Source organism: Sander vitreus, chromosome 21 (assembly GCF_031162955.1).
Source record: "Sander vitreus isolate 19-12246 chromosome 21, sanVit1, whole genome shotgun sequence".
Lineage (NCBI taxonomy): Eukaryota > Metazoa > Chordata > Actinopteri > Perciformes > Percidae > Sander > Sander vitreus.
Genome location: NC_135875.1, coordinates 3,967,770 through 4,080,967, shown reverse-complemented (window position 1 = coordinate 4,080,967; position 113,198 = coordinate 3,967,770). Strand labels below are relative to the sequence as shown.

Sequence of the window (113,198 nt, the reverse complement as noted above, 5' to 3'; positions counted from 1 at the left end):
CATAACACAAACACATATGGACCTAACATATTTCAAAAAATAAAAGAAAACGGTTGTGTGGCAGGGCACCTTTAAAGATCTGAAAACACTGACTTTTCTCACTCTGCAGAAAACCTCAACACACCACATCCCTGCCAACTCAGAAACAGGAGCTTACAAATGGGCACTTGAAGGCATCATTTCCACTTTCCTGGAAAACAGAGCTTATTTTGAGGGAGAAAAGAAAACAGGAGATTCAATATCCCCAACTACAGAAGTGAAATCTGTTTTCCAGGAACTAGACGGAGAACAAAATGATCACTTATCAGAAAAATAAAAAAAATAAAATAAAAACTCAACACAACAACATCTACAGCTGGTCGAACTAAACTGTATGGAGTCCACTCAGCACACACACGTTTATAAGCTTATAAAGTAATAGACCTTTTTCACGGCAGACATGTAGACATGTCATAGTAGGAAAAGCACAGGTGTATTCAGAACCATGAATGATGGCTGCATTCCACTTAGGAGAGGTCCTGGTATTGTGCATGATGACTCACTGAAATAGCTCACTGGGACACTTGATGGAATTGAGCCATCATTAAGGTTATCAATTTCAGCTGTGCTTTTCCTACTATGACAAGTCAAAAAATGTCTGCTGTGATAAAGGTCAATAGGAAAAGGACAAAACGTACATTTCCTAACACTAGTTGAATGAAAAGTGGCTTTAAAGCAGCTCAGACTGTCTAACTAACCTAACCCAAATAATGCTAAGCAGTTATGTGAAGGCTATATGTGTGGGGAGACCGGGGATAGCTGTAACATTTGACATGTCGGACTGTATCTCGGAGCTCTTTTAAGCCAGCGCGTTCAAAGTTATACAAACATTAATTACATGTGTCAGCTATTAAACGACGTAGCTGTTATCTCTGGACCCCAAACAGAAAACGCATGGTTTACTTTCAAACACAAAGAGGAAAATGTTACAATTGACCCCATAGTCCACATTTTAAGAAAAAAAAACATAAATTCAACAAACATTTTGCTTGGGGTAGGTTTTAACATTTTCTAACCCAGACTCTTGTTACTAAACCTAGACTACTGTCGCCATGAACTAGCTTAATTTACAGCTAACATCTAAAACATTAGCACTATCAACCTGCATGAAAGATATCCATATAGACACACAAACAAGATTTAAGTGTGTTGAGTTTAACTACAAAGCTGACAATGCTATCACAAAAAATAAGTTTAAAAAAAAGAAGAAATTACGTTCTTACCCAAAATAGTTTTTTTTCTTTCTAAAATGTGCAGTGTCTGCCACAGGGGGCTGAATCTTCACACATGTATTAAGGACTAAACGGAGCATGTTTAGAGTGAAGCAGGTGTTTACAACGTGTTCTCGATTGGAGAAAATGGACGCGTTAGTACAGCTGACTATCCCCAACTATCCCTCCGGTCTCCCCTATGTATTTTATATTATTGTTTTTTTTATATATGCACCTTCAAACCAGGCAAATTCCTAGTAGCCTAAGTGCTATTTACCTGGCAATACATCTGTCTGATTGTGCTCGTGATTGAAGGGGTAAAAGCCTCCTGAGAGTGAACTGGGAGGAGTTTAAAGTCACCGCTCTCTCTTCTCCCCTGTCAGGCTGGAGACGGAGGACAGGCTCCCTGTACGTTGGATGAATGAAGACCCTTTCTCCGAACCCCGGACCCAGGTGGGATAAACTTGCATCATATTTGTCACTTTTTGGACAATGAAATCAGTTGCAGCTGGTGCAGAGGAGCTCGGACAAGCTGCGACTTCGTGTAACTTTTCTTCGAGTTTGGAGGAGCTGAGATGAAAAGGAGAGCCTGAAGCTTTCTCCAGCGAACAAATCAGAGGTACGATCAGACATGCCAGTCCCTGTACTGGACCTCTGCATGCACACTGTAGTAGTAGTAGTAGTAGTAGTAGTAGTAGTAGTAGTAGTTTATTCGGTCATCATAAAAACAATAATTAATGGCAGTCCCTTAACTGGATCTCTGCATGCACACTGTAGCAGTAGTAGTCAGTGATGGAAGAAGTATTCAGATCCTTTAGGCTACTTAAGTAAAAGTACTAATACCACACTGTGAAAAATACCCTGTTAAAAGTAAAAGTACTCAATGCAGAAAAATCCTCACATTTTAGAAGGTGTAAAGGATCCAAACAGTGTGTGTTTAATGGTCTAATAATTTCAGATGGACTTGTAGGCCGTTATATTGTTGGCTACTATCATTTATAATAATGCATCATATTTTATAAACCATGTGTTTTGTGTGTAAACATCTTAATCTATGAAGTAACTAAAGCTGTCAGGTGAATCTAGTGGAGTAAAAAGTACAATATTTCTCTCTGAAATGTAGTAGTAGAAAGTAGAAAGTGGCATGAAACGAAAAGACTCAAGTAAAGTACAAGTATGTCAACATTTTGACTTAAGTAGAGTATTTTGAGTAAATGTACTTAGTTACATTCCACCACTGGTAATAGCAGAATTAGTAGTAGTAGTAGTAGTAGTTAATTCATGTCAGTCTCTCTACTGAATCAGAAAAGGTTTTATTGCCACAATAAGTTACACTTATGTGGAATTTGCCCTGGTAAATAAACAAACAAACATATTAAACATTAACATGAAATACACAATAAATACAGAAAAACAAATACATACATGTGTTAAAGGTTGCTCCGCACAGTAAGATATAGATCCGTCCCGAGGTAAATCGCTGCAGGTAAAAGGATAATTCAGTGAAACCACAGGAGAGTAAAGTTCTCACTCTGACTTTAAAGTCAATTTGTAGTTTCAAGTAACTTTTTTATGAATGGTGGTATGAGCTTCTTTTTTTTTTTTTTTTTAAGATTATTTTCCCAGGCGTTTTAGGCCTTTATTTCCATAGGACAGATGAAGACATGAAAGGAGAGAGAGAGGGAGAGGGGAATGACATGCAGCACAGGGCCGCAGGTCGGAGTCGAACCCGCGGCCGCTGCGTCGAGGAGTAAACCTCTGTATATGTGCGCCTGCTCCACCAACTGAGCTAACCCGGCCACGCTGTCTGGGCGTCTTGTGTGTTCAAATAAACTTTAAGGAGAGAATGAACACGTCGAAAACTGTCTTTCTTCTGTTCGGATAACCTTATTTACAAGTTTATAGGAGCATATATATGGTGTTCAAACCTGAGAAAATGAGACTATGTGACAACTTTTGATAATCATTTAAATGGTTTGAATGGTTCTCCCCATTTTCAACAGTTTTCATCATGCAAAAAAAGGACACGTTGTTTTTTGTTTTCTTTATTTCTTGTGTCCTGTGTAGAGCTGCAGAGATGAATCGATTAATCAATTAGTTGTCAACCAATAAATGAGTCGCCAGCTATTCTGATAATCAGTTTGAGTCAAAATGTCTCTGATCCCAGCTTGTTAAATGTGAATATGTTCTAGTTTCTTCTCTCCTCTGTGACAGTTAACTGAATATCTTTGAGTTGTGGACAAAACAAGACATTTGAGGACATCATCTTGGGCTTTTGGGAAACACGTTTTTGACATCTGACATTTTCTAGACCAAACAAAACAACTAACTGATTAATCAAGTAAATAAGCAGTTCTTTCAGAATCAGATAATTTTGACTCAAACTGATTCATCGATTTATCAAAATAGTTTAATAGTTGACAACTAATCGATAAATCTTTGCAGTTCTAGTATTAAATGTTGGAAAAACGTGGCCTTCAAATGTCTTATTTTGTTCAACCAACAGTCCAAAAGTCTAAGACATTCAATATATAAAACACAGAAACTCCTCACATTTGAGAAGCATGATCAAGAAAATTGTTGTTGTTAAATCAATTAATCAGGTAATCTTGTGTCCCAAAAGTACATAACAGGATGGTTAAGGTTTTTTTTTCTAACGTGAGTAAATTATAATTATGCCACCAACACAAACAGGTGATTGTGGTTTTAATGGCTGCAGGTGTTTGAGTGTTTGTTGTTCTCTGCAGTGGAGATCTCCAGCTGGTCATCATGTCCCTGTGGATGATCCTTCCTGTCAGCCTGCCCGTCTTCACCATCACCGGGATATGGCTCGTGTAAGTACCTCCAGAGTTTGTGTGAACTTAGTCTCGCATTGCCAGACCTTCCTCCACAGTGCCGTGTAGGAGGGTCTGGCTAGTCCACACAGCATTTTGGGATGGGAGAAAAACGTGCTCTGGTTTATTGGCATTTCTTTAAACCAAACATAATCGTCTTGGGCAATGCTAAGCGCCGGACGGAGCCACGGTGCCGCTGCAAAATAGCCTTGGGAAGGAACTTGTTTTGCTGGAACATGTGTACATTCAAAGGTTGTTTGTCGTGCAACAGAAAACTCAGATTGGACAGATAGTGTAGAGCCCAAGCTTTTAGCCCCTGTGTGGCTGTTCCACGGGTAGAGTAATTGACGCACTTTTTACCTTTTTTTTTATCAATGAAAGTCCAAGTCATATTTGCAGTTTAAACCTTTGGTTCCATTTATTTCCATGATATCTTAGTTGGGTTTCCAGGCAAATCACTGCTTTCATGTATGCCTGTGTAGTGTAGTGTTGGTGTGTATGTGCTTCTGGGTTGCACCTGAGGAACCAAAGATTGCTTCCTATTTATACCAAAGGCACTAATTGACTCTTACGTTCTGGTCTGGAATTACCCTGCAGAGATCTGAGGAGCAGTTAACCATAGTCCTCACAAATCCACCAGAGTTTAGAACGCCAACACAAAGAAAAGAGGAAGGGGACGGAGATCAGGCCAAAAATCAGCTTGGATTTTTTTCAGTGGCACCTGAACAATGCCCTAAATGAGTCGTCGTTGATGTAGACTAGTGGGAAAGACATCAACATTTGCTTCTTCCGTGTGTTTTTTTTAAAAAACATTTTAAGATTATTTTTTTGGGCATTATTTGACAGGACAGCTGAAGACATGAAAGGGGAGAGAGAGGGGGAATGACATGCAGCAAAGGGCCGCAGGTCGGAATCGAACCGCGCACCGCTGAGTCAAGGACTAAACCCCTATATACAGTGGGTACGGAAAGTATTCAGACCCCTTTACATTTTTCACTCCGTTTCATTGCAGCCATTTGCTAAAATCAAAAAAAGTTCATTTTATTTCTCAATGTACACTCAGCACCCCATCTTGACAGAAAAAAACAAATGTAGAAATTTTTGCAAATTTATTAAAAAAGGAAAAACTGAAATATCACATGGTCATAAATATTCAGACCCTTTGCTAAGTATTAGTAGAAGCACCCTTTTGAGCTAGTACAGCCACGAGTCTTCTTGGGAATGATGCAACAAGTTTTTCACACCTGGATTTGGGGATCCTCTGCCATTCTCTGGCTGGGCCAGTCAAGAATGGTCACAGAGTTGTTCCGAAGCCACTCCTTTGTTATTTTAGCCGTGTGCTTAGGGTCATTGTCTTGTTGGAAGGTGAACCGTCGGCCCAGTCTGAGGTCCTGAGCACTCTGGATGAGGTTTTCTTCCAGGATATCTCTGTACTTGGCCACATTCATCTTTCCTTCAGTTGCAACCAGTCGTCCTGTCCCTGCAGCTGAAAAACATCCCCATAGCATGATGCTGCCACCACCATGTTTCACTGTTGGGATTGTATTGGGCAGGTGATGAGCAGTGCCTGGTTTTCTCCACATATACCGCTTAGAATTAACGCCAAAAAGTTCAATCTTGGTCTCATCAGACCACAGAATCTTATTTCTCATAATCTGGGAGTCCTTCATGGGTTTTTTGGCAAACTCTATGCAGGCTTTCATGTCTTGCACTGAGGAGAGGCTTCCGTCGGGCCACTCTGCCATAAAGCCGTGGAGGGCTGCAGTGATAGTTGACTTTGTGGAACTTTCTCCCATCTCCCTACTGCATCTCTGGAGCTCAGCCACAGTGATCATTGGGTTCTTCTTTACCTCTCTCACCAAGGCTCTTCTCCCACGATTGCTCAGTTTGGCTGGACGGCCAGGTCTAGGAAGAGTTCTGGTCGTCCCAAACTTCTTCCATTTAAGGATTATGGAGGCCACTGTGCTCTTAGGAACCTTGAGTGCTGCAGGAATTCTTTTGTAACCTTGGCCAGATCTGTGCCTTGCCACAATTCTGTCTCTGAGCTCCTTGGGCAGTTCCTTCGACCTCATGATTCTCATTTGCTCTGACATGAACTGTGAGCTGTAAGGTCTTATATAGACAGGTGTGTGTCTTTCCTAATCAAGTGCAATCAGTTTAATTAAACACAGCAGGACTCCAATGAAGGAGTAGAACCATCTCAAGGAGGATCAGAAGAAATGGACAGCATGTGAGTTAAATATGAGTGTCACAGCAAAGGGTCTGAATACTTATGACCATGTGATATTTCAGTTTTTAATACATTTGCAAACATTTCTACATTTCTGTTTTTTTCTGTTAAGATGGGGTGCTGAGTGTACATTAATGAGAAATAAAATGAACTTTTTTGATTTTAGCAAATGGCTGCAATGAAACAAAGAGTGAAAAATGTAAAGGGGTCTGAATACTTTCCGTACCCACTGTATGTGCGCCCGCTCTACCAACTGAGCTATCTGGGCGCACTCTTCCGTGTGTTTTCATATACCAAGTCATTTCTTGTTGCGACACGTCTTGACTGTTTATCTATAGACAAACAGTCTGATGTGTTGCAACTCCAGCTGTCTTTACATCAACCAGACTGTTGTTGTCACCGCCGTGGTCGTGAGGACCTCAACTGGCTGTACAAAGTTCATGAATGTAAAACCATTTCCGTTTTTGGGAGGAGAGAGCACCGGGTTGCTGTTTAGTCTAAGACTGTGCCGGAGAAGAGTCAGCCTTGACATTTCTCTGTGCTCGTCTGGTCTGCGTGTCCCTGCATCTGGATCTGTTTTGCTCCCAGCTGCCACATCTGTCCCATCACATGACAACCGGACATGATAAGAGCGGCTTGTCATGGTGGAAATGAACGAGTTCAGCTGCTCCTGTGAGTGTGTTCAGCGTGCAGGGTTATTCCTGCATAGAGGAATTTTTGGCACCCACTAATCTCAGTTTTACCGCCCAGAGTCGGTCTGTACCGGACTCTTGATGATTTTAACGGTATAGTATTTAAATATTAATATAATTTTTTTTTAAAGCCGTTTTGTTACTTTGGGCTTCATTTACTCAAGCATAATAGACATTTTTGATTATGCAATTGTCAGGAAAAACAGGCAAATGCATAGATTTCTGTCAAATAAGGTAGCACCGTAAACTGATCAGGCTTGCTTGCCCCCGAAAAGGCCGATTTTTGAGTCAGGAAAAACCCTGAGCATTTTGGTTTTCCTGTTTATCCAACACCGAGTACGTTAAGTAAGATTTAAAGTCACAATCTCAAAGATCTCCATATCGTTCTCTTTGGCAACACCAATGGAACCCCAGAGTTTTCAAACTAAAACGGGGTCAGCAGCGTTTTCAAATGTCTCAGGCTACATCTACACTACTATGTTTTTGTTTAAAAATGAATATCTTTGCTACGTTTACGCCTCGTGTCCACACTACTCCGTCATCGTTTCCAAATGTCTCCATTTGTGTCCGTCCAGACTACAAAACAACCCCGGAGTTTTCAAACCAAAACGAAGGGAAGCAGTGTTTCCAAATGTCTCCATTTAAGGGGCTTGTGGGTTGGTTTTGTAGTCTGGACGGGCACAAACGGAGACATTTGGAAACGATGACGCACGTCAGTCAGTCTTATCGGTTAGGTAGCTTACAGACCTTTCAGTAACGGTTCCACCTCGTCCTCGCTCCAACATAATAAATGCCTGCTCTTACTGTTCACCATTGCCGCTCTTTCTCCAAAGTATTTTCTGTATTTTCAACTTATACATCCATGATTTACATTCGCAGAGTAACGCCTGACAATCTGCTTCCTGTTTACATCTGCACGCACATGCCCAGTGTGTGTGTGAATGATCATGTGATATGCGTTGTCAGACGTGTTAATAGTTCAGCTACTGGAGCTAAAACTCTAGAGTAAAAAATAAAAACCTAGTAGTAGCCTCAGTTGTAGCAGCTCAGAAACACCAGAGTAGTATGGACGTGAGGCGTATTCGTAGCAAAAGGTGTGCGTTTTAAAAAATATATGTGTGGATATAGCCTTAGGTGAAAAGATTGATAGCACTCCTATGTTTGCATGTTAAATATGTAGCTTAGCATAAAGACTGGAAGCAGTCAAACACACTAGGACACTTCTACTGCAGATGTTGAGAATGCATGTTAAGGTTATTCCTGGGCTGTGTGACTGTGTCTTTGTCTCTCTCTTTGTCTTCCTTTCTCTCCTCGGTGTGAGCGGATTGACACAACAGTCTTCCTTTTGTGAGAAACTTTTCACACCTTCCCAAAGTGGGCACGAAAGGTTTTCACACCGCGTCTCCAAAGCTTTTCCCCCGTCAGAGACGAGTCTGTAATTCCCACCCCCCCGCCTTCGTTTTCTTTTCCGGACACGTTGACACCTGTCTGCTCGTGCCTCTGAGTGCTCAGTTTGTACGAACCACAAACCGAACGGAAGCATGACCGAGCTTGTGAAGTTTTCATAGGAAAGAATGGACAGATATGGCTGTAAAAACAATAAGAGTTCTATGTTTTAGATTTTAACCGCAGCCAAGTCAGTTCTTTAAATCCAAAAAGCTGTTATCTCCTCTACCAAAGTCCATCGCTGTTGTTCAAGTAAAGGTGAATCAATTCTCCTGACTGGACCTTGTTATCAGCGATCAACAGAGGCACTCACGAGTCTAATTTTAGGTTTTGTTTCCATGTAACATGTGTCATCATCCCCTTGTTTTGTTTCTTGTGAATCTTATCCATGGCACAATGTGTCTTTTGAGTGTTATCTTTTATCCTGATATATTTAAAGCCTCAGATTACATGTTGTTGACATGTGGCTACAGTTAAAAGATCAATCAAAGAAACAAGAGAGTCTGCAGCCATGCACATGGCCCTGAGCTGTGCACTTAAGTTGAACAAGATGCTCAAAACTGCAACACATACGATCCTGCATTAACCCATCAAATTGTCACTTTTAGGAAAGGTTAAGTGACATTTCATGGAAATCCATCCAATAGTTGTTGAGATATTTCAGATGCTGGCTGCTAGCAAGTTTGAAGCTCTGAATGTCTGCCGCTCCGTGTCTCGTTGAGGTCTACAATGTGCGTAGTTTACTACTACTTTTTCTGTGTGTGTGTGTGTGTGTGTGTGTGTGTGTGTGTGCTACACCCTTGCATATAGGCATTGTTACATCTAAAGTGCAACACATGCAATGTATATGGGACTTCTAGCCATAGGCTAATTTGCAGTCCTTGTCCCTGGTTAGGCGTTCAGAAATGACACATGGTAAAACACCATTAAATAGACATACAAACAGTCACAGATGCATAAAAACTAACAGTAAAGCAAACATGAACCAGCAGCCACATCAGTACATGCATGAAGACAAACGATACAGCAGGAGAAGGCAGCAAGCTAGATGGTTAAAAGCCGACAATTAAAGCAAAGAGTCACATAAAATATAGAAAAACCAACACAGACAGACAGACTTATGTAACTAAGGCATTGTGCATGATACATGATCTCAGGTTTGCAGCCAGGCTGTGTGTTTGTGGAGTTATTGTGTGGTTGAACATTTAAGGGATTTAAGAAGCAGCGTCATAGTGCAGGTTAAAATACAGCCAGCAGCTTCTGCGTACACGCATTGAGGAACACAAGCCTCAGTCTGTGAAAGCAACAGTATGGTAATATGTGTGACACGTTTTGTTAGCACAGTGTGGCTTATTTATTGTTTGTTAAACGGTAATAAAGTGCCGACAGCCATGTTTTAAGAGTGGAGCTGTCGTATCAAAGATCACTATCGCGTTCCACTTCCAGGATTGCTCCGGTGCTGCAGGACATTCCGCCGGATGCATGTATTTTCCGTTTCCTTCGCTTTCTTTGTGTTGGAATTTTAAATTCGGTGGATTTGTGAGGACTATGGTTAACTGCTCCTCAGATCTCTGCAGGGTAAATCCAGACAGCTAGCTAGACTATCTGTCCAATCTGAGTTTTCTCTCGCACGACTATTTTGCAGCGGCTCTGTGCGGAGTTTAGCACCGCCCATGACGATTATGATTGGTTCAAAGAAATGCCACTAAACCAGAGACTTTTCCTCCCATCCCCGAATGCTATGTGGAGTAGCCAGACCCTCCTTCAGTGCGCTTTGGAGGAGGGTCTGGCAAATTGAGACTATATCAAAGATTGTGTCCGTATCTCCAAGTTATTTATTTCTTCCTGTTCAGTTTCCTTGACCAGTGATTTTTTTTCTCTCCTTTTAACTTTACAGATATGCGATGGCCCTGTACAACCAGCATGTCTGCCCTGTGAACAACTGGTACAACACACACACACACACACACACACTGCTTTATGATGTTATTGTCACGCACAAATGTGTACTGTGAGTTTTTCAAGAATTTCGTCTCAGTCGTAACTGGACTTTCACACAGTGAACCAAAGCCAAGACTCAAAATGTGCCTGAAGGCAATCAATCAACCATCTGATGCTGGGTTGTTGTTACTTTTAGAACGATGTGGGGAAACACTCCGGCTTGTTTGTATGTAATTTAAACCAATAGCAACCATCCTGGTTGGCGCTAACCCCAGATAGCGGCGAATAGCATGAGGGGATCGCCAGATGGAAAAAGAAAAGTCTTCAGCCTTGAGAAGAAACCAAAAGTATATCAGTATACGATTCCTTAAAGGACAATTCCGGCGCAAAACGAACCTAGGGGTTATTAACAGATGCGTACCCACTCTGTCGCTCACTGGGACATGTTTTCATGCTAATCGAATAAGTTTGGAGCTTGAAAGACGCTAGCGCGGACCGCTGATTAGCTTACAACGCTAGTATTCGGGGCACAGGGAATGTAAAATCAAATTGCTATTTATACCACTAAAAAGGCTCAAAATATCACCACACTTCAACGGTAGCATAATGAGGGTCCCGAAATGTTAACCGAAGCATTGAGAACTTTGTAAGTGTACAGACAGTTTATTGAAAAGAGAGATTATGAAAACACTCGCGTTCATGTTTACATGTGGCCGCCGTCTTGGAAACCAGTCATGACTTACAGCTGGCGATGGAAACTAAAATCAAAAGCAATTTGCTCAATATATCTGAAATAATCACACTCTGCATAACTTGTCTAGTGTACTTACTCAGTGGATAACTGTCCATCTGGTCCCTCCGGTCTGGGTCGCCGAAAAAGTTTCAAGTACAGCCCTGTTTATCAGAAAGGGGAAATCGTCAGACTGTACAAAACACTGCGTCTCTTGGGCATCGCGACGCAACAGGTCCCACTCCTTGCAACACGGACACAATGTCACAATGTCCGCAGGTACACCACCAGTTTCCTGAAGTACGAGGCTGTGTTGCGGCATTGACTACCGGTAGCTCTCTCTCGTAGCCCTTTCACTGAGCTCCCGCAGCTCTTCGTTCAATAAACTGTCTGTACACTTACAAAGTTCTCAATGCTTCGGTTAACATGTGGGGACCCTCATTATGCTACCGTTGAAGTGTGGTGATATTTTGAGCCTTTTTAGTGGTATAAATAGCGATTTGTTTTTACGTTCCCTGTGCCCCGAAATACTAGCGTTGTAAGCTAATCAGCGGTCCGCGCTAGCGTCTTTCAAGCTCCAAACTCATTTGATTAGCATGAAAACATGTCCCAGAGAGCGACAGAGTGGGTACACATCTGTTAATAACCCCTAGGTTCGTTTTGCGCCGGAATTGTCCTTTAACTCTCATATTGACAAGGCTTTCAACTAGCCTATTTACTAACACCGCTAATAGAATTCCTGAAATTCAGTTCTGGCTTTTAATTTTGGTGTGCCATCCTGAGATTTTCAGTGGCCCCATCTAGCTACCTACCATTTGTATGAACTCAAAAGGTGATAATGTGTCAGTGTTGTGTTCACGACTTGTTTCTGCTGTCCCCAAGTGGCCCAAAAAAAAAGTGCTAATGTAGTTTTAAAGTTGCGTTGGTTTTTAGTGGCGTGTCCTAAAAGTTAGCATCTTAGACCAAGACTTTGCAAACACCAGAGACAGGGAGGTTAGAGATGTTTTAATCCTTAGATTACATCCACATTAAGTCAGCTAAAGTTGAAACCGCCATTGATGTGAACACATGGCGTCCACACTAGGATTTCAGGTCACTTGAACAATAGTGAAACAGCTAAATATCTCTAGTCAGCAAATAACATAAATGTTTATCACAGCTGATATTTGGTAAAGAGTCTCTGCTGGTTTTAAACCCTATTATCAGAATCAGAATCAGCTTTATTGGCCAGGTTTGCGTAAACAAACAAGGTATTTGACTCTGGTTAACCTTTGCTCTCAAAGTACAACACTCAACTTAAAGTGCCCATATTATGATTTGGGGTGGGATTTGGGGTGTTATTTTGTGTCTCTGGTGCTTCCACACGCATACCAACTTGGGGGGAAAAAAAACCATCCATGCTGTTTTGAGTGAGATACGGGTTTCTGAATGTATCTTGCCTTCAGTCTCCTGGTGAGCTGTTCAAAATCTGCAGGGCTTTTTACGTCACTAGCCGATACGAGGTGGCTAACCGTAGCATGCTAGCGGTAGCATGCCAGCTCGTTCTGAATGGCAAAACACTGCTACAACACACACTAGTTCACCATAATCTACAAAAGAACTACTTACATGTCCCTATTCTGCAGGTATTCCACGCAAAGTTTGGAAGTGTGCCCTCGTTTATAAAATGTCTCCTGGCTAATCCTGCCTTGTACTAACTGAAGTTGTAGAAACAAACAGCTAGCTAGATGATGTGATCTTACCTAGCTACTGCGCATGTGCGACTGCCAACAAAGATGTTACAGCAGTGAGAGGTCTCACTCTGTAGCTAAAACAGAGACCTGAACTCAGGGTGAAAAGAGGAGCTGCAGCAATGTGCAGTACAACAAAAATATGGTGTTTTTTGAAAATTAAACCATGTAAACCTATTCTGGTTCAACCTCTAAATACAAGTGTGAACCTGAAAATTAGCATAATATGGCCATTTTAACATATAAAGAATAAAAACTATAAATATAAAAAATACTTAAGTATGCAGTATAACGATATAATAGAATTTACAAAATTACAGGAAATATACAATAACAGTTGAAGAGAGGGAAGGAATATCAGTATAGTCTTGAGATTTAAGATTTAAATATAAATATAGTGCAAGGCAGTTCAGTGCAATGGTAATATATTAATAACAATATTGTAATTGTAAGATTGAAATATACATGAGGTAGATGAGCAGAACAGTGTTGATTGACTTTGTTCAGTGTGAGGGTGGGGGCTATTTCTGAGCGTTCAACAGAGTGACTGTTTGGGGAAAAAAACTGTCTTTGTGTCAGCTGGTTTTGGCGAACAGTAACCGTATCGCCTGTGATTTACATCCTTGTTTTCCAAAAGTTAGTTTCCTCCTTGTCTACACTAAAACAGGAAGCCAGCGTTTTATATTCACATGAGCTGCAGAACAGCTCAGCTCCTGGGGCTGAAACACAGCAGCTCAGTGTGGACGAGGTCCAAAACAGAGAGGAAAAATGCTTTTTCCAAAGAAGTGTGGAGGTTTTTATTCAGTTAATGTGCCACAAAACGCAGGCACTGATTGTGAGTAATTACTTGCAGACGCCCACTGTGAAAACTGTGGAAGGAAAAACTTTCTCAGCTGGCAAGTTTATGCAGCATTGATTCAGGGAGGAAAAAAAAAAAAAGAAGTCATTCATGATGGACACACTTTTGTGCCAAGAATCTTTTTCTCAACCTGGTTCAACGAGGCCTCACCCCCTACTTCCTATCAAGTCTATCCATTCAAACATACGATGGGGGAGTGGACATTAAGAAAAATCAAGTGCTGCAGGAGCGAATGTTGACATATGTATAGACAGTGTGTGTGTGGGTGAAGGAAGGGAGTTTAGGTAAACTGACGTTTCAGAGTGCAAACAGATTCCAAACTCGTGTCAGGGCTGCAGCTCCATTTCAATCAGGAGAGACTTCATTTAAGAGTGACACAGACCAACAGACTTATGTAACTAAGGCATTGTGTGTGATAAATGATCTCCGTGTGTTTGTGGAGTTATTGTGTGGTTGAACATTTAAGGGATTTAAGAAGCAGCGTCATAGTGCAGGTTAAAATACAGCCAGCAGCTTCTGCGTACACGCATTGAGGAACACAAGCCTCAGTCTGTGAAAGCAACAGTATGGTAATATGTGTGACACGTTTTGTTAGCACAGTGTGGCTTATTTATTGTTTGTTAAATGGTAATAAAGTGCTGACAGCCTTTTTTTTTTTTTTATTGAGAAAGGCATAAGATGAACTTCACAGTTTTAGCCCTTTCTTTTCTTCTCTTCAGCCCCCCTATCCCTTAACACACACACACACACACACACATATACAATGTATGTATAATCACAATCGTCTTGGGCGGCGCTAAGCGTCGCACGGAGCAACAGCGCTGCAAAATAGTCTCAGGAAGGAACTTGTTTTGGTGGAACATGTGTACGTCCAAAAGTTGTTTTAGTCGTGCAACAGAAAACTCAGATTGGACAGATAGTCTAGCTAGCTGTCTGGATTTACCCTGCAGAGATCTGAGGAGCAGTTAACCATAGTCCTCATAAATCCACCGGAGTTTAAAATGTCAACACAAAGGAAGCCCAAGGCAACAGCCATCCGGCCTAAATGAGTGAAATCCGGGTGGAATTTCCGACGGCAACGGAGCAGTCCCAGAAGTGGAACATCGTGGATGTAGACTAATTATTGAGTGAGATATCTGAGTACTTCTTCTACCTCTGATTGTCTCCTGTAAGGACAAAGGAGTGCATTCAAGACAAACCTGTCACAAACTAGAAGGGCACTCGGAGAGCGCAGACCTCCGCCAAGGCCAGACGCCTTATCTCTCGATGTCAACGAAAGCAAAAAAAACAATTTGCGTATTTGCCCCCTGTGATTCGGTTCTGCTTCAAACGTTAAAAGGCTCTTCCTCGGCCCATGCTACACCCTTCCACCAAGTTTCATGAAAATCAGGGCCGTAGTTTTTCTGTGATCCTGCTGACAAACACACAAACCGAGTTGTTGGAGGTTATGAATAAAAGCACACTTGCAAATGTGCGATCCCACTCTTTGCTAAAAACAGACAATAGTTAGATAATAGTTTATTGTGATGTCTTTTTTAATGGTGCCGTTGATTTACATACCCTCCATTAATTTAAAAAGTCTTCACAAATAACGCTGCTCTCAGGTTTTAGTTCTGCAGAAATGTATTCCTGTGGGAGGATGAAGAGGAGATCTAACTGTTTTGTATTCAAAACATCACACGCAGCTCAGCCTTTAACTGTTATAAAAAGAGACCCTTAACCTCAAAATATTTTGGGTTAATTTTATACAGTTGTTACGCAGATCATGAGTCATAATTCTCAGAATGTGCTGGTTGATGCTCAAACATTAACAGCGCTTCATTATGCTCCATTGAGCTGGTGACAATACAATCAAAAGACTTGAACTTTTGACCTTTTTAACTTTTAAGATGCTTGGCCCAAAATGAGTTTTTGGACACGTTTTTTTGAATTTACAACTGATGTCCGTTAAACCTTAAAGGTGCAGTAGGTAAGACTTATAAAACCAACTTTCTGTCATATTTGCTGAAACTGACCCTATGTTCCAGTAGAACTACATGAAGCAGGTCATTAAAAAAAGAAAATCCAGCTCCTCTAACACCAGTTAGAGGAGTCTTTTGTCTCTTTTTTTGACACCTTTGGTGCGTTTTTCAACGCTTCCTTTTACTACCATGTATAAACACCACTAACACCAACTTATTGCCAGTTTTTCAATTAATTTGTTTAGAGTTAGAATTCTTTTTTTTTTTCTAATGCTAAAAATGGAATAAAACAACCAAAGTTCAATGTAGTTCAAGTAGTCATCTGATCTTTTGTTGTACTTGCAAAGCGCGTTGTATGGAATCAACCGTTTTATTTTTGGGCAATCAAAATTAGGTATAGTTAAAAACATTTCTGGGAAATTTAGAAAACGAGTCAAATTTGAGGGTTAATTGTTTCACTTTTCCATCTCTGTGTCCGTCAGTATCTTTAGACTGAGAGTGTTTGCATGTTCATGCGTGTGTGTTTACAGGATTTATAATGACTCGTGTGAGGAGCTGCTTCCACTACAGAGGGGTCCAGTTCTGTGCTGCACCCTGGACAACATCCCACTCATCAGGTCAGTGATCAGACCTCTGCCGCTACTTCACCGAAACTCCTCTTGTCTAAAACTGCAGCTGTCTGGTTCCTGTAAGTGATCATCAATGAAGCGAGCAACGGCACATTGTTGACATTGAGTGGTGTGGTTTCTTGAAGCCACAGTGGTAAACCATTGATGAAACTGGCCGAGAACTCTCTTTTAGACACAAACAATAATATCAACAGAAAACCTATTGTACGCGTCATGTGGCCGCGGGGATCTAATGTGAAAAAGCAGCTTGCCTTGCTGTGGTCTGTGGTTTCCATCCATAGTTTTGATTTATTTATTCATTTTAACAATAAATAATTGCTTCATTTCTGCTCTTTAAAAAAAAAAAAAAAAAAATCTTTTCATATGTCGGTGCACATTGTGTTTGACTTGGCACGCAGCTCAGCCTCTCATTAGTCAGTAAAAAAAACAGAATGCATACTTGTAATGGACTAGTATGATTCATGGACACAATGTGACATATATATAAAACATTTAAGAGGTTGCAACAGAGCAGTCTATAAATATGTTGAATATTGTGCAACCTCTGGTCACTTCTCAAGCCAAGTGTAAATTAGTCTCTCAATGCCAGACCTTCCTTCACAGCGCTGTGGAGGAAGGTCCGGCTACTCCACACAGCAGGGGCGATTCTAGGATCAGACCTTTAGGGGGGCTCGGCCCCTGATGAGATGTGACACGGTGCCTTGCAAACGTTTCACAACTTTAAAGTAAACTTTCCATTCAGAATCTTATTGGCGTCCATTTCGGCGTCTCGCGCTCGCCATCCACTCAAAACGTAACGTTAGCCTACTACTCTTTGGCCGGCTCGTAAGCCCAAACAAGTGTGTGCAGCGTGCCCGTTTTGTTTCCGGTCTAGCTAGATCCGGTGTGGTGTTGTAGTTTTGTTAAAAAAAACGACAAAGTTGTTAATAACGCGTTTAACTGACAGCACTACTTTAAACCAATCACAATCGTCATTGGCGGTGCCAAGCGCCGGATGGAGCCACGGTGCCGTTGCAAAATGTAAGATTAACGCGGAAGTTAAACATGCGAGAGAGAAACGCACATCTTGTGACAAGACGAAGAAGAATACGGTGACGTTTGTACAGTCATGTCAAAAGAAATGGTACCAGAAGCTCATTGAGTGCGTCTCTAACGGAGCTGTGATTGGATGCATTGCTGTGATATTGGGCGAGCAGCTGCAGTTTGTTGTGAGATGAGCCCACACTTGCCCGACCGAGGCGCTCTGTCAGAGGAGGGGAGGCCGACCTCTTCACCTCGAGAAGAGCTTTTGTTGTGTGCAGTGGATCTTTCAAAACTATTTGAAGTGTCGCCACACTGAGTCGCAAAATTTAAACTAGAAATGCTTCTTTTTTTTTCTTTTTTTTTTCTCCCTCCGTGCGTGCATACCACGACACCCAGAACGATGAACAAGGGGTTCGTGTTGCTGTGGATGCATGGCTTAAATACTTGTATGGTGCTTTTGGTCTATAGATAAAGATCACAGTGTCATTCTTTCCTCAACCTCCCAGCAAGTATTTTATTTTTTTTTCACTGTTAAACCACGTTCAAAGAAAACGCAGGCGTGTTTTTAATGCCACAGAGTAAGTAAGAACACAAATACGGTCACGCTGCTTTTTTTTATGACTACTTTTAAGGAAGTGCAGTAATAAAACGCGGAGGTCACAGAACCGATTTGAACTCTGCAGGAACTCGATTGAACTTGCACTTTAGCCCACTGAACCTGCAGGCCAGCACACACTAACTAATCCTCTCCTCTCTGTTTTCTTTTCAGTAAATGTGGAACTCTGCCACCTGAAAGCTGCTTTTTCAGTCTCATCTGCAGCACTGGATCCTTTATGGGTACGTATCAACACAACTATGTGTACAGAGAACGTAGCTCTCTTATTATTTTTATTTTTTTTATTACCCTCACACACATTTACCCAACATGCTGCTCTTGGTTGAATGAGGCTCTGTGCACTCAAAACTTGCGGCTTGTTTTCTCAGCTGTAACGGCTCCAGCCAAGTCTCTGTTCCCCAGAATCCACTGCCAGGTCCCGCCTCACCCCCTCTACCCCCTCTCTCAAGGAAAATGTGACTCTATATGCCAATAATGTTGCATTTTTATGACCTACGCACATTTACCCTCTAACCACGAGGGCAACTACTGCTCTGCTGTGTGCCAAAACTACTTTAAACTAACCTATTCTGGTTGATGTGCAGGCTGGTGCATGTACAGTAGATTTTCTCTTTCTGAGAATTTACACTCCAGGAGTTTACCATATAAAAATGTTTCACTTGGAGGCTGACGATGTACAAGCTCGACATTGCACAGAGCAATTATTTCCAACGGAGAGAGCGGCTTATCTTGGGAACTGCCCCGATTTTCTGTCAGGTTTTGCAGCCGAAGTTTGATGCTTGAACAGAACTAGTTTTGTAAAGCATGATTTATGCTTCTGCGTGTAATCTACGCCGTGGCTACGTACGTAGGTACGTGGATCCACCGACCCTACGCCGTAGCCTGACGTGCACCTCTTGAAAAATGTAACTACACTTCGCGGCGACGCACGTCGCTCGACCGTGGCTTGGTAGCGTTGCATTTCCCCCGACTCATTTCCTGGTTCTCCTTCTCCATAAACAACATGAAATCAAGGAGAGAGTTAACTTTTCCTGCTCCAGATTTCCCACCATGGTCAGAAAGAACAGGGGAGACACTTTGTTTCTCTCACTAGGACTCTAGAGCCACTACTCGCTCCGAAGCTAATCACCGTCACTCTCTCACTCGCTCTACCACACACACACACACACACACACACACACACACACACACACACACACACGTCAGCCCTGCTATTCTCTTGAAGACATGGACGCACACACCAACGCACGCAAGTATAAACTTCAGGCCACTACTACTACTACAGCGAAAGCTCTGCGTGGAGTCTCCGCAGAACCATAAATCACGCTTAAGACGTGTTGTTTGACCACATTGGAAATTAAAAGTGTTTAAAGCTATAGTGCGTAGTTTCTGTCTCCCCCATGAGGAATTCTAAGTAATGACAACAAAACTGTCGGCTGTCCACATGATACAAGCTTCTGGCCGTTCATTAATATCAAATGTGGCGTGAAAAGCCGGCCGCCACAGGGAAGGAGGAGACGCAATGTCATTTAGGTATGCAGATAATGGGAAACATTTGCAGACAGTCTCTTCTGGAAAATATTCATAGTGTTGCCCTCATGATGGATTATGAGATAATGAACCCCTGGGCACAGACATGTAAGAGGTCCCCCACAGGAACAAGATACCCACACCCAAAGAGCCTATTTTGCGTCCCTTTGTAGTCGATTTGCATCTATTTTTAGTCATTTTCCATCTATTTTTGGTAATTTTATGGTTGTTTTGCATCTCTTTGTAGTCTGCTTGCATCTCTGTGATTGTTTAGCTTAGTTATTTTGTAGTTTTTAGTGTCGGTTTTGATCGTTTTGTGTCTATCTTCAGTTCTATTCGTCTCTTCGTGGCCATTTTGCATCTCTGTAGTCATTGTGTGTCTCTCTGTAGTCATTTTGGGACGTTTGTACGTTTTTGTGTATGTTTGTGGTCATTTAAAGATTTGTGTTTGTTTTTTTCAGCAACATTTTATGAGTCAGGACTGCTGACCCCATGGGTCCTTGGGCCTGTGCCCCGTAGGTCCATTCAGTGATCCAGCCGTGGTTGCACTCCATCGTTCACCGGAAACGTGACAGAAATAGAGAAGTTCAAACCCTGGCTTACAGTATATACCAGACCATCCAACAACACTTCTGAACACACACACACACACACACACACACACACACACACACACAGTGTGAAGGAGCCTTTACTGGAAAGTTTTGCACTCCTACAATTTGTCTCAGATTTTGCAGGACCAAATAATTTTGTAGCTCTTGCATTATAGAAGAAAAGGGTTGATGTTGAAGTGATTATTAGATAATTGTTTTGTTTGTTTTAACAGCGCTGTGGTGTCTTTTTGATGTAGTGTTTCAGCGGAAACTGGGTTTGGTGGATGAATAAAGTGCGAAGTGCTGCTGATCACGTAGGCTTATCTCTGCACAACACCCTGCTGTCTGTAAACTTCCATCAATACAACACAAGGGCAGCTAAACGCTGCACAATACTACAAACAGCAAACTGAGGACAAATACTACAGTTAGACATAACACAAGTTCTTTGTTAACATGTTTTCATTTAGAGAAGTGAGGACAGCAGGAGAGAGAAAATAATGGATACTCTTAAACTCCTAGAGGTTCAGACACATGTTTTCAAATATCGGTTATGATCGCGAACAGCTTCTTATAAATAAGGTTCTTCCTCGTGCATGTGTAACGGGGGCTCACTTCTCTTCTTTTGTATACAGCTAATAACGTTCCCTGTTATTGCCGCTGATGGTAGTCTCTGCACTGTGTTGTGTGATGATTGAAGTCTAAAGGCTGTTTTATGCTTCTGCGTCAACTCCACGCCGTAGCTACGCCGTCGCTCCTACGGCCTCGTGACCCTTTTGGAGTTCTGCGTCGGGGTTGCTTTGCATCGCGGTGCATTTCACCGCCATAACGCTGGGGGGTGATAAGTCTGAGGTTATTTGTGAGGTGTCTGCCAGCCAGTTTATGTTATGTTAGCAAGCAAACTTTAGCACAACTGCCCACAAAGTACTGCTTGCTAGCGAAGTGCTAATTCCAAGACGTTACTGACATATAGACACTTTACAAACGGATAACCCCGTCATTGTAACCAAAATATGTCTGAGTTTACAAACTATTTCACACAAATATACCAATTACACAGATGGATATGTACACATAGATAATTTCTCTCGATGTACTGTCTCTCATTTAAACTATACATTCATATTTTCCGGTTTTATCAGCGCAGTCTGACTTATTCCCCCAGTGATGGAAGCTTTATAGCTGGGATGTTCCGTTGGATACTGTAACCTAGTAACTTATTTAATATGAAATATTATAAAAATACGAAAATATGACTATAAACTATGTACATATTACTGTTAACTACCAAATAAAAGTAAAATTACTAACAAAATTCATTACAACTCAAATTGGGTTTTTAATGTAACAAAGTGCAAAAGACATATGTTACACATGCTCAGACTGTTTCTCTCTGTGTGTTCTTGTTCAGTCACTGTGACGTATCTTTGGCTCGGTCGACTGTTTGTGTGTTCAATGATCCCATGAGCACAGCATCAAACTCAAACACTACACATATAGTAAATGGTTAAACCTTGACGCGAGTGTGCTGACTGAAGTTGCGTATTTGTGCTCGCTTCAGGCGTTGAATCACACCAGGGGCACACCTGCTTCTTTTTCTAAGAAAATGCTGGAATTTCAAGAGTTTTAAAAAGCCCATTAACCTGTCTCAGCTCGGGTTTCTTTTCTTTCTGTCTATCGCCCAACTTGGATGTTAATCCCCCCCCACTGAGTGTCCTGCCACGCATTGGCTTCACATAATCAAGATTAGGTATTTAAATTTTTTAATTATTTAATGTTAGTTTAAAAGCATGTAATATTTCATGCAGTTTGCACCTCATTACTCACTAATGGAGGGTCATCTGGCTGACGGGCCACATTAACCAGCAGTGTGTCAAAATGTTGGAGCTGGAGAAGGTCTGTGAAGGCAGAAGTCAACGAAACATCATCCTGGATTGAGGCAGTGGAAATTGACCAGTGCTCCCCAAAGAGCAAAATGGGTTAAATGATTAAATGATGTGTCAAAATGTTCACACTTTTCAATGCTGTACAGCAGCAAGAGCTGTGTGGTGTGGTGTGGACAGGCAGTGATGTCATTAACTCCTGGGAGAACTGCTCGTAACACAGGTCAAAGGTTAAGTCAGGCCATAAAGGCCCAAATCCCGTTCGGGCTGCAACTAGTCTGGTTTACCAGATGCACATGCTGGGATTAAGCCTGACTTCAGATGCCCCTTCCCTTCTGCTATCTCCACTATCTAATTAGCATTTTCCTGATTCCGGCTTCAAATCCACCTTGTAAATTTGCGTTTCCTAGGATAGTGAAGGAATTTCCTGCCATTGGCTGGATCTCCCTTAGCTTCGTCTCGCTTTGCCAGACCTTTCCTCCACAGCGCTGCGGAGGTGGGTCTGGCTAGTCCACACAGCATTCCGGGATGGGAGAAAAACGTGCTCTGGCTTATTGGCATTTCTTTAAACCAATCACAATTGTCTTGGGCGGCGCCGGACAGAGCCGCGGTGCCGCTGCAAAATAGCCTCGGGAAGGAACTTGTTTTGGTGGAACGTGTATACGTTCAAAGGTTGTTTTAGTCGTGCAACAGAAAACTCAGATTGGACAGATAGTCTAGCTAGCTGTCTGGATTTACCTTGCAGAGATCTGAGGAGCCGTTAACCATAGTCCTCAGAAATCCACCAGAGTTTAGAACGCCAACACAAAGAAAGCGGAAGGAAATGGACATCCAGCTGAAAAGAGGGACATTCGGCGGAATTTCCGTTGGCAACGGAACAATCCTGGAAGTGGAACGCGTGGATATAGACTACATTTTGCTTAAATGGCATCCCCGGTTCCTCCACTTGCTTCCCTTCCTCGTGTCTTAGTCTTTGTCCCACCAAGGAAGCATGGGCAAGATGGAGGAAATCATGCGAGGACAGAGGAAATGAGAGGGAGGAGACGTCCTTTCCTTTGAAGCGTCACGTGAATTCATCAGCTGTATGGGTGGAGTTAGCAACGGCTTTCAGCTGCACAGCTTCCAGGAAGGCTGTCCTCGTGTATCCACGCTCATAGCTCTTCAGAGATCCCTCCTCCATCCTAGCTCCTCACTCCTTCAGGGCAGGAATAAGAGCTTTGAGGCGGCCTTTAAGAAGCAGGGCCAGAAGGACTTCCGGTTCAACCGAGGAGCTATCAAATAAGGGAAGTGAGATTCAGCCCTACTCTGCCGCTGATCGGCTTGCCCTGGTATTCTTACCCTTACCCTAACCAATATCGCTCCTCATGTCTAAACCTAACTAATCCAATCAACGAATGCAACAAGCACTAGCCAATCAGAGCAGAGTAGGGTGGGTTATGCCTTCACCGTGAAACACAAATTTGCCCGGAGCTTAGTGCCGCCCAGGACGGTTGTGATTGGTTTAAAGAAATACAAACAAGAGTTTTTACCCCTATCCCAGAATATATAAGCAGTGTAGCCAGAAACTACTCCAGTGCTGTGGAGAGAGATCTGGCAATGCAAGACGAGAGTATTTTTCAAGAAAAAGACAGAAAATAGTAAAAATAATATATGTTATAATTTTCCAAAGCCTTGGTGACGTCGTCAAGTTGCTTATTTTGTTTCATTCATCAGGCTAAAACTGAAATATACTCTTATTTATTATCATTTGTGACAAAGAAAAGCAGCACATCTTTATATTTGAGAGGCTTAGAGAGCCATGTTAGCAGCATGAATAAAAACAGAACGGCAACTTTGTTCAGTTGGTCCGCCACTTTGTTCCAAGCTGAAATATCTCAACAACTATTGGATGGATTGGCTTAAAATTTGGTACAAAATCAGCTTAATTTTTTAATTTCTCCAATACTTTATGCAGCTCTAAATGAAAGCTGTTGGTGCAAGCTCTCACTCTGGAAATTCCCTAACATCAAAAGCATTTTTTCCCTGCTCTCATAAACAATACTGTGTTTATGTTTGGGAGGCAGTTTGTTAAAGTCAGAGGTGTGGTGTGAGTGGTCATGAGAAGATCAGAACGCCAGTGAAGCTTTATGCAAGTGAAGATTATCGCCGGCTGCTGCTGGTTCGCCGCTGGACTCACGATATGAACATCATAACAGTCGCTGTGTGTCCTCTGCAGCGTGATGAGCAGCAGATGTGAGCTGCGTGAGCATCAGGTGGACACGTGGGAGTCTGCGAAGCTTTGATAGAGCAGTTTAACAAACAGACATCAGGAATCTGCTCACACTGAGATCTGCTGCAGTTTCAGACGCAACACTGAACTCGCTGCTCCTTTTCAATTCAAATAACTTTATTTATCCCCTGGGGGGCAATTTGAAAGAACGGGGAGTAGTTCTGACGTGTAAATAAATATAATAACGTACAGGGGTGGAATGTCACTAAGTACAATTACTCAAATACTGTACTTAAGTAAAAATTTTAGGTACTTGAGTCTTTTCTTTTCATGCCACTTTCTACTTGTATCATGTGGACGCGCCAACAGTTTTGTTGTCATCACTTTGGGGCGACAGAAACTACGCACTATAGCTTTAAGGACATTTTCCTGATGATAATTACATACTTTTACTTAAGTAACATCTTCAATGTGGGACTTTAACTTGTAACAGAGTATTTTTACAGTGTGTATTAGTACTAGGTTTTACTTAAAGCAACACCAAAGCACTTTTCCTCTTCGGTCCCCCTACAGGTCCGAAGTGGAATTGTCCATTACCGCTGTCATTCGAACTACAGATCCGTTACCCGATCTGGCAAACATGCATAATGCGGTTACAGCCGATTGAGGGCCGCAAAGCGAATGCAGAAGTGCCGCTCACCCTGTTATGAGTTGATGAACCACTGAAAGGATTTTGGAAACATTATTTTAAGGTACAAAATAATCTTTGGTGTTGCTTTAAAGGGATACTTCACTGATTTAGCATTAAGCTTTGTATCCGTAGAAACACGGTAGATGACAGAAAACGACGATTTTTGCATCATTGGAAGATTTTTTGTCCAAAGAATGGACTACAGCCAGTAGCAGGAGCTATTTCCGCATGTTTTCAACCCGCCCATCAGGGTTGGACTGTCTTCTTTACCCAAAGCTTGCCGAAGCAAAACGAGTGTCAGCCATCTTGAAGCTTCGCTAAACTGGCTCCGTCTTTTCAGCAGAAAACCTTTACAACAATTATGTGCATTCAAACTACCGCACATGTGTACCACCGGGATACATTGGTACAGATCGGAGAATACGCAGGACACTTTATTACAGACGGAATACTGAACACACTACGCCAGCTTCGCCTGCTACGGAGACCAGCACCTCAGCCTGCGGTCTCGCTCTATGCCGCTAGCCGGTAAGGGGACATCCTCAGCGGTGAAACGCGGAACAAGGGCTGGAGCTATGAGCTAGCTAGGTGGAAAGCTAACGCTAGCCGGCCACCTGTTCCATCAATCCTGCTTGCAAGTGTCCGCTCATTAGACAACAAACTGGACTACATCCACATTCAACGAAACTCCCAATGTGAGTTCAGAGACTGCTGTGTTTTTGTTGTTGTGGAAACATGGCTGAACAACAGTGTACCGGACTATCCAGCTACCAGGCCGGCTGCTCTGTCGACGGGTAAGACTCGTGGAGGTGGGGTGTGTTAACACGGACTGGTGCTTGTATCCAACTGACCTCTAACTGCTGGTGGAGTTTGTGGCTGTTAAATGCCGACCATTCTACATTCCACGCAAATTTACGGCTGTTTATAATCGTGTTTACAGCCCACCAAGCGCTAATGCTAGTAGCTATGTGTTAGCTGAACTTTACGGAGCATATGATGTGCGTGCACTAAATGTAGCAGTTTCGTATGTTGTTTTTATATAATGTCGTTTTCATATATTTTAAATGTGTAACACCACTTGAGCCACGGTGAAACGTTGTTTCGTGTATATGGTTGAAATGACAATAAAACACACTTGAGTTGAGTTGACTGTCTCACCGTCTGTCTGTAAATGGTAGGCGTGGCTTGGGAGTAGACGCTAAAGCAGCGAAGCAAGTGCATTCTGGGATTTGGTGTCTTTCATTCACATGAGCCAAAAACCCATTTTCTGGCTTTTCTCGGCCTAGAAGCCACCAATTTCTAAAATAAAATTAACATTTCTACTACATAAGTGACCCAATTTAAATATATATCCATCTTTCCAACGGTTCCTTTAAGGAAAGGATCTGAATACTTCTTCCACAACTGATAATATACACACATTGCTATATACCATAATAAATAATAATTAAAGTGCAATAACAGAAGAGCAGCAGCAACACATGTCCAGTTTTATAATACAAAATGATTGTCAGACACACAACTGTGTGTGTGTGTGTGTGTGTGTGTGTGTGTGTGTTAAGAAAAAGAGAGAGACTATGGGGGGAGAAAAAAGGGAAGCATGTCGTCTTTTTATCGCCTGTTAATTTTATTTATTTAATTGTTGGTTTTTCTGTCCTTTTTTAGCGCTGCCCCATCTTCTATTTTTCCTTTTTGTGTGTGTGTGTGTGCTTTTGTTTCTTCTGTCAAAGCACTTTGTAAACTATTGTTTTTAAATGTGCTATGCAAATCGAGCTCTTTTTTAGCGTTATTAAAGCTAGGGTAGGCAGTTTCCTGGAAAAGTTTCCGAATTTTTTTTCGTTCTTCTGCAACCAGCAAAAAGAAGGGAACAACCCAAATGAAATTCTACACTAACATGCTATTTAGTAGGCTAAAACAGTATGTGAGATTTTTTTTAGTACGTCCGAAACCTACGAATGAATTGCATACTATTTCCGGTAAAATATTACAGTTTCCAATCTGGACACTACACCGGCATAAATATCCCACAATGCAATGCGGTAGTAACGACAACGTTCATAACAGACTAACGGACTGCAACAAAGGCAGCTCTGTAGCATCAGAAACGCTTTAATTTACTATCTGGCGATGCCGCTAGAGCGGAGGTCGGCAGGGGTTACCATGGTTGCGCGTCTTCAACGGCAAGGAGGCTCTCAGGAAGTGACATTCCGAAAGTCTGAAAAGACACACACTCCCATTTATTGACACACTGTTTGTGTTGAACGATAGTTTACATGTTGAGTGTGTAGCGCAGAGTTTGAGATTTCAGACGCAAACACAGTTTGTAGTGTGGGCACGTGGAAAAACACATTTGATTTAAAGTGATTACCAAACTGAACGACTTATTTCTGTCTTTCTCCATCTGCTCTCGTAGTGATGCTGATCGGCCTGCTGCGTTACGCTCACGTCATAGAGAAGCACCAGAACTGTGTCCTGAACACGGCGGGCCTCTCCACCGCGTGGATCTGCGGTGCCGGGCTCATCATGGTCGGAAACTTCCAGGTAATTAGTACATTACATTACATGTCATTTAGCCGACGCTTTTATACAAAGCTATTTATGCTATGCTATATATATTAGAGGTTGCACGCCTCTGGAGCAACTAGAGTGTAAAGTGTCTTGCTCAGGGACACATTGGTTGATGTATTGCTGTGGGAATCAAACCCAGAACCGCCACACCTAAGGCATGTGTCGTATCCACTGCACCATCACCACCGGTAATCACAATCTGATCAGTCACTTTGAAGAGCTGCAGCTCTTTGTGTTGATGATGTTGGTTTAGAGACTCACAGAACGACGGTCGAGGTCGACCTTTACTCCCAGATCTCGTCTCTGTTTCTGTGTAATCATTCGCTTTATGTCCACTGGTGGAAGAAGTATTCAGATCCTTTACTTAAGTAAAAGTACTAATGCCTCACTGAAGACATACTCTGTTCAAATAAAAGTCCTGCATTAGAAATTGTTACTTAAGTGAAAGTATTTAAGTATCATCAGGAAAATGTACTTAAAGTATTAAAAGTAAAAGTACTTGCATAATGCATAAAAATCCTTATATTTTAGAAACTGGAAACGATCCAAACAGTTCTTTCACTCAACTAAGTTTTTGATCAGCTGATCATTTCAGCTGGACTTGTAGGCCGTTATATTGTTGGGTAATTTAATTTATAATAAAACATCAGATTTTATAAGCTACATGTGTTTGGTGTGCAGAAATCCTACTTACTAATGTAAAGTAACTAGTAACTAAAGCTGTCAGATGAATATAGTGGAGTACAATATTTCTCTCTGTAGCGGAGTAGAAGTAGAAAGTTGCCTGAAAAGAAAAGACTCAAGTAAAGTACAAGTACCTCAAATGTGTACTTAAGTAGTACTTGAGTAGATGTACTTTACATCAAATTCCACCACTATTTATGTCAATCAAGCGTGATGATAGTGATAGCGACACATTGTTTATTCTTCAGCTCAAGATTTAAGCTTTACATTTAGGGCTGGATTAAAACACTTTTCCAGAAGCGCCGCCCACACCCACAGTGGCTCCCAGTAAGGCTGTGGGTGTTCCATTTACCTCAGAACTCAAGTCCAATATTTCACTGTGGGGTTAGCCTACAGCCCACTAGTCTGACGTCCCTTTGGTGGCGAAATTATGAATCCCACGCCAAGACCCGCCCTACGAAGACAGCTCGATTGGTTGGGGTTAGGCATTTGACCTCAAGTGGTTAAGGTTAGGATAGCCGATTGGTCAGGGGATAGGACCTGTACAAATGGGGTTACGTTACCTTGCGTAAGCATGGACGCCTGGCCAATAAATGCTATTGAAGGGCGGGTCTGGGCGTGGCCATAGTAGGATTCGTAATATCGCTGGTGGACGTCGGACTAGTGGGCTGTAAGACCAAAGGGAATTTTTCGGGTTATTGAGAGGTCGGAACAATGGAGCGTCCGAGAAATGACATGGCACCCATACAAACAGCGTAGCAACATGTCCACAGATAGACGTTGGACAGGACTGTGTGTACAAGTGATTTAGTGAGACACAAATAAGACAAAAGTGCTAATAACTATGTTACTACAGCTTTCACTACTGTTGATGCACGGGGCATCCATGTTGGATTTTGAGCTTGGAGTACTCGGAGGTTGTCCGAGTACCAACGGGGCGTGTTTCAGAGTTTGACCTTGGAAAATCCGACTTCTGAGTACAAATGGAACGCACTATTTATGTCCGACGAGGTGTCCATTATCAGGAATTAATGGACGACGGTGAGGCCTGAACACGTCGGACAGTTTCCCTGTTAACACTTGAGGGTTTGACTAACACCAGGAATGATCATTCCCATCGCATAAGGTTCTTATGCAATGCAAACGTTGTTCACTGCTCCAGTAAATAGGACGGACCTTAGATAGGACTTACCGCGCTAAGCAACGGGAGATATTTCTGAAACATCTCAACAACAATAGGACGGGATTGCCATGAAATTTGCACAATTTTGTTGTGGTTTCCAGACAATTTATTCCGAAGACTTTGGCGGTCCTCTGACTTTTCCTCGAGCGCCACCATGAGGTTAACATCTCTCGACTACTGAATACATTTCTTGTCCTTCACAATGAATTGTAATAACTTTGGTGATCCCTTTTAAAGGCATAGTTCATATGTTTTGAAGTGTGGTTGTGTGAGCCACTTCTCCAGAGTCAGTGTGTTAGCTACAGTAGACGGCGGTCGGCACGCCTCCAGTTTCGAGAAGCAGACAGGAGTACCGACACGGAAGCTAAGCAATGTCCTGCTGTGGACGGGGGCAGCAGCTAGACACATTTTAGACCCCTAAAAACATCTTTGTCAGTTTAAGTGTACGCTATATTTAGAATATTTTCACCACTTTGTCTGGCTGTCAGACAGCCCTTTACGACGGGGAACTGAAGCATTATATCAATTATACCAGACTCCTTTGACAAAAATAGTAATTTTACCTCGCTGAACACGGGAGTTGCTGCTCTACCGTTGCCTCCATCAGTTAGTTTTATTAGTTCCTAACCTTTTAAAACACCAGAGTCACCAAATAACACAAACTAACTGATGGAGGCAGAGGTAGACCAGCAACTCTTGTGTTCTGCGAGGAGTCTGGTATAACTGATAGAACGTACGAAAGAAATGGTGGCAAAATAAGTTTTAGCACACGATACAAAAGCTCCAAAAAATTAATCAAGGATTGATTTCATGAAAACAATCAAATGGATAAATACATCTCCTCCTCCTGCAAAAAGTGCAGCAGTTTCTAAAATGGAAGTTACGTAATATCTTACATAATGGAGAGAGAGGGAGAGGGAGAGAGAGGGAGAGAGAGGGAGAGATAATTGTTGGTGTTTCTGCCACCTGTTGTGAATCACATGCACATGTTTGTAATGGAGGTGGATGTTTGATCTGTTCTGCAGAGTTGACCAGGTGTCGTCTAATTACAGTCAGCGGGGCATTTTGTAATTGTAGCAGCGTAACATGAAGCCATTATCCTGTAACTAGACATTAAAACATATTAAAATACCAATCAAATGTACTTTTTCTTCTGTGCCTACTAAAAATATGCATGAGGTTAGAACACTGCCTTATTCTCACTTCAATGTTTTTTTTCCCTGTACACTGTTATGACTTTGCTGGTTAGATAAGACTTCCCATGATTTGTGGGTCAGTGCCATGGCAACTGAAAGCAGAGGGTCTCGGTGGCCTCCGTGTAACATCAACAGCGTGGAGGTAACATCCTGCTTCTCTTTAACTAACCAAAATCTCTGCTGCAGGTCAGAGGAAATCATTTTCACTGACATCAAGAACACAGAGGTAAACAGATGCCCGCTGCAACCTCAACTCCCTCTGCCTTACAGATATTTCATCACGATTTCGTTTGACGGGAAGAAAGAATAACAGTTTGTTTCTGCGCCCACAGACATTGCATTTCAAACTTTTCTCACAGATTAGTGGTTGGAAATTATTTTAAAAGTAGCGGAGACCAGTAGTGTTGATCAATTGCTCTTTGTCCATCTGACCTTCAGGGCAAAATTCTAGCCCCTTAAAATAAAGGATTGAGGGGGGTGATAACACACTATATATATATATATATATATATATATATATATATATATATATATATATATAAATATATTTTATATATATAAAAATAATTTTTTTTTATTATTATTTTTTTTTACTTCATACGTTTTTCTGCAAATATAAACACAAACATTCAAGCACCCATCCCACCCTCCCCGGAGACCCAAAGAGTGAACAAATTAAAGAGAAAAAATAAATAAAACACAAAAAAATACTAAAATATCAATAATACTACTACTACTACTACTACTAACTAACTAAAAAAAATAGTTAAACGTTTAAAAACACAGGCTTGTTTTGCAACCACTCAATAATCTACCTAGTACAAAAGTATAAACACACACACACACACACACACACACACACACACGTGTACCCTTTTTTTAAGATTATCTTTTGGGCTTTTATTTGATAGGACAGACGAAGACAGGAAAGGGGAGAGGGAGGGGGGACATGCAGCCAAGGGCCACTGCGGCATTATTTTTTGACCATTCACTGTCAGTCCCTTAACCACATCCGTTTTTTAGGCCAGCGACCCCTTAGCTGAAGAGAGACCAAGTAGGGACCCCCTACTACATATATTGTATACAACTGAGTTGCATATTAAACTGGGTTGAATTGATGGAAATAAATGGTCAATATGTATGCATCATGTATTAACATTAAACATACATGTGGAAGGCACAGTGAATCTTTAAGCTTAACTATATGGCTATAGTAAGCTTATCTTCAATATGTAAATAGATCTTTTTGCAATTAATATGTTGTGTTCATATTAATGTATATTTTCAGACATTTAAATAATACAAAAATGTTTTTAAAATTTGGCGGCACCCCTGCACTAACTCTGAGGACCCCATAGGGGTCACGGACCCCCTGTTGAAGATCTCTGGTTTAAACAAAGCAATTTTTAATACAAAACTATTTATTGTGTGACTATTTTGAACTGTGCACACAAAAGCTGCAAAGAAGCACTGTTGTGCTCTAAGAAGAAAAAGAGAAAACTAAAGACTGGATATGAGACTGATCAATCCTGTTGACGTCAGAAGACCAGACTTAGTGGACAGGAGTGATACCAGCCCGTGATAGAAGGCTGTTAGGTAAACCGTACACATGTAAGTGTTGCTTCTGCTAGTTAGAAACGCTCCGCCGAACGCCTCTCTGATGTGCTCCCCCTCCCCCCCCCACGGTCTCTCAGCACTTTGTACACCTTCCAAGCAAATCTCTTTTGATGTTTTCTTTGTTCTGTCTGGAAATGGTCTCGCAGGCCTCTCTGCGGTAGCATGATCTTAAAAACAAGGTGTGTTGTGTGTCTGTGTTCCTGTGCTCGGCACAATCGGGAAGTCCAATTCAAGGAGGCACTCTTGTGATAATGTCCACCACTTGTTTGAAAAAAGAAGATTAGTGAGGGTACCCTTTTGTGCTGACTTCTGCTGGTTTGAAACAACTGATGAGATAATTACAGACAGATTTTCAGTAGAGACGAAGAGCTACAGCACGTGTGCGTACATGTATGGAGCGTACCCTACATAGAGGAACCGTACAGACAGAGTTTTCATCGCCTCAGGTGCTCGCTGGGTTAAATCTGCTGCTCAACATGTGCTAAGTGTGGCGTTTTCTTTTTCCAGGAATGTAGTTCAGCATGCATGTATGTGTTTAGGCATTGCACTGGTGGAAAGAAACCAAGTACTTTTAATCAAGTACTGCAATTAATACTTTTACTATTGTAGGTTACGTTTCACTCCACCACATTAATTTGCTGGCCATACTGCAGACTCAGATTTTACATACAGAACATATGATGAGCTTATTGCATTGTTATGGATGAAAATTAAAACTGTTTAAGATATTTTAAATGTCAACTTTCAAAAGTGTGTTGAGTGACCGGTTGAGGAAGCTCAGACGCTCCACAGGATGTTTTAGAAAGTCATTTAGGCCCAAACTTATGAATAAGTACAAATATGAACATTTGCATGTTTTTTTTGTGACACTGGATATTTGTTATTAACATAATTTTAAGGATTTCTTTCATATATATTTCTTCACTCTGGTCTATCTGTGCATCTTCATACTCAAAGGTGACCTGTAAAGTGTGTGTGTGTGTTTGTGTCCACCTGATGAATGTAAGTCCAATAATATTTCCTCCTGAGGGAAATCTCCATCTCTTAAGTTGCTGAATATAGCTTTTTCTCTGAAAACAGTTGTGCTATGAGAGTGCTCAGAGTCAAGCAGAACTGTGTGTGTGTGTGTGTGTGTGTGTGTGTGTGTGTGTGTGTTCCTGCTCTGTCTGGGCCCCTCTGATTACATTTCGGGGCACACACTGCATAGTTCATCCTCGGGGTCCGTCGTCCAATTCGCGTTTAAAGGGTGGTCCTCTTGTTGTTCTCCGATTGGCTGCAGGGACCCTCCTCCCTGTGCGTGTGCTCAGTCTTACATAATGAAGCCCCGTGTTTCCCTTCAGAGCAAACATGGCAGCAGGAGTCCTTGAGGAGGCCATGTACTGTAAAAATGTGCTCCAGCCGATAAACAAGGCGCTGCTGCTTACATCTCCGAGCTGGGAGTGTTGATGTTGAAGTGAAGTTCATGAACGAGATTTGCCAGAGAGAGGAGAGAAGTGTATTTACATATCAAGTATGTTTTCAATAAGATTTCATTATGGCCTCTTTCAATTTGTCCACATTTCTTAAGCAGCCTTTTTATTTCCCTTAAGTGATTTTAATCATCTTATCGCACACTCTGTGACAGTATCACATTCTGTATCATCCTCTGCATCTATATGTTTTTGTCAGAAAGCAGTCATCCCAATTTCCCAGAGCTCAGCTGGATGGCTCCAAATTGCTCGTTTTGTCCGACCAACAGTCTAAAACCCGAAGACATTCAATTTACAATCAAATTAAACCGAAAAAAACAGGAAATCTTCACATTGTATAAGCATGAACCAGAGAAGTTTTGGCATTTTTGCTTGATAAATGTTGTGTGGATATAAAAATCTGATAATCGACCTAGAATTTCAGCACTAGTTCCAACCAAGACTCCATGTTTTTAAAGGCTGCCAGATGCCTAGACCCCCCCCCCCGACACACACACACACACACACACACACACACACACACACACACACACACACACACACCTTTATTCTTCCCCGACTCTCTGATAGGCAGGAGTCATGCCTGAAGCCTGAGAGAGACTCTTTGGTCAATGCTTTTGATTTTTCCTGCTGTCCTGATTTGTCGTTGCAGCCTGCGACAAATTACACAGAGATGTGAGCTCTTCAAATCTAGTTTAAAAAGAAGGCATGATGTCTGCAGTTGGTCCCTCTTGGCATAAGAGGTTAAATTAAACCTCCATTGGGTCATTTTTTGAGTTGATTCTTAGCAAAAAACCTTTTGTTCTTTCATAAATATGTGCTCATTCATGTGTAATTACTTCCACAAACTAATCAAAGTATTCTCATAAGCGTAGAATCTGCCATTTAGAATCATTCAGAATACATACCAGCGACTCGCTCGAATGATGGCCGCCATCTAGCGCTTTCATCTTTAAAATATTATTATATTATATAATTAGCCAAAGAGGGACATACCTCCGCCTTTCGCGCTTTTCACTCAGTGGCACTGACTGCGACGAATGCCAGGGAGGGAGGGGGAGAAGATTACTTGCTACTGCCGGCAGATTTGAAAGCCTGTTGAAAATAGAGGATTGCGCCTATTCTCGAGGACATGTAACGGAGTCGCCAAGGAAGTTAAAAAGAGAATTAAAACGACAACGTGACAGGAAAGCAACAAGACCAAAGTTAATATTGGAGTTGAAGATGCAAAGAGATCATAAGGAGCAAGGATTTTAAAAGGGACGCCGACGTTGCCTGCTTTCTTCTCGACAGGTCATTCTGCCTATTTGTGTCAATTCAAAGTTTTATAGTTGCTACTTGCTTGGCTAACTATAGCATGGGTGTGCATAACACTAGAACGACGTCTAGGATACTTTACCTCGCGTCAATGATGAAAAAGGATTGTTTACCTTGTAACATAAACGTCATCATATGTGTCGTGATTTCCCTGGCAGACAACTGACGTAATGGAGTTGTAACACAGACTAGCTACAGCTAGAACAGCTGCGTGTAAACGATGGAGATACTAAGAGCTAATTTCAGTTTCATTGACATTGTTCATACTGCTCAGAGAAATATATTAAAAACACAAACCTCCGTTGCTTCTCTCCTACGCTGTAAACATTGCCTTACACTATTAATCTCGTACAATATACAGAATAACAGTGGTGGAATGTAACGAAGTACAAATACTTTGTTACTGTACTTAAGTACATTTTTCACGTATCTGTACTTTACTTAAGTACAATCAATAGTGCATACTTTTGACGTTTACTTCGTTACATTTTGCAGCAATTACCTATACTTTCTACTCCACTACATTTCTACAACGTTCCGTTACATTTTCTGATCAGTTTTTCCCCCCTGCCAAAACGTCTTCCTGACCGTCACACGTTTGCAGTCCGCAGGGAAGCCTTCAGCAGCGGCCGTCCAGCTCCCGGTGCCGCTCGCGATATTACGAATCTCACTATGGCCACGCCAAGACCCGCCCTTCAATAGCGTTTATTGGCCAGGGGTGTACCGCTCCGGTACTACCGCTGCTCCTGTTACTGCTGCTGCTCCCGATACTCTGCTTGGTCATATCTGAAGCATCCGTTCACATAGGATTAATATACAACCCGTATATCTATCTTAAAAACACTCCCGGTCCTCCTCAGCTTTGAAGCCACGTACTTGTTGTCCAAGCCCGTGTGTTCTTGCTAAATAAAAGTGTGCAGCATTCACTGTCCACTGACAACTTGGAATTTGTGTGCTCTGAAATGGATGCAGCCTCCTCTTTGCAGAATCCTTTTACAGAGAAGAAAGACATTTACAGAGAACTTCTAGGTGGCTTAAACATTTAAATCTGTTCCGACTTGTACATTTGCTTGCTCTTTGTTTCTCTTCCCTGTAATTACACAGCTTAAACGGCTGTGATTTCCACCACAATGCACCTCTGTCGTTGACTTAACCCCATGTTCGGGACGTGTCATCGTCGTACCAGCTGCTGCATTTGGAAAGATATGAGCGTGCACACAGGAAGTGTTTTAAAAGGACTTCCTCTGCCTGTGATGCTGAGACTGGACTGGGTTCAAACTGAGTGCTTCTTCTGTCTCTGTGTCAGACATCAGAATGGAGAGGATGTCATTGCTTTTGTAGATTGGCGTCATTACAGTTTTTTTTTCTCCCGTATGGTATTTTGCTGGTGCAGATTGTCCTGTACTAACCTGCGACCTTCTTTCTCGGATGATATTGTAACAGTGATTACCCAGTGAGTGTTAGGTCACCATGACCCGTGTGTTTCTGTTGGTGTGTCATTTGTGTGTTTTTTTTATATCCGCTTGGTTGTGTCCATGAGAAATGATGCTCAGATGATGCTCAGATTTACTGTTCATTATAATGATGACTCCCAAGACATAGGAGAACTGTTTCAGACCACACAAATGCTTGTGTAGCATTACTGTGTGTGTGATATCAATAAATATGGCATTACTATTTTGAGTATTGGCATAAGTGAATGTCATAAGGGCAAAAGCATCTCAACTTTTTTTTAAGAAATGTAGATATATTGTCCACTGTATAAGTTATGTTTATTTTTTCCCTGTTTTGACTCCCAAGACATAGAACTGTTTTAGCCAGCAGATATGCTTGAGGTGTGTGTGTGTGTGTGTGTGTGTGTGTGATATCGATACATATCTGTGAGATTCGATTTCCGTTTTATTTTTTCATTTGTCTTTATGGTCCCATAACCTTTTTTTAACATTGAAGTGACATCACTGCAGCACAAATATTCTAATAGCCTAGTTTGTCCTGAAAAAAATGGCGCTTATAGATTGACTGTGCACAACAGGGTTGATGTTTCACAAGCTTTTTTAGAAAATAAAACCTTAGGGCTCAGAGGGTTTTTAAGGGTTAATAGTTAGAAAAAGATTTGATCAGTAACACTTTGTGAAAGGGATCAGCTCATCTGTACCAGATCAGTATTCAGCTATAGCACATGTGAGATGGTTATCGTTAGTAAAGAAGAAATAACTTAATATCCTCAAAAATGCATGTTTCACTGATCTCTGAAAAGAGAACAAGACTATGCATTAGGTACAGTGGTGCTGTGTGAGCTGAATGCTAACGGCTTCAGGCTAACACGCTAATGACAAAGCTAACATGCTGATGTTTAGCAGGTGTAATGTTTACTAGAGATGGTCCGATACCATTTTTGCTTCCCGATACCGATTCCGATACCTGAACTTGCGTATCGGCCGATACCGAGTACCGATCCGATACCAGTGTGTCATATATTTTATTATGTTTTAACATCTGTATACTACGATCCCTGTATGGATGTGATATGATTTCTATCTTTGTTGTCAGTCTGGCTCAGGTTAAACTCTTTGTGAAACATGAACAAACACAAACAATGAACGTCACAGAACTTTGTAATGTTTACCATGTTCACCATCTTAAGTTTGGCATGTTAGCATGCTAACATTTGCTAATTAGCACTAAACACAAAGTACAAGTGTATTGTTGACCATGTTCACCAACCCTTAACCTTGTGTTGTCTTTCCGTCGACCATGAATTGAAAATTAACGTTTTTGGGGCGTTTTATTCATGCTCATTAAACCTAATTTATACGACATTATACCAAATTTTTTGGTTAAAAAAAGCAGAACAGAGCAGTGAGACCTACATGAAAACCCATGATATTGCTACTTGTATTTCCCTGAGGTTAAACAGTAGCTGTGGAAGACTTTAAGTGATTTGTGTGTTTATTTCTCAGGTGGATTTTGCCAAAGTCCTTCACTACGTCGGGGCCGGAGTGGCGTTCCCCTCCAGCATGCTGTTTGTGTGTCTGCAGTCAGCTCTGACCTACCGACTGGCCAAGACCCAGGGGGAGTACCGGATGGGTCACCTGCGTGTGGGGATGGCCCTACTGGCTCTGATCGCCCTGGTGCTCAGTATCCTTGTCTATTTACACATTACGACACTTTCTTAAGATTTAAGGGATTTTCTTCTCTTGTTCTGTGAGTTTAGAGGAAGATCAGTTAAAATATAATTTCAAAAACAAAATTCTAGAGAGAAAATTTGTTTCTGTTATTATTTCTTTAAAATGTCTATAGATACAGATATATCAAAACTACAGTGTAAAAATACTGTGTTACCAGTAAGTTACCAGTAGTTCCTGCATTTCAAATCTTACTTAAAGTGCTCATATTATGCTTTTTGGCTTTTTCCCTTTCCTTTATTGTGTTATATATACCCCAAAGGAACTTACCATCTCCAACAGAAAACACTGTTCACAAACTGCTCCAAACAGCTCTATTGTAGTCCAGCCTTTACTTCAGAGACAAACGTGGTCACTTTGTAACACACGTTATAATGCTCGCCTAGCTGCTAGCATGGCACGCCCTCATACTCTGCTTCTGACTGGCTAGTAGTCCTTACCTAGGTACTGTCAGGGCACGCCCTCATACTCTGCTTCTGACTGGCTAGTAGTCCTTCCCTAGGTACTGCACATGTGCGACTCCCAACAAAGATGGAACAGAAGTGAGATGTCTCACTCTGTAGCTAAAACAGAGAGCTCAACACACAGGGTGAAAAGAGGAGCTGCAGCAATGTGCAGTACAACAAAAATATGGTGTTTTTTGAAAAGTAAACCATGTAAACCTATTCTGGTACAACCTCTAAATACAATTATGAACCTGAAAATGAGCATAATATGAGCACTTTAAGTAAAAGTAAAACAGTGTCAGCATCAAAATATACTTAAAGTATCAAAAATACCACAAAGAAGTGCTTCTAATGCAGAGCAGTGTTTACAATATTATTTTGGATTATTAATGTGTTGCAGCTGGTAAAGGTGGAGCTAATTTTAACTACTTTGTATACTGCTGGGTAGTTCAATCTATAATTCATAATTTATGAATTGATTTAGAATTTGTTTTAATAATCTGAATCAGCAAAGTAACACAAGCACTAAATACATGTAGCGGAGTAGACATAAAGAGGAAAGTCTCAAGTACAAGTACCTCAAAATTGTACCCAAGTACAGTACTTAAGTAAATGTACTAAACAAAAAAGAGGTTTAAGTGTTGGTGCGTGTTACACACCTAAGACTTCACACAATTACCTCAAGTGATCAAAACAGTCACAATGGGTAAGACAAATTCCAGGACACTTCTAAAACTGTATTTACCTTCTTTTTTTTAAGTACAATAATGAAATACTACTCTATTCTCTCTACTCAGATATTATTGTAGCTGAACATACTGCTTACATTTGTTCAAATGAACAACAATATCAGAGCACGCCAAAATCATCTGTGTGTCTGAAAACACCTCAGTCCCCAGAGGGTTAAGTACAGTATTTGAGTAAATGTACATAATTACTTTTCCCCACTGCCAGTGTGTTTTGTTTGCTTGCATGATCTTCGCTGTGATGCTCCGGCGTAAATTGTGTTACATGGCCCCCTGCTGGAGAAAGAAATCCCCTTCCTGAATCCAAATGTCCACCCTCTGGACGACTTCTTTTTTTTTCTCCAACGTTTATTAAAATTTTTAATTTTTATAACCCGTGACATACAACACAATCCATTATGAACAAAGCTTAGTGAAAACAGTGTGTCACTTCCCTTCAATTCTCCCACCCACCCCCAAACCAGCCCGGTTCAGGTCCAAAGCGGACGGGGACACACAACACAGAACATCACATAGCCATCGATCAAATCTGGGCCCCCTGACCTGAAATCCCTGATAATTAAACTGTATCTTGAGTGTGCCCAACTCCCAAAACAACAGATCAGCTTTTTTTTACAAGCCACTTCTGTTTAAAAAGTCTCACTACATGAATACACTTATACATCAAAAAATAAGACAAAAGATGTCTTCAAAAATCCCATCTATGAAGACCACACATCTGCAAATGTGGGGATGTCTGGATTCATGAGAGAGAGATTTACTGACCTGGCTGTGTAACCGTTGTCCTCCTTAACCTCTGATCACCAGGCGGAGTTTTCTTTTGCCAGGAGAGCTTCGCCCTGCAGCACGCCTCCGCCATCTTCGAGTGGATCTACTGCATGCTCATCATGCTCTTCTACGGGACTTTTGCCTTCGAGTTCGGCGGCATGTCGGGGGACACGCTGATGGTGCTGTCCCGAGGAGGAGGAGGAGGAGGAGGAGGAGGGGGGCAGAGCTTCTCCACCTCCGAGAACAAGACGGAGGTGGGCGGCTCCAACCACCACCAGCCAGAGAGCTTATCGATACTGTAACCAAACTGCAAACAAGCGTCAGCATCCCCTGGAGTCCAAAGGGGACACGTGGGCCAATCTGGAAGACTCCAGCATGGAGTCTGGAGCCTGGAAGCTGCATCCTGCGTATCGTCACGCTCCCTGTTTCACTCAGCCACAGTGCCAAAGCTCTTCTGCGCAGCCAGGACTAGAGATGGTCCGATACCATTTTTACTTCCCTAAAACGATTCCGATGCCTGAATTTGTGTATCGGCCGATACCGAGTAGGGATCGACCGATAGTGGTTTTTCAAGGCCGATACTGATAATTAGTAGTTCATGAAAGCGATAAAAGATATTTGGAACCAATATGCATTTACTATGAAAATGTAAATCTTTAAATCCAAATTAGTGTTTTGGAATGTTACAAACTCCAACGCAAAACTTTGATTTAATGCTTTAAGCAATTATTTAAAGCTATAGTGCGTAATTTTTTGCTGCCCCCGTGATGAATTCTATGTAATTTCAACAAAACTGTTGGCGCGTCCACGTGATGTTAGCCTTCCGTGATCGCACACCACCCCTCCTCCACACAGTTGCTTGTAGCCAAGGAGGACACGGAGGATTAAAAAAACATGATGGACTCTTCAGAAGAGGTCATTAACTTCACTCGAATTTCTGCTCACAAAAGTCGCCGGACGCCACAATCTTCTGAACACAGTCACACTGAGAAATCCAGAGAGCAGTTGTGAGGAGCTGATAGTCTTCATTAGCTTTGTAGCAACTCATTTGGCAACGGCTTCAATGGAACAGACGTTCATTAATATCAAAAAGTTACGCACTGAAGCTTTAGTACGCTAAATACACTGGGATGTAGCGGAGCCAACGTAGCACACTTTTTAATTCATTAACTTTAGCGCTTATCAGGCAATACAACGCCGTTAAAGATAATCTGCAAACTGCCAAAAAACGACCCAATAATCGGTCTGTCCCTAATACCGAGTACCGATCCAATACCAGTGTGTTAAAAAATACATATATTTTACTATGTTTTAACAGCTGTAAACTAGGCTACTATCCCTGTATGGATGCGATATGATTTCTATCATTGTTGTCGGCCTAGCTCAGGTTAAACTCTTTGTGAAACATGAACAAACAATGAACGCCATAGAACTTTCTTTTACCATCAAGTTTGACAGTGAGTCATAACGTAAAAAGAACATAAGTAACCTACTTTAAAGTAGATTTTCTTCAGGGCTAAATTACGTGGTATCGGACCAGTACTTACCGATACCAGCATTTTAGGCAGTATCGGAGGCTTTTCTGATACATGTTTCGGTATCAGAAACATCTCTACCAAAGACTGAAACACTCTACAGACTTTTTCCCTGCTTTGCAAAAGACATTGCACAATTTCAGAAGTGCCTTTCTGAACCATGAAAGAGATACACACGCATACACCACACACAGTTGTCGCCGTTTGTTTTTATTCTCTTAATATAACAATCACTCTCTGCATTCTCGGCCAAAAGTCGCCTTTCATCAGACTGGACGTCCCTGAAAGTGCCTCAGATTCAGCGGCGTCAGTTTGTTTGAATGTTTAGATGTTCAGACACTGAGCTCTGTGTTGTTTTTTTTTAACTCAGGAAGTTTTGTTACATAATCAGCTTTCGCTCTTCACTTCACTGAGTTAGGTGAAGTTTTTCCAAAAGACGTTTGACAATAGATGGACTAAAGGTCACTGTGCGCCAAGAATAATTCATTTAATGTGGTTTAATGTTACTTTGTTAAAGCATTTTGTGCAACTCTTTATGGCAACAAGGCTCATATTGGCCAGATAAGTTCTGTTATCTGCATATTTTGTTGTTTGTCTTACTTCAGCTCTTTGCCAAAGTTTGTCTGTCTGACAGTTCGAATAGGACCAAACTACTCCGTAAGGACGGATGTTGTCATGCTGTATCTGATCATAATACAGGAATACTTCTACAAGAATGTAAAGTTTAATAATGTATGCAGAGAACAAAAGAATTAAAGCAAGTAGGGAAAAAAAGATGTATGTTCATTCATACATGCCGCCTCGATGAGAAATGAAATGCTTCTTGTTAAAATGTTTTATTGTTGAAAAAAAACATACTTACATAATTTTCCAGGATTAATGACACAGTACGTGTGCAAAGAATGAGATTTTAGGTGAGAAACACGTCACACAAGGTTCCAGATTTTCAGGTTTTTCTCTGATTCCACGAGATTTTAAACACGTTATGATCACATGTCATTGTTGCTTTGTGTGTCTGCAGGTCTTGATGACAATCAGTTTTTAGTGTCATATATATATATATATATATATATATATATATATATATATATATATATATATATATCTATATCTCCAACTGAAAACATCTGTTCAGAATGCAGGTTTGTGCATTTATTTCCAACTGAAATCCTAAAAGCTAGTAAGACTTTCAGCCTATATGTACGGAAGAGGATTAGGGCCACATGTCAAAAATGTATTTGAGTTCTGAGTTTAAAGTCAGAATTCAGACTCTTTTTTTTTTTAAAGGTTTTTAAACTTAGTTTAAAAAAGAGTCCGAATTCTGAGAAAACTTTTTTTTTTTTTTTGTCAGAATTCAATACATTTATTCACATGTGGCCCTAATCGTCTTCCGTACATATGCAATAATTTTAAGACCTTTTTAAAGGCTTCAGATCACTGGTTCCCAACATGGGGCTCCTGATCCCCACTGGGGGCCGCCAAAGCTTCACGGAGCCTGCGAGGCCTTCTGGATTTTAAGGGGTGTACAGTAAGACAACTTTTAAAACATATACTGATATACTGTTGGCTTATATCTCAGCATTTCTTCATTTTTTTTTTTTTAAAGTTTGAAAACTTTTTTTCATAATGGAAAACCAAAAAAGGCGAGTAGAGTCGAGTCGAGCAGGTACCACGTAATGAAAAAACGCCATTAGAAGGTGTCCATAGTTTACTCACCGATAGAAAATGGGTCCCTTAAAGTGATGGTTCGGAGTAATTTCACCCTGGGCTGCTTTGCACCTTGACCTCGAGCCAAACAACCCCCCATAAGCTTTTTTCCCTTGTTATAACGTTGGTGGAGTTAGCGTTATTAGCTGGTTAGCTTAGTGCAGGCGGTAACGGATCCACGTTTGTATCTTGTAAATTACCCCACTAATAATGCCCGGAATGATACCAAACTTCTACAGTAGTACAAATAGTTGCTGTACTTATAAAATGAGGCATTAGAAAGTTTGTTACTACACCAGAAGTATATTTAAATAACACTTGCCTGATGGATACTCCTCTCAGCTGTTACCGCGCTATCGCGCAGTACTTACATACTACTACTACATACTTCTGGTGTAGTTACAAACTTTCTAATGCCTCATTTTATAAGTACAGAAACTATTTGTACCACTGTAGAAGTTTGGTATCATTCCGGGCATTATTAGTGGGGTAATTTACGAGATACAAACGTGGATCCATTAGCGCTTGCACTAAGCTAACCAGCTGATAACGCTAACTCCACCAACGTTATAACAAGGGAAAAAAGCTTATGGGGGGTTGTTTGGCTCGAGGTCAAGGTGCAAAGCAGCCCAGGGTGAAATTACTCCGAACCATCACTTTAAGGAAAAAAGGTTGTGAATCACTGCTTTAGATCATCCAGTAAAACCTGCAGCTGTCTTATTATATCAAAATAAATGTTAGGAAGCATTCAGGATTCCCAAGTTATAAGTCGCTGACATTTGAAACATCTTTGGGACGTCTAGAACTCATCTTTGTTCTGAGTGTGTCCGCAGCTCTTAATGAAATGTATGTTTCAGTACAGAATAATATGAAACTTAAGGCAGTTACCTCTCGAACATGAACCTCTTAAGAAAATGTAATCGTATGTTTAGAATGCAGGCGTGTGCACTGATTTACTGAAAAAGAAAAACAACTTCAGAGTCTTTACTGCATGTAATCATTGTAGGACCTGCAGCAGCATGCAGGTTTTCTCTAATTTCCACCTTATAGGTCTCTAACATTTGAAACTTCTTTCGGACATCTCGTCGCTGTCGGGTGAAAACCTTGTATGTTCAAAACCGCTTTTTTTTTTTTTTTTTTTTTTAAGAAATGGAAAAAAAAAGGCTAAATTAAAAACATTTTATTGAGCTATTCACCCCAGATGAAACCTCGTCACTGTTTTAAATATTTGCGATACCCACAGACAGACGTACATGGTAACCAATAGCTAAGGGCGTAATTTTGGGTTCAGCATTGGGGGGGGGGAGGGGTTGAGATCTCCTGAGCAGAACAGAAATTTTGAACACTTAATTTTCTGCATTCTGGTGAATTTGTCTGCAACACTTTGTACCTTTTCTGCATCCAGTTATGGTGCACATGTCTTTATTTATGTAAAGGAAAATATAATAGGTTCTTGGGGTGGGTTGCACTGGACAGTTTTTATTATTGGGGGGGGGGGGGTTGTAACACCCCCATTGTCCCTGTACATTACTCCTATGCCAATAGCACTGATTTATAGAAAAATATAAAAATATGGCGATACAAGGTTTCTGCTGGACAGCAATGATACGTTCCTTGCCCTCACATCTCGTCTTTTGTTTTGTTGTCATTGTGTGCAGATCGAGTGTCTGCAGGTCATTTGGTTTGATACCAAATAATATACAACTACGACGAAGGTGGAGAGAAAACACAATAGTATATTTAGAAGAATAAACGTTTGTGCATCAACTTCCAAAACTTATAAAGAGTTTACCGCAAGAGTTTATACTGTAACTTTGAAGACTTTAGATTATCTGCAGACTCTCTGCCAGCTATCATATAAAAATACAGACAAGGATGATTAAAATAACTGGTGTAAATGTTCGGATACAACTTATGAGTGACTAACAATCTTTGGTATATCTGCTGTATATCTTCTGCAGGATTAAATTCTTGTTTTAATACCAGATCATTTAAAACTTCAGAAACAGTAGTTTTTTTCTTGAACACAGACCAAAATAGTAGCGTCAGGGAGCAGATTTGATTTCATGCTGAAAAAAACAAAACCCCTAAAAAACTATTGACACCTACATACTTTATGTAAAACTTTAAGATCTTCCAGAAGGCTTTAGATCATCCAAAGGCACACTAAAACCTGCATTGTACAGTAATAATCATATAAAAATACTGACAACAATAACAAAAATGTAGATGCATGGCTGCTCGCTCTTCACATTTTGGTCATTCACTTATTTCTGGACAGAAAATTGTTGCAAACAACCAGTTTTAGTGTGAAACAAACTGCAGGCATGTCACTGTAAACCGAATCGATGGGACAAAAATACCAGATCGCTCACTCACATGTCATGTCACGTTTGAGGGGTCATCCGTTACGGATGGAACCTGTTTCCCTCCTCGTCCAATCACCAGAGATTATCTGAACCCACCCAGCTCCCTTTCCCTTACTGGGTTACAGGATCACGAGGACAGCTATGTATACATCACTCACACACACACACACACACACACACACACACACACACACACACACACACTTAGATACTCTAGAAGTTGAGGTTCTTTGGGACCTCCCAGGGGAACTCCTTCCTGCCAAAGTGTCCGTAGCAGGCCGTCTTCTGGTAGATCGGTCTCTTCAGGTCCAGGTCTCTGCAGCATAATCAATAATAAAATCCAGGTGCTTACAAGTTAAACATGTCTGGGGTGAAGTGTAACCAATGGTGGAAAGTAACTACATGTACTACTCTAAGTACTGTACTTAAGTACAAATTCGGGGTAATTAAAGCTATAGTGCATAGTTTCTGTCTCCCCCATGAGGAATTCTAATTAATGACAACGAAACTGTCGGCCTGTCCACATGATACAAGCCTTCTGTGATCGCCCCCTGTGATGTGTTTGAAATGGTCTTTACACCCCTACAGCAACAACTAACTTATGGGCTCTGAAAAAGGAGCGAAAAAGTTCCGTCATCTGTAGCTGCTGTAATCCTGTAAAAAAAAAAACAGCAATCACTGCCTCTCGGTCCGCTTGGAGAGAACCAATGAAATGCCTCTTTGCCTTAACGTGCATACCGGAGCTCAGTGCGCGTCGTCGCCGCATTGCTAACCAGGGGCAATTCTAGGATCAGACCTTTAGGGGGGCTCAGCCCCTGATGGGAATGTGACACAGTGCCTTGAAAAAAAAAAAAAAAACTGCTAAAACAGTATTTTCATTAGCCGATAATCTCTGAGCTAGCTACTGAACAACAATGTCAGCTAACGTTTTTTGACACTATGATGGAACTAAACCTGACACTTTATAAGTCTCAGTAATAACGACCCAATTTGACACAATGTTCTAACATTCAGCAATTTGAGTTGCTTACGTTTCAATTTGGGTTCTAATCTGTTCCATGAAATAACCAACTTCTTCTCTGGGGACTACCAACGTTAAACTTCACAACCGTCTCCTGCTCTCCCTCTGACAGATCAGATAGAGACTCAGCCAAAGACGGGAGTCTGGCACAACCACCTCTGATTGGCCAACACTACGTTTCTGTTAACCCTTTCCTTGACGGGGTTACAGGTGCATAGCATTGGCGACAGACACACAGGCTTGAGCCCTCCTAAAAAGAGTCTAAAATCGCCAATGTTGCTAACAGTAGTCATTTAAAACTGTTTGTTTTAAACATTCGGTATTATAATATAAGGTGTTTGCTTACCGGTGAATGAGACATGAAGTAAACTCGATCATGTTGCACATAACGACAAATGAGATGCAGTGTGATCAGTTTAATGCTGACCTGACGATGACGCCGGGTCTGAGGTCAAAGTTTTTATTGACGATCTGCAGCAGCTCCTTCTCGCTCCGCTGAGAGGAGCCGTAGGTGAAGAGGGAGATGGAGAGCGGGTGGGCGACTCCGATCGCATACGCCACCTGAAAGTACAAGACAAGAGAAACAAACCGATACATCTCTGATGGCTTGTGAACAAGGGCGTAACTTTGGGTTCAACACTGGGGGTGTTGAGATCTTCATCTATCTAGGGAGGTCCCCGGACATGTACGCATGTATTGAAAAAAGCGACAAAAACATCGAAAGAATTGTCGAAAAAAAACTCGCGACAAAAAGGTCAAGAGGGGACAAATGTCGAGAAAAGCAACAAAAACTTTGGAAAGCGTAAAAAAATCGAAATAAATGGTCCAGAACATTTAAAAAAGTCGACACAAACTATGCAAAGTCTTGACATTAACCGGTAGAAATGTCAGAAAACTGACAAAAACATTCAAAGTACAACAAAAAAGCAACCAAAAACCTTAAATAGGAACAAAAACTTGATTTGTCAGTGATCTGTTTTTTAGACATGGTTCAGGGTTAAGAGTAGGACTTTTTGAACTCCTTTGGACATCTGAAACTTCACACATATTCTCTGTTATCTTATGAGATAATCTCCTGGTGGAAGGATACAATACTAAAGCATGAAGGGCAAATACAGCAAATACAGTACAATTTCATCTTCCAAAATCACTGCTAATTTTAGCTGCACCACATAAAAAGCATAAAAACCCAGTGCAAGAAGTTCCCAGATGCCTCTTATATTTCGGAAGGATTGGTTGCTCTCACCTGCACCAGCACCCTCCTGCACAGTTTGGCCTTAACCAGAGACTTTGCCACCCAGCGGGCAGCGTAGGCCGCCGAGCGGTCCACCTTGGTGTAGTCCTTCCCAGAGAACGCCCCGCCGCCGTGGGCCCCCCAACCTCCGTACGTATCCACGATGATCTTCCTGCCCGTCACTCCAGCATCGCCCTGACAGAGAGTCGCTCAAACATTTACATTTCTAATGTACACAAAGACTGCTTATGCAAGACCTGGATCTTTAATATGACTGTTCTTCAGTCTCTTAAAAAGAGATCTCAATGGGAGTTACTAAGGTTATATAATACAAGCATTAACAAAATCCTGAGTCTGTTACATCTTGTTTAATTGTGCCAAAGAAGTGATAATGTGATACACCTCATAGAAAACAAACCAGATGGAAAAGGAAACGTTTAGAGCTGCAATTAATAATTATTCTCACTGTTGAGTCATTTGTTAATATTTGCAATTAATAGACTTTTCATTTAGTCAATAACATGTAAGAAAACAGTCATCATTTCAAGTCCAAATTCAAAAGATATTTCCTTTAGAATACGATCAGAGAATGGCGATGTATTTGAGGTGCTGAAAACAACAAATATTTGGTATTTTTCTTTGATAAAATGATTAAAACATTTAATCAGATTATCAGAATTGTAGATGTTAATCTTCTGTAAATCAACTTATCATTTAATCGACTTATTGATGATTTAGAACACAAAGTTGAGGAGTTTGCATCTTCACATCTTGTGCATACTGTAAAACCTTCAAACTTATTTTTATGGCAGAGTGGGGACTTGTTGAAGTCAAGGTGCATGAAGTAAAGAAGAAATGTCTGAAATCACACTTCACACAGCAACAACAACAACTTCATTGTGGGACCAACAAGTTTTGGCTTGTAGCCTTCATCAGATCAGAGTCATCATTGGACATTTATGGGTTTTGGTTTCCTTGACTTAGGGTTAAGATGAATTGGGCATACATGTACCTGGGTGTGTGTGTGTGTGTGTGTGCCCATGTGACTATGCTTGTATGTTTCATCTGTATTTTGGGTGTTGATTTTTATTTATAAAAAAAAAAAAGAATTAAAACACTTCAGAAAGAACATTTTGGCAGCATGAGCCTGAAAGAAAGAGGACCCGTTTACCTGGGGTCCCCCGATCACAAAGCGTCCGCTGGGCTGCACGTGGTAGACGGTGTTCTCATCCAGGTACCTCGAGGGGACCACGGCCTTGATGACCTTCTCCTTCAGGACCTTCTTCTGCTCCTCCAGACTCACGTAGTCATCGTGCTGCACGGAGATCACCACGGTGTGAACCCTGGTGGGGATCACTGCGCCGTTCTCCTGGGTGTAGTGGACCGTCACCTGCATGGACGGGAGTGTGTGGAGCAAGGTTATTATAGTTTTACAATTACAATTAGTTTTAATTGTATTTGAGTTTTGACTTTTGGATTTCATTTTAGTTACATTTTAGTGAGTTTTCACAGAGTATTTGCTAGTTTTAGTTGGATTTTTCAGAAAGGTAAGGTTTGTTTTGTTAGGGTCAGGTATAACGTCTCAAAAGTATATACCTACATAAACATATAAAATACATGGTTGGCAAATACCCATGGTGCTTAATGTTTAATCTTTGCGCTGCGTTAAGTGTCCGATGTAAACCAATTGCGGCATGGTGCCATCTCCTGTTCCGTTTCTGTGGTTCAATGTCACAATGAGAGTTGACTGAAATTCATGTTGTCTCTTTTTTTTCAGTAGTGAAATATTACAGCTAAAATACAATAACTGAAATGATTTATGTTTATTAGGTTTTTTTTTCATCCAGGCAATATAGTTTCTCTAGAATATCTTTCACTGCTTATTTTAGTTTTATTTGCAGGTAAATCTTATTTTGTGTTATGCTGCATTTGAAGTCATTTTAAACTGTCCGCCATAACACAAGAAACTCCACATCTTTAGACAACAATCCTCTTCTCATATCTGAGCTTTAGCAAATGAAGAGCTGTCAGTCTTCACACATGTGCAGTTAGCTCAAAGCACCAAATACGACACATGCACAGGCTGAAACTGTTGGGGGGGGGGAGATTGTAAAGACGTCTCCCAGCTCAGATGTTGCATACCAAGCACATTTTGCAAGTCAGGATTACTGTCCCACCTACTACTGAGTAACTAAACAGAGCGGCTTGAGCTTGACCCACTCGCAAATCAGGATATCTTTGAATTCAAATATGTTTTGATCCATATGTAAATATAATGTGAATATTTAGGTTTCATTTCGGATGAGCGTCGGACTTTTTAGAAGGATATTATAGGGTTTTAATGAATACAGAAGGCAGAGTACCTGGATTAGTACTGAGCAAAGTCAAAAACTATGAAAGGATCTGGGAACCTGTATAAGTCTTGTGTGTGTGTCCTGTACCTATTATACTTCTTAAAGATAATTTTTTTGGGCATTTTTAGGCCTTTATTGACAGGACAGCTGAAGACATGAAAGAGGAGAGAGAAGGGGGAATGACATGCAGCAAAGGGCTGCGGATCAAAGTCACACCCGGGCCCGCTGCGTCGAGGAGTAAACCTCTATATATGGGCGCCCGCTCTACCAACTGAGCAATCCGGGCGCCCTACCTATTATACTTCTGAAGTTAAAATACATCAGAATATATGGGATGGAAACCTCCTAACATCAGACATAAATGTGGGATGATTGATTCCACTTTATAACAGCATGTGTGTGTGCCTGAAAGATCTTTAACTGGGATATTTTTGCACAGATGTCCCGGAATTAGTGAGGTGAAATCTTCATTTCAGTGTAAAGTAGTTACAGTGTTAAATTCATGACACTCAAATTGTCCCTGATGTTTTAAGGAAAGATAGTCTGTTGATGTTTGGTTCAAACCTAAATCCCAAACATGTCTCATAAAAAAACACTCCAGCGAACATTACGTGAAGCAAAAATCATTAGTCACAGAAATAAAAGCTGAAACGGCAGGTGCGCGGTCACGGAAGGCTTGTATCACGTGGACACGCCAACAGTGTTGTCATTACTTAAGGCCGTTTTATGCTTCTGCGTCGAATCGACGGCGTACCCCCGCAGACCCCTCTGCGTCTACGCCGGACCCTACGCCGTAGCCTGACGTGCACCTCTCGAAAAATGTAACTACACATCGCAGCAACCCCCGACTCATTTCCAGGTTCTCCTTCTCCATAAACAACATGAAATCAAGGAGAGGGTTAACTTTTCTTGCTACAGATTTCCCACCGTGGTCAGAAAGAACAGAGGGAGACACTTTGTTTCTCTCACTACGACTCTAGAGTCGCTACTCGCTCCGAAGATAATCACCGTCACTCTCTCACTTCTCCCTCGCTCTACCACCCACTCCCCACACAAACACACACACGTTGGCTCAACGCACACACCAGCGCACAAGTATAAACATCAGGCCACTTACATAGGCTACGGCAAAAGCTCTGTGTGGAGCCTCCGCAGGACCATAAAACGGCCTTTAGAATTCCTCATGGGGGAGACAGAAACTATGCACTATAGCTTTAAGGGCTGAACCTTTTAGTAAAATGATAAATAATTTCTGATGGGTTCTTCTGGTTGGATGATTAAAAGAAACCTGTACTTTTTTTTTTTAAGGATGGGCACCTTTATTGTGCCAGATTTAATTTGTAAAGTCTTGCTCTGGAGACACATTTCTTTGTTGGCAAAGTAATGTGAAAAGTTATGTTCAAGTCTGAACTGCAACAGTAGTTTTTAGTGTCTCATAAATCCATTGGGGCTGAACACTTGTGTGCATGAAACTATATCGGCGAATGGTGTTGTCATGTGGATCCCACCTGTGTCTTGGAGTCCGGGCGGAGCCAGGGGACGGTCCCGTTACGTCTCAGTTCGGCCATCTTGGCGTTGAGTTTGTGGGCGAGGACGACGGTGAGGGGCATACACTCCTCTGTCTCATCTGTGGCGTATCCGAACATCAGACCCTGTCCTCACAGGATGAAACTAATGAGTTATGATGTCATAAATGTCTTTGTCCTATGTACACAGGTGGAATGTAACTAAATACATTTACTTCAGTTCTTAAATACAATTTGGAGGGACTTTAAACCCCAATTTATATTTATATATTTGCTGAAACTGACCCTATGTTCCAGTAGAACTACATGAAGCAGGTCATTTAAAATAAATCCAGCTCCTCTGGCTCCACCTACAGCCTGTAGTGTGATTTGCAAAAATCCACCGCTCCCTGTTCAAATGCACCAATCAGGGCCGGGGTGTCTAACTGCGTGTCAATCACTGCTCATGCACACGTATTCATTCGTGTGTGGGAGCACACTTGTCCCACTTGTCCCTTGTGGGAGCTTAGGAGACCGTTTTGGGCTTTAGCAGAAAGGGGGGAGGGACTGAGAAGTTGTCGATGTTCACATTTTTTGGCTAAGTCCTGGATCTTCACCATCCTACCTACAGCACCTTTAAGAAGGTGTGGAAACCCTGAATATTATGCTTCACTATAAGGAAGCCATAATAAAGTTCATAATCAATGTTTGTCTTTTTTATTTTTACTTCTAAAACTTAAGTACATTTAATATTATAAAATTACTTTTGATACTTAACCCTATCCGGGAAGACAACACAAGGGTTAAGTACAGTAAATATCAGATACTCAAGTAGTATTCTAAAAGGTGACTTTCACTTCTACCAAAGTCATTTTCTGGTAAGATACTTGTACTTTTACTCAAGTATTGCTTTCAAATACTTTATATAAGACTGGTTTTTGCAGATGACCTGGTCTCCAGCTCCAATGTCATCCTCCAGACGATCAATATGAACTCCCTGTGCGATGTCGGGGGACTGCTCCTCGAGGGCCACCAGCACGTTACAGGTCTTATAATCAAAACCTGGACAGACATGCAGGGTTTATTTATTTATAGATATTATTATCAGACTTGAACAATACTCTTTGACAAAGGTCCAGAGGTTAGTTTCTTCAATAAATGGTGATGCTGGAGCAAGAGCAGAGTGCAGGATCTTATGCAAAGTGTTTCTTTGCATAGATATTTTTATTAAAAGTCCCATGGCATGAAAATGTCACTTTATGAGGTTTTTTAACATTAATATGAGTTCCCCCAGCCTGCCTTTGGTCTCCCAGTAGCGAGAAATGGTGATAGGTGTAAACCGAGCCCTGGGTATCCTGCTCTGCCTTTGAGAAAATGAAAGCTCAGATGGGCCGATCTGGAATCTTCTCCTTATGACGTCATAAGGGGAAAGGTTACCTCCCCTTTCTCTGCTTTGCCCACCCAGAGAATTTGGCCCACCCATGAGAGAGAGAGAGACATCATGGCCTTCAAACAAGCAAAGTGGCAGTTGGTCAAGGCCACACCCCCACCCTCCACCTTGCCCCCCCCCTCTCTCCTCCTCAATAGCATTTAAAGCTACAGACACAGAAATGGCACATCCTAAGGAAAGCCACTAAGGCCTATATAAAAGAGACTTCAGATACAGTATTAGGGGACCAGTATTAGTATAGACTAAGGTCTATATAAAAGAGACTTCAGATACAGTATTAGGGGACCACTAAGGTCTCTATAATAGAGACTTCAGATACAGTATTAGGGGACCACTAAGGCCTATATAAAAGAGACTCCAGATACAATATTAGGGGACCACTAAGGTCTATATAAGAGACTTCAGATACAGTATTAGGGGACCACTAAGGCCTATATAAAAGAGACTTCAGATACAGTATTAGGGGACCACTAAGGCCTATATAAAGAGACTTCAGATACAGTATTAGGGGACCACTAAGGTCTCTATAAATAGAGACTTCAGATACAGTATTAGGGGACCACTAAGGCCTATATAAAAGAGACTTCAGATACAGTATTAGGGGGACCACTAAGGTCTATATAAAAGAGACTTCAGATACAGTATTAGGGGACCACTAAGGCCTATATAAAAGAGACTTCAGATACAGTATTAGGGGACCACTAAGGTCTATATAAAAGAGACTTCAGATACAGTATTAGGGGACCACTAAGGCCTATATAAAAAGAGACTTCAGATACAGTATTAGGGGGACCACTAAGGTCTATATAAAAGAGACTTCAGATACAGTATTAGGGGGACCACTAAGGCCTATATAAAAGAGACTTCAGATACAGTATTAGGGGACCACTAAGGCCTATATAAAAGAGACTTCAGCTACAGTATTAGGGGACCACTAAGGCCTATATAAAAGAGACTTCAGATACAGTATTAGGGGACCAGTATTAGTATAGACTAAGGTCTATATAAAAGAGACTTCAGATACAGTATTAGGGGACCACTAAGGTCTCTATAATAGAGACTTCAGATACAGTATTAGGGGGACCACTAAGGTCTATATAAAGAGACTTCAGATACAGTATTAGGGGACCACTAAGGCCTATATAAAAGAGACTTCAGATACAGTATTAGGGGACCACTAAGGTCTATATAAAAGAGACTTCAGATACAGTATTAGGGGACCACTAAGGTCTCTATAAATAGAGACTTCAGATACAGTATTAGGGGACCACTAAGGCCTATATAAAAGAGACTTCAGATACAGTATTAGGGGACCACTAAGGCCTATATAAAAGAGACTTCAGATACAGTATTAGGGGACCAGTATTAGCACAGACTAAGGTCTATATAAAAGAGACTTCAGATACAGTATTAGGGGACCACTAAGGTCTATATAATAGAGACTTCAGATACAGTATTAGGGGACCACTAAGGTCTATATAAAAGAGACTTCAGATACAGTATTAGGGGGACCACTAAGGCCTATATAAAAGAGACTTCAGATACAGTATTAGGGGACCACTAAGGCCTATATAAAAGAGACTTCAGATACAGTATTAGGGGACCACTAAGGCCTATATAAAAGAGACTTCAGATACAGTATTAGGGGACCACTAAGGCCTATATAAAAGAGACTTCAGATACAGTATTAGGGGACCACTAAGGTCTATATAAAAGAGACTTCAGATACAGTATTAGGGGACCACTAAGGCCTCTATAAAAGAGACTTCAGATACAGTATTAGGGGACCACTAAGGTCTACATACTAATACCAAAAAGCAGCATGTCATAGGACCTTTAAACATCTGACACAATGGATAATACATTTCAGTGCAGTGATGAAAACCACAGTTAAAGGGAAAGAAAAACAATAGTAATTGTCTTAAATATTGTTCTATGTACCTCAACAGGTCAACGGAAAAGAGAGCCATACTTTGCTTCTTCTTTTTTTTCCCAGCTGCACAACATTTAAACACACATACATACACAGAACAAACAAATACAAAGTTCCAACACTCAGGCATACTGTACACACATCAAACCGAGAAAATAAATGAGATTTAAAGAAGGTTAAAAGGAACTGCCCCTTGCTTTACTTATCGGAATCACCTCTCAGAGAATATTTGATCTTTTCCGATTTTAGGAAAAACATAACATCCCTGAGCCGTGGAGTGTGGAATTTTACATTAAAGAACTCCTGACTGACAAATTGTTTGGTTCCTGTTCTTGTATACAGACATTGATTGCCAGTCCAGTCCTCATTCATGCTTATAAATTCAAGCTATTGTTGGAGGACTGGGTGCAGAGATGTAAAACAAAGCTTTTGGTTCAACTCACCTTTGTCCGAGTTGTCATATCCGATGTCTCGGATGGTTTCTCTCACCACCTTCTGGTAGTCCACGTGGGCTCGGGACGTGATCTCCCCACAGAGCAGCACCATGCCGGTCTTACACACCGTCTCTGTTTCAACACACAGAGGAGATCACACTGCAGGTTTGTCTTGATACCATAAAGTTGGGCTTTCTCTCAGCAGCTGTAAAGATTAATCAATTCCTTCTGACGGCTTTAAAATGATTACAACGTCAGACTGAAGTGATCAGAGGTTTATTAAGAAAGTCAGTTTTCACAATTCCATCTGAAGAACAATTGCTTGCAGTGTTGTCATGCCATGTATGACTTTAAAGAGTACTCCAGAGTTTTTGCATCACCCTCCTAGAACACTGTCTGACTCATGAAAAAAAAAATGCAGCAGATTTAGAGATATTGTCTTTTTTTTTTATTCCACACGTTGTTCTTCCTTGTTCAAACCTGGCACCTATATTACCCACAATTAGGGATGGATTTGGAAATCTGGATTCGGAGCATCCCTACCCACAATGCAACTGTGTAGCCTACTGTACTCACCACAAGCCACTTTGGCGTCCGCGTCCTGCTTCAGGTGAGCGTCCAGCACAGCGTCACTGATCTGGTCACATATCTTATCTGGAAAACAAGAGAATTTTAAATACGTTAACATCTGTTTGTGTGCCAGTTTGTTCCCTCGTGCAACCTTCTGCTGCACATTCCTCATCTGGGCCGAGCCTGAAAATATCACGTTTCACCGTTCCGTCACAGGACTACAAATCACTCTTATTAGGAGCTGCAGCGCTATGAATAGACTCAACCTTTTAGAGTCGCGATTCCCCCCCCCCCCAATATTATGAAGTTGGTGTTTGTGACCTGACTTGTTCTCTACCCCGACCCACCTTCAGGCCCTTGTTCTGTGTTTCAGGTACCAAACTCACTCAGTAATGTAAAAACCATTCCCCAGTCTAGAATATGTTATTTCATTTTCAACTATCTGGCGACCCTCTAGAAATTTTCTTGCGACCCTCTTGGGGGTCCCGACCCCCAGGTTGAGAACCACTGATCTACTGCACTCAAACACATTTCATTACACTTTTTTGTATCTGACAACTAAAGTTATTATGCTTCACACAAAACGTGATCACTTTATGAAATATTAAGCATCGTTCAGTGCACGAAATCCCCTTCTCATCAAGTCATTTAGTCCATAACAAAGTCCTAAAATGAATCTCTATCAGTGAAAAAAAGAATATTAAAACCTATGTCCAATGCAAATCAACTTGTTTCAAGTTTAATGTTCCTTAGTTCTAATGCAGCAACATGTTTTTTTTATTCTTGCTTGTTTCAAGCACATGTTTAAACACACTGATTTAAATTACAATCAAAAATATGAAATATTATAAACAAATTGTTGTTGTTGTATACGTTTTGCGTCAAGGTTTAGAGGAGCCGGAGCTTTGATAGGAATGTATTATGTCACGAATCTTTTTGACCAATAAGAATGATAAAGGGGTCATTTGTCCTGACCTAACAGGTGTAACTGAGCTAACAAGAGATTCAGAAAGATAATCAATCAATCAGTCTAAACACCCACAGAGTCCTGGGATGAGGTCTAATCAGCCAGATTAACTGAAAACACCTGTGTGGGTGTTCAGGGCCTTTCAGTTCAGACGTTCATGTGTTCATCAACAGATAGGAAACAGGTGTGTGTATGTTTCTCTACATAGTATATTAACTCGGCTGGGAACAGGAACTAGGTCACTCAGAACCGATAACAGGACTCCTAATAGCTACTGAAAAACAACTAGGTTGGTTCGGGATGTTTGTCTGGTTTTGTGTTTTCGTTTGTGCTTTCACCGGTCGCTTTGTAACTGAACAATCTCCGATTGTCGGTGGCCCCCATGAAGTCCCGGTGAGCGACACCAATGTTTTAGACGCAGCACGGTTTGCTGTGGTTGAGTTCAACAAAGCCAACACAGGAGACATGTTTGATTACACTATTGTGGCCATAACATCGGCCGAAATTCAGGTAACGTTAAACCTTATTATTCTAGTACGGAAGAGGCTTAGGGCCAGTGTCAAATGTATTTGTTTAAACTTGTGACTTTAATCTCAGAACTCCAATACTTTTTTGGTATTGGCGCTAATCCTCTTCCATATTCAATGACGTACTTCATTTTTTACGATAAACCTCATGCCTATGAGTCCTGCTGTTTCCTGTAACTTTAGGTTGTCGCAGGATTGAACTACTTCCTGGAAATGCTCCTGGGACGTACAACATGCAAGAAAGGCAACACTGCTGTTAGCAAGAAAGGCAACACTGATGCTAATGGACCATGTGGTTTCCACTCTGAACCCAAGGCAAGTTTAAGATTTCAGGTCGTTCATGAAACTCAAACGCACCTTAAAGCCCAATACTTGTCTGCCCTAGTACTTCAATGTCAAATGTTTAACCGGATGCACTAATTGTTTGTCTTTTTATTTCAGAAACTTCAGTGCAACTTCACCATTTATGAAATCCCTTGGGAACATTCACGTGTACTTTCTCAAAGCAAGTGTAAAGCCTTTGTCAACCACTGATTCTGACTGACGTTGCAAATTAAAGACTTATTGACTGGTTTCTGAAATGGGAGCTTTATTAAAATGGGCCAATATCCACATCCTGTATTGATCATAAACCAGTGATTTCATTGGTTCACAGATATGCCACTTCTAACTGAGTTGAGTAACTAACTCATTATTCCAGTGAGTGACGGGGGCAGCTTGTGTGTGTCCTGGCAGCTGTAAAGCTCGGCTTGTCACACACACGGCCGCTAAATGGAGACGAGACTACACCTCTCCACACTGCAGCCACGGTCCTAAGGACTCCACATTGAGGCTGGGTTCTTACAGATTCAACTACCCATACAGGAACACTTTTCCTGTTTTATACTTGTATATAATGTGTACATTTTTGCTGTTACCGCTTAATTTTTAACTAATACTTTGCTTGGCTGTTAATGCCCCACCTGCCAGGCACCTGAGATGATTCATGAACCAGAGGTGCATGCTGGGGTCTGGCTGTCGCTAACATGCTAACCAGTGGTGTAACGAGCCAACACTGGGCCCCTAAGCAGGATGATCAAGGCGGGGCCCCCTACTACAGCACGTGATGACGGCACAATGTCCACGAGTAGGCTACCATCAATAGGATAGGATCATAGACACAGCATATATGAGATGACAAAATCAGGAGTAGCCTACGTGCACAACAACAAAAACACTGGTGAATGCTACCATAACACATGAAAACACACACACAAGGGCAGTCCCTCCAGGATTTTGTGGCCTTGTTTTTAGATTGTGGTGGCCCAAAATGCCTGATTTTGCGATAAAAATTGCGATGTCTTTTGTATGTTTGTTGCAATGAAGTTGCAGAAGCCAGTGAAAGTTGCAAAAGTTTTTTGTATAGTTCTTTTAAAAAAAAAAAACTTGTTTTGGGGAGAATAATTACTCTGGGCTGAGATTTCCTAGTAACCTTACCAAAAAGGCTCAGGATGCTGCAAATGTTGGTATAATATGAAAATGGCTGGTGGATTTAAGACACAAAATAATTTATTGAATGAATCAAATAAAAAAACGAGTGTAGCTGTCCTCAATTTAGGTCATCCTGTACGTCTCATCTCCAGTTTTTCCTGCATCCTCTCTGTGCGTGCGTGTGTGTGTGTGTGTGTGTGTGTCGCGGGGGGAACTCAGCAGCCCCGCCCGCTGCAGAGATCGGACAGGATGTAAACAGCAGCGGCTTTCAGGGACTTTAGAGTGAAAAAACGTTACCCCGTACATTGATGTTAAAATGTTTACAGGTTGGCAGGACGGTCTGAAATGTTCTGCACGGTCTTTCGTTGTACGTTTTGTTGGTAAATGTGAGATGTTCGAGTCACACACGTGAAGAGAACGGTCTCTGAAACAAGGAAATTAATTTGACCAATTCTCACTCTCGCTTGGTCAGTGGCCAAATGCGATAGGGGGCCCCGGCTGTCAATCAATATCTTCCAGTCACGCGGGCCCCTGATTGGCTGCCAGGACCTTGAAGGTCTGCTGTAAAGGTCTGCTTGTGTCAAGACACATGGTTCCTATAATGGAGACGAGACTACACCTCCCCACACTGCAACCACGGTCTCCAGAAGGACTCTTCATTGAGGCAGGGCTTGTCCAGACAACTAATGCTTTTTTTAATTTATTTTTTTTAAAATACTTTATGTACATTTTGCTGTTACTACTTCAGTATTGTTACAAGGACTATTTCTCTGTGATATTAATACATCCAAATGAGTAAATATCTTGGACCACTGGAGAAGGGAGTGCACTACGCTGCAAACCAGGGGCGAAAACAAATTATAGTTTACATTTACTCTCGTTACAGTAACAAAGTCGTATGTTTGTGTACTTTATAAAGTGAACAAACACACAAAAGAAAATGCTTTTTTTAAGCTGCAGGTCTGTCTGTCTGATGGCCCACCCGGCAGGCACACTGAGTGACCCAAATCAAAACACACCTAATGTCAAACATACACCCATGTCATACCAAGGGGGTAAGTGTCAGTACCCGATCTGTACCGCCTGTACGATCCGTTCTGCGCATGCGCACAATTCAGCGCATGCGCAGAATCTCAACGTGTTTTACGACAATGCCTGATCAGTTCCACGCTTGCGCGAACACCGGCAAACTTCACAGCTCTATGCACGCGTTGGCGTAAGGATGTTTGGACATTTCTGGTTACCAGAAGAAAACATCAGACAGTGACAGTAGACCGTTATGATGGCAGAGATGAAGTTTACAAGGTGTTTGCTGGAGTTGCCTAAAGTATCTGTTAATGATATACGGAGGGTCGTCCGGCCATCCAGTACAACACAATGTAGCAAATTAAATAAAGGCTTCAAATTTTACGTTTCATCATTTCTTTGCAACTTTGAAGGTAATTTGCTAACGCTAGCTAGCCTGAGCTAGAAGCCTTGCTTTGGTGTTTTAAGTCATGACTCCGTCCTGCTTCAGGTTAATCATGCTTTAAATAAAGTTTAAGCATGTGTATACCTCTCACTTCATGTGTTTGTACTTCAATGAAAGTATCAGGTAAAAAAAGGGCTACAAATGAGATCTCTGTGAGAGACCAGCAAACTTCTAGCAAACTATTATGTAGCTCAATGCTGGACATTTCACCCCAAATTCTGGTCACTTTACTGTATTTGTATTTGTTTAGTATTTGGTTTAGAGGCCTTTATTGGTGATTTTTTTACGGTACAAAGTCCTGCTACATACGTACATATATAGCTAGCTATATAAATAGTTAGCTATGAGTATGCTAACGTTAGATTGTAGTGGAACGAAGCAGCACTTTCTAACGTCAAAAATCGCAGATAAAGGCTTCTGAACCAAACACTACACAATCGGACATATTTCAGTAGAAATGTGACCCGGAATTGGGGAGAATTTAACAACATTGCCAGCTAAGATGACATGTTTACTGCTGTTAGCATGTAGCTACTATAGTGGTATACAGCAGTGGTGGTTGGAAGAGCTGTCATCCCGTCTTCAAAAGGACACTTGTACGTTTACACTTCATCGCATTAATAATAGACAGTCTATGGTTATTAGTCAAGACAAAGTATTAAAAGTAAAAACATTAACATAAACAACACAACAATGACGTCACTACACGGTTTTGGATCTGTGATAAGTCTCGATTGTTTGTAGCTATGACTATTGTATAATAAAGATTTAATAAAAAAGTTGTGATGTTTGGTCGTAAAGTGTTTCAACGCATGCGTGGTACAAATCGCACAGGGACATCGTTAGTTTGCTACTACGTAATTATGCGCATGCGCAGAACGGATCGTACAGGCGGTACGGATCGGGTACTGACACCAAGCTTCGCTTCAGAGCTCGAACCTCCTATGTCGCCATTTTGATGCTACAAAACGATCACCCGACATTAGCGTCTTATTGACTGCCATTCATTTTGACGTCACTTTGACAGCGAATAACTTTACATGTGAAGCGTTTAAAGACTCTATTTGTCCGTTGTTTATTTCTAAAGAAACACGACAATGTATAAAAGGCTCCATTACCTTGTACCTCACGTTATGGTTCCGTAGCAGACGTTTTTGTAAAAATAGGCTAAAGATTGTGTCATAACCACGCGACTTACTGTCGCATAGTAGAGGAATTACCGTATAGTACAGGAGAAGCGCGCAGGCAGTTTCGACTTACATTAGCTGTTTAAGTTTAATTACTAATGTTAACTAGCATTTTAGTGATCAATAATTAGCCCAGTGCTTCTAATATCCTTCACTGGTCTCCGTCCAGAGCAACGGGATCTGTTGGTCCATTCTTATATACTGTCTGTGTGCCATACACTAGAAGACTTTGAAAAGACTAAAGTCTGACACCATCTCACATCTAACGTTAAAGACTGTCATAATATGTAAAGACTGGGGATATTACAGGGTCACAAATTGCAAGATTCGTTTTGAAAAATGTAACCAAGCTAGCTAGCTACCGCTAGCATTAGCTGGTAACTTGAGGGAAAGTTTACAGATTTTCTGTTCTGTCGTACATGCAGATGAATGTCTCCAGTACCCGGAGGTCCGCGTTTTTCCGCCGGTAAAACTCCCGTTGTGTTACGCGCTACATCAGGGTTGAAAATCGGCAACTTTCCCTTTTTGGTGTTAGGTTTAGCGCGGCGCCATAGCAACCAAACAACACTAGCTCTAGTCGTTTGGCAAACAAACTTAAAGGTGCATTACCGCCAACAACTGGACTAGAGTGAGAACGAAAGATAAATGCAGAGAAAAAGGAAACTAAATTCTCTTTACTAAATCAATTTCTCTTAGAACCCATTGGTTGTTGACAATGTTCACATGATTTAACTTCACTACCAAGACTTACGATAATATCAAACACACATTGAGACGACGGGAGCGCCCCAACTCTAGCAAGACTCTAGTCTGCGACAGTGGAGTCGCTTGAAAGTTCGGCATAAGATGATGCGTAAAGTGGACTACATGTGCATGCTAGGGTCTGACCTTCTTATATACTGCCTATGGGTCTGACTGATATGCTATTATGCTAACATGCTAACAGTGGATCCTGCAGCGGTGATTTGCTGAGAAACTTTTCCGCTGTTTGTGACAATAATGTGACCCAGTTGTGACTACAGAGCTTTATTCAATTTAACATGTTTGAACCCGTTCAGAAGCCCAGTGGGACCAGAGAGACTCAGGACTGGTTCTGTTTTGAAGTGAACGAGATGTGAAGTCGAACTGAGATGATTAAGGACTTTAAGGTGGACAAAAGTCGCACAACGACAGGTGAGTCCCACAACAAACTTGTGTTGGTGTTGAGGTGTGTAAAAACCTTTTATATATGTCTATGGAAAAAACGGAGCAGCTCTCTTTTGCTTTAAGTGTTTCTGGCTGAAGTCTATATCGTCTTTACATCTCAGTTGTTGCCTTGGTGATGTTAGCCTGTAGGGCTGCAACTAACGATTATTTTCATAGTTGGTTAGTAGAGCTGGGCGAAATGGAGAAAATCAAATATCACAATATTTTTGACCAAATACATGGATGTCGATATTGTGACGATATTTTAGGGTTGACTATTGGTGCTTCCTCAAAATATTTTCACAATGACATTTGTGATAAATATTCATCAATAATGTGGATATAATGACTAAGTGGGTAAAGGCAAATAATAGAACAGTCTGTTAAGTGCAGAAAATGACATCACTTTACAGTAATGTAGCCTTAAAAACCAGGAAAACACAACACTTGTGTCACATTGCGATGTTACGATATCCAAAATGTAAGACGATATTTAGCCTCATTTATCGATATCGATATATTATCGATATATTGCCCAGCCCTATTGATTAATCTCTCATTGCCAGACCTTCCTCCACAGCGCTGCGGAGGGTCTGGCCAGTCCACACAGCATTCCAGGATGGGAGAAAAACGTGCTCTGGTTTATTGACATTTATTTAAACCAATCACAATCGTCTCAAGCGGTGCTAAGCTCCTCACGGAGCCCTGGCACCTCTGCAAAATAGCCTCGGGAAGGAACTTGTTTTGGTGGAACGTGTGAATGTTCAAAGGTTGTTTTAGTCGAGCAATCCTAGAAATGAAATGTCGTCGATATAGACTATTGCCTTGGTGATGTTTTTTTTCTGCTGAGTGACACGTGTCATGTTGACATGTGACATGTTGTTACCGTTTATAGCGCTGCAACTAATGATTATTTTCATAGTTGATTAATCTGTTGATTATTTTGTCGATTAGTTATATGATCAGATAATTGTGAAAAATGTGGATCAGTGTTTCAAAAAGCCCAAGATGACGTCCTCAAATGTCTTGTTTTGTCCACAACTCAAAGATATTCAGTTCACTCTCACAGAGGAGAGAAGAAACTAGAACATATTCACATTTAACAAGCTGGAATCAGAGAATAAAAATTAAAAACAAAATTAAAAAATGATTCAAATTGATTATCAAAATAATTGGCGCCAGAGATGGGGACTCGAGTCTGAGACTCGGACTCGAGATGCACTTAAGTCGCACAAACAGCTGACTTCAGACTTGACTTGCGACTCGACCCAAAAGACTTCAGACTTGACTCGGACTCGAGCTTCCAGACTCGTCAACAACCTGTTTTCATGCAGTTATTGATTTTTAAATCTAAATTTATTAATGTTTTGTATTTTCTTTTATTGGCGCATATACGTTGGGGAAACGTATGACGAGCTGCATGTCCCCTGCCCTCTGCCATAATGTGCAACGTAACACATGCGCTATGCCTATGTGCACGCACTCACATATCAAAAAATGCATTGACAATGGCGACACCAAGTCCTCCCAGAGTTGTGCCTTTTGTCATTAGTTTTGCTTTCAATGACTTGGTAAACAGTGGCAGTAAGAGAACAGCTACATGCTAGGTGTGTGGCACCAAGATAAATGATGCCGGATCAACAACGTCAAACTTCATCAGGCATCTCAAAACACATCTAGATAGGTCAGTCACTTGCTAATGTGAAAGAGACGTTAGCATATATCGTCACAGGTAACAAGCTAACCATTGCAAAGTGTTGTGCTAATGCTGGGAACAGTCAAATTGTATCTTTATAGTTATATCCATATGATGTGACAGACTTAGGTTAATATTTCACCAGGTTGTTGTTAAATAGCAATACGGAAAGTATCAGTTCTCACATGTTTGCACCATGGTTGGTATATTAACTTTCAATACTAATGTTTCTCTCAAACTTTGAACACTGAAAAATGTAATGCATGATGAGGTTGGGCTTTACAGCCAGTTAGTAACACAGACACACATGTATTCTTTGGTGCAGATACCAAAATGTTGAAAAATAGAGTTATGAAATGGAAACAGAGTTCTTAATTTGTGTTTCTTCAGATTGCATTACAATAGACCCCATAAAGTTATCCTACAGCTGATTTTCATACTGTACTGTCTGGATGGTAGCTACAGGACATGCTTTGAATTCATAAGATTTAACAATACAGTGTTAGGGACAGATCAGATGGCCAGAGACTTGAGACTTGACATGAACTTGCCCCTCAAAGACTTGAGACTTGACTTGGACTTCCAAAAAATGACTTGTGAACATCTCTGATTGGCGGTTAATTTAATAGATGACAACTAATTGATTAACCTTTACAGCTCTAAATACTTGCTACAACAGTGTCCATAGCTCTGCTTGATTGTTGTCGGTCATTTTTGTGTAATTTGTCTGAGCGTTGTCTCTTTTCTTGTGAGGTTACACTGAGGAAGGTGGTTTTGTATTTATGATGAATAATCAGTTGTGTGCACAGGCTGCAAACGTCCGTCTCTAGAAGAGGAAGGAATTTATTGTTTGGACAAAAAGACTCCAAACAAACCAGAGATTGACCTCAGTGACATGCTGTTAATTAACTCTTGTGTTGTCTTCGGGTCAAATTTGACCCATTTTCTAAATGTCTATATCAGAAACATGGGTTTCTTTTTAACTACCTAATTTTGATTCCCCAAAAATAACACAGATGATTCCATAACGCGCTTTGCAAGTACAACAAAAGCAAAAGCATTTTGGGTGTTTTATTACATGTTTTAGCATTTGATTTTCTTTTTTTTTTTTATGTTTCGAAACAGCATCCTCACTGAACGTTGACATATACCCTTCTGTGATTATCCTTCCTTTAATATTAGTCTAAATAATTCATAATTTCTGCTTTTTTAACTCAAGAATTAGATATGATTTCCTATAAATGAGGGATTATGATTGACCATTAATTCAAAAAATAATTGTAAAAGTAGTGGTAATAAGTTGGTGTTAGTGGTGTTTATACATGGTAGTGAAAAGAAGCATTAAATGCAAAAAGTGTCGAAAAAGAGACCTAGAGAAAGGTTTTCAGTTTTGAGCCGGGATGACGAGGCATGGTCGAATGGACGACAACACAAGGGTGCAGTTATAAGCTGCAGTTCTCAGATCTGTACGCTGGCTTCCTGTATGTCAAGGAACCGATGTTAAAGTTACTACTGAAGTCCTAAATGATTTAGGACCAAAATACTTTTCTGATCGGCTGCAGTTTGTTATGAACTGTCCATCAGGTGGTCCGAGACAGATCTGCTGACTGTCACAAGAGTCCCAACTAGGGGTGGGGAAAAAAACGGATTCACGCATGTATCGTGATTTTTTTATTTGCGCGATTTTTTAACATCAATTCTTTTCCCCAGAAATGTAATTTATTTATTTTTTACCAATGATTCACCTAAATATTTTCTGTTTATACGGTATTGCCAATAAGGTTGGGCATCGTTTGGATTTTAACAATTCTGATTCCAATTCTTCCTTTCAATTCCAGTTCTGATCGATTCTCGATTCCGATTCTTTGAGGGCTGGAGTTGAAACGGGTCACATGCCTATTTTCACAAATAAGAGGAGAGTTTTATTTTGATTCAATGGTGGGTTGCAGTTTTACCGAGCTTTTTCAACGTAAAATAAAGCCCCACTAGAGCGCTGCTTACTGTGCTCCATGGCTGCAACACAACAAGCGCCTGGCCTCTACGGAAACCAAAACTTCCCACGATCAGATTTGAAACCAAATCCTCCAAACGATTCCAATACTACTGGAATCGTAATTTTTGAACCGACTCCAAGTAGGAATCGGTTCTCGAAGCCCAATCCTATTCGCCGACGGCAACTGCATCATATCCGTTTCCAGTAAAACAGACCAAAAGAAGAAAAACCAGAAAATCCATGTTATGTTCTTTACAAATGAAATAAATGTCTGACTGAGTGACTGATATGTGATGTGCATTTTTCTTAGAAAACAATTTGTTTTTAGAAATGTCTCACGATGTATTTTCTCTAGAAGTGTCTTATTCAACTTCACTATATTTTCTCTTACCAGCTGCAGGCGGTGATGTTAGTTATAAAAAAATATTTGTATCTGAAATAAACTAAAAGTGTAATTGTTGTGACAGTGGTTTGGGTTGCAGAAGGGCGTTTTTAGTGAAGTTTCAACCAGCACCGTCAGACATGCAGTAAACACTGTCACTACTATTAGTAACAGCAGCTAGGACGCTCATAGACTCATAATGTGCAAGTGTTGATTCTAACAAAAACTTAAATGAATTTATACGAGTCTTAAACATATTGCTATGACTCCTGATTCGGTCTGGTCTCCGTGGGAAACCTCATTTTGTCTCTGGTACAAACGTTACTGCAGCTGTAAGTTCTTTGTGTCAAATAAACAACTGCCTCTTTAAAGTTGTTCAGGGGAGTTTGAGTGGTATGTTGCCTCTGGGGTCCAGACTTCTGAATATATTGAGTATTTGATGTTTGGCACCTTTCCAGCCGCACTAACAGGTGGTGGTATCTAGTGGAAGCAAAGCTTCATTATCCTTCTAAAATACGAAGCTGTCGGTTACATAAAGCTGATAACGCATTAAACCAAGATGTGTTTTACTGAACTTGTGTTGATGCCAAGTGTGGATTATTTCCTTATTATTACATAGCTTGGTTGAATTCAAAGGCATTCTGAGGTCTGTTTTTTCTTTACAGGCTGATTCATGATTCAGACCTTTGCGTCGGGGTCCTGATCATCCAGTTGGGGTTGTATTCGCTCTAACAACCGCCTCGCTCCACATTATCCCTTACATAGTCTCGCGTTGCCAGACCTTCCTCCACAGCGCTGCGGAGGAGGGTCTGGCTAGTCCACACAGCATTCCTGGATGGGTGAAAAACGTGCTCTGGTTTATTGGCATTTCTTTAAACCAATCACAATCGTCTTGGGCGGTGCTAGGTGGCGGACGGAGCCACGGTGCCTCTGCAAAATAGGCTCGGGAAGGAACTTGTTTTGGTGGAACGTGTGTACGTTCAAAAGTAGTTTTAGTCGTGCAACAGAAAACTGAGATTGGACAGATAGTCTAGCTAGCTGTCTGGATTTACCCTGCAGAGATCTGAGGAGCAGTTAACCATAGTCCTCAGAAATCCACCAGAGTTTAGAACGGCAACACAAAGAAAGAGGAAGGTAACGGACATGCGGCTGAAAAGGAGTGACATCCGGCGGAATTTCCGTTGGCACCGGAGCAATCCCGGAAGTGGAACGACGTGGATATAGACTATTTCCACAGTAAATAAACAAGAAGTCTACCAATTTGTACGTTTCACGAAACCAGGAGAAACAACAAGATGATAAAAGAATTTAATCAAAATGCTAAACAAGTCTTAACACTAACCAGCACCAACTATTAACCAAACTGCAACAGGAATAATATCCACAAGTGGCTAACAAGCACTAAATCTTCTGTCTGACTCTGCTACATGAACCAATCTGGCGAGCCCTGAAGTATATTTTGGCGAACGTTTGGCATGTACAGTACGTGAAGTGTCAAGGGCAGTGAGTCTGTCCGAGAGCTGGTATTAGCAGCAGCAGATTCCAGTATGTTTGTAGTGCTGAAGCTAAACTTTGTCACACAGTATTCAAGTGAGTTTGTAACGCTGTTTAATGCCCACCTTACACCAAACGACTTTTCGAGCGATTCCACTGTCGCAGACTAATGAGTCAAAATGGGAATGAAATCCTGAAAGTCTTGCTTGAGTTGGGGTAATGTGGTCATAAAACTTTTTCCCATCTTGACGTTCAGACAAAATCAAACGTGTTTGATATTATCGTAAGTTTTAAGTCTTGGTAGCGAAGTTAAAGGAACACGCCGACTTATTGGGACTTTAGCTTATTCACCGTAACGCCCAGAGTTAGATAGGTCCATACATACCCTTCTCATCTCTGTGCGTGTCGTAATAGGTAATCGGTTCCAACTAGCCTACCGCTCCGAATAAGTGACAAAATAACGCCAACATGTTCCTATTTACATGTTGTGATTTGTATAGTCACAGCGTGTACAAATAACAAGGTCACATGAGACACAGCCTTCTTCTAACCGTATATAAACTGGGAACTATATTCTCAGAAAGGCGAAGCATTTCTACTCTCTGCTCGGGGCTTCTCAGGTGCTGCAAGCATATGACTCCGCCCAAGTAGCAGAAGTAGCAGTGCTTCGCCTTTCTGAGAATATAGTTCCCAGTATGTATACGGTTAGAAGATGGCTGTGTCTCATGTGACCTTGTTATTTGTACATGCTGTGACTATACAAATCACAACATGTAAATAGGAAAATGTTGGCATTATTTTGTCACTTATTGGGAGCAGTAGGCTAGATGGAGCCGATTACCTCCAGGATCCGTGCTAGGCTAAGCTACCGGTGGAGCCGTCGGACAGAGTTACAACACACACGGAGATGAGAAGGGTATGTATGCACTTGGGGGATACGGTGAATAAGCTAAAGTCCCAATAAGTCGGCGTGTTCCTTTAAATCATGTGAACATTGTCAACAACCAACAACCAACATTGTCAACAACCACTGTCCAGCACCAAACAGGAAGCAGCAAATGGCTATAGCCAGTATTGTTTATGGTTGCTATGGCGCCTAAAGAGGGAAAGTTGGCGATGTTCAACCCTTCTGAAGCGAGTCATCCAACAGGAGTTTTACCGGCGGATAAACGTGGACCTCCGGGAACTGCTGCCATTCATCTAGCATGTATGGCAGAACAGAAAAACGGCAAACTTTCCCTCAAGTTACCAGCTAACGCAGGCGGTAGCTAGCTAGCTTGGTTAAGTTTTTCAAAACAAATCTTGTTGTAGTTTTGCGATGTGTGACCCTGCAAGATCCCTAGTCTTTACATATTATGACAGTCTTTAACATTAGATGTGAAATGGTTGTCTTTAGATGTTAGATGGTGTCAGACTTTAGTCTTTTACAAAGTCTGTCCAAAGTCTTCTGGTGTATGGTAGGCATTAGGGTGGAATATTTCATATATGTGAATGGCAGTTAGTCTGGTAACCTCTAAAGGCAGAGAAGGCGGGATAAGAGTTTTTTTCAGTGTGGGACTTCAGCATGCGAGCATATGGCTTTTGCTTGGAGGCACGTTCAAACTCACAAAAGAATCAGTAGAAAAGAGTTGTCCATTTGTTTTTGTCCATCACTATTCGCATATCGTAACTCTGGTACAAAAGTGGCTCCGGCTGCAGCTGTAACTTCTTCATGTCAAAAGAAGAAATGACTCTTCAAACTGAGAACCACTTGTCTGTAACATCTGTTGAGTGTTGACTCAACTCAATATCCAAAGTTCATTGAATTACTTTTATTCTCAACTCAGTTGGTTTTACATTTTCAAACTTCACGAGACGACTTTGAACGGACTGTTTAAGATAAGTTCAGTTACCTCATGTTTTAAAGCAGCAGGGGAACTTGTGGAACCAGTTCAAATACATTTCCTTTACAGTGAAGCTACGGAGAGCAACTCTCTTGCACTTGGATTAAAGTGGATTTCTTTTGTGTTTAAGCTCCTTTCCACTTATGTGACGCACACTGTAGTCAAGCCTCTCAAAATACAACACACATGCAAGCCCCGTCTCTGTGCATACTGTAAAGTTTTTCCTGTGTGTCTCTACGAGTAACGTTACATAGCCACAGTCACAAACATTATTAGATCTTGGGAGAAGCATGCTGCATGCTTATTGGCTCACTGACACTGATGAGATTTACTCTTTCGGTATTGAACCCTGGACTTGAATGACAAGGCATTTTTGATACTCGATACTACAATGTAGTCATTGCCTAAAAAGTATTGAAGTTCGGTACCCAGCCCTAATCTACAGTGCATGTTTACCCTTTGATAAGGCACTAAATCATGTTTAAAAATAGGCCGATCTAGTTTTATACCCATATAATCCAGGATTCATGCTCTAAATACAAATGAAAACAAATCACAGCATAAGTCAGAGGTGTCTGGCTCTTCAAACTCCTTTTTTTCACGGTACGGTGCCTCCATGCACGGCGCAGGATTCTGCACATTCCTCAAAGTCATCAATGATCACTGGAACATAAAAGTGTTTAACCACCTCTCCTGGTTCATAACGTGCAGCAGCAGCATGGAGAGGGAGTCCTCTACTCACCGGGGTGTCCCTCTCCCACAGACTCGGAGGTAAACATGAAGGAGCCGTCATGAGGAGCGTGGTCGTAGATCCCATCCGCTGTGCCATTCATTTTGTGTGCTCTGCAAGGCGGCCTGACACTGTAGACTGTATAGAAAAGTGGCAGAAGTGATGACTGTGGAGCGGAGAAGCTCTTCTCGTGTTTCTTATCAAAACAGGAGAACAAAGACGGGACAGACAGTGGGGCTGCAGTCCAATCGCACAGTCCCAAGGCAAAAGAGAACAGCCGAGAAACTCTGCACTATATAAGGCAGAAATACACACACACACACACACACACACACACACACACACACACACAGGGGGAGGGTGCTGTGTGAACTCGTGGGTTAGACCATTCAGAGGTGAGGAAGGGGGAGTGGGATTCCTTTCTCTTCTTCTTCTTGGAGACACTTTTCTTTAACTTTTCCCTGGCTGAAAGTTCCCACTCTGTCAGAAAGTGGACTCATGAAAGTCACGTCTGTCCGATAGTCAAACTGTTTAATCAGAAAGTTGATTTCATCCGAGTTTTACTTTTGGAGCTCCTCCGCGGATTCATTCATGCCTACTCTTTGTTTCTTTGTACCTGGGGGCCCGTGAGGTCGTGATGGGGCGTCTGTAGCTAAGTACACACAGAACCAGAGCTCAGAAATGAAATGATGCAGGATCAAGTAACCAAGTACATTTACTGTAAAATACTTAATAGAGCTGCAAACATTACATTACATTTTTCATTTCATTTCTTTTCAAACCTCTATTTAAAACTCATTTTCAATGGGGCCGAGTGCACAGCATGCACATTCAGCAAATTACGTTATAATAATAATAATTACAATGACATTTAAACTACAACAGATACAAAAAGTTTAAACAATCAGGTAAAACACAAGACGCAAGAAAATAGATAAAGTAATTTATCAAAGCCTTAAACTGACAGATGGGGGAGAGACCAACTGTAAGGGGCTTTGTGCTAAGTTGTCAACTATTAAATTAGTGGTCAACAATTTTAATAATCAATGATTTGGTTTGAAAACATTAACATTATATTCACAAACATTCAGCCATAAGACAAAGCAAAGACAACTGTGTTACTGAAGAGTGCAATTGCTATTCCTAAACTGGATTTTCTATTTGTATTGGGTATCTGTTGTCCCTGTTTTTGATGTGTTCTATTTTAAATTGTCTGTTTTGACATTTTATAAACTTGTAATGGTGTCCGATCTTGGCCAGGTCTCCCTCGATAAAAAGATTAAAATCTCAAAGGACTTCCTGGTTAAGTAAAAAAAAAAAAAACTAGAAATAGTTTATGTTAATTAGGGGTGGGAATCTCTTGGCACCTCATGATTTGATTTCGATTCAGAGGCCAACGATTCGATTCTAAACCGATTATAGATGCATCTCGACGCAACAATTTTTTTATGTACATTTCCATGAGTGATTTTTAAAAATATACATATAAATCTGAGTTTGCTAATCACTTCCTAGACAAAGCAGCTACACAAATCTTAGATTTTGACATATATTTGTCACACACACGTTTTAATGAAATGTTTTGTCTACTGAGGTTTTTATTTTGTAGTCATTCCATGCTTAAGCCTTACACATGCTCGTGAAAGTCACCTTCTCTCAGTAATCCTCCATGTCAGGCTCAGTCATGTCTAAAGGTGGACAACTGGCTTCTTAGAACATGAAACATGAGGTGGTCAGATGTAATGTGATAAAGTAGATGAACAGCCTAATTATTTTATGTATGTCTTATTAGATCATGTGTATATATATAATATTTAATACATTTTTCCTTTTGGCCATTTTTGTGTGTTTTCTTTTCTGCACTCTTGCCTAAACTCTAAGTGGTTGTCCATTATCCCGTCCTCTTTCAGTCACTCTGTTTTCTGATTTGTACTTTTAAATAGAAATCAACACATTTAAAAAAATAAAAAAAAACTTCCGATTATTAACTTATCAGAATCGAGCATTGAATCGTTCTAGAGAGAATCGTGATGCATCTAAGAATCGATTATTTTTCCCACCCCTAATATTAATCGATTAGTTGTCAGCTATTAAAATAATCGCCAACTATCTTGATAATCGATTAATCAAATTGAGTCATTTTTTATTACAAAAAAGGAAAAAAATCTCTGATGTCAGCTTCTTAAATGTGAATATTTTCTAGTTTCTTCTCTCCTCTGTGACAGTTAACTGAATATCTTTGAGTTGTGGACAAAATGAGACATTTGAGGACGTCATCTTGGGATTTTGGGAAACACTGAACTACATTTTTCACCATTTTCTGACATTTTAAAGTCCAAACAACTAATCGATTACTCAAGAAAATAATATAATAATCAACATCTGAAACCAGGTTGTTACGTTGGTATTTAAAGACTATAAAAACACTGTGTTGTCTTATTTTGAAAGTATAAAAGTGCTAGTGCTAGGAAGTAAAACCCTACACCTTTCAGGTTTTTGCTTGACAAAAATACTTCCAATAAGTTAAAACAAGGTCACAAAGAGGGTGTGTGTTGCTCTTCTTGGCTATTTTGTTTTCTGCTCTATGTAAAAAAAACAAAAAACCTTATGACACAAATCAGGACATCGAGACACTACAAGGTCTTCTAATCCGTCCAATTGTCTCTGACATTAAAAATACCAGTTTAGAAATACTCTGTTGCAGAGTGAGTTGCTGAGTTTATGAACTTCTCAATGTAATGGTACATGTTTATAATAAGTGTAGTTTTGCTTTTACATAAATAACTGAAGTAATATTTGAACTATGTTCACTATCTTTTAAAATATTACTTTGAAAGCTCTTCATGGTCTGGCTCCAGTCACCGAGCTAATTTAAAACAAAGAAGGAGATTGTGTGTTTGTCAGGTTCCTGCTGTAATGTGATGTGTTGGCCACTAGATGTCAGCCTGATGCAGAAGCTCTGCTTATATTAAGACTAGTCTTCGCACATGTTGAGTGATAAACAAACAAACATCTTTGAGTACGACAACAATCTTTTTAATAAATTTCAATCTGGCTTCCATTCCTGTCACTTAACTCAAACTACATTGACCAGAGTAGTAAATGATCTATTAATTACTGCCGACTCTGACTCAACATCTCTGCTGCTGCTCCTCAACCTGAGTGCAGCTTTTGATACTGTGGACCCCAGCATACTCTTACGCCGTTTGGAGAATTATATTGGTGTACAGGGGACAGCCCGGTCATGGTTTCAGTCATATTTATCAATTAAAACTGAACATGTCAACTACAACAATACCAATTCTGACTCTAGAGTGAAATCTGGTGTACCCCAGGGATCGGTCCTTGGCCCAATGCTCTGAGATTGATTGATTGATTGATTGATTGAGTTGATTGATTGATTGAGTGAATAAGTATATTTCCTAAAAATATTAAGCCATTCTTTTAAGTAAACAAAATGGCAGTATATCCAACTTCCTCTGGATTATTTGCTTATTCACATTTATTAAAGCTGCTAGGAGACAATTAATAGAGGAAATGTTCATATTTCATCCCAGAATTTAGTTTGGGACAATAAGGTGAAGAGAAATGTGCAAAACTGGGCTTGTTTTGTGGATTCCTTACATTGCTTATACTAAAAAGATGAGTTCATGCAGCAGTGAGACTGTTGATGCTGCAACATCTTCCTCTAGTGTTTGATTCTATACAGTACATACATTTGAGGTACTTTAGAATATTTCTGTGTTCTGCTACTTTATACTTGTACTCCACTTCATCTCAGAGGTAAATATTCCATTTTAGTTACTTTTCAGATGACAGTTTTTCCTCCCCTTCCTGTCTGGTGAAAACCACATATCTCCAGATGTGTTGATGTTGAATGTTTGTGATAAACTGAAGGATGAAGTGTTCCTCTATGTGTGGAGAAAATTCTCCTACTTCTTAAACTGAATACAGTCGTTAAAAAGCCTCTTGGATCAGCTGGAAAATGCATCGTCACAAAGCTGAAAACAGGGCTGTTTTTCTGACACCATGAAAAGTATGTTTTGTAGATATAATTATAATTTTATCTTACATTACAGCAGTTTATACCATTGTTTAAATACAGATAGTGGGAGTGAATGTGAGTTATTTAACAGTAATCCAGAGGAATTATCACAACTTGTCTGCCTGATTTGGATGAACTCGTGTTACACAACTTCCCTCCCAGAGTGAGCAGGCAGATGGTCAGTCAGTCTTTATATTTCTAAGATGACTCTAAACGGAGACGCCTGAAGACTTGACTGGCATCCAGAGAACTCATTACTGTGATGCGAAGTGCTTTGTGCAGTCAGCACAGATCTGAATCTACTGTCACAGTCAGCTCCCAAATATTTGAGCCACTGATTTTTCTCTAACTCTGGAGCGCTGCCTCTGTTGGCACTTTAATGTATTTTGCTTCAGAATGAACATCAACCTGTACAAACAGGCAGTCCCAAAACTCTGCTTTGTTTCCTTGAACCTTAGGCTAAAGAAAATAGAGCTGCCATCTCTTAGTCGACTTAGATTTCTTTAGGCAATTATGAATGATGAATGACTTATTTCCAAGAAACTTATGAACAAAATTTTGATAAACACTATATTTAAAGTGGTGCTTTGGCACGATTCTTTGTGGAGAAACTCAGTTTTACATCAACTAATCTATTAGTCGACAAAATCATATCAGTGTTCGTCAAAGAATTTCTTTAAGCGAGGACAGGCCTAAAAGAAACATATCCTCCATTTATATAAATCTAACATATATTCCACCCCCTGCTATTGAGGTTTATGGATGTTCAAATTCCCTATTTAATGACAGAAGACATATTTAGGCAGAAAAACTGGTTGTCTGAGCTGTGTGATCTCTAAGAATTCAAAGTGGTGTAGCACAAAAATCTGGATCCTATGCTCGTACAGTATGCACTTCTTAACACATCCATTTTCGAACATGTGTCAACAGCTAAAGACATGCATCTGTCGTGGTCATCGATGGATTATGAGACAATGGGCCCCTGGGCAAAGACATGCAAAAGGCCCCACCAGCTTTCCTACAGAAGCAAGAGACACAGACTTGATGCTTTTGCCTGCTTTTTCTCTATATATTATAGTTATCAGAATCAGAATCAGAAAGGGTTTTATTGCCAAGTAAGTTTTTTAACACATACAAGGAATTTGTTTTGGTGTTGTTGGTGCACATCACACATTCTCTAAATGGAATATTAAACAATATAAGTATAAGTATATGTACACAGTATGTATTAAATTAAAAATAAAGATAGAAATAAAATAAAAAAGAGCATTAGCAGAGAGAGAACATTGGCATGAAGAGCCTATATTTAGGCTTTCCACACTGCATTGTCTTAGCCCCGGGTTAGCCTCAGCCCAGGGCTATAGACCGAATCACAGTGACAGCGACAGCGCTAACACAAAAATAACTTCAATTGCAGAGATATGTGAAATCGTCAAACTTGTTTATTTCTGTTGTCATTTTCTGCCGTAACTGTAACATTTAAAGATACAGTATATACAGTAGTTAAACACGGAGGTCCGGCATATCCGACGTTCCTGCTGTGTTCATTTTCCTTGTTGCTTTGCTAGCGTCTTTGATAAACCAAATCTAGCGTTAGGAACAGGAACATCTCACCGCCGGTCAGACTGACTGCTAGTTTGAGTGGTGTCATTTTCTTTGGTCTGTGGCCCAACAGGTACGTTAGCTCTCCAAGCTAACGTTAGTCAAAGTGTTGACATATGAAAACATCAAACGTGTATTTTAGATAAAGGACATGAGAGTATATCCAGTTGTTCCTTGACCCCCGTTTGCTCAGCGCCGTTAAATTGTATGTATGGGACGCATGGGTTGTCTACCTGAACATTGTGATTGGGTCTTTACGACCCACACTGTGTTTCTATTAGCCCTGGTTTAGTGTCCACAGTTGGACCACATAACTAATTTTAACATTTTCGAATGATGTTGCTGCAACATAAATTCCATTAGCCCCGTTTCACACTGGCAGTTTCTAAATCGCATCACGTCTCCTGGTGATACTTGTCCTGTGAGAATATGGCTTTAGCTCCAGGCTAACCTCTCCCTTACTGAGTGCAGTGTGAAAGGGGCTGTTATATACACTAAGTGCTACATCTGTTGTGTTTTGCTGTCCACAATCTGAAAATCTGGTTAAATAAATGCTATTGTTTAATTTACAAATGAGATATAATGTGTAATTTAGAGGTGCTAGTAGGTCAGAATCGAACCCACAGCCGCTGCATCTAGGACTGAGCCTTAGTACATGGGGCGCACGCTCAGCCAGGTGAGCTATCCAGGCGAGCTATCCAGGCGCCCCCCTCTTTTTTTTTCTTAATGTTAAATAGTTATATGTATGTGTCATTATTTGTTTCTGTATTTATTGTTTGTTTATTTCATATTATTGTTTAAATATGTTTTTATGTATGCATCAACCAAGGCAAATTCCTAGTAAGTGCTACTTACCTGGCAATAGTCTTTTTTCTGATTCCGAATCTTCTCCATTGATTTTGTTTAATCAATAGAGAAGATTGGTTAAACAAAATCTTGCTAATTAATGCGATTTAGAGGTGCTGATAGGTGGATTTTACTACCTTTGGACAGAGCCAGGCTAGCTGTCTCCACCTGTTTCCAGTTTTTATGCTAAGCTAACTGTCCGCTCGCTGTAGCTTCATATTTATCATAATGACATCTGCGATATTGATCTTCTCATCTAAATAGGCAAGAAAGTAAATAAGCTTTTTTTCCCCCAAAATGTCAAATTATTTCTTTAACAAAAAAAACGTCTGCAACTTTATTCCTTGTTTTTATTTAACTACCCTAAAAAGCTCCACTTTCTATAATGTGCCTGGAAAGAATGAAACGTCCTGCAGTCAGTGAAGTGGCGCCTGCAGGTAACAGACTGCTCACCACAGGAGGATTTTAAAGGGTGTGTAAAAGGGAGATTTTCAGCCAGGGAAGGATCCCACAGCAGCACCTGTCCCACAGTGAACTCCCAGCAGCATAAATCCAACCATCTTCAGCCACACAGCCCGTGGCAGCTGTTGCACCAGGCACATTTCCAAAAAGGAGAGACAGACGGAGAAAAATGTGAGAGAAAAACAGAACAAAGAGTCTTGTCCTGCCAACACATCTCAGCTTCAACATTCCCAAACACATCTGACCATCAGTAATTCCACTGCTGTTTTCCGGAGCTGAATGGTTTTTCTCGACTCGGTGTAAAAGTTGGCGCCCGGTGTGTGTGTCATGGTGAGAGGCCACAGCAAGGTCGGGGTAAGAGGAGTGACACAAGGCTGCACTGTTTAGACCCCCGGGCCTCCGCTGCTTTATGTGCCAAGACGCGACCTTTGTGTGCCGACCACACCGATCTGTTACTGCAGCTTCTGTTCAGTCCGGAGCTCACTCACTCACACAATCACTGCATGGTTTGATATTAAATAAAGCCATCTCACTGCCCATCCCTTGCACTCCATTTTGTGATAACAAAAGGAGGTTTAATTTCTCAACTATATTTACTCTTCCATTCTACTTCCCCATTGTACGTGTATGATACGACTAAGGAACTGAGGCTGCAACTACACTACTACTTTTCATTTTTATGCAGTGTTTTGAGACAAAAACAACCTCCATCCACACAAGAGTTTTAGCTCCAGTAGCAGAACTAATCTCCGTCCGTCTTAACACGTCTGACAACACACATCACATGACCATTCACACACACTGGGCATGTGCGTGACGGAAGCAGATTGTCTGACGTTACTCTGCGGTTGTAAATCATGGATGTATACGTTGAAAATACAGAAAATACTTTGGAGAAAGAATAAAAATGGTGAAAAGTAAGAGCAGGGATTTATTATGTTGGAGTGAAGACGAGGTGGAACTGTTACTGAAAGGTCTGGAAGCTACCTAACCGATAAGGTCTCTGTTTGTGCCCGATCGATAAAGGATTTTTAAGGCCGATATCGATACAAATATTTGGTGATTTAAAAAAAACGATATTCCGATATATCGGCCGATATATATATAGTTTTCTAAATCCAGAAACACGTAACAAAACATAAACAGATTTCCCTAACATTAGTTATTTGTAGTTATTTACGAGTCCTCACTAACATAATATGATAATGCAGTTTAAAAAACATTAACTTGTTTGTTTTATTGTCACAACAGAACAGAGGAACATCAAAATATATTAAAGTTCTGATAAATAAAATGTATAAAAATACAAACTTAAGATATGAAACTTAAAGTCCTTCGAACAAAAACACTATTGACCTTTATCACAGCAGACATTTTTTTGACTTGTCATAGTAGGAAAAGCACAGCTGAAATTGATAACCTTAACGATGGCTCAATTCCATCAAGTGTCCCAGTGAGCTATTTCAGTGAGTCATCATGCACAATACCAGGACCTCTCCTAAGTGGAATGCAGCCATCATTAATGGTTCTGAATACACCTGTGCTTTTCCTACTATGACATGTCTACATGTCTGCCGTGAAAAAGGTCTATAACAAAAGAAATCAAAGAGTGTTGCCAACAGGGACGTTGTAGAGCGCCCTCTGGTGGACAGACTATGCAACGCCAACACCCATAACACGGTTGATGGGGGTTTCGTCCGTTTTTATTTTTTAAATATTCATTTATTGGCCATTATAAATGCCAATACTGATAGTTTGGAAAATGCCTAATATCGGCCGATAATATCGGCCCGCCGATATATCGGTCGGGCTCTAGTCCAGACTACAAAGCAACTCCGGAGTTTTCAAACCAAAACGGGGGCAGCGGTGTTTCCAAATGTCTCCGTTTTAGGGGCTCGGAAACGCCGGCGTAGTAGTAGTAGCCAAACGTAGTAGTGTAAACGTAGCCTGAAGCACTACGTTAGAGAGGACCCACTTGACTGGGAGAAGATATGGTCTTTGATTGTCATTGCTTCCGAAAACCCAGATCATCAGCAGATTCATTGCGTGTTGCATTGTAGTTATGTTTATTGTACTTTGCTATAATATAATAAAAAAGTTGATCACAAAAAATAAAGCCATTTATAACCCTTTTTATTTCCCCTTCAGTATGTATGGGATCATCTTACTCCACTCTGTGTTGTGTTATGTTTCCTTTTCTTTTGAGATGTGAGTAAGACCACATGAAATACAATTCAATTCATTTTTATTTATAGTATCAAATCATAACAACAGTTCTCTCAAGGCACTTTACAGATAGTCCATACACACCTGCCTAGTGCACATATCTTTTTTGCACATTCAGCCTTCTTTTTCTTATGTTAAACAGCTATTTACTATATATTTGTTTATGTATTTATTGTGATTGTTTGTTTATGTATGCACCGACCACCAAGGCAAATTCCTCGTAAGTGTAACTTATTTTGACCATAAACCCTTTTCTGATTCTCATTCTGATTCTGATTCCCCCTTTCAGGATAATAAAGTGTACTTTGATTTAGATTTTGACTTATTGAAGCTTTATGACTCCGAGTTTTTACGTTTGCGCCTGCAAATATTTGAAATGTCTTGTTGTGCATCATTTCGTACACATTTCCCCCCAAATGTAACCAGACATATCTGGTATCTTTGGAAACATTGGGAGCTACACTAGAGTGTAAAATAAAGTTTTCTGGGTTTGAACATTTCTGTTTCGTTGACCTCTTTTAGACCCAATTTAGTTAAAGCTCCAATGTGTAGGAATTTCTCCCATTTAGCGTTGAGATCATATATCGCAATCAACTCTCTCGCACCACGCAGTTCAAAGTACGTATTACAGCTACGGTAGCCTTCACGCTTCAAAAAGCCGGTCTCTTGCTCTTTTCAATCTCCTTTTTCTTTTTCTGGGTGAAGAAGAAGACTCCTGTTCCTGAAATTTGGATTTTGAATACGTGTGGTCCTCCATGTTTCCTTCTTCAAACTTGCCCGGGCCGGGAAGCTACGATCCCCGTTAGCAGCATTAGCAGCAGCTGGGAGTTTATCATGTGACAGCGAAAACGTGAAAAGCGGAGCAGTATGTCCTGTATGTCCCTTACCGGCTAACGTATTTCAAGATGGAGCATGAATATGGAGCGTCTACCCCAGTTCATGCAAACGCAAATGTCAAATTTCAAGCCAATAGGAATACTTGGAATTGATGGTGGTAAATATTCATGAAAAAGGACAAGTTTGTGAACGGGCAACACAGATATTGAGAATGAACAACTAAACACGTTACACACTGGACCTTTAATAATCCTTTTGCTCAATCCCGTTTTCTTATTTTTGGGAGATAAATAGAGAGAGAAAACCTTTTTTGAGTCCTGCTTCCTGCATCTTGCTCTTTGGTCTCTTACATACTATTTTAGACATATTTCTTCAGTGTGCTGTTGAAATCTATAAATTACATGTGGTCCACTGAAGACATAGATACAAACAGTAAGGTAAGATACACATCGACACATTCTAAATGACCCAAATAATAATAATCATTTAGAATGATGTGTATTTTATGACTGGATTAATTATTGATGCATCCACGTGTTCATCACTTTAATGTTGCAGCTGGTGGAGCTCACTACTTAATGTCCTGCTGGGTATCTTAATCTATAATATATCATCATGTATGAGTTGATTGTTGTTAAATATTATATTTTGTATCAATCTAAATCTGCCAAAGAAATCTGTCAAATAAATGTAGTAAAGAGTACTATATGTCCCTTCTAAAAATGTAGTTGAGTAGAACATAAAATGGAAATACTTAAGTAAAGTACAAGTACCTCAAAATTGAAATTAGGTTGGCTACAATATTTGAGTAAATGTACTTAGTTACTCTCAACCACTGCTAATGGATACTTCTGCTTTAATGAGTACTTTAACTTTTCGTTGCTAATACTTTTACTTTAATTTTTAATGCAGGACTTTTACCTGTAACAGAGTATTTTTACACTGTAGTTAGATATGATAACTATGTACAGAAGTGGTCATAGGTAGCTTTTAAAAGATTTGTGTGTGGTGCATGGTTGCATTTCAGCACCGCCAGTCTTCTCCTCTCCTCTTTTCCTCTCATCTCCTCTCCTCTTTCCTCTGTCTTTTCCTCTCCTTTCCTCTTTCCTCTGTCTTTTCCTCTCCTTTCCTCTTTTCCTCTGTCTTTTCCTCTCCTTTCCTCTTTCCTCTGTCTTTTCCTCTCCTCTTTCCTCTGTCTTTTCCTCTCCTCTCCTCTTTCCTCTGTCTTTTCCTCTCCTCTCCTCTTTTCCTCTGTCTTTTCCTCTCCTCTCCTCTTTCCTCTGTCTTTTCCTCTCCTCTTTCCTCTGTCTTTTCCTCTCCTCTCCTCTCCTCTCCGCTCCGCTCCGCAGCGCCCCGCTCCGGCCTGCCGCTGCACTGCGAGGAGAAGCTGTGTGAACCCGGTGAGCGACTGCCGCTGAAGACACAACACCGCTGTCTGCACTCAGGTAAGAAACCCCCCCTCGACATATTTCTTTTTATTTGACCGATCCAATGTCAGTGCGATCACACCGGAACGTCTTAGCGAGCCGCCGACATGCGAGCCCAAACCCTGCGTCGTATTTCTCCATCGGCATTCGTCTTGTCACTTAATATTTCTTGCATGAGGTGGGAGAGGTTGGGCCTCTGAGCGTTTACACATATAGAAATAGCATGCACATGAATGCAATACCTGTTTCTCTCACTATTTCTGCTGCACAGATTCTCCTGCAGCGACTTATTTTGCACGTTTAGGTGTTTGTTTGTTTTTAAGATTAAATTGTGCGCGATCTTCATCTTTGTCTTCATCGATCCTCCATTTAACAATAAACAGAGAAACGTGTTTTTGTTGCAGCCAGCCTCGCTCAACTCCCTGCTCTAACGCGGCGTGTTTTCTCCTCATTCCCTGCGAAAAGCAAAATGTCTCCATCCTCCTCCGGAGCAGGTCCTTCTCTCGCTGCAGCCGCACGGAGCTTGTCTTTGCGCGCATTAACAAGACTAATCCTCCACAATATCTGTAATCTAATTATGAAAAGGAGGACAATACTGCAGTGTTGTTTCTCTAATATAATATCTAATCTAATATAGTCCAATGTAGCAGCTTCTTTTCTTTGTGTCGTCTGATTTGATTGAGTGTGAATTTGTGGCTCTTCGCCTTGCTTTTTTTTCTTTCTTTCCCGCTCCCGTTATTCTGGATCTTTCGCTCCTTTTTTTTTTTTTTGCATCTGAGGGCCTAAATGGTTTCTACTGTATCATCGCTGTATGCGTGCCGCACACATTCACTCCTTTTTTATTGTATAATCCATGCGTCTAAAGCAATGCACAAACAAGCCCCTGGTGTATTACATTCATTTACATGAGTGCTCATATTCCTACATTATTTAGAGAGCAGATTCTGTTGGGGAATCGGGGAAAACGATGCCTTGCGCCTGCTGTGCGCAAATGCCAAGCCCATTTTTCATTTGATCAACAGTGGCGAGTGTGCGCACGGCAGCGGAGAGTCTCACAGCGCTGTTACACAGGCCCAAGCACTGAACCAGGCTGCTTATCTGACACATATGGGCTGCTCAGTAATCCGCCCGGGGTCAGCGGACAGGATCTGATGCACACTAGGTGCATGGAAAGCCTTTCACCTGAAAACAATAGGGCATAATGAGCTGTTTGCACGTCAGAGATAATAACAGGCTACCTGTGGTCGCGGGGAATGGATTGATTTGTTGGAGTGAGTCTCTTTCCATCCTCCTGGGAAGAGCCAGCTTCTTAATACATAGATTTCTGCAACAAGGAGGGAGGGGGGAGTTGGGCTGCATGTTGTAGTCTGTAACTGCAGCTGGGAGCACTTCCAATGGGCCAGATGATGTGCGGACAGGAATGAAAGACATCCCAGAGTCATTTTGTTAATGTTTGGATAGACACAGAACAGCATTCTGCAAGTTTCTGCAGCGCTTTGGAATGACTTGTTACTGGAGAAATGCGGACCCCTCCTTCCCAAAGAACTGCTGAAGTTGTAGTTGAAAGGATACATATGTTCATTTTGCAGGTTCCTACTTGTATTTTGGGTTCTACTTGAACATGTTTACGTGCTTTAATGTTCTAAAAACCCATTATTCTTCTCATACTATCTGTCTGAATATACCTGCATTCACCCTCTGTCTGAACAGCACATTCTCATGAACGGGTTGGTATGATATGGTATAAAATCAGGCGACGGCCGGATGGTTAAAGTTAAATTTAGCTGAGAAAAGGTTATTGTGAGTCGGGTACCAGTCATTGGGAGGTGCTGGTCATTTGGGAGGCCGCTAGTCGCTTGAAAGCCCTGTGTTTCAGTGCCTGCCCCCCTCTCCCCCTGAACAAGTCTGTTCTCCTATGATTGGTCAGCGTTTCCGGGTCTTCCACAGCTACGCTCTCGGAGTCTCTGCAGCCGGGGAATGACAGTGCCGCTACAGTGCCGTTACAGTCATATATAGATATAGTATAGTTGTGACATCACAACCGTACAGGAAGTCCTGACGGCTCATTTAAAGGCACAGTTTCTGAATACGGTCTGTGTGCATTTCTCTGTGGATTGAGCGTTTTTTGATACAGCACCTCGACCTGCTTTATAATCAAAAGAAAATGTGAACATTTTCTAGTTTCTTCTCTCCTCTGTGACAGAGTAGCCAGACCCTCCTCCAGCGTGCTTTGGAGGACGGTCTGGCAAAGCGAGGCTACAATAGACTCGACACAGACAAATACCACAAAATACAGACGATCCCAGTACAAATATAAATCTTAAAGAATATTCAACAATCATATGTTCTAAGCAATTTTTCCTTCATACATTTTTTGAAGATGGAGACAGAATGCAACAATTTAGCAGTTTTCATCAAGCTCGTTGCAGACCTGTGGTCCCCCTCCTACAAACTACACTCAGGCTCGTGCTCTTTAGCCTTTGTTTTTTGCCAGTGATTATGTGTTTTTACCTTGTGTCATAATCGGTCGGGGATGACGGATTGGAACAAGCTCACACAATCAAGCTAAAAATGTTTAAAATCAGTATATTAACCCACCCTCGCAACGTCTCCATCTTAATAAAAGGTTGGAGGACAGCAGAGACAACGATGGAAATGAGTGCAGGTTGATTGATGCAGGTTCATTGCACTATTCCTTTAATTGAAACAATCACTCTCTGAATTAACTGAGTCATCAGCTTCAGCGACAGGTCCTCGAGCGTCACACGTTATGAAATGAGTCCACACTGAAGAGCTCCATTTAGAAAAGAGTGACGGGGGGGGCTGGAGTCCAGAGGTGACCTCATCCAGCGGGCCTTAGCTTAGGCTGGCAAAACCAACAACATACCTGAAATGAAATGACTTCCCTAGAGTTGAAGTAGTTCTGACTAAGACATCTGCTTTAGAGCTGAAACTATTGGTCGATTCATCGCTTAGTCAATAGACAGAAAAAAATTCATTTTTAAGTTCTTTTTCAAGCAACAATGCCAAATAATCCTCTCAAATAATCCTCAGATTCACAGCTTCTTTCATTCACTGTGAACTAGGGGTAGATCGATTGTCGGCCCTGGCCAATTACCGTGGCCGTGTTTTTGGCAGTTTGCAGATGATCTGTATCAGCGTTTTATTTGCCTGATAACGATAAAGTTAATGAATTAAAAAGTGTGCTACGTTGGCTCGGCTACAGCTCTGAGTCTGTCCCTCTGCTTCGGTTTCACTCACCAATGAGTCTGACTTAATGTCCCGCCCTCAACACTCTGACTCTCTGTTACTGTGGATTATGTTGAAGGTTTCTTATTTATTTAAGTTTAATTAAGTTTTGTGTTGGAGTTTGTAACATTCCAAAATCTTAATTTTGCTTAAAGATTTTCATTTTCACAGTAAATGCATATCGGTTTCAAATATCGGTTATCGATTTCATTAACTACTAATAATCGGTATCGGCCTTGAGAAACCAGTATCAGTTGATCCCTAGTATAAACTAAATATATTTATTTCATTTTAAGACGTCACCTTGAGTTTTGGGTAGATGTGATACTATTTTCTGACACACAAAAACTGATAATGAAAATAATCATAAATTGCAGCCCTAGTCTGCTTCCTATGGGGTCTTACTTTTGATCAATGACTCATATTTTGGATAATCAAACATAAAGTCATTATCATTATTCTTTTCATAAAATCTTATTCTATCAAAACTTCGAAGACAAACTGATTCCTAGATCCCATATAGCCAACTAATACAATTGTGCATGTATACATTAGTTCAGTTGTGAACAGTCAGAAAAAGACAAGATAAACCTGACAGAGTTGTAAACGTCTGCCACTCAGTTGCGTCTTCTCGTTAAAGAGAAGAAGAAATGCCACAGCGGGCTCTAAACTGCTGAGTTAATTGGCACCATGCTGATGGAGGATGGTTCATTTCACCAGGAGAGAGTGTGTGTGTGTGTGTGTGTGTGTGTGTCGTGTCGTGTCGTGTACATATTTAAACACACAGCAGCTGGAGATACTTTACTCTGCACCATGACAACACAAGAAGAATTCCTCATATTTCATACTGCGAGGTTGTGTCTTTTACTCCTTCTGCAAACTGAAAGTCGAGCTCTGATGATGTAACACGCGTCTCGTTTGAAGAGGCTGAAGGGACGATGTGTGGAAAGGCAGCAGGGTGTGGTTTACATCCTGGAGGTATGAAAACAACGGTGGTAAATATTAGGGGTGGGGGGAACAAATCGATACAGCATAGTATCGCGATATTTTCCGTGGCAATACTGATACACAGACGTAAGTATGGATCTATTATTATTAGGGCTGTCAAACGATTCATTTTTTTTAATGGCGATAAATCCTGAATTTCTATAGTTAATCGCGATTAATCACATATTTTATCACATGATTCAAATTCTATTCTATTTTTAAGTCCATATTAACAATGGAAAGCCATTCTTACCAGTGTATCTTGATTGGGAATCAAATGAATGCAAAGAAAGTTACTTTATGAACTTGATTTTACGATTTGTAATTATTTATTTACTGTAAACAAAAGAAAAATGTGTGAATCTGTCATTATTGCACAATTCCTCCAAGTACCTAACTAGAAAACTAAAAATCCCTATCCTTACCAGAGTCAATATAGTGTTTAGTAACTCCTAAATAATGTTGATTACTCACTGACGTCCAGTGATCACCGGTTGATGAGACAGCGTTTGCAGCACCTTGCAGCAGTTCCAGTGTGGCTGCTTTCTCCGTGTCATACAGGCTGTGTGTGGGGGGGCTGCCGTCCCCCTCGACGGCAACGAGACAGGTCAGAACATGCCAACCGTAGTACGTCTTTAAGACCCGAGTCTTCTACGATGCTGACAGGTTTATGTAGTAATTCTTTGGGATTTGGTTGTGCAATTGCATTTGGTTTGTGTTTGGTTAGCATCACGTTAACTGTACTACTATGCTTAGCTCGTAGGTGGTAGCTCAAGCTTGACGTGCTTCGGTGATATTTTAATGCGGCTTTACACAATGTGCATATGGCTTTCGACTTTTCTACGAGCCGTCCGGGAGTTTTGGAAAGTAAAAAGCGCCATTCAGAATTGTGTTGCTGCTGTGTTTCTCCATCATGCCTGCAGCCTGCAGCAGCAGGATGTGATACGAGGAAGTGGCAGCTTGATGATAAGTAACGGTGCTGCAAAGGGTCAATATAGTAGCCTGTTAGGCACGACGCCAGCCGAGTGAAGTGTTAAATAAATTAATAAATGCCGGCATGCGATTAATGCGATTAAAAAAAAAGAATCACATCGCATCGGCCCTTAATCGCATCACGATTAACGTGTTAACGCTGACAGCCCTAATTATTATATATGTGTTGGTGAGTTTGTCTGCTTGACAATCCCATTTTGCAGCAATAAAACTGAAGTGAGATGAACAAACGTTCAGATGTTGACAAAGTTTCCTTTAGGGGACATCATTTGAAATTGGGAAAATTTTCAAGTTGGAAAAAGGTAATAAATTGCAATATATCACAGAATAGCATATATATATATATATATATATATATATATATATATATATGTTTAAAATCACAATAATATTGTATCGTGACATAAGTATCGTGATCATATTGTATCGTGAGGCTTCTGGTGATTCACAGCCCTTATAAATACATGTGACTACTGGCCACTTCTGCAACTTTTAACGGTTAGTTTCATTGTCGATTAACCTGCTGATTATTGTCTTGATTAATTGATTAGTTGTTTAAGATAAGATGAGATGAGCCTTTATTGTATCCTATCGGAGAAATTCGTCTTGGGCGGTCGAGAGAACAGAAAACACACAATAAACATACAGTAAGCATGCATAAAACATAATCATACATGATCTCATCCAATGCGTTCAGTGACCATCTGATAAACCTCAAACAAGACCCCCCCCCTACCCTCCCCCACACTCACAGAAGAGGAGAAGAGAACCCACTGCACATCCTCCCCCCTCATATTGCATTTAGTTCTACCCAGATGCATATTTCCCATTAAATCATGCTGTGGTCAATATGTATTGCACAATGCCCAAATGCACAACTGCACAATGCTCTTGCTCAGCATCACAATCTTGACGAAGGTTCAGAGGGCCGAAACCGCAATATCTTCATGAAATTGTGATGCTGAGCAAGAGCAGAGTGCGGGATCTTCCTTTTTGAAAACTATAAAATCTCAGAAAATGGTGAAAAATGTAGATCAGTGTTTCCCAAAGCCCCAGACGATGTCCTCAAATGTCTTGTTTTGTCCACAACTCAAAGATATTCAGTTTACTGTCACAGAGGAGAGAATAAACTAGAACATATTCACATTTAAGAAGCTGGAATTTTTAAAACCGATTAATCGATTATCAAAATAACTGGCGATTAATTTAATAGTTGACAACTAATTGAGTAATCTTTGCCGCTGTACTGGCCACCACTAGCCTGACAAGCCAGACCCACATCCAGATGTTGGGTCTGGGAACTCCCCATTGGCAGGGATCAATCCGAGGGGCGGGATAAACGGTTGTCTTTCACATTCCCTCTGCACGCAATAGGATAGCTCTACAACCAACCAGAGCAACGAAGAAGCTAGCAGAGCTAGTTGATAGATTAAACTTTTGCCGAACACATCTTCCTTTTTTAAGAATGACTTCTGTGCCGTTCTTTGTTCTTTTCTCAAAGAAAAGCTTAACTCCAAGTCTTCCAGAGTCACGGCCAAAGCCGATTCCAAAGACCGCTGTTCGCCAGCAGCAGCAGCCATCTTCTTTGTTTTTTTGGACAGTTGCTAGATGACCCTGGCTGCAAATTACATTTGCTGCCGTTAGGGTGCATCTAGATTTCTAGGCTAGGCCACCACAGCTACTAAACACGAGGAGAGTTGAGCCGGAGGCACTGCAAAATGTTTTCCCTCCAGCGCTTCAGAGATGGGGGGCAAAATGGAAACGGACTCCACCTTCAGCCCCTCCACCGCAGGGCCGGGCCCACATTATAGAAAGGTGGAGTGGCTCTGTGGCTGCCGGAGGCCAAGAACACAGAGAGAGGGAATGATGGGGGGGGAAAGTAGGTCAGAGATACAGAAGCAATCAAGCATGAGTGCAGCATCCTCGTCTCTCAGCTGAGCTACAAGCAGCGCTGGTGAGGCGGCAGGACGGGGCACGGCATCAGACCAACGCCTTTGTTTCTGGCTTTGATCTGTTTTAGCACCGAGACAATTACACGATGAATCAATCGACAGGAAATGATCGAACCGAATGTTAAATATTCTCTGCTTCCAGTTTCGCAATTGCTGCTTCTCTCTGTTTAATGTCAATGTAAATGGAACATCTTTATTTTTTTTGTCAGACGTCAACTTGCATTTTTTGACATTTAATAGATAAACCCTTTGACATCCGAACCCCCGCTGAAGACAACACATTTGTAAGGTTTTAGTTTCTCTGCTGATTAATCGAGAGCTGCAACTACCGATTATAGATGACACCTTCAGGCGTCTTGTTTTGAACTAAAAACACAAAGATATTTGTTTTCTAATCATGTAAAATAAGATAAAGCAGTACGTCCTAACATTTTAGAAGGTGCAACCAGAGAATATTTGCCAATTTTCGCTTGGTTGAACAAAAGTATTAATCGATTATCAGGATTGTTGATTCATTTACTGTAGATCGACTTATGAAACCCTGTAAGTGTGCCTCATGCTGCTGGTGCCATAATGTCCTCGTCTGAAATTGGGCCGGTACAGGACGGAATTGCCTGGGCCGAATTTTTGTCCCAGTCCGCCCCTGGTCAAAACACACAGTTTCAGTTTCCGTCTGCATGTCCTGCTGCATGCTCGTTGCTCCTGGAGCTGTGTCAACATCCCTGTTGACCGAGCGTCTTGGCGGGTTTGCTTGGGAGGCGTGGGCCTGTGCCAAGATTGCATTTTCACACGGCCCTGAGAAGAACAGGCTGCATCAGCAGACCTTTGAGCCCTTTTCCCCCTCATGAAGCTGCGACAAAGACCGCTGTCATGTTCCCTTTCTGCAGCAGGTGAAATTTGTGTGCATGTTGTGTCCCAAAGCAAATCATAAAGAGGGTCAGACCGGTCCAGTCTGGACCCCCCCTACACAACGAGTGACAAACGGGCGTGTTAATGAAAATGCAGAGTCTGTAAGACTGGAAGTATTTCCCACCTGTCTCCTGTAATGTAACTAATGTCCATTCCCTCTGTACATATAATTATCAGTTCTTATCAGCCGTGACTTTGTTTGCTCTCTAACCGCCTTAGCTCCCGGATGCAGAGTGAACGGCTTCTCAGAGGGATGGTCTTTGTTGGCGAGTGTGCAGCTTTCTTGTTGTTTGGATTCTGTCATGTGTAATGCTACAATGGCAGTTTTGTCCGGGAGCAGTGAGAGTACACTATTCATTAGGATTTCTATGGAACACACAAACATCACTCTATCGTAACACATTGGGATCTCCTGTTTTTTAAATGCAGTTTTTTTTTTAAAGGATAAGTCTGGTGTTATTCTATGTTTTTCTCATTGTCAACCAAACCCACGAAAAGACTAAAGCCACCAATGTGTGTGTCTGACCCCCCGATCCTGTCTGTGGCACTCAGCTTCAAGCCGAGCCTGGTTCCAGACCTTTGAGTCTCTGCCTACATCTCTGCTTATTTCAGTGATTCAAATACTGTCAAATAGATCTGCTTGTTCCCACCGTTTGGAAAGAACCAACCGAGCCAATCAGAGCTTTGTGGGCAGGATTAAGAATGGGGATGTTATGTTCCTGCGCCGGAGCCAGAAAAATTACAAAAGGCACGGCCGTGAAAATGGCTTCAAGCGTGGGAGAGATCGATGTCGTTGTAAGTGAACTTACAGAAATAATAACTCTAAATGTGGCGCAACGTTGACGGCTACTAACAACCGCTGCTTCTGTGTCGACTGACAGTGACGTTGGCGGGACAGATACCAGACTGGTTTCTGATTGGTTAGAAGAGCAAAATAACGACCTTTGTCAAACAGAAATGATCAGGATCAAGCCCACTTGTCTTAAGTTTTAAATCTTTAAAAAAGATCACAAATATGAAGTTTGATTAAAAAGGGTTATCAATTTCCTAAAAAAAATACTGGTCACTGTAGTTTTTAACCAGCGTTAGGAAAACAGGAGGAAATACTTCATTTGTTGGGCACTAGGACTGCAATTACAAGTATTTTCATTGTCAACTAATCTGTTGATCATTTTCTCGATTAATCGATTAGTTGTTTGGTTTATAAAATGTCAGAAAATGGTGAAAAATGACAGATCAGTGTGTCCCAAAAGTCCAAGATGACGTCCTCAAATGTCTTGTTTTGTCCTCAACTCAAAGATATTCAGTTCACTGTCACAGAGGAGAGAAGAAACTACAAAATATTCACATCTAAGAAGCTGCAGTCAGAGAAATTTTAATGACTAAAAATGATTATCAAAATAGTTGTGTATTAATGTAATAAAGGACAACTAATCAGTTAATCTTTGCAGATCTATTGGGAACTATTTTCAGTAGCGGATGAATCCACATTTTGGTGCTTTAGTGAGTGTTTGTGGCAGCAGGACGATGTGTGGGGGGGTTGAGTCAAAATAAACTATAGTGTTTGTGTGTGTTCGTGGTGATGAAGGAACATGTCAGCCAGAGCAACAGTGTGGCTCAGTGATGTGTTTTTAACAACAATGGAGCTCTATGGCACAGAGGAAGAAGTTATCAATAAGATATACTGTAAATATCAGCAGGCTTATCCTTTAACATTTGAGAAACATAAACTGGACATTTTGACGTAAAAAGGAGGATGTTTAAAATCTTTTTAAAGTGTTTTTCGGCCTCCTCTGGTGGCCACTTTCTCCCATTCATGCCTTTTGTGCTGCGTGTGGAACGCTGTTTAGACATCCGAGGTCAGCAGATAGGAAAGTACACAGAGGGAAGGTCACATAACTGAGCCAAGTGCGCCTTTTAGAGTGGAGTTTATTGGCTGGAGTTGCCACGGCAACAGTTTAGGCATTGCTGTGTTTTGTGAGGACCAGAAGTGGAAGAAGTACTCAAATACTTTTGAAGAAAAGTACCAATTAAACAATGTAAAAATACTCTGTTACAAGTAAAGGTCCTGTTTTCAAAATCTTATCCTACTGCGTGTAAAAGCTGAGAAGTATTACCACAAAATGATGTTAAAGTATCAGAAGTACTGCAGAAATATGGCCCCTGTGACTGATATGTTATCATATACACTGATGCATCGTACTGTAAGCTGTTGAGGTGGAGATAGTTTTAACTACTCTATAGTCTACTCCACTGGTTTTCAACCTAGGGCTTGGGCCCCTCCAAAGGGTCACCAGATAAATCTAAAGGCGCTGACACACAGAGCCGATTATCGGCCGTCGGACCGTCTGGCGAGGTCGGTGACTCGAGTCTGTTCGGTGTGTTGCGTGCCGTCATCCGTCGGAGGAGCCGTCGGCCTTCATTGGGCCGACCCGACATGTTCAGTCTGGACAGGGCAGTCGGGACTCACCTGGAAATGGGGAGCGGATGAGCCTCTCAAAATCTGACGAAAATCTATTAAACTGCCCTTTGTCGATCTGAAATAAAGACAGATTCAGAAACTGCACGGCCTGTGTCTCGCTCAAAATGTTTTCAGAAACACGTTTGGTGAACTATTTTAGTACAATATGAGATCGTATTCTGAACAAGCCGCCATGACAGTCTGGCTGTGAATTTCCGGAGAAAAAAGACCCACGTGACGCGTCGTCTATCAGCGACGGTTTTCATTTTCTGAAACAATACAGAGCAGCCTGCTGCTATGGAGACGATACGCTGCATGCACGCTGCAAGTCGGCGTCGCCTCAGTGTGTTTTGAGGCATTTTTTTGGACCTCGGGGACCCGACTGATCAGTACCTTTTCTGCCGACGGTCCGCTGTCTGGTTGGTGTGTAAGCACCTTAAGGGGTCGTGAGATGATTCATGAGAGAGGAAAGAAGTAGAAGTAAAGTTCTGATACACAAATCTAAATGTATTTTTTGGCTTTTCTCTCATCTTTGCATTATGCAACTTTTTGTTTTGTTTATATACCATGTTGGTGACATTAATGCATATGCAGTTTTGTGTTTTGGGTTTTATCACTGGGGGGGAGCATTGTCACTGGAAAGCATAAAGGTAATCAGCCAGATACACAGGTGTGTGGAGAAGGTGAAAGCTTACAGCTTTTCACCGTGTTAGTGGCTTGTCAGTGGTTTTGTTTTAGATTAGATTAGAGTCAACTTTATTGTCATTGTGCAGAGTACAAGTACAAAGACAACGAAATGCAGTTTGTGTCCAACCAGAAGTGCAAAAAGAGCAGAAAAGTACAATGTGATATACAAAGTATAGACAGGACAATACATATAGTGCAGTAGTGTACAGTTGGTTTAAAGAAGGTAGTTTAGAGTAATATAAATGTGTGCGGTGTATTAGCAGTTACCTTATAAGACCAGAATAAATATGGCATATGTAATATGAACAATGTATGAACAACATGTATGAACAACATGTACAGATATGTGCAATGTAGTAGCAGTAACATTATAATAGTAGTAAGAATAATATAAATATATGCAGTGTATTATTATAAGAAAAACAGAATAAATAAGGATATTCAGTATGAACCATATAGACAGATATGTGCAGTCTGTGCAGCTATGTGCAGTGTGGTAACAGTACCATTGTAGTGCAGAAACAGTAGCATTATAATATTTTATTAGTGTTTAGTGGGAAAGCAGAATGAAACCTACCTCAAACGAGATGGACATGACATATACCTGTGCTACGGTGAGCACGCATCCCAAGCAGTTCTCCCTTTGTCCCACGGCATTGACCTAATGGTCTGGTTTAAAGACTCTACCAAAACAATGGATGGTTTTACCTCAAACTTCTTTTAGTTTTATATAAAATCTTAATTTGTAAAGTAACTATATCCGTCAAATAAATGTTTGAAATTTGCATTTAATCGATGCAGATTTATTGGCATTCCTTCATAATATTGACCGATGATAATGTCATAGTAGACTGATATGATGATATATAAACGGTCTTTGGCTTTAAGCAGCTCCTCTGAGAGATTAAAGCGAGTCGTGTTTATGTGCCAAAGGGTGAAAATAAAGATCAGAAGCCGTCAAATCTGCAACATCCAAACAGTAGAGCAGTCTGGCTGCAGAGACTGATTACGCCATAAGCTCTCTGCACTGCCTGTGTGTGTGTGTGTGTGTGTGTGTGTGTGTGTGTGTGTGTGTGTGTTTGAGGGTGAAAAAAAACATGATTCAAACTGCAAACTGCTGATATAACCGGAGGCTTGTGTTTAATCTGATTTGTAATCCTCTTTTTATGAGATTTGACACAAATAAAGCTCAGCGCAAATTCTTTCAGGAAGACGTCAATAACCCAATCACTACTCTTTCTTCTTAAATCAAATCAGCTGTTTAGGGGCGCCACTTTTGGTTAAACCAATCCGATGAAATTCAAGGACCAATCACAGCATTACAACTCTGCTTTAAATCTGTTCTCTCCCTGCGCTGTCAGCTGTCGTTTCAGGCCAGGCGCTCAGCCCTCCACCTCCCCTGCCGCCTCCGGTCATCCTTTTTCTCCCGGCTCACCGCTCCGCTGCCTCTTCGGTCTGGTCTCCGGACTCCTTCTCCGCCGCCACCAGTGTCTAGACTCCATCGGGGGTTATGTCCTGTTCTCTACCCCTTTACAAATATTATTAATACGATGGAGTCTAATCTCCAAAGACTCTGTACATTTTATTATGCAGTATTATCTTTTTTGCATATCTGCAAACAAAGTCTCTCCTGATTGAATTGACATCTCGCCGGTTGAAGGAGCTGTCGGGACTGTGAGGTTTGCTTCCTGTGGTACAGTCATTAGCAGTAGGGGCTGCACAATTAATCACAATTGTATCAAAATCGCAATATGGACTAGTGCAATATCCAAATCGCAGGGGGCGCAATATTTGTTAATGGCAAAATAAGTGTCAAACCATTCTGAATGAAGTATTGTGGTGCTGTAGAGACGTCCCGGCCTACTAATCCTATCCTACAGACTAGAGAAAAAAATCTTTGTTTGGTTCAGATCCAAAATCATACTATAATCATTTTAATTTCTTTCAATGTTAATCATTTTCAATGAAAATGAGAATGATACAAAAACTATCATTCCCATCCAATATCGTGAATCATATCGCAATCTTAATATCGGTCAAAATAATCGCAATTAGTTATTTTCCTCATATCGTGCAGCCCTAATTAGCAGGAGAGTAACGAAGTACAAATTTAATCAAGTACTGTACAATCAATGATGAAATCAAAAATCAGGTACTTGTACTTTTCTTCATGCGACTTTCTACTTCTACCCCGCTACATTTATCTGACTGCTTTAATTACTTTACAAATTAAGATATTTAGCTTATAAAATATGTAATTAATCAATTAGTTGTCAGCTATTAAATAAATCAGCAACTATTTTGAAAATCGACTAATCGGTTTGAGTTGTTTTTATGACGAAGTAAAAAAAAAAATCTCTGATGTCAGCTTGTTAAATGTGAATATGTTCTAGTTTCTTCTCTCCTCTGTAAACTGAATATCTTTGAGTTGTGGACAAAACGAGACATTTGCTTTTTCTATTAATAATGTTGATAATGTTAATGTTTTAGTAATAATGTTGAGGTTTGGACTGCTGCTTGGACCAAACAATGCTCTGGGTAATTGTGACAAACATTTCTCACTATTTTCACTATTTTTACAAACCAAACAATCAACCGATTAATGGAGACAATAATCAGCAGATGAATCCATATTTCATATCCATTTAGTTAACCCTACCTGTTTATATAACAGCCACACATTTTTATACTTTTAATACTTGAAGTACATTTTCCTGATTACACTTGAAGGACTTTTACTTTTCACAGTGTGGTATTAGTACTTTCACTTTAGGAAAGCATCTGAATACTTCCTCCACCGCAGAGTATTAGCATCGTGATGATGATGATAATAATGCTGAAACGTGGCGCTACATGAAACACTGGTTCAGGGCTGGTTGTTTAGGAAGTGCAGCTACACTAATGACAGTGAGGATGGCGTGCACATGGGCAGAGGAGACTATTTTTATCTGTAACATGAAGCACAGACCCCACGTCAGGATGTATAAATAACTGTTTTTTACTGACTCAGTGTCTGTTTACATCTGGTGGTGACGGACTGGGCCCTGCACGCCGGAAGACAAAGTGTCAGTGAAGAGTGCCGTCAGTACATTTAATCCTTAAAACCCGGTGTTCATCCTGGTCAGCTGCTTTGCAGAATGTAACATGATTGACTTGTCATATGTTATGCGACACATCCTGGACTAACGGCTAAACTGCTGATCTTCATTTCTTGCTCCTCTGCAGCCTTACCTGCGACCGCCAATGGACTACACAAACAGCGCGTCCAACAGCTACAGCGCTGGAGACACCATGAGCTCCTCCTTAGCCAACATGACCATCAATGACCAGCACCACCAGGAGAACGGGGTCCAGATGGGACACAGAAGCCCTGGAGACGCCAAAATGAAAGGTCAGACATGAGTCGAGTCAATGTAATTCATATGGCCCGGTATCACAATGATGGATGTATTAAATGACCAGCAGCGTTCAAGGCGGAGCTATCATGAAACTGCAATGTTTAAGTGTTCATATTATGCTTTTTGGCTTTTCCCCTTTCCTTTATTGGGTTATATATCTTTTTTGTGCACGTTATAGGTTTACAAAGTGAAAAAGCCCAAAGTCCCCCCCAAAGGGACTTACCATCTCCAACAGAAAACACTGTTCACAAACTGCTCTAAACAGCTCTATTGTAGTCCAGCCTTTACTTCAGAGACAAACTTTGTGCGTGTAACACACGTTATAATGCTTGCCTAGCTGCTAGCATGGCACGCCCTCATACTCTGCTTCTGACTGGCTAGTAGTCCTTACCTAGGTACTGTCAGGGCACGCCCTCATACTCTAATTCTGACTGGCTAGTAGTCCTTACCTAGCTACTGTCAGGGCACTCCCTCATACTCTGCTTCTGACTGGCTAGTAGTCCTTACCTAGCTACTGTCAGGGCACTCCCTCATACTCTGCTTCTGACTGGCTAGTAGTCCTTACCTAGCTACTGCACATGTGCGACTCCCAACAAAGATGAAACAGAAGTGAGATGCCTCACTCTGTAGTTAAAACAGAGAGCTCAACACACAGGGTGAAAAGAGGAGCTGCAGCAATGTGCAGGACAACAAATATATGGTGTTTTTTGAAAATTAAACTACATAAACCTATTCTGGTATAACCTCTAAATACAATCATAAACCTGAAAATGAGCATAATATGAGCACTTTAAAGGATTTATAAAGATGTATATCTCCGTACCATTTCCTAAAAATGGCTGTGGTCTGTACAGATTTTGGGCCGAGGCTGAGCCCCGCAGTCTCTACTGTGTTTTGTTTTAATCCCTCTTTACATAATGCATACAAGACATGCTTGACTGGCCCCGAGTGCCCGACTGCAGCTGCACTGTGCTCTGTAATCCAGACATCTGGGTCAGAACGATCTGCTGTCTCCATCCTGTGTCACGGTTCGCTTCCAATTCAGCCCAGAAACAATTAGGCTTTTAATGCTGCACAGACAAAAAAGGCACATTAATGACTGTAAATACATGTCTTGTTTGTCAGTTGCAGAGTTTGTAAAAAAAAAAAAAGAAATAATAACCGTCCCGGCAGATTGTTCAGCTTGTAGCTAATAATCAGTTTCAGTTTCTTCTCATACCTTATTATCAACCATATGGCCAATTAGTACGTAGCCTAGCATTCCCCAGTTTACAGCCCTCACTAGTGCGGCCGTTTTCCCTCTTTCCACTTCCCATCACCTCACGTGCAAACAGGAAGCAGCAGCAGACGCAGTCAGGTCCGCCTATCGCCGCTGAAACGCAGAGTGAGTATGTCATTGATCTGTTTGACTAGTTGTTGGAAAGTTTAGTTTTTGTAAAGTTAGTTGTAGTTTAGAGAAAATGTAAAGCAGCAAATTGTCTTAAAGGGGAACTATGCAGTTTTTTTTTTAGCTTAATTTACCTTAACTGAACAACTTCAGAGTCACTGGAATGGTTATATGACTCTTTTTGGGTTGAATGGTGGTCGTCTGAAACCACCCTTGCAACTCAGCGTCAGGAAGTATGGCGTGATATCAGGTCTCGCGATGTAACTAATTGCTTCACGGCACTGCACACATAAACCCATTGAGGAACCGGCTAACAAGGTAGCGATGGAGTTTTTCACACTATCGTCATGGCTGAGCCGGCAAAAAAAGAAGCAGAAAGCTAGGAGAGCATTGTCGGAGGAACAGAGGAAGAGGAAACGGCAGACTGACCGAGAGAGGAGTCAGACACGAGTAAACATAGGAGCTGCCAAATATCTATTCTGAAGCTGTAGGGGGGGCTCTATAGAGAAACCTGTAGGGGAGCTCTATAGAGAAACCTGTAGGGGAGATCTATAGAGAAACCTGTAGGGGGAGATCTATAGAGAAACCTGTAGGGGAGCTCTATAGAGAAACCTGTAGGGGGAGATCTATAGAGAAACCTGTAGGGGAGGGCTCTACAGAGAAACCTGTAGGGGAGCTCTACAGAGAAACATGTAGGGGAGGCTCTACAGAGAAACCTGTAGGGGGGGCTCTACGGAGAAACCTGTAGGGGGGGCTCTATGGAGAAACCTGTAGGGGGAGATCTATAGAAAAACCTGTAGGGGAGGCTCTACAGAGAAACCTGTAGGGGGGGCTCTATAGAGAAACCTGTAGGGGGGGCTCTATAGAGAAACCTGCCAGCAAAAAGAGAGAAAACAGCCAAGAAATGGCCAAATTCATAGCGCCCCTTTGAACGACGCGGGCGCTGGACGGGAAATTGACTAGAGATGCACCGATTACAACTTTCTAGGCCGATTCCGATTTCTGATTTTCTTTGAGTTAGACCAGCTGATACCGATTTTAGCCGATTCCAATTTCATTTTTTTCTAACCACTTTACAGCACACACAAATATTTATTGTCTCTCTTTTCTTTAATAGAACATTTTGCACAGAACATAGAACATTTTTTGAACAGATAATGGATCACTATAAAATAGAACTATATAAATTACTCCTGGTGTGGGAAATTCACACACATCTAAAGTGCAACGTTAGAACCATTTCACATCCAATATCCAACATCAAGATTTTGGTTTTTGGTGTCGTCCCTCCACAACCTACTCTTTCCTTGCAGGTGTTGCATATTGCAAACTTGTTATGTTCTGCACACACGCTGAAGAATTTCCAAACAGCTGACATGTTGCAGGTTAATTCACGAGGTTCCCTACATGTGTGAGAATAGCGCCGACACTCGCTTCACACCGCGAGCGGGTACGCGCGTCACACGGCGGAAAAGTTGAGAGAAAGGAAAAAGAGACTGTGCTGTCGCATCCGTGTGTGCGTGCGTCCTTGAGAACTGTAACTCGTATAACTTATGTTGTCAGTTAATTGTAGCATTGACCGGCATGAAATCGGCATATGTCAGACTGACCTGCCGGTCGCCGGTAATGGCCGAATACGTGAAACCGGCCAATTCTGGTCACCGGCCGGTCTATCGTTGCATCTCTAAAATTGACAACTGCGTTGGTCTTAAACTAGCAAAGACACTTGCGTCGGGCTTTGTGCTGTGCTCCGCCGGGTGCAAGATAGGGCCCTGAGTGTCTTTCGCGATATGTCGCAGCTTCTCGATGTGCGCCAGTTGATATTGCGATGATGATAAAAAAAAACAATATATTGTGCAGCCCTAAATCGTCCAGCCCTTAACCTGTCTTAATATATTTTTATAGTTTGCTGTACAATCTGGATTTAGCAGCTTAATATCACTGATCAGGGTTTTAACCATTTTAAATCCATTTCACAGGTCACATGAACATTAGTCGGGGTTGATGGCCGCTTCCATCACAATAAACCTCCAGACTGACCTCCAGTTTACCTTTTCCTTCACAGAGACTGAAGCAGCTCTCAGTGAAAACGGGGTGAAACCTGAGTCTGAACTCTGTGATGACGCGGTGCCAGCTGGTACGCCCGCCTGCACTCCTCATGCCATCAAGCTTTATTAACTCACCTTAACCCTCGTTTAGCATGTTTTCAGTTTGTCATTTCTCCTCTTTTACAAATAACTTTCATTTTGTTTCAGAGGTATTTTGCAGAAATGTTGATTTTCTTCTACCTCACACTCTTTATTTTCAGCCTGTCTTGGTTTGCTAATGTTTACTTTAAAACCTGCTTTCCCTGATACTCTCATCCTACTGGCACATGTATCTGTTGTCACTGCAAACAAAGAGCCTCTCTAGCACTTTCTAGAATCACCACTTCCCCAGCTGCACATCGCTGACTAACGGGGAAAAATAATTTCTCTTTGTGCCTGTAAGAATTGGTCCCAGTAGCTCCAGTACTCCCGTGTGGGTCCAGCATGCTTTGTTCATAAATACTGAGAGTGAGGGGAGGGGGGGGCAATGAAATGGGGGGGTCGTGCTCTAATTTGTGTCACTTCAGGGGTCTTTCACATGAAGAAGTTTGGGAACCACTGTGTTAACCAGCTCCTGCAAACGTGAGAAATACCACAACACGAGGTCAGGGTTGTTTCAGAGCAGATTTAGCTGAGTAAACCTGAGGAAAGTCTGTCAGATTAGGGACAGATTTAAGGTTGAACTATTCCTATTTTACTGACTGACGTGCATTTATCCTGCAGCAGAGGCATCTGCAGAGGAAGGCGGAGTTGGAGCTGAAGTGCCCGAGCTCTCAGAGCTAGAGAGCAACTCATGTCAAGACGCGGGGCAGCTTGGTACGCCTCCGGTCTTTAAGCTCCCGCCTCTTTTCAGCTGCTTGTGCATTTGGTTGTTTTCCTAGTTTGACATTTTGGGAAATATATTCACTTTCTTGCATCAGAAGATTGACACCACTCTCGTGTCTCCGGATTATCTCTTGCTGTAACTTCATGAACTCGTCGTCATCTTGAGTTTGCCAGGCGACAAAGAAATAGTCTGACAGATAGCCTCAAACCTCAACTTGTTTTTTACACTTAGGGTTTTTTTGCAGATTAAATAAACAAGATATAACCATAGACTTTATATAAAGACGGACGAGGTGTCTCCATTTCCTCCCACTGTACAAAAGTGAAGCCAAAATCTCACAGAAACGGACGCTGCCATCTTGTAATTGTAGGAGCCAGAGTCAGCGCAGTAGTGATCGGGCGGTGGAGCCGCGGTATCGAAGTCCCGCCCACACCTCCGCCCAACCAATCGCGAGTCAATCCCAGCTGTCAATCATGATGTTTCACCCCGTTTTTATAGCATCAAATAACTAATAAAACCAAACTCATCAGAAAAATGAACACTTGAACAAACATCAGCGTGATAAGAACTACCTAAATGACAGAAACCATTTTTGGGAGAAACTTATTTGACGTGTACTTTGACTTCTTATTTTGGCTCATGTCCCATCCGCCAGCCACCGGGGGTATGAACAAACAGACGTGAGAGTAGGATCTTTTTTCTCTTTGAACTCGCTTCGAGTTAGTTCGACATTTCCCAAAATGTCGAACTATTCCTTTAAATGTTATGATTAAAGCTGCTCTCCTGTTTGTTCTGATTTGTAAAAGTAAGCTTACTATGTTTTTCTTTCAGCATCATCATTGAAAACAGAGTGTTTTTGTTCTTTGGCTTCTTCTTCTTTTCTTCATGCTTGCTCTCATGGTTGATAATTTGCATCTTTCAGAACTGCAACATGATCATAAACAGCCTCAAACATGTTCTAAATAAGTAGGTGGTTACATCCTGGCTATTTCCGAATCAAGGGAATGTGCCAAACCGCCGGCAGATTTAAGACTCCTGTGATCTGTTAAACAGGCGCTCCCAGAATAATGTTAAAAACAGCAGCAGCGCCACATCGTTGGTGAGGTGCTGCTGCACCGCGTCACCCTGGGGGAAACCTGCTCGTTTGCATATTGATCTCCATGTTTAACATTTATTGGCTCTGGGCTTTCTGCATTAACTGAAGACATGCTGTGTGTGTATGTGCTTTTGTATCGATTTATTTGCGGTTAGCGAGTGTATTAATCCGTCATGAATGACAGAATGTCATTACTAATGTCTTTCTCCGTTTGTCTCATCATGTTCGTGCCGCAGCAGCAGGAGGAGCAGCTTCAACAGGTAGGCTGTTTCAGGTTTTATTGATCGCACTTTGACTCACGTTTTTGTTTACTGCAGGAGACAGATATGAACTCAGTTATAACTCCTGGCAGACAGAGAGAGAGAGCTGTTCTCCGCAATCTTCCGAATAATTATAGACTCTTACGGGGTTTAATTAAAGCTAATTCAACCATTTAAAAATGTACTTTTAGTTTAATTTACTACATTTGTAGTTGCATTATGTATTAATAAAGTAGAAGTAATATGTATGAGATCATTAAGTTAGCCAATTAATAATTCTATTTCCTCGTTATGCCTTTAAATGAGCTCATGATTTAATTTTTAAAATAGAAATGCAAAAATCAATGTATTAAAAGTTGTTTAAATCTTACTTTTAAAGCTACACTATTGAATTTTCCATATAGTTCATGATTATTATGATCATTAATATTTAATTTTGATCCATTGTGGATGTAAAAATATTGTTTAGCGAAGCTTCAATTTGTTTACACTTGTGTCATTTACTGTTCCCATGAATACATGGAATAGAGAAAAGTAATATTCAAAAGCCTTTTTTAAGCACATTTGTGATTCAAACTTAAAACTCAATTATTAATTCACAATTTAAAGGCAGAATGAGGAAACATAATTATTAAATAGCCTTTAAATGCTAAATAATTGTATCAATTTAAAGGTGCTCTAAGCGATGTCACGCATTTTTTGGGCTACATTTTTTGTCACATACAGCAAACATATCCTCACTATCTGCTAGCTGCCTGTCCCCTGAACACACTGTAAAAAAAACGTGGTCTCTGTAGACAGCCCAGGCTCCACAAACAGCAACAAAAACAAACTGCGCCAACCTGCACCACCAAACATAACAAACAGTGTTCCAGCCAATAACCGACAAGAAGGAGTTGGGGGTGGGGGTTGGGAGGTTAGTGCAAGGAAGCACGGAAGGGAGGGGGAGGGGACGGGATGAGGAGGAGGGAGGGGCGAGCTAGTTTTGTTTTGTTTGAAAATACTTTGAACGTCAACAAGAAGTAACGTCACCCAACATTGCTTAGAGCACCTTTAATATGTATTATTTTAATGATCCACTGTAAATGTTATGGTGGGGTCACACTCCAGACTCCATACACTTTTTATAGTTATTTTAAAAGGAGGTTTTCTGGGGGGACTGCATTATTTTACTTATTTAATATTTCTAATCACTTTTTTTACAATGAAAAATAATATTATAGCGCTCTGTTGTTCAGTGTGTTCACTGGAATGCGTCATCTGTTGTCTGTCAGCCCCGTGTGATGCATTACCGTCCATTTCCATCTCATTTTATTTTCCTGTGAACCTACATTGATCACGTCTTGCATCTTCACCTTTTTATAGCTCGCAGTTTTTCTGATTCAGAAAATATTAAAATGGTCTATTTTTTTATTTTCCTTGTGGACGTCAGTTGTCCAGTTCTGTTTCCCTTCTTTCATCATGTTTTTGTTTTTAAATGGGGAGATGGAAAACAAGTGCTGTAAATGTCATCGTTCATCTGCTTCCCAAACAAATTAGCAAAGCCTAGCGCTCCAGGAGTCCGCAGTGAGTTTGCGTTTGCGGGTGACGGATCAAATCCTGGCGTAGACGGAGCCGCTGGGGCTGGTGTTGGCGTTAACTTCTCTGGAACTTCCTGCTCCTTGGACCCAGGAAATGAGGCGGTGGGGGAGTGTGGGAAGAGGCTTAGTGAGTCTTTATGGGCCTCTGAAGACCTCAGCTGCGGGGCGGAGATTAGACGGGACGAGAGCCCTGAGCGGACCGGAGCTGTGGATTCTCAGCGGGCGATCAGTCTCGATGCCTCCGAGTGCCTGGCTGAAATGACCAATCTGTCTGGGATGTCTTTGGTTCGCAGCGCGGCTTTGGAAGACCTGACGTCCATCGGACACAGAGGCTTGCGGGTCAACCAGGGAGAGGAGGAGCCGGTCTCCGAACAAGATGGAGCAGCTTCAAAGTCCCAAAACATCCCCAGAGAAACACAACACACCCAAACTCTGTCACACTCTGACTTTTGTTCAGAAGATCTTTGCAGCAGTAGGAACATTTCCGAGAAGGATAGCCTTGTAACCAAAATGCCATCTGACACGGCAACTGAAAACGGCAGCAGTGACTCAGCGTCACACAGGGCCGGCTATTCAAAGCCTGACATTTCTAATGACTCAGACATGAGGAGCATGAGCGTGGCGCAGACCGCCGGTACAGCTGAGCTCCAGAAAACTCCCCCCCAAAGCTCTTCTGCCAGAAAATCTTTGGTTCCGGTCGCTATTTTCAAAGGTCTGTTTGTTGTTCTATTCACCAGTTCAGAGTCCTCTTCAGTTAACTCCTTCCACTTCTTTCTTTTACAACGCAGCTTCTACTGTATGTTATGCTGCACTTTACCTCCAAATCTTTTCTATTGGACATAGGAGAAGCTTGTTGTCCTCCCTCCCCACTTTTTGTTCCTCGATTTCTGCTCACTCTGCTGGTTATGTAGCCCCACCCCCTCTCCCCAAAAATCCACTTTTTGTGGTTTTCCACGAACACTTTGTGTCACAATGCATGCTGCATATCACCAACATTTCATTTTGTTTTTGGTTTCTTTGCCATGTGAATGTGTTGAGGCACGCACTGGGTAGCAAAGGTCTCACCTGGGTGGAAATAAAGAAGAAATGAAACTATATATAAACTATAAAAATCTAATGTCTGCTTCTGTCTCCCGTCTGTAGCTCAAGCAAAGATGGATAACGGCTCTGCAGATAAGGTACGTGGCCGAGAACATTATCACCATTTCTTTTATTTTTAAAGGGATAATTCTGGTTTGATACAACTTGAAACATATTTTTGTAGCTTTGTCCATCTTTTCTATCACTTATTGTACCGTCCACCAACATGGCATCATGATTTTGCGTAAACATACACGCCACTTTCCTAAAGCCAAATGGCGTGTTATCTGTACGCATTTTGAGCTATCCATGTGTATGTCTACGCTGTATACAGCGGATGTAAACATACACCCCACGTGGCGTCGCCACGTGCCGTGTTATCGCCACGTGCCGTGTTATCGCGAGAACGTCACATTCGTGTACGCGGGACACAATTCCGGCTCTCCTGGGTGAAAGTCCTGTGTTTTACCCATCCGCCACCCCAACTAACCAACCAACCTCCATTCTTTCATACTACTCGCTACGGCGATAATGTAATGTAAGTCAATGGAGGCCAAACGGCATTGATAAGCACGCTAAAAAACGATTACGCGTCTTGATAACGCGCAAAAACGGCATACGAATTGGCGTGTCATACATACGTCACTTTGTGAGATCAGTCTGCGTCCACAGCGCTGCGGAGGAGGGTCTGGCTAGTCCACACAGCATTCCTGGATGGGAGAAAAACGTGCTCTGGTTTATTGGCATTTCTTTAAACCAATCACAATCGTCTTGGTCGGCGCTAAGCGCTGGACAGAGCCACGGTGCTGCTGCAAAGTAGCCTCGGGAAGGAACTTGTTTTGGTGGAACATGTATACGTTCAAAAGTTGTTTTAGTCGTGCAACAGAAAACTCAGATAGTCTAGCTAGCTGTCTGGATTTACCCTGCAGAGATCTGAGGAGCAGTTAACCATAGTCCTCAGAAATCCACCGGAGGTTAGAACGCCAACACAAAGAAAAGAGGATGGTCTTTACCTTTATTTAATCAGGAAAAGACTCATTGAGATTAAAAATCTCTTTTTCAAGAGTGTCCTGGCCAAGACAGGCAGCAGTACAACCACACATACGTACAAACACAAAAACACTTCAAACAAAAAGCAACTGAATCAGCAAATCCCTCAAAGTCAACCACAATCCTAAACACATCAGGCAAAACATCCACAGCCAGATGTGGCTGCCTCCAAGTCAATCAACATCCTCTTAAAGCGACCAATGAGAGCAGCTCATTAAGTTTCATGGATTTCTGTAACTTGTTCCAGGTAGAGGGAGCTTTTTCCCCAGTTCAGTTCTAACTAAGGTGACGGACATCCGGCGGAATGTCCGGCGGCACCAGAGCAATCCCGGAAGTGAATTGTACCGTTGATCTGGAAACATGGCGACGGAGCAAAAAACATTCAGTCCGAAGATCAGACAGCAGTGTTGTAGTCAAGACCACCTAAACCAAGACCAGGTCATTACCAAGACTATCCTGACAAGCCAGACCCATATCAAGTTGTTGGGTCTGGGAACTCCCCATTGGCTGGGCTCAATCCGAGGGGCGGGATAAACGGTTGTCTTTCAAATTCCCTCTACACGCAATAGGATAGCTCTACAACCAACCAGAGCAACGAAGAAGGTAGCGGAGCTAGTTGATGGATTAAACGTATCCGGTCGGCAAAACTCCGAACACATCTTCCTTTTTTAAGAATGACTTCTGTGCCGTTCTTTGTTCTTTTCTCAAAGAAAAGCTTAACTCCAAGTCTTCCAGAGTCATGGCCAAAGCCGATTCCAAAGGCCGCTGTTCGCCAGCAGCAGCCATCTTCTTTGTTTTCAAGTAGCAGGGAATTCACACGGAACCGTTGTAACTCTGCCGTCATTATGTTAAGCCCGCCCACCAACTCTATACACGATGGCTCGCAAGCCAACGGAGAGTTGCTAGACAATCCTGGCTGCAAATTACATTTGCTGCCGCTAGGGTGCGTCTAGATTTCTAGGCTACTCCAAGACCAGACCAGTGCGAGTCCCACACTGCTGAAGAGTTTTGGTACAGAGGCAGATTGATAACGTTAGCTAGCTAGCTTCGCTAGCGTCACTTACACTTAGCTTACCTTTCTTTACGTGCCAATAAAAAAAATAAAAAGTGAGGTGGTCCCAGCTGTCTCAGTCAGCGTTACGTTGCAGAATTTGCACACTGCTGTGTGTTTTCTTTTAGATTTGGTTTTGCAAATAAACTCCTTATGGTTTCGTTAGCCAAATTGTATTACCGACGATTAAGCTGACATCTCCCAGACAGACAGAGCTTCTTCTCCTGTCTCCCAAATTCACTTTGGGAGTGTGTGTTAAGGGGGGCGGGGAGAGGGGGTTCACAGTTACACTTTTCAAACTAGAAATGAGTCAAGTCATAGGGGGCATTTAAAGCAGGACGTTTTACGTCCAATCATAGTAATGATGTTAACACAAATCAGACGATACACAGGCAGTTTAGTGATATCCCTGTGGTTGTGGTCTTAACCGAGCTTGAAATAAAATTTGATTGTGGTCGATTCCGAGACGAGACCTTCATAAAGTGGCCTTGAGACCATGACCGATCTCGAGTACTACAACACTGTAAATCTCCAGGTTAGACAAAAGTATGTGGAAGAGAAAATCGTAGTTGTGCACACACAAGTTTTCCTGTGGTATGAGGGCTGTCTTTTTAGTTTCACCTCCAAATAAAGTGATTTAGATAATCTGGATAATCTAGCTTTGTGCCAACACCTAACCAAAGTGTAGCTTTAGCGGGAGCAGTTCAATATATGAATCATTTTTGTAATTGTGATTTCATTGGTTTCGGGGAGCATTAGATCAAAAAATATATTACAGACATATTTGGAGCATTTGTTGTGCGTTTCTTTCCCCGTAACTGCTTGTGTGGTGTTGCTGTGCTCCCAGATCTTAACAATTACTTTGTCGAAGTGCAAGGTTTTTAACAACTGATAGAAACGACGACCAAGACTGTGAAAATAAGACCCACGCTGTAACAAACCAGAATAACCCTTTTCACATCATTCTTTCCCATCATTTTTCATTTCTAAATCATTCCTCTGTTTTCATGTTCATTGTCATTAGAACATTTTGTTTGTTTTTTATTCATTTGTTTCCTCCTGACGAAAAAGACCAAACCACCCTCTTCCCTTAAACGACCATCCATGGTCCACAGGGGCAACAAAACACACGCTTCCTCCCGAAACGGCCCCAGCTCCATCCCTGTTAAAGCCAGCAGCACGGGGCCCGGAGTAAGTACAGCTGAGAGTGCAGACCTGCGCTGAGTTCAGGTTGCTAGAGATGACGGATGGATGCACAAGGCAGTCAGATCCTAGTGTCTTTAAGAGGAAAGTTGCTTGCTTTGCCTGAAGGTGTGAATTTGGACACATTTAAAAAAATACAAAATAAAATAAAACATGAGCATATCCGAAAGTGCTGCAGTATGTCTGTAACATGATCTCTGCCTACCTCAAATTACATTTTATGTTTTTAGATCAGGGGTGTCAAACTCAACTTCACTAAGGGCCACACTGGAAAATGAGAATCACATCAATGGCCAGACATGTAGAGTTTATTGACATGCTTTTATTTAATTGAAAACGTCAAAACATTTTTGACTGTATTATTGCATGTCTCATATAGCTTATTTGGTCGACAGAAAGCCCTAAAGTTGGCAATAAGGTTCCTCAGCCATCATAGAGTTTAGCAAATCGAGCAAAACAAAGATTACATTTTTAAAAGCAGCTTCCACACAGCCGACTCCCAGTAACCTGTTTCACAGCCTGAATATGAAAACTCTCAAAGTCGGAAAATCTGCCCAAATTCTGCTTTGAGTCTCGTGTAATTACAGTTTGAAAAGTTTCTTGTCTTTTTGGTTTGGGGCTCAACTAGACGGGCCAAAATGTATTGTGAACCTACAGTAAATTGATATGCCTTGGCCTTCAGTTACCTCCACGGTTAAGTTGTGTTTTTAAATCCTTTTCATATGAAATGAAACCGCTTTTACACTATAGTCGGTTTCATAAGGTTCGGTTTGCGTTCACACAAACGTCACACGGTTGAACCCAAAGCTCTGAGAGGAACCACTGGGGCACTGAGCACCTGGGGAGCCTGGCCTGACATATATACATGTATATACAATCTCAAACTTGTATATACAAGTTTGAGATTTGCAAATTGAATAAAATTATCAAAATAATAAAAAAATAAAATCTTGAGAACATGACAATGATTAGATCTTATCGGCTTCATGTTCAAAATTGGTGTTGCTCGATTGTATATCATCATAATAATTTGTGTGATTATTGTCTCCAGACATGTTTTGATTACTTGCATTTGAATAAAAGCAGCTTTCTGAGGGAAAAAAAAACCCGTCTCTGCTGAAAACTAAATAACTTTTCGGCTGTTTTTTTGAATTTATTTTCAGAGTCTGGGTGGTGCAAAGTCTCAATCTCCAGCAGCCAAATCTTCTGCCAGAACTGCAGCTCATGCAGGTACGGAGGGAACACTTTATGTTGAATTATTTTGCATATTCATTTCAGTTTGTTTCATTTTTATTTATGTGATTTTTAGAAGGAGTAAGATTTAAGGATTACTTATGATGTGTCATATTTTTTTGTGATACAGCTAGTGCCAAGAAACCTCCCACTCCAAAAAATGGAAAAGGTAAAAAAAAAAAGAAAAAAAAAAAAGCAAAAGCTAATCATTAGAAATAATTTGGTTACACTTTACTTGAAGGTATCTACATAAGAGTGACATGACACTGTCATGAACGTGTAATGAACATTATAAACAAGTCATAAACGTTTATGACATAACGCTTCTGTCAGTAAGTGTCATTCGGTTTTTGTCATGACAGTTAGGGTTAGGGTTCATGTGTCATTACTGTGTCATGTGTTCATTACAGTGTCATGTCACTCTTATGTAGATACCTTCAAGTAAAGTGTTACCGATCATTTTTAACTTCGCATAGGCACGATGCCACAGTCTGATCCAGGACTGGATCAAACTTGGCCAGCTTTTAGCCGGCAGGGCTCCTCATCTGTTTTTATTTTCATTTATCATTTTCCTTTCGTCCACGACTGGTCTGACTTGTTAAAACCTCTGACTCGCCGCCTCTCTGACTGCTTAAGATGGGAGTGGACAGAGCAGCCCTGGCACTCCGAAATCTCCCGCTAGCCAAGCGAAGGCTGCGGCCGAGGCCAACAAAGTGAAGAAGATCGCGGTGGTGCGTTCCACGCCCAAATCCCCGGGCTCGCTAAAGAGCCGCCCGCCGGCCCCTCTGGCTGCAGCGGCGCCCATGCCGGACCTGAAGAACGTCAGGTCCAAGATCGGCTCCACAGACAACCTGAAGCACCAGCCGGGAGGCGGAAAGGTAACCTGACTCTGACTCCGGCTGTCACACTGAGCGCACCTCATACAGTCTCTGCTGTAGTCCGCTCTGCAGACTACAGAGAGGCAGAAATCATTTTACTGGAAGATTTAAACCTCAATAAGCAGATCCAGAGGTCCACTGACACACAATCTCTCGTCTCATTTAGCATCCCACCGCTGTCTGACCACAACAGTCCAATGTGCTTTTAGTGTGAGTGTGTCAGTCTACACTGTAAAAAAAACAAAAAAAACTGTAAGAAATGGTAATATTCCTTCAGCTGGGGCACCAAAACATACTGTAAAATAACAGAAAATAATGGCTTGTAAAAATACAGTAATTTTCATAATTAAATTACAGTTTGTAGCTTTAATTAAATGAAATCTGGTGTATGTTTTTGTCTTTTTAATGTGTAATGAAGGATATTTAAACCTGTACAAACTAATTGTCTCTATTCACTAATTTAATTTAAGGAAAGTATATATATATATATATATATATATATATATATATATATATACACTACCGGTCAAAAGTTTGGGGTCACTTAGAAATTTCCATTCCACTCCATTCCAGACAGAATACCAGCTGAGATCAGTTGCCAATGTATTTTAACATTTGTCTTTTTATGTGAAAACTAATTTAACCGTAGACGTGTAAATTCTATTTTCTACAAAAAATCTGTAAAACAAAATGGAATAATTCCATAAAATAATAATTTATAATTTTTTAGTTTGCGTGTGTGTGTGTGTGTGTGTGTGTGTGTGTGTGTGTGTGTGTGTGTGTGTGTGTGACGTTTTACTGCTGACATTTATAAGATCTTGTGTTGTGCTATTTATGGACCAAAAATAAATTGAGTCTTTGTCTTCCTGACGTTTAAATGTCAGATGATGAGCGGATGAGCATAAAAACCGAACCTATTCATCACCGATTGCAATGATTCCTGCACGTTAATGTCACCTCAACCCAACACGAGTTAGCAGCTGTCTTAGCGTCCAGTTTCTCTCAGGCTTCACAGCTCATGTTTCCAACCATCGTCTGCACTCACAAATCTAAAAGCTGACATTTTCACTCTTCCAGGTACAAATCCTTGATCAGAAGGTGGACTATAGTAATGTCCAGTCTAAGTGTGGCTCCAAAGACAATGTGAAACATGTACCTGGTGGCGGCAATGTGAGTAACTGAGGGATGAACTCAACGCCAGACTCTTGAGTATCTCTGCAGTTATGATCATCAAAACCAACTTTTGGTGTAAAAAGAAGAAGACAGTGCTCTCTTATTTGTGCTCCAGTTTTTACATAAACATGATCAGAAGATGGACTTCTGAATGGAATCTGAAACATTTAGCTTTTTCTCATTTTGTTCTAAAATGATTCTATTTTAGCTGTCTTTATATTCTCTTTAACAAATGTTTTACTTTGTTTTAACTGCTCTTTAATGTTTTTTGTAAAGCACTTTGAATTGCCTTGTAGCTGAAATGTGCTATAGAAATAAAGCTGCCTTAACTCGCATAAAAGCTCAAGGTGCATTTCACCAAAAGACCACTGCTTTAATGTGTTAAAGTTATTATATATATTGATATATTTATCTGCAGTGGTTAAATCAAACGAGTGTATCAAACATTTTGGATGGCAGCTCTAATAAACATCTTACTTCCTCCTTTTTGGGCTGATCCTCCTCCTGCTGAAGCTCATTTTCTCATTTTAATTTCCTAAAAGATTTTAATTTCCATTTTATATTTTCTTTTCGCACTTTTGCAGGTCCAAATCCTGGATAAGAAGGTGGACTTTGCTAACGTCCAAGCTCGTTGTGGATCTAAAGACAACATAAAGCACACGCCCGGCGGAGGCAAGGTGAGGACTTGTGTTTTGAAATAATTTCCCTTTTATTTTCGTTTCTTTTCTGAGCTCACATAGACGATGACTCTGACACAGTTCGGTCCGACGGGAGCATTTCTATCCACAGTACAGATACATTATTTGTGGTACAGACATTTACAGCACAGTCATTACAGGAGTGTCACAGTCCGATGGGCACCGCTCTCTTCCTCTTACTTCTGCACTTTCCCAGGTTTGCACTTTTCCTTGATCAGAATGGGGCCTACAGTAATGTCCAGTCTAAGGTTGCACACTAACATGCTTTTTAGTAGCTAAAATAGTATGTGAGCCTCCAACTGGTCCCTCCAACATCTCGTTTCCTCTGCAGCTCTGGTCCTCACTCGCAGCTCCACTGCTGTCGCTTTCCTCCAGGATAACTGTTTTTCATA

At 41.2% G+C, this 113,198-nt stretch overlaps 3 protein-coding genes across 9 annotated transcripts in view; 2 read left to right on the top strand and 1 right to left on the bottom strand.

The window, feature by feature from the left end:
* Positions 1-1,624: 1,624 nt before the first annotated feature.
* LOC144536636 (transmembrane protein 150A-like) lies at positions 1,625-42,327 on the top strand. Of its 2 annotated transcripts, XM_078279872.1 has the most exons (8): positions 1,625-1,869; positions 3,998-4,084; positions 10,350-10,397; positions 16,204-16,290; positions 18,095-18,162; positions 27,261-27,388; positions 37,842-38,019; positions 40,066-42,327. In XM_078279872.1, exons 2-8 carry the CDS (start codon positions 4,020-4,022, stop codon positions 40,326-40,328), a joined length of 837 nt encoding a protein of 278 aa, XP_078135998.1. In that variant the 5' UTR covers positions 1,625-1,869; positions 3,998-4,019; the 3' UTR covers positions 40,329-42,327. The 2 variants fall into 2 exon arrangements, with proteins under 2 accessions (XP_078135998.1, XP_078135999.1); XM_078279873.1 differs by lacking the exons at positions 1,625-1,869; positions 3,998-4,084 and adding an exon at positions 6,752-6,986.
* Positions 42,328-43,876: 1,549 nt separating this feature from the next.
* On the bottom strand, positions 43,877-71,385 carry LOC144536187 (S-adenosylmethionine synthase-like). Its single transcript, XM_078279185.1, has 9 exons — positions 71,136-71,385; positions 56,145-56,222; positions 55,578-55,700; positions 52,701-52,813; positions 51,755-51,898; positions 49,064-49,282; positions 47,905-48,087; positions 47,086-47,219; positions 43,877-45,953 (listed from the first exon to the last, which is right to left on the bottom strand). The coding sequence occupies exons 1-9, from the start codon at positions 71,224-71,226 to the stop codon at positions 45,851-45,853; spliced, it is 1,188 nt and encodes a 395-aa protein (XP_078135311.1). The 5' UTR covers positions 71,227-71,385; the 3' UTR covers positions 43,877-45,850.
* Positions 71,386-82,512: 11,127 nt separating this feature from the next.
* Positions 82,513-113,198, top strand: part of LOC144536640 (uncharacterized) — a 43,503-nt gene continuing 12,817 nt past the window's right edge. Inside the window, exons 1-12 of one of the 6 annotated variants that reach the window (XM_078279885.1) lie at positions 82,513-82,586; positions 97,032-97,197; positions 100,657-100,728; positions 101,402-101,494; positions 102,837-102,860; positions 105,584-105,618; positions 108,693-108,812; positions 109,988-110,054; positions 110,188-110,226; positions 110,694-110,935; positions 111,992-112,105; positions 112,693-112,785. In XM_078279885.1, coding sequence (XP_078136011.1) covers positions 97,050-97,197; positions 100,657-100,728; positions 101,402-101,494; positions 102,837-102,860; positions 105,584-105,618; positions 108,693-108,812; positions 109,988-110,054; positions 110,188-110,226; positions 110,694-110,935; positions 111,992-112,105; positions 112,693-112,785 — 1,047 coding nt within the window. In that variant the 5' untranslated portion in view covers positions 82,513-82,586; positions 97,032-97,049. The remainder of the gene's footprint in view (positions 82,587-97,031; positions 97,198-100,656; positions 100,729-101,401; positions 101,495-102,836; positions 102,861-105,583; positions 105,619-108,692; positions 108,813-109,987; positions 110,055-110,187; positions 110,227-110,693; positions 110,936-111,991; positions 112,106-112,692; positions 112,786-113,198) is intronic. The other 5 variants (XM_078279881.1, XM_078279883.1, XM_078279882.1 and 2 more) reach the window with 5 other exon arrangements.

Excerpts from the sequence above, each read along its gene's own strand:
- LOC144536187 (XM_078279185.1), bottom strand. The coding sequence starts at position 71,226 with ATGAATGGCACAGCGGATGGGATCTACGACCACGCTCCTCATGACGGC. Across the intron at positions 51,899-52,700 it reads ACATTGGAGCTGGAGACCAG|GGTCTGATGTTCGGATACGC; the intron begins GTCATCTGCAAA and ends CTGTGAGGACAG. Across the intron at positions 45,954-47,085 it reads AGACCCGGCGTCATCGTCAG|AGACCTGGACCTGAAGAGAC; the intron begins GTCAGCATTAAA and ends ATTATGCTGCAG.
- LOC144536636 (XM_078279872.1), top strand. The coding sequence starts at position 4,020 with ATGTCCCTGTGGATGATCCTTCCTGTCAGCCTGCCCGTCTTCACCATC. Across the intron at positions 16,291-18,094 it reads GACAACATCCCACTCATCAG|TAAATGTGGAACTCTGCCAC; the intron begins GTCAGTGATCAG and ends TTTTCTTTTCAG. Across the intron at positions 38,020-40,065 it reads TCTGATCGCCCTGGTGCTCA|GCGGAGTTTTCTTTTGCCAG; the intron begins GTATCCTTGTCT and ends TCTGATCACCAG.